This window comes from Gorilla gorilla, chromosome 19 (assembly GCF_029281585.2).
Source record: "Gorilla gorilla gorilla isolate KB3781 chromosome 19, NHGRI_mGorGor1-v2.1_pri, whole genome shotgun sequence".
Taxonomy (NCBI): Eukaryota; Metazoa; Chordata; class Mammalia; order Primates; family Hominidae; genus Gorilla; species Gorilla gorilla.
The window spans coordinates 23020043-23143500 of NC_073243.2; the positions used below are offsets into that span (position 1 = coordinate 23020043).

Below are 123458 nucleotides of genomic sequence, written 5' to 3' on the forward strand. Positions count from 1 at the left end.
AAGGGGTAAGAGGAAGCCAGTGTGGGTTAGCATTTCCCATGACAAATTTATAACCTAAAGGATAGTTAATCAGCTGGGAAAAGTGTGCAATTCTGCTGGAACAACTGGGGCTTGAAAACAGATGAAAAGCAAGATACTTCTAGCTGGCCAGCCAACAGAAAACTATTAAGAAATTGTTAAAAAGCAATGTCAAATGGGAAAAAGTTTGGTTTTTGCCATTTTGTATAGGATTATTCAGTTTCCATCACAGTGGTCAATCGAAGAAGATCTACAGCTGGGCATGGTGGCCCCTGTGCTTGTAACCCCAGCTACTCCAGAAGCTGAGGTGGGAGGATTGCTTGAGCCTGGGAGGCAGTTGCTGCAGTGAGCTGAGATCATGCCACTGCACTCCAGCCTGGGTGACAGAGCAAGACTCTGTCTTAAAAATAAAATAAAATAAAATAAATTTTTAAAAGCAGATCTAAAAAACTTGCAGAAGGCAAAGACAACAATTACAACAATTTTAGGCTTACATCTTCCTCCTTCTGATTAAGATGATATTCCTTACTCAGTGAGAGCAAGTAAAAGGATTTAGCTAAAAGGCAGCAATAGAAGGATGAGCAGACCAGATAAAATCTTTTAATCAATTAAAAAATAAAAAATATTTTAATTGAAAAGATATATTGCAGTATTTGGGTTCTTTATTAGGTACTGGAGGTACAGAGAACTATTCCATAGCTCAGAAGTTGAGTTACTTCTATTTTAAAATTTATTTATTTTGGCCAGGCATGGTGGCTCATGCCTGTAATCCTAGCACTCTGGGTGGCCAAGGTGGGCGGATCACCCGAGGTCAGGAGTTCAAGACCAGCCTGGCCAACATGGTGAAACCCAGTCTCTACTAAATAAAATACACAAAAATTAGCCCAGTGCAGTGGTGCATGCCTGTAATCCCAGCTACTCGGGAGGCTGAGGCAGGAGAATTGCTTGAACCTGGGAGGTGGAGGTTTCGGTGAGCCGAGATCGTGTCACTACACTCCAGCTTGGGGGCGACAGAGCAAGACTCCACCTCAAAAAAAAAAAGAAAAATTGTAGAAACAGGGTCTCACTATGTTGCCCAGGCTGATCTTGAACTCCTGGGCTCAAGTGATCCACCCACCCCAGCTTCCCAAAGTGTGGAGATTACAGGTGTGAACCACCACACCCAACCAGAAATTATTTTTCTAAAAAGATGCCACACCATCATATCGAGCTAAGCACATCTAGAAACAAATTCATTATGGCCTCTTAAAGCCAGCTTCTTTCTCAATTGCTATTAACAATGTCCAATTCTTGAGCCATCACATCATCTAATTTTCTTTTTTCAGGTCTACTGTGGTCCATGAGTTTAGGCATAAATGCCCACCTCTCAATAGCTCTGACCTTGAGCAAGATATTTAACCTCCCTTTGTCTGTTTTCTCATCTGTAAAATGAGTATTAGGATACTTTCTACTTTATAAGGTTATTGAAAGGAGTGAGTGAGTTAGTACATATTAAGTACTTAGTTCCTGGACGCAGAGTAAAACTCAATAAAAGTCAGCAATCATCATCCTATTGTTCATCTTTTGTACATATACTTTACTATTTTTGTATTTTTTTATTGGTCTTTTTCTTATTGTTGATTTCTATGACATCTTTATTTCATCAAGAATGCAAACACTAGCTCGCTATCTTCCTTTATACCCCCTTACTCCTGCTGTAATACAATACTGGAGTAATCCTGGAGCCAGTACCTGACCCCAGCAGCTTCTTGATCACTGAAGAAACAGGAAGTAGATCTCTGGTGGGCCAGGTCTAAAACGTTCTTCTTTCTTTTTTTTTTTCTCCTTTGAGGTGGAGTCACTCTGTCGCCCAGGCTGGAGTGCAGTGGTGCAATCTTGGCTCACTGCAACCTCCGCCTCCCGAGTTCAAGCAATTCTCCTGCCTCAGCTTTCCGAGTAGCTGGGAATACAAGTACGCGCCATGATGCCTGGCTATTTTTTGTATTTTTAGTAGAGATGGGGTTTCACCACGTTGGCCAGGCTGGTCTCGAACTCCTGACCTCAAGTGATCCACCCACCTCGGCTTCCCAAAGTGCTGGGATGGCAGGCGTGAGCCACCAAGCCTGTCATTACAATCTTCTTGTCACCCTGGAAACCCTGTCTGTAGTTCTTCTTTGGCCCTTCCAATAATTTTGTAAGCCCTGGTTTCCTGGATAAAGTATCTTTCTGAGCTAGTTTCTGTTATCTCTGAGCCCTATTAGAGTACACAGTATTTACTGAATAAACTGGTCTGTCATAAATGGCACAAGTATTTTCCTAGCTAGTCTTTTAACTTTATGTTTTCTTACATAGTAAAATTTAGTTTCATTGAGTTAAATCTATCCACGTTTTCCTTTAAAGCATCCACGTTGATGCTTGTTGTACGCTTAAGGCCTTTTTCACCCCCAAGATCAGGAAAATATTCACCCACACTTTTTATATCTCATTCTAGTTCTCTAAAAAATTTTTTGGTCTTGCTGAATTGAGCAGAATTACATTTTTTGTTTAGTTTTGTTTTTTGAGACGGAGTCTTGCTCTGTTGCCCAGGCTGGAGTGCAGTGGCACAATCTTGGCTCACTGCAACCTCCACGTTCAAGTGATTCTCCTGCCTTAGCCTCCTGAGTAGCTGGGATTGCAGGCATGCGCCACCACGCCCGGCTAATTTTTGTATTTTTAATAGAGACGGGGTTTCACCATGTCGGTCAGGCTGGTCTTGAACTCCTGACCTTGTGATCCGCCCACCTCGGCCTCCCAAAGTGCTGGGATTATAGGCCTGAGCCACTGTGCCCGGGCAATTTTTGTTTTTAATGTCACTATTTAATCCATCTGAAAACTACTTTAGTAAATGGTAAGGATCTACCTTTTATATTTTCACAAATAGTTTTCCATTTATCGATTATGCATCATTATTTATCGATAATCCTTTGCCCCACTGATTTAAAGTATCACCTTTGCCATATATTAAACACTTGAAGCAGTCAACAGGTATTTACAGGGTGCCTAATGTGTGCCTGGCCGTGTGCTAGACTGATACGACAGTGGAGAAGGGTGACAGGGCCCCTCCTCTCTGGAGCCTAATGAGAAAGATAAAGGATAATATGGTAGCACATAGGAGGAGCACCTATTGTAAGCTTGGAGAGTCAGGGGAGTTTAGTGCATGCCTGCTCACTGTGTGTCAAACACAGTACTAACGACCTTAAAAGGGTAATTCCATTGACTTGGTAATATTAGGGCTTCACAAAAAGACTTATATGTTGCCATTTTAGTTAAGAAACTGAAACTCTGAGAAGTGGAAGCCGCATATGAACCCAGACCTGTCTCCCAAGCCCAGGTTCTTAAGTACGATGGCTGACCACTAATCCAGACAGCACTGCCTCTTTGAACAGGGACTGACAAGGAGGAGCCAGAGAGGCAAGGGAAAAACCAGGAATGCGAAACTACAGACGTCAAGCAAATTCTTTTTTCAAAAAGGGGGTGGTCAAGTGAAGAACTAAGAACATCCTCTGATTTTCAGCAACCAGGAGGTTGTTGGTAATTTGGTGAAAGCAGCTGTAGTGGGGGCAGAGGGCTGGAAAATGAGTAGGGAAGTAGACACTGAGGGCAGTTAATGCTTTCAAGAGGCTTGGCTGTGAATGGACACAGTGCGGTAAGGTGGCAGCTAAAGGGGTCCAGAGTATTTCTTTCAAAGATAAGGAGATTTGAGCACATTTTAATGTGATTGGGAAAGAGCAAGTGGAATCGGAAATAAAGGACTGAGTTAGAGGATGGCTGCCAACCATTAGTCCCTGAGAAGGTGGCAGGGGTGAGACTAAGAGCCCAAGTCTAGGGATTAGCTTCAGACAGGACAGGAGGAAAGGATAAAAGGACAAATATGGATAGAGTTAAACATGTAGTTGAGTGTTGGAATTTCAAGGGAGTTCTCATATGATAATCTATCTCCTGGAAGTAGATAAGATTTTCTATCCATTATGATATTAAAATGAACATATGTATCCTTTTCTTTAAAATGAACTAGTGTAAGGAGAAGGTTTTGAGGAAGTCACTGTGGAGAACTAAAAGAAAGCTGACTAGGAAAAAGGATTCCTGAACAGAAACACTGGTCTGAATGGTCATGGTGTTTTCTTCAGCAGCCCTTTGCATCCTGGGTGTAAACAAGCAACCAAAGTGATACAAGGCCAGGGGTTTGCAGGAAGGAAAATAAGAAGAGGGCACCAAGACAGTGGCAGGAGCATGGTTAAAATGATAGACCATGGAACTTAAGCTGGATAGGAAAAGAGGTGAAGATGGTATAGCTGATTAGGAGAAAATGAGGAGCTAAGGGACTACGTTGTCTCATGGTGGGTCCAAGAACAGAGTAGAAGTAAATGAGGGGGCTAGAAGGATAGAAAGTTGTGGCCCAAGTTGGGGGTTTGAATTTAATACTTCAAAAGGAAGTCCAGAGATGGGGCCAGAAGTGGGATGGCTAGAAAGGTCTCTGGAAATAAGGGGATCAAGGGACCAAAAAGTCTGGGTGATGAATAGATCATTCATGTGGATCCTAAGGTCACCCAAGATGATGGTAGGACTAAGCCAGCTGTCAGTCTTCAATGAATGAAGGAAATGTCAGGAGGTAAGTAGAAAACACTGAGGAAGAGAAGGTAAGGAGCACACAGCAAGACTGCTGCAGCCTTAAAGAAATAGGGGCTTCTTACACAAGATGAGGGAATCTGGAGGCAACAGTAGAGATAAAGAATTAGCCAGGTGCAGTGGCTCACACCTGTAATCCCAGCACTTTGGGAGGCCAAGGTGGGTGGATCACTTGAGGTCAGGAGTTTGAGACCAGCCTGGCCAACATGGTAAAACCCCATCTCTACTAAAAATACAAAAATTAGCTGGGTGTGGTGGCGGGCGCCTGTAATCCTAGCTACCTAGGAGGCTGAGGCAGGAGAATCGCTTGAACCAGGAGGTGGAGGTTGCAGTGAACCAAGATTGTGCCACTGCACTCCAGCCTGGGTGACAAAGCAAGACCCTGTCTCTAAAACAAAACAAAACAAAAAACCCTCCATAAGTAATATTTTAATGGTTTCTCACAATCTTTAATTGATATTTAACTTCCTCACTAAAACTGGCTTTAAAGGTGACCAAATGACAAGTACAATACTTTTCTTGGTTTGTACTGTTTTTTTTTAGAGACAGAGTCTCACTGTGTTGCCCAGGCTGCAGTGCAGTGGTGTAATCATAGCTCACTGCAGGCTCCAGCTCCTGGGCTGAGCTCTCCTCCTGCTTCAGTTTCCTGAGTAGGTAGGACTACAGGCATGAGCCACCATGCCTGGCTAATTTTTAAACTTTTTTTGTAGAGATAGTCTTGCTATGTTGCTCAGGCTGGTCTTAAACTCCTGGCCTCAAGCGATCCTCCTCTCTTGGCCTCCCAAAGTGCACTGGGATTACAGGTGTGAGTCACTGTATTGGCTGGTTTGTATTAAAAAGAAATTCAGATAGAATAAACCTTATTCACCATTTTAAAGTGAATTCAGGGGTTTTTAGTATATTCACAAGGCTGTGCAACTATCACCATTATCCAGAATTCCAGACATTTCCATCACCCCCAAAAGAAACCCCATATCCATTAGCAGTCCCTCCCATTCTTCCCTTCCCTGAAACCTGCGCAACCACTGATCTACTAGTTGCCTATTCTGGACATTTCATATAAATGGAATCAAATAATATGTGGCCTTTTATGTCTAACTTCTCTTACTTAGCATAATGTTTTCAAAGTTCATCCATCTTATAGCATGTATCAGTATTCCATTCCTTTTTACGGCTGAATAATATTCCATTGTATGGATATACTATATTTATCCGTTCATCAGTTGATGGATATTTTTGTTTACACTTTTTGGCTATTATGAATAATGCTTCTATGAAGATTCATGCACAACTTTATGTGTGGACATATGATTCAATCATCTTGGGTGTACACTTAGTATTGAAATTGCTAGGTCATATGGTAGCTCTATATTTAACTTTTTGAGGAACTGTCAGTTTGTACTCTTCTTGATTCCCACGAAGCATCTAGTATCAATGATCATGCCTTCCTTCTGAAGCTGTCTGCTTACTCTACCATAACAACACTACCTGGTACACTTAACACTTGAACAACTTGTTTTTCTTTGGCTACTCCTCTCCCCACTCCATCCTTCAAAGTTCCCCCAAGGTTCTGACCTCTACTCTTCACTTGATATACTAAAATTCTTACCCTTTAAAGAGGTACCAACTCCTACTATAACCTATCATGAACTTACCACTCCAGCCATATGAGGTCTACATACTACCTACTAAATTCTTTCTTATCCCACCTAAACTGCCCTTTTTCTTCCTCTTTGCTATACAAATCTCAGTTATTTGGGAGCTAACCTCAAATGCAACTACATATGAAAGTTATTTACTTGCTTCCCCCCTCCCAACCAAGAAAGAGCTTTCTTCTCTGAATGCTGATTTTACAGCCCATAACCATCATCACAATCATATATTGCTACTTAGGTTTTTATATCTGTTTTAAGTCTTTATCTCAAAAAATGTCCCTCCTCCCTTCACCTAGTCAATCTCTTGATCACTAAAAAATTTTCAAATTGCTTTATAAGATGTACAATGAAAAAATAATTTCCCCTTCCCAGTGGCAACTACTGTGGTTTCCTGTATATTCTTCCAGGAATATTCTATGGATATTCACATATTTTTTTCTTTCATAAATGTTACCATGTTATATATGCTCTTCTGTACTTTCCCTTTTTCCCTCTCATATTTTAATTATTCTTTAAAGTGGAACGTCACTAATGTTTTTAAAACCCTAACTACATTACATCTACTGACTGTACTTTGCTTACACATTTTTCACTTCAAAGAACCAGAGATTCATGAGGAACTATTTCTTTAGAGAAGTCATACTACTTTTTATCCCATTTGGCTCCAGTTGCTAATGTAATCAATGAAGCTACTTAATTTTGTTTACATAAATAATAAATACTTTCTCATTGTAAAAATTCAGAATTATCAATGAAGCAAACAATCCCCCTTGACTATTTTTTCCTGAAAGTAACCAATGTTACCAGTTTGGTATGTACACTTCCAGCATTTTTAAAAGCATTTAAATCCAAATAAATGTATCAGTAAAAATATTATTGTTTTAATTTCTTTAAACATAAACTAAATGATGTCATAACATATATATATTTTTTTACGATTTGCTTGTTTCCATTCACAATATATTAACCATGTCTCTACATAAAGAAGCAACTCATTTTTCTTTTTCTTTTTCTTTTCTTTTTAATGGCCTGCGACACAGCCCCAGGAAATCCTGAGAACATGTGCCCCAGTAACTCCTTTCTCTTAACTGCTGTGTAGTTTTTTTAGCTATTCCTTACTGTTGGAGATTTAGGGTGTTTCCAGTTTTTTGCTGTTACAAACAATGTTGTAATGAATAGCTCTGTAATGTCACCCTATGCATAAGTATGGTGACTGTTTCTCTACAATAAATGGTGAGAAGTGGAACTCTATGTCAAAAAACACTAAGTTTATAAGTATAATAGATACTATTAAATTGGCCTTGCTAGTTTTGTGGTATAGTTGTTATAGTTAATAACAGTAATATATGTGACCATCAGTTTCACATATTAGTGTCCTTTAAAACTCTAGGACATCTCATTGACTTAAAACTCATGTAGTATATAGTAGAAGAACACTAGATTGGAAACCGAAAGATAAAAGTTCAAGTCCTGGTTCTGTCTCTAACTACTAACTTGATCTTAGGTAATCCTTTCAATATCTAGGCCCCAGTTTCTATACCTATAAAATCAGATTAAAGTGATATTTTCTAAAATATGTACCTATATTATTAGTAGCATGCAAGATGCTTTTACTTTTATTGATTTTTATTTTAACAATATTGCATTTTAAATTAGAAAGAAAAACATAATTACAGTATCAAATTAAAGATTTATGAATATTATTTCTAGCAATATAAAATTTACCTTTTAAAGAACATTCATTTAAGTTAAAGAAAGGTGAGTGATTTAAAGAAAAATAGTATGCATATAATGGTATAGCTGATATATAGATATGGCAAATCATGAATATGATATATGAAGGACTGAAGTTTCCTCCTTGATAAAATCAAGAACAGGTTAGATTAAAGCAGTAAATCCTAGACTTTTAGATTTTAATGATCAATAAAATGTAAAAAAAAAAAAAAAAGTTAGTGATCAACATGGGGTTGCTGACTTTTCATCGTGCTGAGTAAGGACATTAAGAACAACAAAATTCATAATCTCAGCACTGTGGGAGGCCGAGGCAAGTGGATCACCTGAGGTCAGGAGCTCGAGACCAGCCTGGCCAACATGGTAAAACCCCGCCTCTGCTAGAAATCCAAAAAATTAGCCGGGTGTGGTGGTGGCACGCGCCTGTAATCCCAGCTACTCGGGAGGCTGAGGCAGGAGAATGGCTGAAACCCGGGAGGCAGAGGTTGCAGTGAGCTGAGATCGCGCCATTGCACTCCAGTCTGGGCAACAAGGACGAAACTACGTCTCATAAAAAGATATTTAAAATTATTTAAAATGTTGTATAATTATAAAAGAAGTACATGTTGAAAATTTTCAGATTGTACAGTAAGTATAAAAAGTCATTTTCTTATTCTTTTTCTCCCCCTTCCCCACTAAAATCTACTCACATTCTGCCATACAGATCTATCTCAGCTTTAGAAAGGAAGTTTTTAACATTATAAATATGTATATGTGTATATGTTTAATAATATGTAACATAATTTATAACATAAAACATAAGCATATATACATATATTTATCCTATATAAATATACTGTATACTATATTTATTCTATTTAAAAATATATATCAGAAATATATCCTCTCAGAATAAAGGACAGACTTTTCCAGGAAAGGACATGTGGCAACCTTTCTTAGCCATTTGAGAACCACTGATTTACAAGACCTTCCATCTCTAAAATACTATGATTAGGTCTAGACTATCCTGAGTATTTACATGCCTTTCATTATTATCACTGACCTACATATTTCAAAAGACAATTAGGAATCTCTTTAACATATCCTTGGGTAGAAAATCATAGATTGCAAGTGTTTTTTCAGTCTTTTACTCTGCTTGTTGTATGAGTACATGTCTGTGCTCTATCACTGATTATCATTGCTTCCCTACATCAGAGTTTTAACCTGGGGTCCAAGACTTCAGGGTATTCGTAACACCATGAAAACATATGTGACATTTTGTGTGTATTTTTTTTTTCTGGAGAAAGTTTCTAACTTTCTACGATCCTAAAAGGTTAGAAATTATTGCTTTAGATATGTTTCTTGCTTTTGCGTTAAATAAATAATCTTATTCTTGGCTTGAGAGTCCCTTAAAAATTTTTCTTCATTTGCATTTCACAGCTGAATATTTGAGTTCTTTGTTCTCACCTTAATAGTCTTCTCATTAAAACCAAAAAATATTCTCCTCTACCCATTAATCATGAGGAATTTAAATTTTTTATTTAATTTTTATTTTTTGAAGTACTGAAAGACAGAAGAAGGCAGAGACTGATGCCCCACAATGAAAGTGACAGGCAGGGAGACAAGCAGCTAGACAGTGAGACACATAGGCATAGATAAAAGGCCTAACGACAGAGAGACTACACAGGCAAAAGAAATATAGAGAAACCTGGAAACACAGAAGGAGAGACACAAGAACTGAGCAGACAGAAAAGAGGGATGGCAGAAAAATAGGCTGGCAGGGAGGGAATGGAGATTGACTGACAGAGAAGGCAGGCAAAATCAAAAGGGATGCAGACAGGCAAACAGAGAGAGAGAGAAAGAGAGAAGGAGGGAAGACAGATAAAGGAAGAAAAAATAAGGTAAGAAGGAAGACAAAGTGATAATGGTGTTTTATACAACATAGTGCTTTATAATTTATAAAGTGCTATCACATACATTACTGCAGGCAGACAGGGAGAATCCAACAGACAGATGGGGTGATGGAAGGATACAGGCCAATCAGACAGAAGAGAGGGGAGAGGGCCAATCAGAAAAAGAGGCTAGAATAGAGATCAAGACAGACAGATAAGAAGAAAGAACCAAGAAAAGAGAAGTAAGAGAGGGAAAGAGGGAAAGAGTGGAGAGACACAAAGATAGAGGCTGAAACAGTTAAACTCAGGAAAACAGGCAGTAAAAAAGCAGAAATGAAAGAACAGTGCATTGTGTGTAGAAGTTTTATTATCATCTTTTTCAAAGAGACCTGGTTAGAGGTTGTGTCTTTGTCTCCTTCAAAGAGTTATAAAATGTCTCTAAGGTGGCACGTGAGTGGAGCCAGAAGGCCGGATGAAAAAGGAAAAAAGTTTTAATCAGGAGAAAGCTTTTTAGACTAGGAGGAAGACAAACTTCTTAGGCCTAGGTCGACAACCTAAAGGATCTAGATTCACATGACCTTACAGAATTCATATAGACTAAGTGAGAAAGCAGGGCAGTCCTCTACCTACTCTGTGTGCATGTAAGCTCAGCTTACTGTTACTTATTAACAGTGCCTATATTTATAGGGTACTTTTTAGTACTACCGGTGCTTTCATGCCTTCTCCAATACACATTTCAGTGATGAAGCGACCAACAAAGATGTCTTGCTGTCATCAGACCACTTACCATGCAGAGTAGACTACATTTGGAGAGAGTAAAGCCTTCCTGAGCACTCCTCAAGTACTGGTAGTGAACGCATGCAACCAGTAACTAGTCAATCCAAAAGACAAGTGCTTTGGGTAACACTTGGTAGAATCAAAAAGACCAGAGATGGCAAGCCCAGCCAAGTTAGTTAGGAGTACTGACAGACTGACAGAGGAAGGAGCATCCAGAAAAACTGGAAGAAAAGTAGGGAGGAGTACAGCAAAACAAGCAAAAGCAAGCAAGCAAAAAGACTTGTATATGTGTAGACTTTTCTCTGGAGCAGTATCCAGGAAATGTGAAACAGTGGCTGCTTCTGGGGAGAGGAACTCCGGGACTAGGGTAGAAGGATGGGAGAGAGGTTTACTTTTCACAGTACACTTTCTGTACTTTTAAAATGTTGTATCATAAGTATGTACTACCTATTTAGAAGTTAACTGGGAAAAAGAAACAAAAGAAGAGAGAAAAGCAAGAAGAGATGTGGACAGCAAGAGCCTGCCAAGCAGACAGCAAAAAGGCAGGAAGGCAGCGAGAGACTGGGAAAATGGCAAAAAGACTGAGACAGGCAGACTGTCTGAGGAACCAGAAAGACAGAAAAAGAGATAACTGAAATAAAGGCAAACGTGAGAGAAGGCAGGGTAGGGGATGTGGCAAGAAGTTAGATAAGACTTTGAGGCAAAGGGGTTACTGAGAGGTTTAGGGGAGAGAGACTATCCTCATTGATGGATGTTGGCAGAGAAGAAGCAAAGGAAGAAAAAGCTGGTAAGCATGAAGACTAAAGAGAGAAAAGCCTGAAACGGTGGGATAGCAGCAAACAGGGTAGACAGGCAAGAGAGATCTAAAGGGAGGCAAGGGAAAAGGAGGAACTTAACAGGCACAAATAAGAGAAGGAACAAGCAGAAGGGCAAGAGAAGAGGCAAACCAAGATGGGGAGCCGTGGCAGGGCCTGGAAGGTAGACAAACCGAGAGATGCAGGCTAAAAAAGTGATAGAGACAGGCAGGCGGGGAGACAGATGGCTAGAGAGAGAGTGGTGGGCAAACAGCCAGAGAAGCAGACAGACAACCAGAGAGGAAAAAGAGGCTGCCAGCCAGTCAGGGAGGAGCAGACAGGCAGGCAGGCAGACACCATAACAGGAGCAAGCAGGTAAAGAGGCAGAAATAAGGAGAGAAGAAGAAAAATCAAGAGGTCAGGAGAGAGAGAGAGAGAACAGAAAGAGATGCAGACAGGCAAAAGGGAGGATGGACGAGAGGGAGAATAAGGCAAATTAGCAAATCCACATGCAAAGCACACTCGAGAGAGAGAATGACGAGTGTTTGTATAGGGATGCACACGGCCACCTTTAGCCACCCGCACCTGCAGATCATGGCACATGTGGCAAGCAGAGGCTCTCAGTATAGGGAGAGGGCACAGAGGCAGAGAGGCTGCGGCGCACATGATGCGCAGTGTGGCCCACATACACGTGGAGACACTCTTCCCATACACAGTATGATCCACAGACACACACAGAAGGGGCCAGAAAGAGGGGGAGTCAGGCACACATGAGGAACAGCCACACACAGTCAGAGACTGGAAGACAGAAGTAAGCAGAAAGAAGACAGAGATGGAAAGTCACGTAGAGGTGACAGAGCCTGAGGGTCCAAGGGATGAGAAGGATAGTCTCAGTTAAAAACAAAGACATAAATAGAGAGAAGCCCACAATACAGAAAGAGGGGGATAACCAGATGAACTAGTAAAGAGGGACAGAGAAAGAAGACAGGAGAGCAAAATCGACTGGAAAACTGGAAAAGGAGGAGGAGTTAGACTTAGTACAGAAATGATGTGGGAACCGAAGCAAGAGAATTCCAAAGGCCAGGTTAAAAAAAAAAGAGATGGAAACCAACACCCAATAAAGTGCATTAGTGTGGGGAGTGGAACATTAATAAAGAACATTTTAGCTTCATGAACAAAAATGTGCGTCATCTTCCCAGTCACTAATACTTTCTGGTTGCTGCCCACCTACCCCTCCCTCTCAGGGTGCTCCTGAGCACCGCCGAAGATGGGTGGCCAGCAGTTACACTGGAGAGGTAGAGGAATAACCCAGAGAGAAATGATTCCACAGGCATGGAATGGGAAGCAAGGGAAGGGGCAAAGGGAGATCAAAGGAATGGGAGGAAGCTAGAGTAAGAAAGGGTCAACAAGAATGAAAGAGGGTAGAACTGAGCTATTTGCCCTCCTTCCTTTGCTCCATTTGGCAAGGATCATTTTCTGTCTAGACCTCTCTGAGCAAATCTCTGTATGAGAAAGCTACTTTGGGACTCCTTTCCAACTGTCCAATTCCTGGTACCACTTTACCATAAACACTGGGGTACAGTTGGAAATCACAGGTCAGAAAGTTAGATGAAAACGCCTGGGTATAACCCCTACCTCTGCTTTTTCTCAGTTCCAGCTCCTTTCTCTTTCACGGTACCTCAGTTGCTTCTACTTTATCGGATAGTGTTGGAGATCATGGAGTGAAGGCAAATATACTGAAACGGAAGAAAAGAGAACATAATTTCACGATCTTCAGATTTGACTCTTTCCTCTTTATCCTAAAAATTTGTTGTTTACCCCCCAAATTAATTTCTCAAGTCAGTTGAATTTTACATTCTAACAATTGGAGGAGGGGAAAGCAAGGGAAAGGGGAAAAGAGTAAAGATAAAATTTATAACAATTATAAATCACTGAAAAGGCTGGGTAAAGGGGAGAATCAAACATGGACTCCTTTGAAAAAAACTCAATCATCGTATCTATTCATATCTCTCCCCCAAAAGTCACTAGGATTTCTATCACTTTTTTTAAAGAAAGCAGAAAAAAATCCAGTCCCGCTTCTCATTTAAAAGATATGTACACAATTAAATGCGTTGTGACTTCAATGAGGTATGTAGAAACAGAGTTATATATAAACATATATTTCATCTTTTTCCTTTTCAATGCCTGAAGGGGAAAAAAACCTTCACATCAAACCACTCCCTTCTGAAGTATTCAAAAAAAAAAAAGCTTTTCTTTAGAGAAGGGAGGTGGGGAGGAAGAGACTAGTAAAGAAAATAAAAAAAATTAAATCTAGTTGGACTAGTATCTAACTAGTTAACCTTTAACAATTTATGCTGATGTCAGACTGAGCATGAGTACTGATTAATGCCCCCCCCTCAAATATTTTTTATAAGGGGGGAGTTAGTCACAGCAGCCATTTTTGTTTTATGCAGAAATCCTTCATGCCCCCCCAACACACACACACACACACACACACACTTCAGTACACAAGGAAAATATCTCTATTAATCTGTGCACTAATCAGTTATGAAAAAGGAGAAATTTGTGGGTTTCTGGGTAAAGGCTTGGAGATGGGGGTGTAACAGGGAGGAGAATGGGGGGGTGAAAAATGAAATATTAAGCCAGCCATTTTGTTTGAAAAGGGGATTTTCCCCCCTCTCCCTTTCTTTATGGAGGGGGTGGCGGTGCTGGAGGGGGGGTTGTTTTAAAAATAATTTCAAGGCGGCCATCTTAGTGCCTCAGCTCTGAGAAATATTTCTGAGCGCCCCCCTCAGAATTTAAATATATTTAAAGCAACGGAGAGGGGGGCAGAGAGAAGTCGAAAACTTTTATATATATACACATATATATATATATATATGTGTATATATATATTTTAAATCCCCCTTTCTTGTTCTCTTGGGAGGAAAGAGAGAAGGAAAAAAAGTCTTTCCTCAATTTTTTCCAAGACAATTTTTGGGGGTCGTTTGGCCCCCCTCCTCAGACGGCGGCCCCGAGGGTGGGGGTTTCGGAGGGGGGTGGCCCGGGGGTTTGGGGGGCTGGGGGAGGCGGTGAGGAGGAGGAGGAGGACGCCGCCGCCGAGGAGGAGGAGGAGGAGGAGGAGGAGGAGGAGGAGGTGGTGGTGGTAGCGGTGGGGGAGGCGGGCGGGCGGTGGGTGGGGGGGTGGTGGGGGGGCCAGAGCCACAGGATGGCTTCCCCTCTGAGGGACGAGGAGGAGGAGGAGGAGGAGATGGTGGTGTCGGAGGAGGAAGAAGAGGAGGAAGAAGAGGGCGACGAGGAGGAGGAGGAGGTGGAGGCGGCCGACGAGGACGATGAGGAGGACGACGACGAGGGAGTACTCGGGCGCGGGCCGGGCCACGACCGGGGCCGCGACCGCCACAGCCCCCCCGGCTGCCACCTCTTCCCGCCGCCGCCGCCGCCGCCGCCACCGCTGCCCCCGCCGCCGCCGCCCCCGCCGCCAGGTAAGCGGCCGCCCCGACTCCCCCCCAAGCCCGAGTGGGAGCCGCGGGCGCGCGAAGCCGGGCGGGGGCGAGGCACCCACCGCGCGGCCGAGCCGAGGCGAATCCGGAGCGCGAATCCGGGGCTCGGGCCCGTGGCCCCGCGGCGGTCCGGGAGGTCGGGGCGGGCGGTGGCGGCTGCGACCGCGGGGCCAGGCCTCCTCCCCCCCCCGCCGCACCCCTCCCCCGCCGCCGCCGCCGCCGCCGCCGCCGTCGCCGCCGCCGCCGCCGCCGCCGCCACCCCGGCTGGAGAGCGCTGGGCGGGAGCTGCGCGCGCGGACCGGGCCACTCGGTCGCGGCTTTCGGGGGAGGAGGAGGAGGAGGTTTTTTTTTTACCCTCGGCGGGGAGGGGGTAGGCAGGAAACGGCCAAGGCGAAGCCAGGGCCCCCTCCCTGGCCGAGCGAGGGACCGCCGAGACCCTGGCGGCCGGACGGCGGCGTGGGGGAGGGGCACGTGGGGGAGGGGCGGCCGCGCGAGCGCCCCTCGGGCTCTGGCCCCGGTGGGGTTGGACCGAGGGAGAGTGGGGTTTCCCCGCACGGAGCAGCCGACGGGCCTGCCCCCTCCGCTCAGGACTTGGACAGGCAGAGTGGGGACGGTGTCCATCGGACACCCCTCCACCCGCGGAGACTTAGGTGCCCGCCAACTGAGGGGCATGCGGTGGCACGCGAGGGAGGGGTCTTGTGAATGTTTGTGGGCTGCTGATGAGTAGGGGCAGGTGGTGGCCACAGTCCACGCAGACCACTTCCTGGAATAAGACTGGAGCTCTTCCCCTCGCTCCCCCAGCCTGTGCAGGGACAGCAGTCCCTTAGGATTGGGGAGCGGAGAGAAGAGTGTCTGGGGAACCAGATGCCCCCAGCTCCACCCCCTTCATCTCGCCGGGGCTCTGGGCTCTTTTGTGTCAAGTGCGGTGGGGGGGGGGTCCCCCTCTTGACCCCGTCAGTCTGGGGTGGCCAAGCTGCCCAGCTGTGACTCTCACGTGGCTGCCATTCACTGTCACTCACTCTCTCGCTGAAACCACCCACTCCCTGAGCACGTTGGGGGGCGTGAACTGCCCACCCAGCTGTTCTGCAGCTTGACCATCACTCAGCACCCGTCCCCCGAGGTGACAAGTCACCCGGCGGCACTCTCTGGGCGGCGCTCTCCAGACCGCTGCGCCGCGTCAGGCGCCCAGCGGTGTCCCCCTCAGACCACCCTCCTAGTGGAGTGATTTCTAGTCTTCTTTGGGATAGGTGAGCATCTGGGTGTCCACACCCCCTGCTTGGGGAACAGCAGGGGGACCTCCGCACCCCCGGGCCTCTGGCTGCCAGGCGGCACAAATGCACCAAACTTCAAAACGGCCAACTCCGGGCTCTTTGTAAAACTGTCATATTGATCCGTGTGGCTTCTGTGGCAAACGTTCCTGTCTAGCCGAGACGACCTTTGGGGGAGCGGGGGGTGCTTTCTTGTGGGTCGGGGAGGGATGTGTGTCTCCTGGAAACTGGATAAAGTCTCCCCGCCCCCCAAGCTTGTCTGAAAAAGGGTAAAGTTTTGAAAAAGTTCTCCCAGAGAGCCCCCTGCCTTGGCAGGAGGAGGAGGAATGAGGAGTTGTGGGGAGAGGGTGCCTTTGGGGTTGCCTCCGGCAGAGGCGCTGAAAAGAGGGAAAGAAAGGCCGCCAGGTCCTGCCAGGGGCTTGGCAGCGCTCACCTATTTGTATTGGGACTTGGAGTCTGGGGTGGGGTGGTGTGGGTCCCGGATCTGGGTACGTTGGGGAGAGAAGCGTGAAAGGATCCGAGGTAGAGATGGGTCTTTGTGTCAACCCGGCCTCCCCTTTCCCTCTTGGCTTTCTGAATAGATCAGAAGAGACGTCAGAGGCTGCTTACATTTTACATCTGAAATGAAAACCCACCTCCCCTCTCCCCCTGGGCAATTTTTATCTCCCTTTCAGCCCTCCAAGTCGAATGAGTGACCCAGATACACCCCCTCAGATGACTTTCGGAGGTAAAACTTCGGGAAAATATTTTTAGCCCACTCATTATTTCTGTCTACCTAAGTGTGGGGAAAAGAACCCTCCTCTAAGGAAATTTGTTCAGGCTGCCCTCGCTCTTGCTTGTCTAGAGTATGCATTTGTGCACAGGAGAGATTTCCATTGTTTTCCATTCCGACTGCTTTGATTCTCACCATTTTGTTTTACATTCTTACTTAAGACCAATTTTATCCCTTCCCCCTCTCCAGTCTCCTTACATTGTTAAACGTTTAAAATAATAGCAGTCGTGTTGGTGGGGGAAGGGAGCAGGAAGCCAAAAACTCATTTCTTCTCCCTCCCCCTTCTGGCAAGTCGAGAGAAATAATATAACATAATATATAGATGTGATTCCTTGGGGGTGGGGGTGGGGAATGATTGTGGGTGGTGCGGAAAATTCTGGTAGTTTCTTTGCAAAAGGTCTGAAAATACAAACCCACCCCCTGCCTGCAGTACGCATGTGCAGCAGACCTATTATGGTGGTGCGTTGTGGGGGAGGGAGGGGAATTTGAGAAAAAATAAATATATGTGTGAGAGATTGATGGTGAGATTAGAAGAAGAGAGGGGCGGGCGGGAGGCGAGGCTTCGGCCGAGACTCCTCCCGCTTGCTCGGGCGGCCAGGCTCCGCCCTGCGCCCTCCGGCCCCCGCCTCTCTCCTCCCTGCCTCCGTGAGATCCGAGCCGGGGATGTGGGAGAGTCTGGGCTCCAGGCCAGCATTGAGTGGCTGCTGAGACCGAGGTTGGGACTTAGATTTGCTTTATTACCCTTCCTTGCTTTTCCTTGCCGTTCTCGCTTTGCCTCTCCCGCCACCGACGTCTGCCCAAGTTCGGGAACCTCCCGCTGGGGTGGGGAGTAGAGTGAACCGGCTTGTGCACCACCCCTGGCTGGTGGTGGCCGAGGCCGTGTCCCTGAACCTTAGCCAGTTGGCCTGCCCTTGCCACTGCCTCGGCAGCCTGCGTTTCCATGTTCAAGTCAACCGAAGTCCCTGGGGCCAGGGGGAGCCGGCTGCTGGGGCATGGCGCCTTCCTTGCTGACTTCCTATTACAGTCCCCATTCCGTTTCACACCCGGGCTCTGGCAGCCACCCCCTTGCACACACGCACACAGTCCTAGAGTGTCTTCCTGCACAAGGGGACACAGGATGCAGGAGTTAGCAGGAAAGGTGGCACTGAAGGAAGGCGAGGCAGCGACTCTGAGGCAGTGGAAACGGAGGCCTCTGGTGTTAATTGTGGCTAATTTTCCGTTGGCTGTTGAGGGAAGGAGAAAGGATTGTGTGTCCTAGAGCTAGGGGCTGGGCCAAGCCCAGGCTTTCCCATCCTGCATCGGCTGCCTCTCTCTGTACTAGACAGGTCTGGCTGGTTAGTCTAGTGCTTGGTAGGGGAGGGAGGTGAACCAGAGCCCCAGGGCCCCAGGTCTGTGGGGCATCCTGTCTTCCTTTATGTGGGGTAACTCTCCGTTCCCCAAGCCTTCACAGAGTGACACCTTCACAGATAATGGGGTGGGGGGCCTGGGGCCCTCTGGCAGAGACATCTGGGGAGAAAGCCAGGGACCTATCCCTGCTGAAGCAGGTACAGGCCATCCTCTGGATTTGTGGGCCTGAGAGTGTGTGTGGGTGTGGGTGCGCGCGTGCGCACCCGTGCTTTTGAGAAGGCATATGCTGGGTGTGTCTGTCTGTGCCTATATCTTTGTTTGGGTCTCCCATACTGCGTATAGATGAATGGGTCAGGATATCTGGAACAAAATATGGAGGTGAAGGGTGAGATCGGGAAACAAAGGGTATGGCCCCCTAGTTCCCAAAGGGAGCAGGGAGATGGGAATAGAATTGAAGGTAGGTTTTAGGCTACTTGGGAGGAGGAATATTTAGGTAATTGTGGAGACTTTCTCCTGTGTGATGAAGGTGGCAGACACTGTGATCCTGTGGGCAAGAAGTAAAAATGACCAGCTGAGGATTTCTTTTCCTCCAGGACTGTGTTGGGGTGACAGGATGCCTGGTAATTATCCGAGGAAATGTAAATAGAGGCCTCCCTCTTGGCAAAAGGATGTCAGGGCCCCAGGGTGTTAGTGTGAGAACCCAGGTGTCCACCTTTGGCTCTCCCTCCTCAGCATCTGGCTTAGGGAGCTGCCAGCTTGTGTCTCCCCACTCCAAGTGCTGGGGTCAGGCCAGGCCAGCAGCTGGGCATGGCTTCCCCAGTTCCTGGGCAGGATGCCAGCTGGCGAAGTGAGGGGGAAGGCAGGAGGAGCCCTGGCGGTGACTGAAAGGACCTGCCACAGTCAGAGCCCATGGCCTGGAGCCTGGTCCCTTGTTAGTAGGAGGGGAGGGAGGGGAGTGGTTTGGCTGCTCTTCTCTTCTGACCCCTGACCTCCCATTCAGAACCAGAGCATCCCAGAGTACTCGAAACACTTTCTGTTTGCATCCAGTGAAGGGAGGCAGGGCTTGGAGGAGTTAATGATTCCTAGAGAGTGGGAACTGCCGAGGTGGGGAAGGGGCAAGTTGAGGGGCCTCAGAGGCTGGAAACCTAGAGGCTTAGGTTTTCTGATGCTTTTTGCTTCAAAGATAAGGATGACATTCGGCTGCTGCCTTCAGCATTGGGTGTGAAGAAGAGAAAACGAGGACCCAAGAAGCAGAAGGAGAACAAGCCAGGAAAACCCCGAAAACGCAAGAAGCGTGTAAGTGTCAAGAATTCCTAACTCTGTGGCAAGGCTCAAGAGACCCATTCTCAGAGACCTACGTTTTCTCTGGTCCTGATTACTGGTGTGGGGGTGGGGTTCTGAAGCCAGGGAGGCTTGATCCCCCGGGCCCCCCACTTCCCTGCCACTGTTGGCCTGTATCTCAGGGATCTGGGACCCTAACTTCATTCACTGCAACCTAGTGAAGAGCCTCGTTGTCAGTGTGTCCTCAGCAGCAAAGAGAAGCAGTTGAAAGCACAAGCTCCGGAAGAAGACTGTATGAATTCAAGAGTCCAGCATTCCTCTGTCTAGGATACCAGGCTGTTTATTTGGCTCTCTGTGCCTTAGTTTCCTCATCTGTAAAAAGTAGATAAAGGCCGGTTGCAGTGGCTCACGCCTGTAATCCCAGCACTTTGGGAGGCTGAGCCGGGTAGATCATTTGAGGTCAGGAGCTCGAGACAAGCCTGGCCAACGTGGTGAAACTCCGTCTCTACTAAAAATACAAAAATTAGCTGGGCGCGGTGGTACGTCTGTAATCCCAGCTACACAGGAGGCTGAGGCAGGAGAATCGCTTGAACCCGGGAGGTGGAGGTTGCAGTGAGCCGAGATCACGTCAGTGCACTCCAGCATGGGTGACAGAGCAAGACTCCGTCTCCAAAAAAAAAAAGGAGATAAAAAATTAGTTACTATCACAGGATTGTTGTGAAGACTAAAAGAGGTAAGATATGGTATGTGCTGAGAACAGTTTCTGGCAATGGTAGGGATGAATAAATGTTATTTTTATTTCTTTCTCTTAGGACAGTGAGGAGGAATTTGGTTCTGAGCGAGATGAGTACCGGGAGAAGTCAGAGAGTGGGGGCAGTGAATATGGAACCGGACCGGGTCGGAAACGAAGAAGGAAGCACCGAGAAAAAAAGGAGAAGAAGACAAAGCGGCGGAAAAAGGGGGAGGGAGATGGGGGGCAAAAGGTGAGTAGAATTAGGGAATGAGAGTGAGAAATATGCGTTAAAGACGGGCATGAGGAGGGGAGGAATGGAGACTGGACTGGAGAATGGGGCAAGAAGCAAGAAAGCCCAGGGAAGCTAGTGGGTAGGTAGACAGGCCTGTGTGGGGCCTGGAATAGGGGCTGGAGGAGGACCTACTTCACCAAAGCCCCTCTCCCGCAGCAAGTGGAACAGAAGTCATCAGCAACTCTGCTTCTGACCTGGGGCCTGGAGGATGTGGAGCATGTGTTCTCTGAGGAGGATTACCACACGCTCACCAACTACAAAGCCTTCAGCCAGTTCATGAGGTGCGGTAAGACTGGGGAATCCTCGCTAATTGACACTTTTAATTTGAGGGAGGTCCTGGACCCCTTGGAATCTGATGAAAGCTATGAAACTGCTCTCCAGAGAATTCACGGTGTATACACACCAAATTCTACACGTCATTTCAGGGAACTCCTAGACTCATAAGGATCCAAGAACCCCAGTTGAGAACTCTTCACTGAGGGGCGAGGGGTGGAGGGGCCATCATGATTCCAGTGCTGGGTTAGAGAACTCTTTAGCAACAGAATAAAGTGAGGACAGAATATAGTGAGCCCTCCCCTGCCCCAACAGCTCCATCTTCTGCTCTGTGACTTCTCTCTAGACTGGACCTGAGAGATACCATCAGTGTTCCTGAACTTCCTTTGCTCACTTAGCAGGTCCTGTGCCCCTTCCTTAGGCCCTGGTAATAATGGAGGGTCCACTGCTGGCAGTGGGACCTGAGCTTCAGTGGCTCCTGAAGAAGAGTAGAGAATAGTAGAGTAGAAAATAGCAGAGATGGGCCGGGTGCAGTGGCTCATGCCTGTAATCCAAGCACTTTGGGAGGCCAAGGCAGGTGGATCGCCTGAGGTCAGGAGTTCAAGACCAGCCCGTCCAACATGGTGAAACCCCGTCTCTACTAAATACAAAAAAATTAGCTGGGCGTGGTGGCACATGCCTGTAATCCCAGCTACTCGGGAGGCTATTCTCAAGGAGAATCGCTTGAACCCGGGAGGCAAAGGTTGTAGTGAGCCGAGATCACGCCACTGCTATGCTCTAGCCTGGGCAACAAGCGAAACTCCGTCTCAAAAAAAAAAAAGAAAAAATAGTGCAGATGTATTTTGTTTTGGGGAGAAGGCACTTTAACATATCAATTCAGTGCTCTGGAGGCAGCTGCTGAGGTTCACATCTGGTTACATTTTGGGCAAGTGACTGAACTTCTTCAATCCTCAATTTCCTCTTCTATAAACGGGGAATAATAATATATACCTCATAGGAATCTGTGTGGGTTTGGTGGGATAATGAATGGAAAGCACAGTACCGTCAGTGCCTGGCTCCTAGGTAGCATTCAGTAACTGGTGACTGTCATTAGTAATGTTGTCTCACCTACCTTACTGCTGAACTTGGGGCTTTTCTCAGCACCATGGATCACCCATGTCCGCACAAGAGTTTAGCACCCCACCCCAGAGCAGAACCAGCATGGTCTGACTCTTTCACACTCTGTCCTATGGAAGCCCATCTTCAGGGCCCATGGAACTTACTAGTAAAATGCAGAGAATCATAGCAACTCAAGAGTATTATTGTGAGGACAAGATAAGGTGGAATGTATGTGAAAGGGTTTTATGAACTGTAAAGTAGTATACAAAAGTAAAGCATTTTTGTTGATTTTATTTTAACCTTTTATGCTTTTAAGTTTTATTTCGCTGTTTTTTATTTCCCTTTTTTTTTTTTTTTTTTTTTTTTGAGATGGAATCTCACTCTGTCGCCAGGCTGGAGTGTAGTGGCGCAATCTTGGCTCACTGCAACCTCTGCCTCCCAGGTTCAAGCAATTTTTCTGCCTCAGCCTCCCGAGTAGCTGAGACTATAGGTGCCCGCCACCACTACGCCCAGCTAATTTTTGTATTTTTAGTAGAGACGGGGTTTCACCATGTTGGCCAGGATGGTCTCCATCTCTTGACCTCGTGATCCTCCCACCTTGGCCTCCCAAAGTACTGGGATTACAGGCGTGAGCCACCGCGCCCAGCCTATTTCCCTTTTTTTAAAGACAGGGTCTCATTCTGTCACCCAGGCTGCACTGCAGTGGTGTGATCATAGCTCACTATATCCTCCAACTCCTGGGCTCAAGCCACCCTCCTGCCTCAGCCTCAGGTGCTGCCACACCCAGCTAATTATTTTTTTTTATTTTAATTTTTTGTAGAGACAGGATCTCACTTTGTTGCCCAGGCTTATCTCATAGCCCTGGGCTCAAGCAATCCTCCTGCTTCAGCCTGGGATTACAGGCATGGGCCACCGTGCCTGGCCTGTATTTCTTTTTTGATGCTTTTTTAAACCTGTTCTTTCCCTGCTTTTTTAAAACTTCTTTTTATTTGTTTATTTTTTTAAATGGCTGTTTTTCCTAATAGGACATATTCTCACCACCCAGGAATCCTAGCATGTACATAGATTTAATTGATGAGGGGAGATGGCAGTGTTCCCAGACCATCTGTGAAGGGTCCGAGTTTTCTGCTTCTATATTTACAGGCCCCTAATTGCTAAGAAGAATCCTAAGATCCCAATGTCTAAGATGATGACCATCCTTGGGGCCAAATGGAGAGAGTTCAGCGCCAACAACCCCTTCAAGGGGTCAGCAGCTGCTGTGGCGGCGGCAGCGGCAGCAGCAGCAGCAGCTGTAGCTGAGCAGGTGTCAGCTGCTGTCTCGTCAGCCACCCCCATAGCACCCTCCGGACCCCCCGCCCTTCCACCACCCCCTGCTGCTGATATCCAGCCCCCACCCATCCGAAGAGCCAAAACCAAAGAGGGCAAAGGTAGGGAACTCTCTTCCAACAACTGTCATCTCACCTTCCAAAATGCATGTCTTCACATTAGAGTCTGGAACTCTCGCCTTCCCAGCCCTGATTGCTGGAGGAGAGATGCTTTCCAGGAAGTGGGGCTTAGTGAAACCACAGCCCACAGAGGAATCCAGAGGCCCCTGTGACCTCCATAATTCCAGGATGTCATGACCTCTCCTTTTTCCTCTTCTCACCCTGACTCCTCATTCAGGTCCAGGCCATAAGAGGCGGAGTAAGAGCCCCCGAGTGCCTGATGGACGCAAGAAGCTTCGGGGAAAGAAAATGGCACCACTCAAAATAAAACTAGGGCTTCTGGGTGGCAAGAGGAAGAAAGGAGGCTCGGTGAGTGACCCGTCCCTGTCTACTAAACACCTGGGGGCCAAGGATCCAGAGACAGGGACCCGTGAGGGATGGCGGAACAGGAAGCCGAAGGCCTGGGGAGGGCGTGGAATGAAGTCTGCCTCACTGACGGCCACGGGGCTATGGGCAGTATGTTTTTCAGAGCGACGAAGGTCCTGAACCAGAGGCTGAGGAATCAGACCTGGACAGTGGCAGTGTCCACAGTGTCTCAGGCCGGCCTGATGGCCCTGTCCGCACCAAGAAACTAAAGAGAGGCCGGCCAGGAAGGAAGAAGAAGAAGGGTAAGGAGTGTTGACTGTGTGTGATCCTGTCAGTGGGCCGTCCTCTCATTCTTATTTTCAATTTTGACTTCTCTCTTCAACCCTTCTCCCTCTCTCTCTCCATCTCCCCCTGCCCTGCTTCCTTATCCCTCCACCGGGGTATATGACAGTCCTGGGCTGTCCTGCAGTGGCCGGGGAGGAGGAGGTTGATGGCTACGAGACGGATCACCAGGATTACTGTGAGGTGTGCCAGCAGGGTGGGGAAATTATTCTGTGTGACACCTGCCCTCGTGCCTACCACCTCGTCTGCCTTGATCCTGAGCTTGACCGGGCTCCAGAGGGCAAATGGAGCTGCCCTCACTGTGTGAGTACCTAATGCCAGCATCTGATGGCCCTGAGGAACCCACCCATCTCTTTCCCCCTTGGTTTCACTTACCCTCTTCCTGCCCCCAGATGGCTGGACTTCTTAGTAACAGATGTCCGAGTGTCTAGGATCCTAATGTATTCCTTTCTCCCACAATCAACATTTCTGAAAATGGAGTGTCCTTTTCCTTAGTTCCCACCAGTCTTCTCTTCACTTCTAGGATTCAGGTGTCCTGTCTTTGCCTGTATCTTCCAGTTTCATTCCTTAATTTCTTTCATCTGTCTGTGTGTCTATCCTTGGCCCCCTAGGAGAAGGAGGGGGTCCAGTGGGAGGCCAAGGAGGAAGAAGAAGAATACGAAGAGGAGGGAGAGGAAGAAGGGGAGAAGGAGGAGGAGGACGATCACATGGAGTACTGCCGCGTATGCAAGGACGGCGGGGAGCTCCTGTGCTGTGACGCGTGCATCTCCTCCTACCACATTCATTGTCTAAACCCTCCCCTGCCTGACATTCCCAATGGTGAATGGCTGTGTCCCCGATGCACAGTGAGTGGAAACATCTCCCCTCTGTATTTACTGTCAGGCCTGATCCCTTCCCCCATCCCTGGGGCCCACATGTCCAGCTTTTCCTTTCTCTGCACTCCCCCACCCTTGTGGGACCCCTATCTTCTCATCTAACGATGGGTTCTTTCTGCCTCTTTCTTTCCTCCTCCTTGTACGTGTCCATCCCAAAGTGCCCCGTGCTGAAGGGTCGAGTGCAGAAGATCCTACATTGGCGGTGGGGGGAGCCACCTGTAGCAGTGCCAGCCCCTCAACAGGCAGATGGAAATCCAGATGTCCCACCCCCCCGTCCTCTTCAAGGCAGATCAGAGCGAGAGTTCTTTGTCAAGTGGGTAGGACTATCCTACTGGCACTGCTCCTGGGCCAAGGAGCTTCAGGTACTAGGACCTTTTCTTTCCCTCTCCCACATGACCTCATTTCCTGCCATCCTCTCCCTCTCTTACTCCTCTGTTTGTTGGGTTCCCATACTCTTGAATGTTTTCTCTCATTTCAGGCCTGTGGCCTTCATACCCTACTTGCTTAGTTTCCATATGTGGTTCTTTTGGTCTACAGTCCTCTTTCTCTCAGTCTCCGTTAGCTTTCTTCCCTCAGATATAGCATAGCCTTTCTTAACTTCATGTCCTTCCTTATCTGTCTTTTTCCATGTTTTATAATATTCCTGGCTGGGCATGGTGGCTCACACCTATAATCCTAGCACTTTGGGAGGCCAAGGCAGGAGGATTGCTTGAGACCAGCCTGGGCAACATAGTGAAACCCCATCTCTGTTTAAAAAAAACACAGGGATTACACACCTGTAATCCCAGTACTTTGGGAGGCCGAGGTGGGCGGATCACCTGAGGTCAGGAGATCAAGACTATCCTGGCTAACATGGTGAAACTCCATCTCTACTAAAAATACAAAAAAATTAGCTGGGCGTGGTGGCAGGCACCTGTAGTCCCAGCTACTCAGGAGGCTGAGACAGAATGGCGTGAACCCGGGAGGCGGAGCTTGCAGTGAGCGAAGATCGTGTCCCTGTACTTCAGCCTGGGCAACAGAGCGACACTCCATCTCAAAAAAAAAAAAAAAAAAAAAAAAATTCTCAATGTTTCTAATCCCATTCCCTATCTCTTGCTTGTAACAGCCCCACCCAGGCCTTGTCTTCTGAAACTGTTGCATCTGTTTCATTTTATTTATTCTCCTGTCTTGGCTTTGACTCATTTATCTCTAATCCATCCTTTTTCTTTTTTTTCTATTTTTTTTTTTTTTAGATGGAGTTTCGCTCTTGTTGCCTAGGCTGGAGTGCAGTGGCACGATCTTGGCTTACTGCAACCTCTGCCTCCTGGGTTCAAGCGATTCTCCTGCCTCAGCCACCCAAGTAGCTGGGATTACAGGCATGCGCCACCACGCTTGGCTAATTTTGTATTTTTAGTAGAGACGGGGTTTCTCCATGTTGATCAGGCTGGTCTCGAACTCCCAACCTCAGGTGATCCACCTGCCTCTGCCTCCCAAAGTGCTGGGATGTGCCTGTTATTCTCTTATTGCCCAGGCTGGAGTGCAGTGGTGCGATCTTGGCTTGCTGCAACCTCTGCCTCATGCATTCAAGCGATTCTCCTGCCTCAGCCTCCTGAGTATCTGGGATTACAGGCGTGCGCCACCACACCTGGCTAATTTCTGTATTTTTAGTAGAGACGGGGTTTCGCCATGTTGGCCAGGCTGGTCTTGAACTCCTGACCTCAGGTGATCCACCCGCCTGAGCCTCCTAAAGCGCTGGGATTTCAGGCATGAGCCACCGTGCCCGGCCAATCCATCCTTTTTCATAGCTCCCTTTCCCTGTCCCATTCCTCCTGCCGGCCTCTTCCTGGTTCCCTGTTGTCCTCTGTGAGTGTCAGGACTATCTCTTTCCCTTTTTTCTGTGCCCTGTTAGCTGGAAATCTTCCATTTGGTTATGTATCGAAACTACCAGCGGAAGAATGACATGGATGAGCCCCCACCCCTGGACTATGGCTCCGGCGAGGATGATGGGAAGAGTGACAAGCGTAAAGTGAAAGACCCACACTATGCTGAGATGGAGGAGAAGTACTATCGTTTTGGCATCAAGCCAGAGTGGATGACCGTCCACCGTATCATCAACCACAGGTGAATCCTTGGTCCCTGGGAAGTCAGACCTGGTATATGACATTATTCTTACCATGGTGATGGCCCCATGTGAGTATTTGCTGATTAACCAGGTAATTGATCTAACCTTGATAACCTCTGCTGTAGCTCTAGCCTTTCTGGCCTTGTTTCCTCCAGGGGAACGGGAGAAAACAGGAGGAAAGTCCGGCCAGGCAGTGCCTCTTTTGTCCTTTGCCTCCTGTCATCTCCAGTGGCATAAGACATAGCACATGAGTCTGGGGATGAGGGCATGAAAGCAAAACATGAGAGACATAATTCATCCAGACCAGTGTTTTGAATATTTCTTCTTCATAGTACTTATTACTGCCTAAACTTAATGGTATGTATTTAGTTATTTCAATGCTGCCTTCCCCACGAGACTCTGAGTTCCATGAGGAAAATACTTAGTGATTAGGTGAACAAATGATAAGGAGGGATCTCCAGGAATGTTTTGTGATAGCTGATTTTTAGGATACCATCCTGAGAAGGTTAGGCTGCTAGGTCAACTATTCCAATCTCCCTTCCAGCAGCTCACTGTTGACGGTTGGGTGACAAATTTTGTGTGTTTGCTGATAATTGCGTTTCTCAGGCCTTCTTTCTGTTTGTGATCTGTGCAATATTTTCCTCCTGCTCCTCCCCATGGCCTCCTGCCCCACAGTGTGGATAAAAAGGGGAATTACCACTATCTAGTAAAATGGAGGGACTTACCATATGACCAGTCCACGTGGGAGGAAGATGAAATGAATATCCCTGAATATGAAGAACATAAGCAAAGCTACTGGAGACACCGGTGAGGGAATGAGCTTGTGGATTCAAGGGATTCTGACGCTGAGGGCATGAAAGCCAAAACTCCAGCATAAAATGAGGGTACAGTAGGGACTGATTCAACCTGGAGTTCAGGGCAATGGCCACCTGAGCTGGGTTGTTTGAGATGGGCTTGCTAAAGAGGAAGTGTAAGGAACAGAAACAAGATCTGGCTGAGTAGTGGAGAAGAGGATGTTCAAGAGTGGGGAGGGCTGGCTCTTGAGGTGAAATCCAAAGGGCAAGGGTAAAGAGCCTGGGAAAAAGGAAATATGGGAAAATCTAGGTCATGGACAGTGGGAAGTAGGTCTGGAATGGGTTCAGAAAAGAAAGCATAGGACTCCCAAGGATGAGGCCTCATTCAGACCCACTCTTTTTCCAGAGAACTAATTATGGGGGAAGACCCTGCCCAGCCCCGCAAGTATAAGAAGAAGAAGAAGGAGCTACAGGGTGATGGGCCTCCCAGTTCTCCCACTAATGATGTGAGTCCTCTCAGTTGTCATTTCTTGTTTCTGGAGCGATGGTGATCAAAGATTTTCCAAGGGCTACTGATGGAACTTCCCAGAGATTCAGTAACCTCTGTGAACAGTAGCTCTTCCTTCAGCATCCAGTCTTGCCCCAAGAGTGGCTAAGAATTTTGGCCTGAAAGGGCAGGAGCCACTAGAGATAGCCCACTGGTGGCTCTGTCACCAGCTGGCCCTTCCCCATGGTGCTGCTGGATATTGTCTTAAGGAATGAGGGGGAGGGGCTGAAGACTAGATGTGAGAACTTTTGTAAACTCAGGCCATAGTAGAGGGAATTGTAATCCAACTTGGTATCCAAACCAGGGAGGAAGAGACTAAGACTGGAGGAGCCGCCGACTATTTCCTTGAGCTTTCTGACTTCTTGTCTCTATAGCCTACCGTGAAATATGAGACTCAGCCACGGTTTATCACAGCCACTGGAGGCACCCTGCACATGTATCAGTTGGAAGGGCTGAACTGGCTACGCTTCTCCTGGGCCCAGGGCACTGACACCATTCTAGCTGATGAGATGGGGCTGGGCAAGACCATACAAACCATCGTCTTCCTCTACTCACTCTACAAGGAGGTGCTGGATTCTAGGACCTTGAAGGGGACCGCCTGGACTGGGGAAGTGGGGAGGGGGAAGATAAAGGGGTGTAGCTGGCAGAGGACTAGGGTATACAGCCTCTAGCCTAGACTTATGCCGCCCCCATTCTTGACTCCCAGGGCCACACAAAAGGTCCCTTCCTGGTGAGTGCCCCACTCTCTACTATCATTAACTGGGAGCGGGAGTTCCAGATGTGGGCACCCAAATTCTATGTGGTGACATACACGGGTGACAAGGACAGCCGGGCCATCATTCGTGAGAATGAATTCTCCTTTGAGGACAATGCCATCAAAGGGGGCAAGAAAGCTTTTAAGATGAAGGTAAGACCCTCTACCTCATATCCTCTGAGACCCTCAAAGCTGTCACTTCTTTTTCTCAGCCAGGAATTCAGTTTCTCTATTCCCCTCCTCACCTTTCTCCTCTTCCTCCACCTGTCCTCCTGTCTCCGCACTACCATCCTAGAGATATGGCAGGTACTCCCAGGGGCATACATGGATCTGTCGGTACTGGAAATGTGGGCAGAGGTTTAGGAGCCATGGTCTGTAATCCCTGCTTGGAGAACAGAGTAATGGCTCCTGTTGGGAGCCACAGTCAGGACAAGGTGTCTGGTTCTGGAGGTGTAGGTGCATGGTTGTCAGGTGGCAGCTGAATGGGCAATAATTATGTTGGCAGAGGGAGGCACAGGTGAAGTTCCATGTTCTCCTGACATCGTATGAGCTGATCACCATTGATCAGGCAGCACTTGGTTCCATCCGCTGGGCCTGTCTTGTGGTAGATGAGGCCCATCGACTCAAGAACAACCAGTCCAAGGTGAGTGAGGTTTCCAGACCTAAAAAACTTGAAGTTGTGGACTTCCCACTTGCCTTGGTCCTAAAAAACAACAAAAATTCTGGGGATTTTCTGTAGTCTGGGAGGACATCCAGGTTGGAAGAGAGAGAGGGCCAGAGATTTGGGGCCTCTGATCCTGAGTGAAATGGGAGCTGGGGCAAGGAAAGGCTGATGCTGTGGGTCGGTCACTTGTCACTAATAAGCCCATTCTCCTGCCTTGCCTTGCCCCATCTTTTAGTTTTTCAGGGTTCTCAATGGTTACAAGATAGATCATAAGTTGCTGCTGACAGGAACCCCATTGCAGAATAATCTGGAGGAGCTCTTCCATCTCCTGAACTTCCTCACCCCAGAGAGATTTAAGTAAGTGGTTCCCTAAGGGTAGCTGGCAGAGATGAGAGGTGGAGCAGATAAAATGAGCTGGTAGAGGATTAATCTGAGGTGGTAAGTCTGAGATCAGGGGCAAGGAACTTGCCGACCTGTTAATTTTCTTCTCTTCTGGCTCTTAGCAACTTGGAGGGCTTCCTGGAGGAGTTTGCTGACATATCCAAAGAGGACCAGATCAAGAAACTGCATGATTTGCTGGGGCCACACATGCTGCGGAGACTCAAGGCAGATGTCTTTAAGAACATGCCAGCCAAGACAGAGCTCATCGTTCGGGTGGAGCTAAGCCCCATGCAGAAGTAAGATGCAAGACGAGCTGCCTGGAGTACGGCTTGGGGATTGATGGGAGCGTTCCAAGTGCAATATCATAATTGCTTCCTTTATTTATGTTTCTTTTACACCCCTTTCCTGGCCTTTAGGAAATACTACAAATACATCCTGACTCGAAATTTTGAGGCCTTGAATTCACGAGGTGGTGGGAACCAGGTGTCGCTGCTTAATATCATGATGGATCTTAAGAAGTGCTGCAACCATCCATACCTTTTTCCCGTGGCTGCTATGGTAGATACACAGAGCAGGGAGCTGATCGAACGCCCATTCTCAGAAAACATGGGTGGGGAGTAGTGGGGAGGTGGGTATTGAGCCACAGGGGTGGAGCTGGGCTGGAAGGCCACGGTCTGGGTCTCTGAGAACAGTAGGAATTGGGAACGTGGAAGCTGGATCCGGGCATCTGGCCTTCTAGGTGTGGTAAGAATATGGGGGCATGTTTCCAACTGACCCCCTCCTCCTCCTCTCTCCTCCCTTTTCAGGAGTCCCCCAAACTCCCCAGTGGGGCTTATGAGGGTGGGGCACTTATTAAGTCGTCTGGGAAGCTCATGCTGCTCCAGAAGATGCTGCGAAAGCTGAAGGAGCAAGGACACCGAGTGCTCATCTTCTCCCAGGTGACCTGTGCCCTTAGCTGTCTTTACATCTGCTTCCTCTTCCCTCTCCTCATCCTCCAGACTTTAATTTCTTACCGTCTTCCTGTGGCTGCTCTGGTGTGACAAATGAGGAGATTCCTCCTGTAAGAGTTTTTTTTTTTTTTTTTTTGAGACAGAGTTTCGCTCTTATTGCCCAGGCTGGAGTGCAGTGGCACGATCTCGGCTCACTGCAACCTCTGCTTCCTGGGTTCAAGTGATTCTCCTGCCTCAGCCTCCCAAGTAGCTGGGATTACAGGCGTGCGCCACCATGCCTAGCTAATTTTTGTATTTTTAGTAGAGACGGGATTTCACCATGTTGGTCAGGATGGTCTCCATCTCCTGACCTCAGGTGATCTGCCTGCCTCGGTCTCCCAAAGTGCTGGGATTACTGTATAGCAAGTTCATTCTTGGCCTCTGATGCCTGTTCTTAAGGTTGCTGGAAGTTGAGGTCCAGCTCTAGTTCCTTTTCAGCTGCATGAGGGAAAGGGGAGGGTGAGCCATCTGCCTCCTTAGGGACTGGTATTATTTCTTCATCTTATTGGCAGGTGAGGGTGAAGGGCACAGACCCTTTGGAAATGTGGTGAAAGCTCTGGGTCTACTCTCCAGAAAACTGCACATACAATGACACAATTTTGTACGGATTTTCAGGGGGTTCCTGGATTTCCCTGAAACCTTTTTATGGGTCTCAGAGAACCTCTGCCTTAGGAGAAACAATCTTAAATCAAGAGAGTGTGACAAGAGAGCCAGACGTGGTGGCTCACACCTGTAATCCCAGCACTTTGGGAGGCCGAGGCAGGAAGATCACTTGAGGTCAGGAGTTTCAAGACCAGCCTGGCCAACATGGTGAAACCCTGTCTCTACTTAAAATACAAAAATTAGCTGGGCGTGGTGGCGCACACCTGTAGTCCCAGCTACTAGGGAGGCTGAGGCGGTAGGATCACTTGAACCCAGGAGTGGAGGTTGCAGTGAGCAGAGATGGCACCACTGCACTCCAGCTAGGGCAACAGAATGAGACTCCATCTCAAAAAAAAATAAAAATAAATAAAAATAAGAAAAGAGAGTGTGACAAGAAGGTGGAATAATGAGGAGCTTAAGACAGGGCAGGGGTTCAGGTGTAAAGATTAGGGTTGAGTTTGTGTAAAGGAGTAGTTAGAATAAGCAAGCATCCCACCACCTCATTATTCCAGACTCCATCCTTTTCTCTTGCTCTAGATGACCAAAATGTTAGACTTGCTTGAGGACTTCTTAGACTATGAAGGCTACAAGTATGAGCGCATCGATGGTGGTATCACGGGTGCCCTGAGGCAGGAGGCCATCGATCGGTTTAATGGTGAGGGAGATACACTGGTCCCTGGTGGGTGTGGGAGGCCTGAGAAACCTGTGATAGGTCCCTGGGATGGGAGGGGGACTGGCTTGGGGGACATTGGAAACTTAGGCTTTGAGTTGGGGGCATGGTTGTTTGTCATCAGAGAACATCTAGGAGCAGGTGGACAGAACTACCGGGTACAAGAAAAACCTGATCCAACTCTCACCTCCTAGCTCCTGGGGCCCAACAATTCTGCTTCCTCCTGTCCACCCGAGCTGGGGGCCTGGGCATCAATCTGGCCACTGCTGACACTGTCATCATCTTTGATTCTGACTGGAACCCCCATAATGACATCCAGGTGGGAACTCGCATCCTAGAACCCCTGCACCATTTAGCAAGGAGATGTGGGTTCATGGAGGAGGGTGTCATGTTCAGGGGTCAGAAATAAATCTCTTCTGGGAGGAGAGAAGGCCCTTCTTCAGCAGCCTTCTTTCCTGAGGCAGCTCTGTGGGCAGCTTCTCCCCGGCCACTCCCCTGACCCACCCGCCACTTTCTCTTGCCCCTGCAGGCCTTTAGCCGGGCTCATCGGATTGGCCAGGCCAACAAAGTGATGATTTACCGGTTTGTGACTCGCGCGTCAGTGGAAGAGCGAATCACACAAGTGGCCAAGAGAAAGATGATGCTGACACACCTGGTTGTGCGGCCTGGGCTGGGCTCCAAGGCAGGCTCCATGTCCAAGCAGGAGCTTGACGACATTCTCAAATTTGGCACTGAAGAGCTATTCAAGGATGAAAACGAGGGTGAGAACCTTTTCTGCAGCTCTGTGAAAGCAGGCCCCTGCTCTCTCAGGAGTACTTATCAGCCCCCTGGGGAGAGAAAAACAACTCTTCTCTGCAGCCTTTGAAGGAAGGAGAGCCTTCTTTTAGTAGCCCTTGGAGGAAGGTTGGCCTCTTTCTTTGCCTGTAGGGTTAAAACAAACAAAACAAAAACCTTTCAACATTGGCTCCCAGGGAAAGAGCCTTCTCTAGGGCTCCTGTGAAAAGGACGCAGAGTAGAAGCTTTCCCATCAGCCTTTCTAAACTTTGGAACCCAAAGTTCCCTTTTGTTTTCCCTCTCACCAGGGGAGAACAAGGAGGAGGACAGCAGTGTGATTCATTATGACAATGAGGCCATCGCTCGGCTGTTGGACCGGAACCAGGATGCAACTGAGGACACTGACGTGCAGAACATGAATGAGTATCTCAGCTCCTTCAAGGTGGCACAGTACGTCGTGCGGGAAGAAGACAAGGTGAGAGGCTTTGGGGGCCAGACATTATCTATCCCAGGCCATCTCCAAAAGGCAGTATCCTTTACTCGGCCTTGAAGTAGGAGGGTCTATCCCCCTTAAAACAGTAGTGGACCTCAAACAACTTCTTCGTCTAATAGGTGAGACTGGACTTCAGAGAGAAACGTAGGCACAGACAGTACTGGTAAACACAGAAGGGTACCTTCTGAGACAGTGCAGGAGAAACACTGTCAGAGGGATTAGAGGAGAGATTTAGAAAACATGAGGAGAGCACATTGCAGGTAAGAGATGGCATGGAACATGCGCAATGTCCAGAAAATGTATGCAGAGCCACGAAGCTCCAGGAGTGGGGAGACCGGATTGGGCTGATGCAGCAGAGTAGGGATTTCCTTGCAGTGGAAGGATTAGCAAAGAAGGAGACCCCCAGTGTTCATTCATTCTGCTGCCCTTCAGATTGAGGAAATTGAGCGAGAGATCATCAAGCAGGAGGAGAATGTGGACCCTGACTACTGGGAGAAGCTGCTGAGGCATCACTATGAGCAACAGCAGGAAGACCTAGCCCGGAATCTAGGCAAGGGCAAGCGGGTTCGCAAGCAAGTTAACTACAATGATGCTGCTCAGGAAGACCAAGGTGAGGACTGCTCCAGATGCAGGCAGTAAAAGGGGGGGAAGTGATGATGAGTAGGGACTTGAAGGCTGGAGCTATTTAGAGGGAAAGAGAGAAGCCTAGAAGTCAGAGCCTTCCTCTGCTAAAAGGGAAAGACATAAGGTAGAGTCATTAGGAACTACCCAGAGGCCAGGTGGGTTTGCAGGAGATTTAAACTCTTCGGTGGTTGCACAAGCATCCTGTGGACACCCAGGGCCATTGCTTAGAGTAGGTTTTGCAGGAGAAGCAGAGGGGCCCAGAGACTGAAGGTGGGCGGTGAATGGAGATGGTGTAGGATATGCGGCTCCCAAGTCAGACTTTGGGCAGTGATCTGGTGTTCCCAGAAGGACCAAGGTCAGAATAAAGGTAGACAAGTCTCAGCAGGGAGGAATCCAGCCAGAAAGGGCCTCAGCATGGGCATATCCCGAGAGCCCTCCCTGACCACTGGGCCCTTTCCACCCCCACAGACAACCAGTCAGAGTACTCGGTGGGTTCAGAGGAGGAGGATGAAGACTTCGATGAACGTCCTGAAGGTGGCATCTGTGTTCCTGACTCTACCTCACCTCTTCCCATTTCATTTTCCAGTTTGCTTTAAGCCCACTGTTTTTATACAAGTAAAAAAGTCTTTGTGTGTGTGTGGAAAAACTCGATTGCAGATGAGCAGAAAGGAAGAAATATTCATAGTCTCTCCGCTAGTAAACTTTGGTGTGTGTGACCACATAGGCTAGATCCAGAAAGGCCATATCATTTTCCATTCCCACTGGTAATCTGGGCCTTTGTCAGATATCAGCTGTTAATTTTAAAATATGACTGGTTCTTTTAGACTTGGTGGGTTAGTAGTTCTGAAGTGCTTGGGAGAGAATTGGGAGCACCTCAAACATGACAGGAATGTTCCTATGTTGTGTATCTTGTGGGAATGGGGAGCTAAGGAGGACTGAGGCTTAGAGGAGGTGGTGGCTCAGCTAACTGATGTCATCCCCACGCTCAGGGCGTAGACAGTCAAAGAGGCAGCTCCGGAATGAGAAAGATAAGCCACTGCCTCCACTGCTGGCCCGAGTCGGGGGCAACATTGAGGTGAGAGCTGGGCCCAGTGTTCCTGAGTTCTCCAAGAGGGCATGAGGGCAGGGGGTTGGAAGTTGGTGCCTGGATCACTTAGGGTAGAAAGGACAAGACCTAAGAACCCTGGACATTTGTCACCATTGCCTCCTTGCTCCCACCCTCAGGTGCTGGGCTTCAACACCCGTCAGCGGAAGGCTTTCCTCAATGCTGTGATGCGCTGGGGGATGCCACCACAGGATGCCTTCACCACGCAGTGGCTGGTGCGGGACCTGAGGGGCAAGACTGAGAAGGAGTTTAAGTGAGTGTGGGTGATACAGGGCTGAGTTGGATGCAAGGGGAAGAGCTTTGGGTGTTCCTTTCTTCCTTGGGGCCGCCATATGATGTGACCTTACTCAACTGATTATCACCCTCCCTGTCATACAATACTTCCTGGCTCGATTTCCTGGGGGGTGGTCTCAGCCCACTCCACCTCCCCTCAACCGAGCCTAGAGTAGAGGGGCCAGGCATCCTCCCCAGGGGAGGGGCGTTGAAGCAAGGAGCCTCTCCTGGGCTGTCCTAGCCTCACATTTACTTGACCACAATAACCTGGCAGGAGGAGCTGGTGGAAAGGATGAAGAGCTGACTGATGGGGCCCAGGAATTAAGTACCAAGGCCAAAAGGAAAGACCCAGGGGTGGGGCACAGGGGGACAGTTAGGACTTGGAGGGCTGGTAATGGTGAGAGTGAGAGGCCCAGGGGAGGAGCCCTGGAGCACCTGTGGATTTGGGGGTTTGGTGGTCCTCAGTCATCCTCGCGCCTCCCTCACTGCCCTATACCCCTTCTGTGGCTCCCCTAACCCTCCTCCCACTCCCATGCTCCTTAGGGCCTATGTGTCTTTGTTCATGCGCCATCTGTGTGAGCCTGGGGCAGACGGCTCTGAAACCTTTGCCGATGGGGTCCCTCGGGAGGGACTGAGTCGCCAGCAGGTGTTGACCCGCATTGGAGTCATGTCTCTCGTCAAAAAGAAGGTATCAGTCTTCCTGTCACCCAAAGAATCAAGCTGGCTGCCTAGTCTCTGTCCTTCCTCTGCCTCTGTCCCTGAGTTGTAAGCTTGCGCTGGTGTGAGACGGAGGAGACTGGAGCTTCCTGTCTGTAAGCGCCTGGAGCTGACACCTAACCCTCCCGCCCTGCCACCCCAGGTGCAGGAGTTTGAGCACATCAATGGGCGTTGGTCAATGCCGGAACTGATGCCTGACCCCAGCGCCGATTCTAAGCGCTCCTCCAGAGCCTCCTCTCCTACCAAAACATCTCCCACCACTCCTGAGGCTTCTGCTACCAACAGTCCCTGCACCTCTAAACCTGGTAATCAGAAGTCAGGATGGTGGGAGAGACAGAAAGGGAGCCAGGAGTCAGGGCAGGAGAATCTCTGTCTTTATCACTGTGCCTTCCCCTGCAGCTACTCCAGCTCCAAGTGAGAAAGGAGAAGGCATAAGGACACCTCTTGAGAAGGAGGAAGCTGAAAACCAGGAGGAAAAGCCAGAGAAGAACAGCAGAATTGGGGAGAAGGTGGAGACAGAGGTGTGTGGCTCCCTGGATTCCCCTGTGGAGTGGGAGGGGAGGGGGCTTGGAGGCCAGGTACCTGGGAGCACTCTGGCTCATCCTGACCCCATTGTCCTCTTCCAGGCTGATGCCCCCAGCCCAGCCCCATCACTTGGGGAGCGGCTGGAGCCAAGGAAGATTCCTCTAGAGGATGAGGTGCCAGGGGTGCCTGGAGAGATGGAGCCTGAACCTGGGTACCGTGGGGACAGAGAGAAGTCAGGTGGGTGCATGGCCTTAGGAGTGATGGGGGATTAGAATTTGGGATTTCCCTCTTCTGGGGTCAGGGGATGAGGGTAACATCCTCCCTTCCTATCCCCTACCCCCTCCCACAGCCACAGAGTCGACGCCAGGAGAAAGGGGGGAGGAGAAGCCGTTGGATGGACAGGAACACAGGGAGAGGCCGGAGGGGGAAACAGGGGATTTGGGCAAGAGAGGTAATGGGTGGAAGGACCGGACACCTGGATCCCAGAGGGCATCAGGGGAGGTGGAGTCTGGGGAACCGAATGCTTGGGTCCTGGGCGGGTAGCTGTTTGAAAGGCCAGTACAGTACAGTACAGATAGTAGTCTTGGGACCTGGGAGGAGGGTGTCCTGAGGTGTGAGCTTTGCCCTGTCTGTCCTAGCAGAAGATGTAAAAGGTGACCGGGAGCTTCGACCAGGGCCTCGAGATGAGCCACGGTCCAATGGGCGACGAGAGGAAAAGACAGAGAAGCCCCGGTTCATGTTCAATATCGCCGATGGTGGCTTCACAGGTTGGGGAGACTCTCGCTGCTTTCTGCTCCTCAAGGGGATCTGCTCATCCTCATGGGGTTTCTCGTTTTGCCTGAGGCTTCCTGCTACCTTTAATTTCAAGTAACTTCCAATGAAGTATGTTGCATGCTGACTCCGATCCTTGCTCTAAATCTTTCTTAAGTATCCCTCTTAACTCCAAAGCTGGCTCTAATCCCACCTTTATTCTTAATTCTAACGAACCTGGTTAGAACTGAGTTTGTTCCAAACCTAACCTTTACCCATTCCTCTTCAGGAGCCCTTAGTTCCCCTTCATTATTCAGTTTCTCCATCTCTACCTGTCTGTTGGACTGAGTGCAGTCTGCAAAACCCTGTTGCCTGTTCTGTCTGCTACCTTCTTTGCAGAGCTTCACACACTGTGGCAGAATGAGGAACGGGCAGCTATTTCCTCGGGGAAACTCAATGAGATCTGGCACAGAAGACATGACTATTGGCTTCTGGCTGGGATTGTCCTGTATCCTTTGATACACATGCAAGAAGGAAAAGGTTCTCTCAAGCTGGCAAAAAAAAAAAAAGATGATTTCACACCCAGGGACAGGGCTAGTGCCACACTTTGGGGAGTCAAGCCAAAAGGAAGAAGTGTTCAAAGCCAAGCCCATTCCTGTTAAATTCCTTGATGGTTCCCTTTCCTTCATTGGTAGCCATGGCTATGCACGGTGGCAGGACATCCAGAATGATGCTCAATTTGCCATTATCAATGAGCCATTTAAAACTGAAGCCAATAAGGGGAACTTTCTGGAGATGAAAAATAAGTTCCTGGCCCGGAGGTTCAAGGTGGGAATGAGGGAGGAAAGGAGCGGGTTATAGACGGGCTTGGGTCAGGAGTGAGACCAGATCTAGTTGGAACCTAGGGAAGGTTAACACCTTCAGGGCTGAGGTGATACTTGGGGCCAAGACCAAAGTGTAACCTTGTGCTCGGGAGTGTGGTCTGGGGCAGGGTTGATGCCAGGTTCGCAGTCGGTTTGGAGCGAGGAGTGCCCTGGGCCAGCAGTGAGGGCAGGGTGGGTCTCTTGCTATGTCCGCCCCCCCACCCCCTCACCCACTGCTGGCAGAGCCCTACCTTCACCTCCCAACTCTGTGCCCTCAGCTCCTGGAGCAGGCGCTGGTGATTGAGGAGCAGCTGCGGCGGGCGGCCTACCTGAACCTGTCGCAGGAGCCGGCGCACCCCGCCATGGCCCTCCACGCCCGCTTCGCCGAGGCCGAGTGCCTGGCCGAGAGCCACCAGCACCTCTCCAAGGAGTCGCTGGCGGGGAACAAGCCGGCCAACGCCGTCCTGCACAAGGGTAAGGGCCGCGGCGGCCCCGCGCGGGGGAGGGCCCACAACGCTGCGTAAGTCTTCACCCCGCACCCCTCAAAATCTTCCCACCCCTCTGACCCCTCTACCTGCTGAACCATCCCCCTCTGACCTCTAACCCCACTCCTACCAACCTGGAACCCCCTTGGATTTTAGCCTCTAGGACTTGTGCAAGCCAACCCTCATCCATGTCTGATAGCATTCACATCCGTGCCCAATAGAGGGACCTGCCCCGGCCTCTGTGTCCCCTCCACACAGTGGGGCCTCTTCACTGGCAGTGGAACTGCATGCCTGCCATACTGCTAACCAAATCCAGTTAGGGGCCTTGGACTGTGAATGCACCATACAGATCCCTGGCTGTGATCAAACAAATCACATTCCCTCACATGTGTTTCACCCCATGAGGCAGAAACTACCACCCATCCAACCCTCTGACCCTACCCCATGAAACTTCCCTTTGACCTTCGACCTTTCCTCCTACCCCCTCTCACCTTGCCAATGATAGAGATTATATCCCAAAGCCCTCTAACCATCTAATCCTGCCTGGTGTAGTCACTGACTCCTGGCCCCTTTGATCCCTGTTCTAATTCCTTGCATCTGTAATACTGACCTTCTAACCTCCCTCTCCCCTTACATATTAAAACCGTGATTCCTTAAAGCTTTGACACTTACCACCTCCCATGCCTCCTGACTATTTCCTCCCCAGCATCCCCAACCCCAAACCTTGCTCTTCCAGTATGAGATGTTCTGACAACTCCCCGCCCCATGTCTTCCAATGTCCCCCCATCTTCCTTTCCTCCATGCTCCCTTTTTCTTTCTTCTTTCTCTCCATCTGTCTTCTGTGGTAATCTGGTCTCTCTGTCTCTTTTCCTGACACTTTTTCTTTTCCCCTGAGTTACTTCTGTTTTCCATCTACTTCTTTTACTTTCTTGATCTCTGGTTCCTTGACATCTGTGTTCTCCTCTCTCGCTCTTTTTCTGCCTGTATCTGTCCATCTGATGCCTCTCTTTTCCTGGCTCCATTTCTGTATTTCCCTGTCTTTCTCTTGCCCTTCTTTCTCTGTGGCCCGGGCCCCAGTTCTGAACCAGCTGGAGGAGTTGCTGAGCGACATGAAGGCGGACGTGACCCGCCTGCCAGCCACGCTGTCCCGAATACCCCCCATCGCAGCCCGCCTTCAGATGTCCGAGCGCAGCATCCTCAGCCGGCTGGCCAGCAAGGGCACGGAGCCTCACCCCACACCGGTAACCCTCTTTCCCCCTAGCTCCAGTTTTCCCTGTTTGTGTTCCTCCTGCACACATACAAACACTTCCATCAGAATCCTATACAATATGGAAAAACAACTTGCTAGAACACAGTCATCACCCGGCCTGTGTATCCTACCCTTAGCAGTTGTGGAGTGTGGCTCATAATGTCTCCCCTACAGCTTCTTTCCTCTGACAGACTATGAACTAACTCCAACTTCTGCTTCCTCTCTGTTCCAGGCCTTCCCCCCGGGTCCCTACGCTACACCTCCGGGGTACGGGGCGGCCTTCAGCGCCGCACCCGTAGGGGCCCTGGCCGCCGCAGGCGCCAATTACAGCCAGATGCCTGCAGGGTCCTTCATCACAGGTCAGCTGGTGTTTTCCTACCCCCTGCTACTCACACTCCTCCTTTGCCAAACTTTATTTCTGCTCAGCTGCCCTTTAACTGCTCTAGTCCATCTCATTTCCTTGGTGGTGTCTGGTGTTTTATGGGATAGAGTTGTTCTAGGCTGTCCCCCCACCCATCCCTTTCTTAACCCCTCTTCAATCCCCTTTACTAAAAACCAGAGTTTTAGTAGATCTGTGGCTTGGTGTCTTCTACCCGAGCCACCTCCCTCCGGGTTCCTTCAAGGGAAAGTGAATACGAAACCCGAGGGGGTAGAGAGTGGGAACATGTGTTCAGTCATGTAGCACAAAGTGGAATCTCAGGGAAAGGGGTTTGCCCTGGTCTTCCCTCCCTTACCTGGGGCAACGGGAAGTGGCAGGAGGTGACCTGGAAGTGAGAATTCACCACTGTCATGAAGTGACGTTTGGGAGTGATGTGGAGATTGATCTTTCCTTACCCCTTTCCCAAACAGCCGCCACCAACGGCCCTCCAGTGCTGGTGAAGAAGGAGAAGGAAATGGTGGGGGCATTGGTATCAGACGGGCTGGATCGGAAGGAGCCCCGAGCCGGGGAGGTGATCTGTATAGACGACTGACTGGATCCCAGGCCTGCCCTTCACCCAGGCCCCGTCCCCGAGGCCGACCCCCAGCTCAAGCGCTGGGGCCTGCTGCCAGCCCTCCACCTTCCCCACCCCTTGGGCCATCACTGGGCTAGGAACCCCTTTGCCCCTCTCTGCAGCTCCTCTCTTCAAGAAGGGCCCTTTGTCTTCACTCCCACACACCTTTCCCACCAAGCCTTGAAGATTGTGCTGGTGAGAAGAAGTCTGGGTGGGAGACGGCTGGCAGGGTCTTCCAAGTACCTTCCTCCCACACTGCCAAGTATACACAACTTCCCAGTAAATGGTTGTGGGGAGGAAAGAGGTGGAGCCTCCCCAGCCGTTTACCTGCAGAATCAGCTCCATCTCATGCGGAAGTGGAGAATCAGCCTGGCCTTTAGGAACTTTTATGGGGAAGAGAGCTTTGAAGAGAGGAGGGGGACTTTAGAGAGGGATGAAAATGAGCCCTGGGAGGGAGGAAGGGACGAGGAGGGGTGGCTGCATGTTACCGTCCCCTACCTCTCCCCATGTGAAGGGTGGAGCAGTTATGAGGGAGGAAGTCAATTGCTGTTCAGCCTCAGAATAAAGGTGCCGTTCACTGGCTCAGTTACCTCCTGTGTACCGGCATCTTGTGTTGGGAATGTTCCCCCCTCCCTAGGGACCAAGGACCACCCCTACAAAAAGAATAATGGTTGGGTGATACTCCCTCAAGCCAAAGAGGAGCTCCCCAACCTGTTCTAGGGACCCAGGTAACCTAGAAGGGTGGGAGAGAATACAATGGGCCAGATGTGGTGGAAGCCCAGCTCTGGGGCTCAGGTTCCTGGAAGACTTCTACTACCCTCCCTCCTCAAGGCCTGGATACAGACTAAATTTGTGTAAGTCAGGCAGGGGACCTAGTCAGGGTCTTGGGAGCTACCTTGTCGTTGGGACCAGAGCAAAATAGTGGAGGGCAGGCTAGGGAAATGTGGGCACATCCCCCCTCCCAGGAGGGGCCTGGGAGAGTGGCAGTTTGCATGGCGAACCCCCCACTTCCTCTTTGCTGCCCCTTCACTTTCTTGCTGCCCCTTTCCCAGTCTCTCTTCACACCCACTCCTGGTCTGTCCTGATCCCCTCTTCTGTATCAGGTTTATTGGTTGTACATATAAATTATACTTTCCTTTCTGTGTGCTGTTATTTTTTATGGGGGGGGGAGTTTTTGGGGGGAGGGATAAGGTTGTTGCTTTCTACCTTTTCTTTTTAAAAAAATCTTACAACTTTTTCCTTTTCCTCATTTTTATCTCTTGGATTATTCACTAAAACTGAGGTTCTTCCAGCCCCAGCTATGTCATGGCCTCTGTAGAGAAGGAGGGTGAGCAGCAGATACCTACGTAGCCTCAGGTTGACTTCAGAGAGAGTGGGACTTACTGGACAGAAATGTAGTGGGAGGAGCGCCTAGCAAGATTCAAAACTGCCTTCCAGCCATCCTTTTGATCATCCTTTCCACCTTCAAGTTGCTTAGTTCCCCTAAGAGTCAGTAGAGGTCACTACAGCTCCACAGGTTCAGCTCCAGTATGAAGCAAAGGCACACTTTTTTTTTTTTTTTTAAGGCGTTGAGGGTCAGATCTGTCTAGCTTACCAAAGATTTGAACTGCTAGGCACTTCCTTGATGTTTATTGTTCACTAAACAGAGCCTCTCAGAGATTGAGAGAGGCCAGACACTTAGGCTATTATATTAAAAAATAAGAGATAAAGCCAACAAATATTTATTGAGTACATACTATACAGTAACACTGCTGTTGGCCCTGGAGATAAAACAGTCACAGGTCAGCCCTTGCTCCCATGGGGCTTACACTCCAGTGGGGACACCCACAAAGCATGAAAATAAAAGCAGTAAAAATAAAACAGGGCATTATGTTACAGAGGGGTGGAGGAAAAGGCTCTACTACGTTGAAGGCAGAAAAAGGCCTCCCAAAAGAGGGAGCATTTAAGCTGAGATGTAAGGACGGGAAAATGCCAAAATAGGGTTACAAAAATTGAGGTTTATACCCCCATAAGTGTATAATTATGATTTGTCAATCAAAAATATTTGTATTTTAAAAAGATTGGAGGCCTCTAAAAGATTGAGGTTAATAATAAGTTCACATTTTTAACTAAGAGAAAAATGTTACATAATAGGTTAGGATTTCTTTAGCAATAGAATGTTACTTTAGAACTTCGGGGCCAGGCGTGGTGGCTCACGCCTGTAATCCCAGCACTTTGGGAGGCCAAGGCAGGCGGATCATGAGGTCAGGAGATCGAGACCATCCTGGCTAACACGGTGAAACCCCATCTCTACTAAAAATACAAAAAAATTAGCCAGGCGTGGTGGCGGGTGCCTGTGGTCCCAGCTACTTGGGAGGCTGAGGCAGGAGAATGGCGTGAACCCAGGAGGCAGAGCTTGCAGTGAGCCGAGATCACACCACTGCACTCCAGTCTGGGCAACAGAGCAAGACTCCATCTCAAAAAAAAAAAAAAAAAGAACTTTGGATAAAATAATCGATCAGTCATACCTATTATGCTTTAAATATTCTACCTACAGATGGTGATATCCTAAAGAGTGTAGGATCTAGACCAATGGTACTTAAATTTTCACATGCACACACATCACCTGGGATTGTTAAAATGCCAGAGTCTGGCCCGGCGCGGTGGCTCACTCCTATAATCCCAGCACTTTGCGAGGCCAAGGTGGGCGCATCACCTGAGGTCAGGAGTTTTGAGACCAGCCTGACAAACATGGCGAAACCCCATCTCTACTAAAAAAACAAAAATCAGCCAGATGTGGTGGCAGGCGCCTGTAATCCCAGCTACTCCAGAGGATGAGGCAGGAGAATCGCTTGAACCTGGGAGGCGGAGGCTGCAGTGAGCCGAGATCACGCCACTGCACTCCAGCCTGGGCGACACAGTGAGACTCTGGCTCAAAACAAAAACAAAAAAACAAAAAACCCTGCCAGAGTCTGATTCAGGAAGTCTGGAGTGGGATCCTGGAGTGAGACTGTGCACTTCCGTTAACAGTACACCAACACTGCTGGTCCTTGACTATGACTATATGGTCATAAGATACTTACAGGATTCTAAAATAGAATACATGGCATATATACAACAGGTGATGTCCCATTATGGGGCACAAATTTTAAAGACACTTAAAATTGTATAAGTATCTTTTCAGTAGCGCTAGTGTGTTCCCGTGACTGTAAAGATAACACAGATAATAGCAAAAGTTTGAAATATGATGCCTTTCAAATGGCTCTCCCTTCCTACTTTGATAGGCTCTAATTAGGTGCCTCACATAAATGCCCTTTGGAATTTCTGATACCTGCCCTAGCAGGTTGAAGGGAGATTCTGAAATGAAGCAAGGCTCCTAATCATAGTCACAGGCAGGGAGCCATCTCAATTTCTGGAACACAGAACTGGGAGTGGGGAGACAGCAGGCATACCAGCACCCTTACATGCCAGAGAAGTGAGATTAACATGACGCGAAAATTAGCCTCTTCTCTCCCGTTCCATCTTAAAAAAAAAAAAAAATTCAAACCATTGACAAAGAATTGCTAAAATGGGACCTGTTGCTCCCACACACCAGAGCCACCCTGGACAAAAGCCAAAGTCCCAGCTAAGAAAACAGTCTGTCTTCTTCCCACGGTAACGTAGGCTTTGTTTATATCATCCCTTGGCCACTCCATCCTGAAAATGTAAGACTGGCACAGTCAGTAGATGGGGGCGAGTTCGTCTAGGAGCCTCCCCAACTCAGCATCAACACCTCCCAGGGCGTTCCCTCCTGCCTTCGGCTCATCTCTCTCATCACATGCCAATCCTGGGATCTGAGAGAGTAGTCTTGACATCAGCCCCCGCGAGGCTGCAGCTCCCACCTTCCTTCGGCTGTAGCTTCCGAGTTCCTCGGTTACAACGTGCAACGGGTCAGGTGGCCAATGTCCTTGATCTCCGGACAGTAGAGCACTGGGGGAAAGAAGAAGGGTTAGTGGCAGCAGGAGCAAGCCAACGAACCTCGGTATTCCTCGGCGCTCTCTCCCCTGCATCCTCCCCGGGAAGCCCCTCACCGTTGCTAGGCAGCGGACGCCGCCAGCGCCGCACAGGCGCCAGGACGCTGTCACAGAGCCGCCGGAGCGCGCGCCACCCAGCACTCCTAGGCCCCGCCCCCTTCTCGCTCTCCCCTTCCTCCTCCGCCTCTCCGTCAGCGTCGCTGCTTTCCTTGGCAGGGTTCCCAGCCTCATCTCGTTCGCACTTGGCCCGCGCTTTTTCCTCCAATCGCGACCACAAGTCCGAGTCAAGAGCCATCTCCGTGAGGCCGCCGCGAGGGAGCTGCGAGGGCGCGCGGCAGAAGGGGCACGTGACCACGCGGCGCAGGCGCACCACGCGCGCGGCCGCCCCGCCGCCGTCCCCGCGCGCCGCCAGCTCGCGGAGGCAGGCGGTGCAGATCGTGTGGCCGCAGCGGGCGCGCGCCGTTCCGGGCAGGCGGCGGGGCGCGCGGCACCCGAGGTTGAAAGGACGGTAGCAGATGTTGCAGTCCAGCTCGCCACGCTCCGGAAGAGAGGGTACCCTCACCAAGAGCTGCATCGTGCCCGCCGCGGACTCGAGGACGTCGCTAACGCGGCCAGCTCCGTGAACAGAACGAGCAGACTCTCCTGGGGCCGGGTCGGGTCCTGGGGCCGGCGCCGCGGCCTCTTTCCCCTTTAAATAGGGGAATAAGTGAGGCCCCACCCTTCGAAGCGTCACGCCTTGATCGGGCCGCTCCCTGTGGCGGCACGTGTGGGGGCGGTGGAGGCTTGAGGCCGGGAATGACAGCGATGATGGAGTCGGGGAGGCGGCCCAGGCCATGCCAGGACCGGAGCCCTGGGGGCCAAAGCACCCATTCCTCCCTACTCCCGGGGGAGCGGGGTGGGGCTTTCCTTCTTCCCTCAACGCAATGCCAGCGCTCCTTAATTCTACCATGTGCAAAGCCCCGGGTCTCTCTCTGCGCCTGAGCCCTCAGTCACTGGCACAAGTCTCTAAAGCCCCCTCCGCCTATTCAGTTGCTCGCAGTTAGTTTCACAATCCCACCCAAACAGTTTCCAAACACTGCCCATTCTGCCCAGCCTTTAGTGGTCCCTGGGCCTTTGAATCGATTTTGCCCTCAATTCTCATTATAGATGACCTCTCTGTGTTGTTTGTAAGGCTGGCTTCCTAAACTTCATTCTCCCCAAACTGCTTAACTCTCAGCTGGTATCTCAGCCTAAGGAGGGACCTAGATTTCAGGACCATGGCTTTAGGAATGCTGGGAATCCTTTCCTTCCGGAGGCCTGGACACCCACACATCGTGATGGCCCCAGCAAAGCTCCCCAGCATAAGTTCTGACTCAGGGGTCTGACTTCTCCCACTGGTAAACAGGACATGGTACTCACAACCCACATTCCCCTCATGGTGCCACACCCACACACAGCTGCCTCCTCACCCTCCTCTCCTGGACCTGCAGCCCAGGTTCTGTTATGGAGGGTGATAACACAGTCTAGAGCCAGCTGGCTTGAGTTCAGATCCTAGCTTCCACCTCTTACTAGTTGTGACACTTTGAGCAAGTTACTTAATTTCTCTGGGCCTTGGTTTCCTAGTTTTAAAAATATGGATAATAATAATGAGGACTGAACGAACTTATATGTGTAAGGTGCTTCAAATGGTGTCCAGTACACAGTAAAACACCAGGTAAGTACTCTATTAGCTACTATTGTTATCCTGTGCCCCCAGCATATACTGAATTCACATTAACTTCTGAGTACCCAACATTTTCTTTTTTTTTCTTTTTTTTTTTTTTTTTTTTTGAGACGGAGTCTTGCTGTGTTGCCCAGGCTGGAGTGCAGTGGCACCATCTCGGCTCATTGCAAGCTCCGCCTCCCGGGTTCATGCCATTCTCCTGCCTCAGCCTCCCGAGTAGCTGAGACTACAGGCGCCCACCACCACGCCCAGCTAATTTTTTGTATTTTTAGTAGAGACGGGGTTTCAATGTGTTAGCCAGGATGGTCTCCATCTCCTGACCTGGTGATCCACCCGCCTCGGCCTCTCAAAGTGCTGGGATTACAGGCGTGAGCCACCGCGCCCGGCCAGTACCCAACATTTTCAACACCCATCCATCTTGACCAATATGTGCATGATGAGCTTCTCCACACCCATGGCATTTACCAGCTATCACAGGCAATGCAAAGCTGGTTTTTTAACCTAAATTGTTAAAACCTAGAGGGTAATCTCTTTTGAGGAGGTATACCATCATTTTTAAGCAAACATTTCAGAACTTTTGAATGGTATTGTCTGTGATCATGGGAGAAGCTGTCTACTTATTACAGTGATGCTGTCACAATTCAAAACTTTTTGGTCTTAAAAAAGGACTGGTAGGGCCAGGCATGGTGGCTCTTGCCTGTAATCCCAGCATTTTGGGAGGCCGAGGTGGGTGGATCACTTGAGGTCAGGAGTTCAAGACCAGCCTGGCCAAATGGTGAAACCCCATCTCTACTAAAAATACAAAAATTAGCCGGGGGTGGTGGCTCACACCTGTAGTCCCAGCTATTTGGGAGGCTGAGGCACGAGAATTGCTTGAACCTGGGAGGTGGAGGTTGCAGTGAGCCGAGATCACGCCACTGCACTCCAGACTGAGCAACAGAATGAGACTCGGTCTCAAAAAAAAAAAAAAGGGGGGGGGGGTACTGGTAGGTATCTGTTGTTAATAAATACATGATGGGCCGAGTGTGGTGGCTTATGCCTGTAATCCCAGCACTCTGGGAGGCCGAGACGGGCAGGTTGCCTAAGCTTAGGAGTTCACGACCAGCCTGGGCAACACAGGGAAACCCTGTCTCTACTAAAATACAAAAAATTAGCTGGGCGTGGCGGCGTGCACCTGTAGCCCCAGCTACTCAGGAGGCTGAGGTGGGAGAATTCCTTGAACCCAGGAGACAGAGATTGCAGTGAGCTGAGATCGTGCCAATGTACTCCAGCCTGGGCAACAGGGTGAGACTCTATCTCAAAAAAAAAAAAAAAAAAAAACTTTTAATGTGGTGGTAGATTAATGGTGGCCCCAAATTCCTTTGCAATGTGACTTTGCTGCATCTCACATCAAGAATTGGGGTCTCTTTCTCTATCCCTTGAATCTGGGCTGGTCTTGTAACTAGTTTTGACCAATAGATGTGGCAGAAGTGATGTGTGAGTTCTGGAACCTAGTCCTTCAGAGGCCTTGTAGCTTCTGCCTTTGTCCCCTTGGAACACTCCCTGAGACCACCATGTGAGGATGAGGCCACACGGAGGAGCGCCAGCCAACAACCAGACATGCTGGTGAGGCCATTTTGCATTTTCCTGCTCGGCTCACCTGCCATTTGAGTGCAGCCACGTGAGTGAGCCTAGGTGAAAACAGCAAAGGAACTCCCAGCAAACCCACAGAATCGTGAAAAAGAACAGTTTTTAAAAGTTATTTCTACTGAGTGTGGTGGCTCACACCTGTAATCCTAGCACTTTGGGAGGCCAAGATGGAAGGATAACTTGAGCTCGGGAATTTTGAGATCAGCCTGGGAATCGTGGTGAGACCCCATCATTACAAAAAAAAAGAAAAAAGCCAGGCTCAGTGGTGCACATCGTCCCAGCTACTCAGTAGGCTGAGGTGGGAGGATCACTTGAGCCTCAGGACTTCGAAGCTGCACTGAGCCGTGATCATGTCAGTGCACTCCAGCCTGGGTGACAGAGCGAGACCCCCGCCTCTTAAAAATAAATAAAAAGTGGCTGGGCGCGGTGGCTCACGCCTGTAATCCCAGCACTTTGGGAGGCCGAGGCAGGCAGATCACAAGATCAGGAGATCAAGACCCTCTTGGACAACAAGGTGAAATCCCGTCTCTACTAAAAAAACAAAAATTAGCTGGGCGTGGTGGCACGTATCTGTAATCCCAGCTACTGGGGAGGCTGAGGCAGGAGAATCGCTTGAACTAGGGAGTCGGAGGTTGCAGTGAGCCAAGATCGCCACTGCACTCCAGTCTGGCGACAGAGCGAGACTCCATCTCTAAATAAATAAATAAATAAATAAATAAATAAATAAATGGTAGCTGGGTGTGGTGGCTCACGCCTGTAATCCCAGCACTTTGGGAGGCCGAGGCAGGTGGATCAACAGATCAGGAGTTCAAGACCAGCCTGGCCAAGATGGTGAAACCCTGTCTCTACTAAAAATACAAAAAATTAGTTGAGCATGGTGGCACTCGCCTGTAGTCCCAGCTACTCAGGAGGGTGAGGCAGGAGAATCGCTTGAACCCGGGAGAGGGAGGTTGCAGTGAGCTGAGATCACGCAACTGTACTCCAGCCTGAGTGACAGAGCGAGACTCCATCTCAAATAAAATACAATACAATAAAATAAAAATAAATAAAAAGTTATCTCAGGCCATTAACTTTGGTGGTGATTTGTTGTGTATCAATAGATAACGGATATAGAGGGTTTCCTACTGTTTTTTTTCCCTGTATGATAAATATATTTTTTGAGACAGGAGCTTGCTCTGACCATCAGGCTGGAGTGTAGTGGCATAATCTTGGCTCACTACAGCCTTGATCTCCCAGACTCAAGCCACCTACCCACCTCAAGCTCTGAGTAGCTGGGACTACACAGGTATGAGCTACCATGCCCAGCTAATTCTTGTATCTTTGTAGAGATGGGGTCTCCCCATGTTGTCCAGGCTGGTCTTGAACCCCTGGGCTCAAGTGATCCCACCTGCCTTGGCCTCCCAAAGTGCTTGGATTACAGGTGTGAGCCACTGCGCCCGGCCTAGATAAATATAACATTGTAACGTGCCCTGTAAGTCCCTGTGTGTTCTGAACTTACCCCTTCCTTCCTTCCTTCCAGACAGAGTCTTGCTCCGTCGCCCAGGCTGGAGTGCAGTGGCGCAATCTCAGCTCATTGCAACCTCTGCCTCCTGGGCTCAAGTGATTCTCCTGCCTCAGCCTTCTGGGTAGCTGGGACTACAGGTGGGTGTCACCATGCCCGGCTAATTTTATTTTTATTTTTATTTTTTATTTTTAGTAGAGATAGGTTTTCGCCATGTTGGCCAGGCTGGTCTCAAACTCCTGATCTCAAGTAATCCACCAGCCTCAGCCTCCCAAAGTACTGGGATTACAGGCGTGAGCCACCGCACCCAGCCATTACCCATGTCTCACTTTCTGTTCTGTTCCTCTCTAGACACTCTGGCTTTGGGTACTTTTGGCTTGTATGTTCTTTTCTGCCACAGGCCTTAGCATATGCTCTTAACCCTCTTGCTTAACCCTTATTAACACCTATTCATGCTTCAGCTCTCAGCGTAACCTCACCATGTCAAATAACCACTACAGACTCAGTAATACCATGTGCTTTCCTCTGGACTTTGGACAAGAAGTTTGTATTTATTTGGTGGTTCTGTGATTGTCTCTCTCCTCAGCAAGATATATGAAGGTTCTGAGTCTGGTTTTGTTCACCCTTGTATCCCTGTGCTATACCATAATAGGACTCAGTAGACAAATACTTGCTAAATTAATGAATGAGGTGGGTGATAAATATGGCAAATGTCTATATGCAAAGGAGGCGTGACAATAAAGGAAGGTTTTTTTTTTTTTTAATCAAGGCGTTTCCAAACTCTCTCTGAAGGTAATTCTAGGAGGAGTGGTGTTTGTTTGTTTGTTTGTTTTTAATATTTTGAGCAATGGGACAGGGTTCATTAAAATAAGTGCATAACCCTCTAAGATAACTATTTAAGGAGAATCCTATTTGGGATTGATAAATTCTCGTATGTTACAGAATAACTAATCATAGTTTAGTCTTATATTTTACTTCTTTGTTTCCTCCACAGTCTTGCAAAATGAGTGGGAGATGATGGGGTGGATTTAAGTATTAATTAGTTGATGCAGTTGGCTGCTAATCCAGTAAATGGCATGCTGCTGACTTTTCTCTTTTGGAAATTGGTTTTACTTTGCTTGCCCAGCTTTTGGATCAAGGCGGGATGAGGATGGGTAGAAGGGAGATGGGCAGGTTGTATTTAAGGAAGGCAGAGCTCATCCTCCTCTACCTTGTGATCTTTAAGGTTGTAACTTTCCACCCAATTCTGTTCCAGTAAAATGATAACATCTTTCCTTCTCTCTGTATTCCCTCAACCTCAGACCATTCTTCACTTTACCTCTCCACCAAATCACAAAGCCTCAACCTCAGAACAGCATCTCCCCCTCAGCCACAAGTTCCTTGGCATATGTGTGGGTGTCCGGCGAGAGAGAAATGAGAAGTACAAGGAACAAGTATGGCTAATATTACTTTAAATACAAACAAATAAAGGCAGATAGCTAAGTCTTTCATAGAAAGAGGAGGAACAAAATTATGAAGCCAGATTTCTGGGTTCTAAGGAATGTGGTAGCTGAAGGAAGAAAACTGGGGCCTGGGGTATCTGGTGTCTTGGTCCTTGATGAGAACAGTGACTAGGAGCCCGATGCCTGGGTCACCAAGGTGAATGAGCAATGGAGAGAAAGCTAATGCTAGCAGATTTCTAATGTTAGGGGGCGAGAGGGCCAGACAAGTGAGACTGTGACCCTAACCTCCCAAGCCCCTGCAACTTTAGACACTGTGAGGATCAAGCTGAGGTTTATTTACAGTTACCTGGGAAGTCTTACAGAGAAGGGGCCATCATTATTGCTTTAGGGTTATTGCCAGGAGGAAGACTGCAGTTCCCCACTGCCAGGTAGGAGGCCCTGCTCAAGGCTCAAAAGTCTATACCCAGACGTTTTATTTATTTATTTTTTTTAAATCAAGGCGTCCCTGCCCGTGACGGAAAGGCTGTCACTAATTCCTGCCAAGAACAGCCCAACTGTTTTCCAAGGACCACCCCGGCCACTTTCACCAGACTGCAGCGTAGATGTGCTATTACGTTTCCCTCTACCTTTGTCAGTGCTGTGCCACTGTAGACCCCACCCTGACCGCCCTCCTCCACCTCTGGGCTGGGAGGCTGGTTTCCCAAAGATTATCATTTACTTCCTGCCAGGACCAGCCTGGCTTCCTTCGTACCGAATACGCTAAGAGCCCCATTTCCTATGTTCCAGATGACATCACAACTCACTCACTAGGTTATTACCCTTTGATGACATTTCAAGGGCCCCTTTTGAGGTACACTGCATGTTTCTTGTATGTGCTGGGTTTTTGTTTTTGTTTTCTTTTCTGGGCCTCGGGAATAAGGGGAGGAGAGTAGGGGGCGAGACGAAGTGGCAGAGAGCCGACGGGGAGTAGCTCATGCCCGGGATTTGCAAGAAGGGCCTAGAAAGACGCAGCAGGGGGCGGGCGTACTACTTTCTCTCTCGACCCCACTGCAAAAGGATATGGCTTTGTTCATGCGTATCACTACTCGAAGCCGGGACTCGTTGGTGGGCGGGGCTAGTCTGGCTCCGGCCGCTGCGTGGAGGGATCCGGAGCGGGAGAGGCGGCTGCGAGGAGCGGGGCTCGGGCGGGTGCAGCGACACCGGGCTGGGTCCCTGCGCCCGCGACGGACTACTTCTTGGAATGCGGCTTGTTTCCCAGGAGCCCGTCTATTTCCATCACTGTCTGCGGGGTCAGCTGGCTCAGCACCTGGAGGAGAGTGGGATGGTGGCGACGGCAGCCCATGCTGGGTCACTGAGAAAGGGCATGGGGTTCCAGTAGCCGGGGAAGCACCACAGTGGGGTCAAGTGGCAAGGCAAGAGCCGCAGCTGTGCCGGTGCCTCGCTTTCCGGCCCTGGGACCTCTCACCTGCAAAGTGAGGACTTTGTAGTGGGTGACCTGACAGAGCCATCCTGGGTTGGATAGCGTGGCTTTGACTCCTGGGGAGGGGGACAGATAGGCTCTGCCTCTGAGTCCCCGGCTCACCTGTAGCGCGCCCAGGTGTTCTATCAACTGCTCCGCACTCGACACCCCCAGCAAGACAGAGCTGACACCCTCACTGCGGAGACACCACGCTGGGGCCAGAGGAGGAAAAAAAGAGGACTGATGGGGAACAGTGACCACATAGATTTCATAAGTGTCTCTGAAGACAAGCGTCCTCCCTAGGGACAAACCAGTTTTAGGATGGGCTTGGGAGCATGTCAGGAGACAGGGCCCCTGCAGGGTGCAATGTCTCACCAATAGCAAGCTGGGCCACGGTGCAGCCCAGCTGGTGAGCGACAGGAAGAAGGTCCATGACTTTGGCTTGTTGCTTCTTGCCATCTTCACTCTGCACTTTGTCCTTGAGCCACTGGTAGCCCTGGAGGCCAAGAAGAATCAACAGAAGACCCCGCCATCACCACCACCACCACCACACTCACAAAGCAGCCCCCCGTAACTCCCCCCAAAGCAGCCCATATAGCCCAGTCCTGCCATCGAGAGCCCCCAGATCTCACCTTGATGGAGGCCCTGCAAGTATCTGGGACTCGCCCATCATACTTGTTAGTAATGAGACCACAGGCTAGAGGGTACCAAGTGACTGATCCAACTCCTAAGGGAAGAACACTGGGTGTCAGGAAAAGGACCTAGCCATGGATGAGGCTAAGGTAAAGGCAGGGATGAGGGCTGCAAACCAATCTTGTGGTAGAGCTCTGGCAGCTGCATCTCCACCTTCTCCCTCTGAAACAGATGGTGCTCCGCTTGTTCACACACTGGAGGAATCAGATTGAACTGTCTGGCCATGGAGTAGGCCTCCTGGGTTGGGGTTGGGGAAAAGAAAGTGGTCAGAGCACTACTTCCGTTTTCTTCTCTGCCTTCTCCCCCAGTGCAGTGGGCTTTGGAGTAACCACGTGAAAAGTGGGAACCGGTTGTGGGACGGGGCAAGGTGGGGTCACACACTCACCATGATTTCTGCAGCCCCCCATCGGGATGTCCCCCAGTATAGGGCCAGGCCCTGGTTGATGACATAGGTCATGGCTCGCACAATCTCTAGGTACACAGGAGAGGGAAAGCCTTACTGTCAGACCCCTGGAATCTAAGACTCCAGATTTGCAGACCTCCACCTGCCCCACCAAGGCCCCAGGCAACTCTATGGAGTCATGAAAGTTAATATCTACTCTTTGCCTCTCTTCCTGTCCACATCCTGGAGTCTCAGCCTCCACTGTGGAGTTTTGGAGGCCTTCTGAGCAGGGGCTGGCTTCCTGCTGAGGGTTTGAGGAAGTGCTCAATTTTTGTATTTTAGATTTTTTGAGACAGGGTCTCACTCTGTCACTCAGGATGTAGTTCAGTGGTGCAATCATAGCTCACTGTGGCCTCAAACTCCTGGGCTTGAATGATCCTCCTGCCTCAGCCTCCTGAATAGCTGGGAGTACAAGGCACACACCACCACAGCTAGCTAATTTTAAAACATTTTTTGTAGAGACAGGGTCTTGCTATGTTGCCCAGGCTGTTCTCGAACTCCAGGCCCCAAGTGATCCTCCTGCCTTGGCCTCCCAACGTCCTGGGATTACAGGAATGAGCCACCGCACCCAGTGAGGAAGTGCTCAGTTTTGAAGGACTGTAAGGTTTGGGGGTGCTGCTTTTACCCTCCATAGGACAGTTGGGGTCTGAGCGATTGGCAAAGACAATGTCCACGTATCCCAGCTGGAGGCGTTCCAGGGATCCTCGCAAGCCTGGAGGTGGGGTAGGGAGAAGAAGATAAGCACCTCAGCTTCAGTGTACTAAGAATTCAGGCCACCAGGCGTGGTGGCTCATGCCTATAATCCCAGCACTTTGGGAGGCTGAGGTGGGCGGATCACCTGAGGTCAGGAGTTTGAGACCAGCCTGGCTAACATGGTGAAACCCTGTTTCTACTAAAAATACAAAAAATTAGCCAGGCGTGATGGCGTGCGCCTGTAATCCCAGTTACTCGAGACGCTGAGGTAGGAGAATCCCTTGAACCCGGGAGGAGGAGGTTGCAGTGAGCCGAGATCGTGCCATTACACTCCAGCCTGGACAACAAGAGTGAAACTCCGTCTCAAAAAAAAAAAAAAAAAAAAAGAATTCAGACCTTGCCCCCTTGCCATGGCCACCTAAATCCCTATTCAAAGCCTCCAGAAGTTCAGAGAATGTTCCCTACTCCTCTGGCTTCCATATCCCCTCACTTTGGGTTTCCAGCCCCTAACTCTCACCCTCAATGATGTGCTTTCGGCTTAAACCTCGCTCGGTTTCTGCCCTGTAGGAAAAGGTAAGTCAAAGATGAGATGTGACAAAGATAGGAGACCAGGGCTGGCTTGGAGCCATAAGGAAATGGGATTGCACGAGTCTTCACAGGCACGGTGCGGACCTGGTGCAGGATAGCTGTCCCCACCCCCACCCCATACACCTTCACACATTCTTTGTAGGCCTTCTCCACAATTGCAGTGGGGCAGCCACTTACTGTCCTCCCCAAAAAATCTTGGTAGTGATGACATAGCTTGATCTCCTGGAAGAATAGAAATGGGAGAACCAGTAAGAAAAGGATTTTTGGGTGATCACATCCCCAGCAACCCCCCAAAACAGTCTCACCTCCAACCTTTGCTCTTGAGGATGTTGCCTAGGGTTCTTTCAGCCCTAAAAGAAACATAAGGCAGAGCCACTGATCCCTTCTAGGCCAATCAATTCCTTCCTCTCCTCCCCACCTTTTCCTCTCTTGCAAAGTAGGATATAAACCAGGAGTCCATTTCAGCTCACAGCCCCATCCTGGACAAAATAAGAGGTCTGTTGGAACTAGGGGTGTAGTTGTATAGTTTTCATCACATATTCAACAAATATCTGTTGTGCATTAGCTGTGTACCAAGCCCTGCTGTGGGTGCCAAAAAGATAGAATAGGATGAGGGGAGAGGGGCCAACTATGGTGGAGCCAGGAAGGACACTGCCTTGTCTGGCTTCAACTATCTGGGTTGCCCTCCCCCTTCTTTGAGCCTCTGCAAAATCCCACCCGTCCTCCAAAGCTCAGCTCAAATTCTGCCTCATCCATAATGTGTTCTCTGAGTGCCACAATCTATGGTCCAGCCTTCTGGTCAGCTTCCACAGAATTGGCTACATAATTTAGCATAAAATTATGAGCTCACTTGTGACAAGTCTTAAGTTGTCATGGTGGACTGTTACTGAAATGTTTTACCGTTGTTTAATCTTTCCTATTGCCCTTTTTTTTTCCTTTAACCACTTAGACTGTGTGCACTTTCGCAGACATGTTGATTCTTCCCAGAAGCAGCACCTGCTCTGTGCTAGGCTCTGTGTGGGTACTTGGGGAAGAGCAAGACAAGTTCCATGGAAGGAGGCCTCTGACTTGAGCAGCTAATATAGCTGCATAAACCACGAATTGCGTGTCAGAAGGCAGTCCACAGTGCTTTAGGAGCTCATGGTGGGGGAGGGGGTGACCAACTCTGGGGAGTTGGGCAAAGTTCTTGAAGGAGCGGACACTTGGGTCAAGTCTTGAAGATGAGCAGAAGTGTTTGCTTGATGGGGAAGAGGCAGGGTAGGTCATCCTAGGTTTTCCCTGCTCCTAGTGTGAAACGGCATGATGTGTTTGAAAATTCATCTTTGTAGTTGCACATAACTAATGCCTCAGATATATTTGTTGCCTTTATTTAATGTAGCTGCACAGTACGCCCATTGACTTCTAAGCCAGAGAGGGACTAATGTTGGGACTGTAGCTCCTACAGTGCTTTCGGGTCCCTCCGCCAAAAGGTTGGACCTTCACGTTCTCAGAAGTCCCAGGGTTCTTTAGAGGGTCCTCTCAGCCTTCCAAATGGAGCTTAGCTCTTTCACCCCAGTCCTTACTTTCCTGCTGCGTACACTTCGGCGGTGTCAAACAGGTTTACACCATGCTCATAGGCTACAGTCAGCACATCCTCTGCTGTCTAGGGAGGTGAAAGAGGTAAAGATCAACTACTGCTCCTCAGTTACCTCCCTCACTGTACTCTAACCCATCACATCTCAGCCCTGGGTTCTCTAGTCTCTCCCCTCTCCCCATCCTCCAGCCTCAGATCCCTCATTCCCTGTGCTTGTTGTCCAAACCCCTATCCAGGTTCACTTCCCTTTTTTCAAGTTCCCTCACCCCCACCACCCTGATTCTAGGTCCGATAACTTATACCTCATCTGAGATCTGAGAACCAAATGTGACCCAGGTACCTGCAAGAGAGAAGCCAGGCACATGAGAACTGCAGGGGGCAGACCATGAAAGAATGCCCTCCTTTCCTTAATCCCTATTCTGACTCACCTAGGCCAAGACAGGATACCCGAAGACCAGACTTCCCTAGGTTCCTGCAAGATACAGAAGCAGCGGGAAGGGCTGGAGCCTCCATTATGGACTTAGATTATCAGCCCCCAGCTCCTCTCCTTCCAGACTGAGAAGCCCTCAGGTGTCTCAGTCCAAAGAAACTAGACCCAGTGGGCCTATAAGATTGGGCAAGTGCTATCTCCAGAGCAGAGGTCCTAGGAATTTTCTCAAAAGGACAAGTGAACCATATGTGACTGTTCCTCTGGAGCCCTGTCCAGAGTCTCCATTCTCTCTTATCACATTGAAGACGTGCAGTCTGGTTTGTCCTTCTTCTGGGGTCTTGTCTGTGTTTGAGTCATCTGTGGGTTGTGTGCAGTGAGGGGCTGGGAGGAATTTTGTTTGATTGTGGTGAGTTTGTGAGACCAGGCCCTCAGGCAGAGTGCTGTGCCAAATGGTAGATGGCAGGTTGGAAGAGGTAAACCAAGTCAAGTTCAGGCATTCAGACAGACAGGGGTCCCTGGCTAGGCTAGGCAGATGGGCCTGGAGGAAAGGCAGATTGAGGACCTGGGGGGAGGGGGGAGAGTAAGACAGAAAAGCCTAGTTCTCCCTCTCCACTCCCTCTGTTCCTATTGACTTGTGAAGACTATCTCTGAACCAGTGAGCCCCCTCATTCTCCCAAAGCCCCCAACCCAGGTGTCAGCTCAGCTTTCCAATCAGGGCCACCATATAGAGGGGATCAGATTCCTCAGGTGACAAAGCAGGTCAGATCAGTGACCTCAGCTCACTCCCAAGCAGGAGCCCCTCCTCTACCCCCTACTTCAAGTTCTGAGCTTCTGGTCCGGCAGTCCTCTGAGATAAAGTCAGTTACATTTCAGTCTACCCAGACCCTGTCCCTCAGCATGGAGATGAAAAATGTGGTCCATCCTTCCCACAGGCCCCACTCCCCTTGCACCCAAGAAAGGTCACAGAAGACCTAGCCTTTGGGGCAGGCAGGGGCAGTATCTGGGTCAGGCACCCCGAGCAGGCCAGAGTGAGAAGCTGATTCCCTCCCTCCACTCCCCAGGACACGGACCCAAGGACACTCCACTGGAGGAGGCATAGCCTGGAGATCCGTGTAGCGTGGAGATCCGTGCATCCCTGACCTTCCCAGGGGTAAGGAGGGAAGCTCAGGGGCATCCCCTGGGTCTGACAGGACCCGGTCAACCTTGGTAAACTTGATTCTCGTAGTCAGGGGTATCGACAGAAACCAAGAGAGGGACAAAGTGAGGGAGTGCGAGAGACAGAAAGAAGAGATGGAAAGAAGGAAGACCTACTTAGTGAAGTTTGAAGGGGTCTTGGCGGCCATCTCAAGAAGTCTCAGGGGTCCCGAAAGGAAAGCGGAAGGGGTGGGCTGCCCGGCCACCCCCATACCTGTATTTCATGCCAGTGCCTCGGCCGGTGCTCTCTCGGAGGGCCCCAGCGGGCGCTGGGGGTCGGGGAACCAGTGCAGCTCGGGCCTTGGGGCCAGACCCTCCACCCCCCGGAGGATTCCCGTGCGCCCCGCCGGCCGGCCCGCCATTACCGCCCCCGGGGCCTGGCCGGGGTCCACACAGACGGTCCTCACTGCTCCGGCTGCGAAGGTTCTGCTCGGTACACGCGATAGACACCTGCATGCTGGCTGGCCGGGGCGGGGGAGGGGGCTCCGAGGGGACGGGAGGGGGGAGCAGGGAAGCCCGAGGGCTGACGACCGGGGGCGTAGTGGGGCGAACCCCGGCAGAGCGGGAAGGCTGAGGAGGCTGCGGCGGGAGCCGCCAGGCAGAATCGGGCCCGCGGGGGCGGGCTGCTGGAGGTCGCGAGGTTTGCGGCGGGAGGGAAGAAACGCGGGGGGCGCCAGGAGTGGAGATATTCAGTTACGGGGGACACAGGTGCAAGGATTAGGAGGGGGAAACGGATGAGGGTAAAGGTCGAGGATGAGGTAAAGGTCTCGGAGGATAAGGACCCAGGGGGAAGCGGGGCGGGAGAGAGATACCACTTCAGCGCGAACCGCTGCGGGACCCGCTGGGCTCCCAGCCGCGTCGGCAGCGGGCCCAGCTCATCAGCATGCAGGCACCGCCTCCTCATCTGCATAGAGCCGCCCTCCTCCCAGCCAACCCTGCCGCTCATCTGCATAAGCCCCGCCTGCCGAAGGCTCTGCAGCTTGAATATTTTCTGAGCGGAATTGGGGAGGATGGCTCCTGCACCCTCTGGGACCCAAGGGCTGTCAGGCTCCCCCCGGCCCAGTGATTCTCAATCGGGAGGGAATGTATCTCCCAGCGTACTTTTGGCAAGGTTTGGAGATATTTTTGATTTCACGCCTGTGCTATCAGCATCTAGTGGGTGGTGGCCAGGGATGCTGCTAAAATCCTACAAAGCACAGGACAGTCCCCACAATAAAGAATTATCCAGCTCAAAGCAACAATATTCCCACGGTTGAGAAACCCATCCGCAAAGCCACTTCGTGGCCCTCCAGGGGGTGTGGCTGCCCTACTTTCCGCCTTCATGCGTGGGGCAGGACTGAGAGGGCCCTCAAACCAACACGCTCAGGCCGCAGAGAGTGACAAAAAGTTTATTCTGTGCTTCTCGCAGCATTAGGCAGGGGATAAAACTGGAGAGAGGGCCTGGTGTGGAGGTGGAGGGACTCTGTGGGCTTCACTCTGGTAGGAGGAGAGCATCAGAGCAGGCCTTTAGGCTGTTGCTCTGGGCAGGGGGTGGGGGTGCGGGGGCTTACAGTGGGGGCCCTTAGTTGGCACAGGTTCGGAAGGGCCCCAGGCAGACATGAATTCTCCTGAGACTTGAGGTAGGTTGCTTCAGCCAGCCCGGGCGGAGAAGAAGGGCAGAGAGCGAACATAGGAGTCCAGTCGGGAGCGAAAGAGCTCACTTTGCACAGTTTGGCCCAGCGGGCACAGGGGATTCTTCACCACCAGCTCCACATACAGCTATGGAAAGGGAAGATGTTAGAGCCAGGCTCTGGATACTTCTGGTTTTTAGCCCCAAACCTTGTATAACCTCAGGGGTGTGTGAATGCACAAGGAATAAGGGCTGGAAGGCAAGCCCTCTCTGAGGAGAAAGTGGTGGTGGGAGTTAAGAACCTAAGGGCCCCTGAGAAAACTCTTGAGTTGAGCAAACATATAGTAGGATTGGGGCAGGGGAGATGAGGGAGTCTTGGGGTTCTGAAGAGCTCTGGGGGATGGGTCCCGTGGGGCTGGCACTGACCGCACTGTAGATGTGGTGCAGCACATCTCGGATGGGTCCCACGCCCAAGTCAGTATTCATGACAACTTTGATCCCAGTGGGCGTCTCGTAGTAATGGAGTTTGTAACGGCTAGTTTGGAAGGCCAGGAAGCCATCCTTCCTGCAGAGATTAGGAGGGTGTTAAAGAATGGGAGCAGAATCTCTCCCAAAGAGACACTTCTGATCCCCGCAAACATCGACTCCCTCTTTATCTAAACATATCCTTTGTAGAAGCCTGGTTGAGTAAAGACATCGCCCATCGTCACCCCTCAATTTAGCCCCCACCAACCTCTCTACTTTCAGACCCTCCCCACCCCCACTCCTGCCAGCTCCAGCACTCTCGCTCCGGACTCAGCCTCTCTTAAGTACCCTTTCCCCCCTCTGGAGGCCAATGCTCCTTCCACTTCAGAAAGTTTCCCCCATCCCCAAATTCCCAAGGCTAGCCCTCCTCCCAACATCTTTTCTGACTCCGCGTACATGTCTAGCGGGGACATCTTGCTGACAAACGAGCGGATAGAGAAGAGCATCCCGTACATCAGCTTATACTCCTGGAGGGAGAGGGGCAGAGTTAGCTCTCGGTTGATGCAGGAGACGGGGTGGGGGGTGGGAACGAGCTGGGGTTTGGAGAGGAGGGGCTGGGTTGGGACTATAGGTGTTTGGAGATGAGAGGTCGCCCGGGCTGCACCGGGGCCCTCTCGTCACCTCCTCCTTGGGAATCCCTGCTTGCTTCTTGCGGTGCCATTCGCTGTAGTGCAGACACACTCCATTCCGGTCAAACAGGTACAGGTTGTGGACAGTCATCTGCAGGGCAGGGAGTGTGAGCCTCGCTCCGGGGCCGCCCCCACTCCGTGGGCTCGGGTTCCCGGACCCACAGCCTTCCAACCAGGTGGGGACCCCACCCACGGACTCACCGGAACTGCTCCGAGTGCCCGTCAAGAGTTACTTCCGGTTTCCACGGACTCCGCCCCTTAGGGGGGTTCTCACCCGGCCGCGGCTGGGCATTAACTCCGCTCCAGTGCCGCTTGTCAGACTCCGCCTCCCTCCCTCAGCCAATCTGTGGCCACCGGAGCCGCGCACGCGCGGCCAGGCGCTCGGGATACAGAAGTGCTGTGAGTGTCTGCGAGCGTGGTCTCGCGGGCGGGTGACGTCATCGAGGCTAGAGAGGCGGAGCCGTGGACAGTGGGCGGGAGGCTGCCAACGGTTTTGAGCGTACGGGGAGGCGTGAGAGGGGGATCTCAGGGGAGGAGGTCAATCGCTTGCCCCCCACTTTGGCAAATTGGGGACTGAGGACTGGAAGGGTGGAGAGTAGGCGGAACCAGGTGGTCGTCGGGGCAGAGGATCTCGGGCTAGGCTTGAGGGCGGCGTGCTTTTTAGGGACGACTTAGGGCGTGACTGAGGGTTCACAAGGTTTCTTTTGGGGTGGTCGGGAGGGAGAGATTCTAGGGAACAAGGAAGCTCGCTATGGCTTTCTTGCCAGGAGGGGTCGAAGGGAAAGTACAAGGGAGCTGACCCTGGGTAGAACGGGTGAAGGGATGGGGGAGCGTGAGGTTCCGCCCTCTCTTGAGACTGGAGCCAATTGAGGGACTAGTAGGGCAGGGGGACAGAAATTGGGCTCCTAGTGGATTTGGGTCCGTTTCCGTTGGGACGCTTTGGGTGTGAGAACTTAAGAGCTCAGTTGACCGGGGATAGCCTGTGCCGGAGTTGATCTGCAGCTTCCAGCACTCGTAGTTGGGAAGAGGAGCTTCAGCAGCGCTGTTGGCCCACAGTAGGTCTTCTGTCCGCACGCGCTCTGCGCTGCACCCTCTTAACGCTGTTCCCGGGAGCTGGGGAAAGGGATGCTTTTGCCCACTCCCATGGCCCCTGGAACTGGTGGAAACCTTTCCTCTAACCAGAAAGCCTCGATACCCTTAATTCACCAAGGATCCTTGGCGTGGAGTCTGCCTCCCTTCTCCCAAATCTTTCTCCGTGAACTTTTCCTCCTGGACTTTGCTAAAGCAGAACCTCCCAGCTCTTTGCTGTCTCCGGTTGTCTCTTCCCTGTATTCATGGCAACATCAGCTGACAGCCCCAGTTCACCCCTCGGGGCGGAGGATCTCCTGAGTGATTCATCAGAACCCCCTGGGCTCAACCAAGTGTCGTCTGAAGTGACCTCCCAGCTCTATGCTTCTTTGCGCCTCAGCCGGCAGGCGGAGGCCACGGCCCGAGCCCAGCTGTATTTACCCTCCACCTCCCCACCTCATGAAGGGTTAGACGGCTTAGCCCAAGAATTGAGTCGAAGCTTGTCAGTCGGATTGGAAAACAACTTGAAGAAAAAGGTGAGCGAAGTGTGTCTTGGAGACCACTGTGGCACTAGACACCAGAGAGTCTTGGGATTGGGGTTGGTAAAAATAAAAAGCTTTGATGAGATTTGAACTCTTCCTGTTGGATTTCATATTCCTTTTAACTGCATAGGCAGTCATGCTTATGAGGGAGGGAGTGACCTGGGACACCATAATTTGAAAATTATGAAACTTCCTAGTGTTTTTTGTGAGAGACATCTCTGCTCCGAGTAGATAGAGCAAACCTATGGGGTAGGTTGGTGAGCTATTTCCCGTGCACTGGGAATGGGTAAGGTTTCTTGATCCCAAGAGGGAACTAGGGACTTAGGATAGCAGCTCAGATCCTTCCAGCTCAACACTATTTTGATAGTATGGTTCCAACTTTGGCATGTACATCATTAAGACATAGTTTAGTCAACTACAACATGTTACAGAGAAGATAGTTATTAGTATTGTATAGAAAAGATGTCAGAGTCAATTTGCAGACTGGTTAGGTCTTCCAGAGTTTGAAAATGATAGCCATAAGCCATACAGTCCTTACATTTGTTCTTGAATTGGCAAGAATCTCCACAACTCTTGTCTTATACCTCTTCAATTATTTTATTTACACTCTCTTTCTGGCTTCTGTAGTATTTGAATTTCTGATTCAAGTTTAGGACATCCCTTATTGGATCCGTTTGGTTTTTCTTGTTTTCCAAAGTGCTGGAGTGAAAATTCTACCCTGGCAATAGGTAGCAGATAGATAACACAGACTGCATCTGATTTCCATGTGGCTTTTTTCTAGGATGGTTCTAAGCATATCTTTGAGATGGAAAGTGTTCGGGGTCAGCTCCAGACCATGCTCCAAACCTCACGTGATACAGCCTATCGTGAGTAAGCCCCTTCCCTAGAACTATGAAGGAGAACCTAGATGTAAGGGGTGGGAGAAAGTGGACAGAGGAAGCAGGCAGTAAAACCTCTGAGCAAGAGATTTCAGGAGAAAAGTCTCCCGTTCTTTGGGAGAGGGGGTGAAGGAGTGAGGGAACTGGAAAGGAAGGCCTTTTCTCTTCTTCAAGTGGCCCCTGTTTTTGTCATTACCTGACTCTGGCTTTGGGGTCCCTCTGCCTGCCTGCAGGGGATCCTCTCATTCCTGGTGCTGGCTCAGAGAGACGGGAAGAGGACTCCTTTGACAGTGATAGCACAGCCACCTTGCTCAAGTGAGTTCTCCTTGTGGTTCTCCTAGCTTGTTTGCTTTCTTGGAAATCCAGGTGTTTTGTTCCTTATTTTTCCCTTTATTGCTTTTGTACCTCTTAAGAACCCAAGAGGCTTATCACTTGCCTTTCAGTTTTCATCTTTTTCTACTGTCTCCTGCCCCCTTTACTCCTTCAGGAACACAGGTATCTGTTGCCTAGTACCTGGTTTTCTCTTAACCTGCAGTCATTCTTCCCCTCTAAAGAGTTAGCTTGTTTCTGTTGAAACCTTTAAGTGAATCACAGACCTGTGTGTTATTTATAGCACTACGGTTATATAGCTTTACGACTTTGGACAAGTCTCCTGCCCTCTCTGGGTCTCAGTTTCCTCATTTGTAGAATATCACAGTTGGACAAGTGGATTCCAAAAGCTTTCCCAGCCCTAACATTCTCTACCTGATTTGCTCAGCACCCGGCCCCTGCAAGACTTGTCTCCATCTAGCTCAGCCCAAGCCCTGGAGGAGCTGTTTCCCCGCTACACCAGCCTTCGGCCAGGGCCTCCACTCAATCCCCCAGATTTTCAGGGGCTGAGAGATGCACTGGATTCAGAGCATACCCGCCGCAAGGTAAGATGCAAACGCTTCCTTTCGAAAGCAGCAAGGATTAGAAAGAGGGGACCCAAGTGTTGAAAAGGGCTGAGGGGGCCTGGCGTGGTGGCTCACGCCTGTAATCACAGCACTTTGGGAGGCTGAGGCAGGCGGATCATGAGGTCAGGAGATCGAGACCATCCTGGCTAACACGGTGAAACCCGTCTCTACTAAAAATAGAAAAAATTAGCCAGGCATAGTGGCGGGTGCCTGTAGTCCCAGCTACTCGGGAGGCTGAGGCAGGAGAATGGCGTGAACCTGGGAGGCGGAGCTTGCAGTGAGCCGAGATCGCGCCACTGCACTCCAGCCTGGGCGACAGAGCGAGACTCCGTCTCAAAAAAAAAAAAAGAAAAAAAGAAAAGGGCTGAGGGTTAAGAGCCTGAAAGCTGGGACTTAAATGTTTTTCTGAGGAGGGCTTTTTTGACCATTCCATCTAATATGGCACCACCTCCCTTCCAAGTAGTCAGATCGCCTTCTTATTTCTTTCATGTAGCTTATCGTTCTGATATATCTTGTTTTTTTCTCCTCTCTAAAATTTGAGGGTCCGTATCTTGTTTGTCTTAGTACTGGCTGCCTAAGGTCTAGAATATACATAACACAGAAACACTCTGTGTTTGTCGAATGGACACAAACTCTGCTAGCTTGTGCACAGGATTTACAGCTACTGGTGATATACTGAGCTTTATCTCTGTGAGCCTCTGCCTTAGTGTCTGAAGGGGACAGAGAAATAGACAAAGGAGAGGAAAAGTCAAAATCACTGGTTGCCATTTTTGGAAGCCTCTCTTTCTCCATGTTAAACCCCTTGGCATGAATGAAAGGCTTCCCCCTTTATCCTTGCTGTGTTTATTCACTGTGTCCAATGAGCTTCTGAAGGTAGGAGTAACTTTGCACATTTTGCTGTGTGGGCTGCTGCACCTCTGCCAAAAGGTTTATGGGATTTTTACTCAGGAGATCCAGGAAAAGGAGGAGCCTGGAATCTAAGCACTTATCTCCTGAAAAGGTACAGAAACATGTTGGAGATCTTGAGCCTCAAGGTGCTTGCTTCAGAATTTTCCTGATTCTCCCTCTCCAGACCTATTCTGTTCTTGGGACCCAAGCTTCTTGGCTCCAGCCCACTCCCCTACTAGAGGAGCTGGAAAGTTTGGTGCTGTGGTCGTACCAAAGACGGGCAACACCCAGACTCCTCACCCTTTTCCCCAGCATTGTGAGCGCCATATTCAGAGCCTGCAGACCCGAGTGTTAGAGCTACAGCAACAATTAGCCGTGGCTGTGGCTGCCGACCGCAAGAAAGATACCATGATTGAACAACTGGACAAGGTACCAGGGTAGCAAAATGTGGGTGGGTCTCTCCATGAAGAGCATTAAGGAATAATAAATAAGTGGGTGGCCAACCAATGTTTCTTGGTACATGCTGAGAGCTGGGCAAGGGGTTGGTTTGCTGACTGTTGGGAGAAGATGGCTGTTGACCCCGCCCCTGTGGGTAGAAAGAGGCAAAAAAGTTATTTTGAAATTTCATCTTACTTGCCCTACCTAAGACCCTGGCCCGTGTGGTGGAGGGCTGGAACCGGCATGAGGCTGAGCGGACAGAGGTTCTCAGGGGACTTCAAGAGGAACACCAGGCAGCAGAGCTCACCAGAAGCAAGCAGCAGGAGGTAAGTGCCCTGGAGCATATGGCATTAGAACCTGAGTCACAGATCTCAAGATGGAAAGGGGCAGAAATAGCTCTGGAATTAGGGTTTCCAACAGATTGACCTCAGTCTTGTAGTGGCTGTCCTGACATTTCTTCTCATCCCTCCTTTCTTCTCCTTTAACCGTTTCTGCTGTCCAACTTGAATCATCAATGTCTTCTTAATTTTTCCCACACCATGTAGTCTTCTATCTGGCCCCTTAGTCATTTAGTTAACTGTGAAGTTTCAAGTTTACATTGTCAATGCTTTATAAAATATAGCACACACAGATTTCCCACAGTTCCTCTGCCCTGTATTCCTCTCTTCCTGAAAGACAGTAACCCGCCTGGAACAAAGCCTTTCTGAGGCCATGGAGGCCCTGAATCGTGAGCAGGAAAGTGCCAGACTGCAGCAACAGGAAAGAGAGACACTGGTGAGAAGATTGGACTGGGTTAATTCCACTGGAAGCTGTTAATTACTTCTAGAGAGCTGTGGGCTATTGGTGGATTGTGGGAGATTATAATTTGAGTTGCACCAGAGCACTGTTTCCCAAAGTGTGTTCCTTAGAACACTAATTCAGCTAGATATTCTATTAAAAAAAAAGGCTCTGCTACCAAGTCGGTTTGAGAAACTCTGCAAATTGTATCCTCATTAGAATATTAGTGTCATCTGAAGAATTATTTTAAAATATAGGCTGGGCACGGTGGCTCACCCCTGTAATCCCAGCACTTTGGGAGGCCAAGGCAGGCGGATCATGAGGTCAGGAGTTTGAGACCAGCCTGGCCAGCATGGTGAAACCCCGTCTCTATTAAAAATACAAAAAACTAACTGGACATGGTGGTGCATGCCTGTAGTCCCAGCGACTTGGGAGGCTGAGGCAGGAGAATTGCTTGAACCCAGCAGGCAGAGGTTGCAGTGAGCTGAGATCAAGCCACTGCACTCCAGCCTGGGTGACAGAGTGAGACTCCATCTCAAAAAATAAAAATAAAAAATAAAATAAAGATTTCTGGGACTCACCTGCAGAGGTTTTGATTCAGTAGATATATGGTGGAAATCAAATCTTTTCAGAAATTTCCTGGGTGATTTTTTTCAATCTGGTTTGGGACCTCTGGTGTAGGGCATGGCCAAAAAAGGTATGAAATTGACTAACTCAAGTTTCTTTTCGTGTTTTTTTTTTTTTTTTTTTTTTTTTTTTTTTGAGACAGGGTCTTGCTCTATTGTCCAGGCTGGAGTGCAGTGGCGCAATCTCAGCTCACTGCAGCCTCTGCCCCCTGGATTCTAGCGATTCTCCCACTTTAGCCTCCCAAGTAGCTGGGACTACAGGCGTATACCACCACGCCTAGCTAATTTTTGTATTTTTTTGGTAGAGACGGGGTTTCACCACGTTGGCCAGGCTGGTCTCAAACTCCTGACCTCAAGTGATCTGCCCGCCTTGGCTTCCCAAAGTGCTGGGATTACAGGCATAAGCCACCATACCCAGCCACTTCACTCAAGTCTCTTAGAGCTGAAATGATAAGGTGATTAGCCATATGAATTAGTAGCTGGGATTGGAACTTGTTGCATGCATAATGCATGCTTGCTACATGCATGCTGGTACTTGCAGTCTTAACAGGCTATATCTGACAGTCCTGATGATGGGTCATGGTTCACGATTATAGGCTGGATATTCTAGTCTTAGTGGAATTTCTTTTGACGATGATGGTGGTAACTATTGTGTATTGAGTACTTACTATGTGCCTGATGCCGTGCTGAATGCCTTACATATGCTTTTTACTTTAATGCTCAGAAGGCAGACCCTGTTATGATCTCCAGTTTACAGATAAGAATGTATGCCTAAGAACACATAGTAAATTCCAGAACCAGGATTCGAACCTGAGATTTGAACCCAGGTCTACCTGGCTCTGGAACAGGAACTCTTATCTACTATATTATAATCCTATGAGCTTGTCAACTATTGTGTTTGTTTTGAGATGGAGTCTCGCTCTGTTGCCCAGGCTAGAGTTCAGTGGCACAACCTTGGCTCACTGCAACCTCCGCCTCCCAGGTTCAAGCAATTCTCCTGCCTCAGCCTCCTGAGTAGCTGGGAATACAGGTGTGCACCACCATGCCCAGCTAATTTTTATATTTTTAGTAGAGACATGGTTTCACCATGTTGGCCAGGCTGGTCCCAAACTCCTGACCTCAGATGATCTGCCTGCCTCAGCCTCCCAAAGTGCTGGGATTACAGGCATGAGCCACTGCACCTGTCAACTATTGTGGGGTTTTTTTTGGTTTTATTTGAGATGGAGTCTTGCTCTGTCGCCTAGGCTGGAGTGCAGTTGTGTGATCCCAGCTCACTGCAACCTCTACCTCCCAGGTTAGAGCGATTCTCCTGCCTTTGCCTCCCAAGTAGCTGGAATTACAGGCACCCACCACCACGCCTGGCTAATTTTTGTATTTTTAGTAGAGATGGGGTTTCGCCATGTTGAACCAGGCTGGTCTCAAACTCCTGACCTCAGGTAATCTGCCTGCCTTGGCCTCCCAAAATGCTGGGATTACAGGTGTGAGCCACCGCACCTGGCCTAATTATTGTGTTTTTAATGAGCATAATTCTCAGCAGGCACCTTGTATGAGGGTCAGAGGGCAGATCGCTGGTCTCTGAAGAGCCTACTAAGGAGCTTGGTTTTCTTCTGCGGCTGTAGGAGGAGGAAAGGCAAACTCTGACTCTGAGGTTGGAGGCAGAACAGCAGCGGTGCTGTGTCCTGCAGGAAGAGCGGGATGTAGCTTGGGCTGGGCAACTGAGTGAGCATCGAGAGTTGGAGACTCTTCGGGCTGCCCTAGAAGAAGAACGGCAGACCTGGGCCCAACAAGAGCACCAGCTTAAGGAACACTACCAGGCACTGCAGGAGGAGAGCCAGGCTCAGTTGGAAAGGGAGAAGGTAAAAGTGGCAGTTGGAAGAGCTGAGGAACTAGGGAGTAGATGAAGGGCAAAATAATTGAATGGGATGGAATGTTAGAATATGGGGGATACATATAGGCAGGAATGGAGAGTAGAGAGCCATGTGTGGGAGACAAGGTTGAGAGTATAGGGCCAGCAGGAAGGGCTGGGGGTAATGAATACGTGAAAGGCCAAAGACTGAAATTCAACAGGGATGGGGAAATAAAACAAATGGGAGGAGCTGGGGGAAGCTTGGATTTTAGGGTTTGGGAGGATGAACCGGGGAGTGTAGGTAACCAGGAGATAAGAAATGAGGTATGTATATACATTTGATTTGTCTTTCATAGGAGAAGAGCCAGAGGGAAGCCCAGGCCGCCTGGGAGGCCCAGCACCAGTTGGCATTGGTGCAGTCTGAGGTGCGGCGGCTGGAAGGAGAGCTGGATACAGCTCGGAGAGAGAGAGATGCCCTGCAGCTGGAAATGAGCTTGGTGCAGGTCAGAAGGCAGAGGGTTCTTGAGGTTTTGTTCTGAGAGAAGTAGATCTGAGGCAGAGGGACCTCTCAGGAGTTGTGGCAGACACTCCCAGTTCAGGTGTTTGGGGTTTAATTCCATTAACAGTTTCTACGTAGTATGGGTAGTTTTCTGTCCTAAACTCAGAGCCATTTCTCACTGAGTGACCATTTCCCACAATATGTCAGACTGACCTAGTGTTACTTTTATGATTAAATAGATTTAAATCTATTAAAGATACCTTATGTTATTTTAAGAGATGACACCACACTTAGTGGGTTGACAGAGTAGGTGAAAGCTTTTGTCAGAGACTTGATTCCAATTGTAACAGTGTGCTTTGTAATTCTCATTACTTGAATAACTTGTATTAATTTCTCTGAGTAGGTCAGGGGCCCAGGAGGGCAATGATTTTTTAATTTACTTATGAAACTTCCATAACAGCACATGGCCTGGCACAGAACTGTACTCAAAAATTGTTTGTCAGATACAATTACACTTTGAAAAACTCTTTCCATCTAGCTAACACACTGAATTTTAAATTCAAACTAGTCGGACTCTTGCCATGGAATAGAGCAGGAGTTGGCGAACTTTTTCTGTAAAGGACCAGACAGTAAATATTTTTAGCTTTGTGGGTTGTATGGTCTCAGTTGCAACTACCCAACTCTGCTGTTATACCACAGAAGTAGCTATAAACTGTACGTAAACAAATGGGCACAGCTGTGTTCTAGTACAACTCATCTAAACAGGCAATGGAGGGCTGAATTGGGCTGTAGTTCGCCGATCTCCAGAGTAGAGGAAAGGATTGGAGAGAGCTGTGTTCCAGCCCATGGTGGAGACACAGCGTTGAAGAGGAAAGAGTATTGCATTAGGACTTAGGGCACTTATGTCTACTTCTAGCTAGAATTTTGACCTTTATGGGCCTCTGTTTTTATGTATAAAATGTATTAAGGACAAATTGATGAATTTTCCAGGTGCAAGCCAGTCTGAGAGGCTATGTTCCTTATAAATGGTTAACTTAAGGAGGTACCAGTGAGGCCAGCATTTGAGAACCACAATCCTTTGGCCCGGTTTGGTGGCTCCTGCCTGTAATCCCAGCACTGTGGGAGGCCAAGGCGGGTGGATCACTTGAGCCCAGGAGTTTGAGACCAGCCCGGCCAACATGGTGAAACCCTGTCTCTACTAAAAATACAAAAATTAGCCAGGTGTGTGGTGCGCACCTGTAGTCCCGGCTACTAAGAAGGCTGAGGCAGGAGAATCGCTTGAACCCGGGAGGTGGAGGTTGCAGTGAGCCCAGACTGAACCAGTGTACTCCAGCCTGGGCAACAAAGTGAGACTCCATCTCAAAAAAAAAAAAAGAATTGACCTAAGGCTTCAGGTGTTACAATGAGATCACATGCGATAAAGACTAAGAAAGCATCCGGGTGTGGTGGCTCGCACCTGGAATCCCAGCACTTTGGGAGGCTGAAGCGGGCAGATTGCTTGAGCCCAGGAGTTCAAGACCAACCTGGGCGCAATATGGCAGTACCTAAACTCTGCTAAAAATACAAAAACTTAGCCGGGTATAGTGGCACGCACCTGTAGTCCCAGCTACTCGGGAGGCTGAGGTGGGAGGATCAACTGAACCCTGGAAGTAGAGGCTGCAGTGACCCGTGATCACACCACTGCACTCCAGCCTGGGTGACAGGAGCAAGACCGAGTCTCAAAAAAAAAAAAGACAGAAAGGGCCAGGTGTGGTGGGTCACGCCTGTAATCCCAGCACTTTGGGAGGCTGAAGTGGGAGGATTGCTTGAGTCCAAGAGTTTGAGACCAGTCTGGGCAACATAATGAGACCCCATCTCTACAAAAAATAAAAATATTAGCTGGGCGTTGTGGCACCAGCTTGTAGTCCCAGCTACTCTGGAGGCTGAGGTGGGAGGATCTCTTGAGTCTGGGAGGTCAAGACTGCAGTGAGCCATGATCACACCACTGCACTTTAGGCTAAGCAACAGAACAAGACTCTGTCTCAGAAGTAGGGGCTGAGAAATAACCACTATTTGGATTTAGAAATTGAGTTCTTTGGGCCATGCGCGGTGGCTCACACCTGTAATCTCTTTGGGAGACTGAGGCGGGTGGATCACGAGGTCAGGAGATTGAGACCATCCTGGCTAACATGGTGAAACCCCGTCTCTACTAAAAATACAAAAAATTAGCCGGGCGTGGTGGCACGCACCTGTAGTTGCAGCTACTTGGGAGGCTGACGCAGGAGAATTGCTTGAACCCGGGAGGCAGAGGTTGCAGTGAGCCAAGATCGCGCCACTGCACTCCAGCCTGGGTGACAGAGAGGGACTCCATCTCAAAAAAAAAAAAAAAAAAAGAAAAGAGATTGAGTTCTTTATAGTAAAATACTATATGTGGAAATCAGATTTTAGTGAGTTGAAGGACTGTGGCTGAGAAAATGGAGACACTTACAGGTTGACTGCTTAAGGAGGAAGAGGCACTGCCATTTATTGAATGTCTACTGGCTTTCAGGTACTCTACTCAGGGTATGTTATATCAGACACATAGAATGGATTTGATTGCTCTGTCGAACATTTATTTTAGCTAAGAAATTTATGTCTTTCACCCATAGTCATTTTCACTTTGATGTATGTTTAAAGTGCGAATATCTTAATAAGGAAAGGGAACCTCTTTCACTCCTTGAGGCAAAATTCTTGTTCTTCATCTCATATGAGGGGAAAGTTGGTACTGGATTTTGTCTACATTATATCCTCCATCCTCTTCTAAGCCCAAACAGATTTGGGCCGTTATCCCACCTTCCTTCACTCCCAGGCCCGGTATGAAAGCCAGCGGATCCAGCTGGAGTCGGAGCTGGCTGTGCAGCTGGAGCAGCGGGTGACAGAGCGGCTGGCGCAGGCTCAGGAGAGCAGCCTACGGCAAGCAGCCTCCCTCAGGGAACATCACAGGTACGTGGGACTCATTGGGTGTCACTTCTCTCAGCCACAGCACGTATCGTTAGTGCCAGGCCCGTGTTCCCTTCAATCCCTTTGCCATGGTCCAGCACTGTGACTCCCAGGGTGCGCTAACTCCCATCAGCTGGGACCTGAGTCTCTCTCGGGAGGGCTGCCTTCACGCGTTCATGGAGAGCCAGAAGTGCCTGGGAATTTTCATCCCATAGGGAGTAGCCCTTAACCAAGAACTGATGGGTGCAGAATGATAGATGGTCCAGCTCCCTCACTGGGACAGTGCTGAGGTATGACCTGTGCTGTCTCCAGAGCTGCTCTGTCGGACTGAGCCTCCTCCCAGCCTGGCCTCACTTCTCCTCACCCCCATTCTGCTGCCAAGATTTTCTGGAACTGCTTCCGAAATAAATTTATTTAAGTCTCTGCTTCTGAGGAACCCATCCTAAGACCCCAGCTTTGTCCTTGCCGCTTCCTGTGCCATGGCCAGGCTAGCTGACTGGCTATCTGGGTCACTGTCATGTGCACACATGATGTCTTTTTCTCAGTTGGTCACTTCTTCTGTCTCCAGTCTCAGGCCTCTTCTCCTACCTGTGCCCTGTAGGAAGCAGCTGCAGGACCTGAGTGGACAGCACCAGCAGGAACTGGCCAGTCAGCTAGCTCAGTTCAAGGTGGAAATGGCAGAACGAGAGGAACGGCAACAGCAGGTGGCTGAGGACTACGAGCTCAGGTCCTGGTCCCCAGAGTGCCCCTTTCAGGCCCCAGCCCCTTTCCCATGGGTAGAGCCCAAACTGGGAATGGTGAAGAGCTGCTCCCTTGATTGATCTGTCCTCCTCTACATGGGCCCCAGCTCCTTTCAGAATATCAGATGTCCAACATTCCCTTCTGGCTCTTTTTAGCTCCCAAGTATCTGCTTCCTTAAAGGCCCTGAGTCACTTCTTCTCTCTTTGCTTCAGACTGGCCCGGGAGCAAGCGCGAGTGTGCGAACTGCAGAGTGGGAACCAGCAGCTGGAGGAGCAGCGGGTGGAGCTGGTGGAAAGACTGCAGGCCATGCTGCAGGCCCACTGGGATGAGGCCAACCAGCTGCTCAGCACCACTCTCCCGCCGCCCAACCCTCCAGTACGCCTTACCCCTTGAGCTAAGCTTCTCCGTTGTGTTCTATTTTTATTTTTATTTTTGAGACAGGGTCTCACTCTTGCCCAGGCTGGAGGGTACTGGTGCGATCATAGCTCATTGCAGCCTCAAACTCCTGGGCTCAAGTGATCCTCCCACCTCTAACTCCCAAAGTGCTGGGATTCCAGGCATAAGCTACCATGCCCAGCAAGAACTGTGTTCTAGATTCCTTCTTTGGAAATCTAGCTCCCTCCCAAGGGAAGTACTAAGTTCAGCTCCTAAGGCCTACACCAGGGGAGAAAAATCGGTGGACTTTACAAATAATAACTGCCTCAGCAAAATAAATCCTTTTTTCCATGGCCATAGCTCACTCAGACTGGCCCCATTCCATTGGGCATAACTCTAGTCTCCCAGTCCCAAGAGGGGACAAATGATACGTGGTACTAGTTTTGTGGAGGGACAGCTGAATTAATTATGAGGGAAAGGGCCAAAAATTGTTGCCAAGTCCTGCCCCAGAGTAGAGTAGGGAGTCTCACTTCCTAGCCCTTCATACGTTGGTACTTCCCACTTCCTTCTTTTAATTATGAAATTCTAGCAGGTGTGGTGGTGCGCCTGTAATCTCAGCTATATGGGAGGCTAAAGCAGAAGGATCACTTGAGCTCAGGAGTTCAAGACTAGCCTAGGCAACATAGTGAGACCTCATCTCAAAAAAAGAAAAAGAAGAAAAAATTAGGATATTTTAATTTTAATTTATTTATTTATATATTTATCATTTATTTATTTGAGACAAGGTCTCACTCTGTTGCCCAGAGCGCTCAAGCAATCTTCCTTCCTCAGCTTCCCGAGTAGCTGGGACTACACACACGTGCCATTGCCCCCAGCTAATTTTTAAATTTTTTGTAGAGATGGCATCTCTCTATGTTGCCAAGCCTGGTTCAAACTCCAGCCTCAAACGGTCCTCCCAAAGTGTTGGGATTACAGGTGTGAGCCACTGCATCCAGAAATTTATAATCTTATTAAAGTGTTTGTACCATGTCTTATCTCTTTAAACCTACTGTGCTTTGACCCTTCTTTCTGCCTCTCTCCTGGTCAGGCTCCTCCTGCTGGACCCTCCAGCCCCGGGCCTCAGGAGCCAGAGAAGGAGGAGAGGAGGGTCTGGACTATGCCTCCCATGGCCGTGGCCCTGAAGCCTGTATCGCAGCAGAGCCGGGAAGCAAGGGACGAGCTACCTGGAGCGCCTCCTGTTCTTTGCAGTTCCTCCTCAGATCTTAGCCTCCTGTTGGGCCCCTCTTTTCAGAGCCAGCATTCTTTCCAGCCCCTGGAGCCCAAACCAGACCTCACTTCATCCACAGGTAACTGGGGGCAGAAGTCACTGGGGTTCCCCTTCTGTGCATGAATTGGCTCCCTCTTTTGTACCCTGCTTTCTGTCTGATACTTGAGCATTTAGTTTCCCAGATGCCTTTAGTGATCACAAGTTGCAAGGAGCAGAAATCTGCTCACATTGGTCCAAATAAAGGGATTGAGATCTCATGGAAATGTGACATCGCTGGACTTAAATTTTGAGAACTGGAGTTGGGAACGGGGCACTATCAGGAACTGAGGCAGCTAGCTGGCCCTTTTCTGTGGGCCTGCATAGTCTCCTGGGTCCACCTCTCCTGCACATCTGCTCTTTTTTCTTGCTAGACCAGCATTCAAGGTTCTCACCCTTCATAACTTCAGTTTACACATGGGTTTGACCAGCTGTGATACTGACTCTAGCTGAGCCTCTAGACAGTTATAGAGACATCGGTGTCTCAGTTTTTTAGGTCCAGTTTAAAGAGGCCTTCTGATTGGATTGGCTGACCTTGGGTGTGGTGTCCACCCCTAGTTTAATGTCAGCTGTGATTTGAGTGGATGGGGGCATTCTGTGTGGTACAAACATGACAACCTAGGTCAAATTAAAAATGAGGGATGGGGCCAGGTGCGGTGGCTCACACCTGTAATCCTAGCACTTTGGGAGGCTGAGGTGGGAGGATGGCTTGATGCCAGGAGTCCCAGACCAGTCTGACCGATATAGTGAGACCTCATCTCTACACAAAATAAAAAATTAGCAGGATGTGGTGGCACACACCCAAATTTCTAGCTACCCAGGGAGGCTGAGACAGAAGGATTGCTTGAGCCAAGGAGTTTGGGGCTACAGTGAGCTAAGAAGTTGCCATTGTACTCTAGCCTGGGCAACACAGCAAGACTCTGTCTCTTAAAAAAAAAAAGTGAAAAAGTGCTGGGATTACAGCTCACGCCTGTAATCCCAGTACTTCGGGAGGCCGAGGCGGGCAGATCACAAGGTCAGGATATCGAGACCATCCTGGCTAACACAGTGAAACCCCGTCTCTACTAAAAATACAAAAAAGTTAGCCGGGCGTGTTGGCAGGCATCTGTAGTCCCAGCTACTCGGGAGGCTGAGGCAGGAGAATGGTGTGAACCCGGGAGGCGGAGCTTGCAGTGAGCCGAGATCACGCCACTGCACTTCAGCCTGGGCGACAGAGCGAGACCCCATCTCAAAAAAAAATAAAAATAAAAATAAAAATAGATTAGTTGTAGCACAATTAAAAATTTTTCAATTATGTGAGAATAATAAAAGAATGAGGCATATTCGGGGGAAGAGGTCAGAACATGTGTGTTACTCATTTCCATTCTTCAGGGAGTTTGTGAGGGTATTTATTTGTTTAGAGTTTGAGTACCACAGCTTTCTTCTGTCTATATTTCTGTCTTAGAATTCAGCTGTGCCATCTCCCAGTCACCTCCAACCCTTCCCTCTCCAGCTACTTTAAACCTCCATCTTCATCTTCTCTTAGCTGTGATGTTCCTCTTCCATTTAATAGGCCCCTTTCTTCTGAGTATTAGGTGAGTTGATTTGTGGAGAAGCCCCTTCCCCCCTGAACACACTTGCACCCACCCATACCTGTTTCACTTTATAGCTGGGGCCTTCTCTGCACTTGGGGCCTTCCATCCCGATCATAGGGCAGAAAGGCCATTCCCTGAGGAAGATCCTGGACCTGACGGGGAGGGCCTCCTAAAGCAAGGGCTGCCGCCTGCTCAGCTGGAGGGCCTCAAGAATTTTTTGCACCAGGTAAGAGAGATTCCACCCAGACTAGCTCACTTTCTTCTTCCCTTTCTCCTTTCCTCTTTCTGCTCTGGGAATCCAGGACTCTGGCCTCATTCCCTGTTTATGATTAACTCTTTGTCCCAGCTTCTTCTCTCAGATCGCTGGGCGTTTTTCTCTATCAGTCCCTAGGGAACTTGACAATCTTATTCACCCACAGTTGCTGGAGACAGTGCCCCAGAACAATGAGAACGCTTCTGTCGACCTGTTGCCCCCTAAGTCTGGTGAGTTCCAACTCTGAAGAAGGTTGGGGCTGGGGCCTAGGAAAGATCGGAGTTGGTTATCTAGGATGAATTTTTAGGAGCTGGCAAAGGTAATAAAGCCTTATAAATGCTGGGTGGTGGGACTTCCTTGGTTCTTTGCCCCATTTCCTGATTCTTGGCATTCTTTCCTTTTGCTAGGTCCTCTGACTGTCCCATCTTGGGAGGAAGCCCCTCAAGTGCCACGTATTCCACCGCCTGTCCACAAAACCAAAGTTCCCTTAGCCATGGCATCCAGTCTTCTCCGGGTCCCTGAGCTTCCCTCCTCCCATTCACAAGGCAGTGGTCCCAGCAGTGGTTCCCCAGAGAGAGGTGAGCATGTTCTGGTTTACTAGGGAAAAAAGGAGGGACAGTCCTGAGTGTGGATCCAGTACAGGCACTTACAGTCCTTCTGAATTCCTGGGGAAATGGGCTGAGGGCTGGGGAGACAGGCCCTAGGATGACGCCTGTGATTATTGCGATGTCTGTCAGGTGGAGATGGGCTTACATTCCCAAGGCAGCTGATGGAGGTGTCTCAACTGTTGCGACTCTACCAGGCTCGGGGCTGGGGGGCTCTGCCTGCTGAGGATCTCCTGCTCTACCTGAAGAGGCTGGAACACAGCGGGTACAAGCCTGGGAGGAAGGAGGAAGGATTCTCCGGGTGGAAGCTGGATTATGGGGAGTGGAGTGGGTGTGTTTTACACTGAATTGAATCGTTGTCCTTTTCTGGGGAGGAAAGTGAAGGATGAGAGGTGGATCCACAGATCTTCTTCTCTTACTGCCCCACACCTTTCTTTTATCTCTTCCTTTCTATTGCTTTTTTCTTCTAAACAAAAAAAACTTTTCCCCGGGTCTCTCTACCTTCGTTTTTTTCCTCTTTACCCCTCAGCTCAAAACTCAGAATCCTAGACTTTTGACTAGCTAGTGTAACTCATTATTTACTTCCACTAATGTCTCCTCCCAGTTGATGCCCAGGTCTATCGAGTTTGATCTTATTCTTAAGAGATAGAATTGGGGAGTAGTTCTTCCATCCAGTATTGGGTAACCGGGGGGACGGAGATCCCCATCCTCATACCTTTGATTTGTGTAGCAGGACTGATGGCCGAGGGGATAATGTCCCCAGAAGGAACACAGACTCCCGCTTGGGTGAGATCCCCCGGAAAGAGGTGAGGGAAAGTCAGGCAGGGACCAGGGGAGAAAAGGGCTCTCACTGACCAGTTCCTTCACCTCTGCATACTCCTGGCTGGCCCCTCCATTCCACCCCCGCATTCTGTAGCATGGCCTTTCCTCCCTGCAGACTCACCTGGCCCTCTCCACGTGCATTTCCTCAGTGGGGTGGGGAATTGAGAGGATCTGACGCTGATTTCTTCCTCTCTCTTCCTTCAACTCTCAGATTCCCTCCCAGGCTGTCCCTCGCCGCCTTGCTACAGCCCCCAAGACTGAAAAACCTCCCACACGGAAGAAAAGTGGGCACCCTGCCCCGAGTAGCATGAGGAGCCGGGGGGGAGTCTGGAGATGAGCCCCCCTACCCTCTCTCCTCTTTGTTCTCTCGTTGTTGTTATTTTAATAAATGCTCAATAGTCTGTATCAGAGTCTCTGGCTCATAGGAATTTGGAAAATAGAGGTTTTGTAGGAAATCACTTTGTAAAGAAACCACATTTGGTTTGAGTACTTTTTTTATATGTTACATGTTTATATGTCATTTCATGTGGGAAAAGATGAATGCTTTGGAAGACGGTCTATGACAAGATTTGGAAAGTTGGAGCAGCTAAGATTCAGTGGACAAAGCTAAAACCTGCAGAGCAATGAACTCTGGGTGGTAGTGGAATTATGGGTGATTCTTAGTTTTTTAATACGTTTCTGTATTTTCCAAATTTTCTAAAACAAGTACATGTTACTTTAATAATCAGAAAAGACCCAAACTTTAATAAGAGTAAGTTATTGTATAAAGAGTTTGAGTTAAAATTTGGTTGTTGGGGAGAAAGTTTTCTCTTCTAAGGGAAAATAATTATTTCAGGTTGCATTTGTAGGATTCAGATTGGCAGATTCTACTCCAGCCAGCAGACATATTGTTGCTATAGTCTTCACGCTTACTGCTTTAAAACGTGTAAAAGACTAGAGTGCTGGGTCCTAATTAAACAAAAGAGTTTCTGCACAGCAAAAGAGACTGTCGACAGAGTAAACAGACAACCTACAGAATGGGAGAAAATATTCTCAAACTATGCATTTGACAAAGGTCTAACATCCAGAATCTATTAGGAACTTAAATCAACAAACAAAAAACAAATACCTCCATTAAAAAATGGGCAGAGGACCTGAACAGACACTTCTCAAAAGAAGACATGCAAGCAGCCAACAAACATTTGAAAAAATGCTCGTTAATAATCATCAGAGAAATGCAAATCAATTTAATGCACAACCCCACAATGAGATACCATCTCATACCTATCAGAATGACTATTATTAAAAAGTCAAAAAACAACATGCTGGCGAGGCTGCAGAGAAAAGGGAATGCTTATATAGGTGTCAGTGGGAATGTAAGTTCCGCCACTATGGAAAGCAGTTTAGAGATTTCTCATAAAACTTAGAGTTACCATTTCACCCAGCAATCACATCACTGGATATATACCCAAAGGAAAATAGGTCATTATTCCAACAAGATACATGCATTTATATGTTCATTACCACACTGTTCTTAATAGCAAAGACATAGAATCAACGTAGATGCCCATCAGGGGTGGATTGGATAAAGAAAATGTACATATATACCATGGAATACCACACAGCCATGAAAAAGAATGAAATAATGTCCTTTGTAGCAACATGGATGGAGCTGAAGGCTATAATCTTAAGCACGTTAGTGCAGGAACAGAAAACCTCATACTACATGCTCTCCTAAGTGGGAGTAAACATTGAGCACACGTGAACATAGACTTGGGAACAACAGATACTGCAGACTCCCAGAGCAGGGAGGGAGGGAGGGAGGGGGACGCGGGTTGAAAAACTACCTAATGGTACTATGCTCACTACCTAGGTGCAATATACCCACGTAACAAACTTGCACATGTATGCCCTGTATCTAAAATAAAAGTTGAAATTGAGGCTGGGTGTGGTGGCTCACACTGTAATCCCAGCACTTTGGAAGGCCGAGGCAGACAGATCACTTGAGGCCAAGAGTTCGAGACCAGCCCGGCCAACATGGTGAGACACTGTCTCTATTAAAAAACACAAAACATTAGCCGGGCATGGTAGTGGGCACCTGTAATCCCAGCTACTTGGGAGGCTGAGGAAGGAGAATCACTTGAACTTGAGAGGCAGAGGTTGCAGTAAGCCAAGATTGTGCCACTGCACTCCAGACTGGGTGACAGAGCAAGGCTCTGTCTGAAAAAAAAAAAAAAAGTTGAAATTGAAAAAAAATAGACTGCTGGCAAGAAAACTAAACCATGTTTATAAAACTTCCATTTAAATGCTCACTAAAATGGACAAAGAAAAACAATACTAGGGAAGAAAATAACATAGACATGAAATTTAAAAAGGCCCCAAATTCATGGTACAAACACTGAAAAGCACTCAGTCAAACTGAAACTGGAAGAGGATATCCTACCTTGAGACTCACACGCAGCTCTCAGCTCTGGCACATGGTGCAGGGTAGTGGTGATGGCAGGTACAATTCTGAAAGTGGTGTTGGCGGGTAAGAGGTGGGTGTTCGAGGGACAGAGTTTACCAGATTCTGAGAAGAAGGCAGGGCCCTTCTATCTGACCCTGAGTTATACACATGATAGGATGTGGATTCATAGAGTGTTTTGTACTAATGTTTGCATTTTACTTCCACCTAAGTAACTTTCTAGCCCCCAGGGGACAGGCAAAGGAAGAAAAGATGAAGATGAATGACCAGACATGTGGGTTGCCCTGCTCAGCTGCGTCAGAACGGCTTGATCCTCAGCCCCGCACAGGACCACTCTCTGGCATGCACCAGCGGAGAAACTGGAGGCACACTGGCGCAGGAGCAGCCCCAGGCTTGAGGGCTTTTCCAGCCCTGTCTGTTTACCCATGTATGGAAATGTTTACTTTTCTATTTTTTACCTTAAATATGTAACACTAGTTTGACCAAACTCTCAGATTCATGGCACACTATCATCATTGGTAGGTGATGGTTTGCTACTGTTTTTAATAGCTGGTAAAGTGAACACCCAGTTCATTCTCCTCATTATCTCCTGGATTCCTGCCTACCACCATCAGTCAGTATGCCCTACATTTTTCTTGACATGAAGCACAGCCTGGAGAATATTCCCTGAAACAGCTCTTTAAACGCAATCCGAAAAAGGCATCATGCTGACTTAACCATGTTATGAGGTGAGTAAAACAACGTTGATTTTTAAAACTGTATATATTGGCTGGGCTCGGTGGCTCATGCCTGTAATCCCAGCACTTTGGGAGGCTGAGGTGGATGGATCACCTGAGATCAGGAGTTTGAGACCAGCCTGGCCAACTTGGCAAAACCCCATCTCTACTAAAAATACAAAAAATTAGCCAGGTGTGGTGGCACATGCCTGTAATCTAAGCTACTCGGGAGGCTGAGGCAGGAAAATCCCTTGAACCTGGGAGGTGGAGGTTGCAGTGAGCCGAGATCACGCCACTGCACTCCAGCCTGGGCGACAGAGTGAGACTCCATCTCAAAAAATAAATAAATACAAAATAAAACTGTATATATTATATCCACATTAAAATCTGAAGACCACCAAGGAGACTGGAGAGGAAGAGAAAACCCACAGTCAAGCAGTCCCCACTTTTTCCTCCCAGGATCATCGTGGGAATATGCTGGGGGTGGGGGAATGAAAGATTTTAAGAGTTCGTAAAAACTCACTTGCAGAGAAAGTAGGTGCAGCCTTCTTGAAGCTCAGGTTTCACAGGGTGTAGATGGGGGGTTGACCTGGGACTTTGTCTCCTAAGAACTCTCAGAGCTGTTGTGGTTGGGAGTGGGGAAGGTCCTGGAAGTGGAGTTTGTTAGGGTGAAGGCTAATAACAAACCCAGTGATACACTGACTTTTAGACAAAGTTCATTTCCCTGGTTATGGTCCAGAGCAGTGGAGTCAGCCCTGCTCTATGTGGTCACTTAGAGTCTCAGATTCCTTCCATCTCATTGCTCTGCTGTCCCCTAGAGCAGCGGTCCCCAACCTTTTTGGCAGCAGGGACAGGCTTTGTGGAAGACAATTTTTCCACAGACAGGGGTGCGGATGGTTTGGGGATGATTCAAGCACATTACATTTATTGTGCACTTTGTTTCTATCATTATTATTATTACATTGTAATTAAACAATTATACAACTCATCATAATGTAGAATCAGTGGGAGCCCTGAGATTGTTTTCCTGCAACTAGAAGGTCCCATCAGGGGATAATGGGAGACAGTGACAGATCATCAGGCATTAGATTCTCATAAGGAGCATGCAACCCAGATCCCTCGCATGCACAGTTCACAATAGGGTTCACGCTCCTATGAGAATCTAATGCCGCCGCTGATCTGACAGGAGGCGGAGCTCAGGTGGTAATACATGTGAGCAATGGGGAGTGGCTGTAAATACAGATGAAGCTTTGCTCGCTTGACCGCCGCTCACCTCGTGCTTTGCAGTCCGATTCCAAACAGGCCACAGACCGCTACTGATTGGTGGCCAGGGGTTGGGGACCCCTGCCCTAGAGCACTATTGTTATTTGTGTGGCTGAAGCAAGATCATTGTCATTTAGGACTCCCAGCTGGCAAGCAGGGGAAAGAGCTATGTCCAATGTCTTAAGACCCATACCTGGAAATGCCACATATCAGTTTTGCTCATATTTCATTGGCAAGGCTTTGATCATATGGTCGCACCTGACTGCAAGAGACTTAGAAACGTAGCCTAGCTGGGCTGCCACGTATGCAGCTATGACTATTATTATGCAGGAACTCAAGAGGAAGGAGAGAATGGATTTCGATAGACAACTAGCAGTCTGCCCTACACAGGATAGGACCTCCCTTAGAGGAATTGAAAACTAATAATTGCCGAGACAACCCATGCCAATAATTAGTAGTGAATGTGCAGATAATGAAAAGACGCATTGGACATATGTAAGTTAGTCCAAGCTACACAATTGAACTAATTAGCTCCTACAAAACAGTTAATGCAGGAAAAAGGAAAGAACTTCAATTCCAGTCAGCATTATTATTGGAAAATGAAAGATAGTGTGAAAAAGATGCAGCCATAGAACAAGAATTTGGGGTTAAAAAACAACAAAAAGCAGAATTGACTCTACTAGAAATCATGCATATTAACTAGAAGAAAAATTTGAGGAAATCTCCAAGTTTACAAAAGGGAGAAAATATGTAAATTATGAAAGAAACAATAGAAAAAAAATGGATCCAGAACAAATATCTAGGAGAAAATACAGTAATCATTTAAAAAATAATAGAAAATTCTGATTCTGAAAGTATGGTTGAATAGATAACTCGACTCCTGCTGAATCATAATTAGATCCCGGTGGTATGACAGTAATTTTTAAAATAACTTTTAAAATGTTGTTTTATTTGCTGCCTGCCTTGTTTGGCAAACACTTTTTAATGCATTATTGGGTTGCTAAAAGTAAAGGAAGTTGAACTTGTATTTCTAGTATGAAGTGGACCTAGATAACCTGGCTGACCTTCCTACTGAAATACCTAAAAAATGTTAGATAAAATGTATTTTTAAAATATCTTAAATGCATTGATGAGCTGGCAAGAAAGAAATATGGCAAAAATAAAGGCGGGAACATAAAGTTTAAGTGGCACATTTAAATTGCTTTTTATCAGCCGGAGGCGTTATCTTCCAGTAATTCACCAAAATGACAAACACAAAAGGATAGATAGAGTAGGGCCACCCACTCTATGTTCTCCGGGCCTTTTAGAAAACATGGAGCTGTTCCTTTGGCCACCTACATGTGAATCTATAAGAAAGGCAGTATTGTAGGCCAGGCGCAGTGGCTCAGCCTATAATCCCAGCACTTTGGGAGGCTGAGGTGGGCGGATTGCTTGAGTCCAGGAGATCGAGACCAGCCTGGGCAACGTGGCGAAACCCTGTCTCTACCCACCCCATCTCTACCAAAAATAAAAAAATTAACCTGGTGTGCTGGTGCACACCTGTGGCCTCAGCTACTCGGGAGGCTGAGGTGGGAAGTTCCCTTGAGCTTGGGAGGTGGAAGTTGCAGTGAGCAGAGATCGCACCACAGCACTCCAGCCTAGGTAACACAGAGAGACCCTGTCTCAAGAAAAAAAAGAAGACAATATTGTAGACATCAAGGGAATGGGTACTGTTCAAAAAGGAATGCCCTACAAGTGTCACCATGGCTAAACTGGAAGAGTCTACAGTGTCCCCCAGCATGCTGTTGGCATTGTTGTAAACAAGTTAAGGGCAAGATTCTTGCCAAGAGAATTAATGTGCGTATTGGGCACGTTAAGCACCTCTAAGAGCCAAGACTACTTCCTGAAAAGCACGAAGGAAAATGGTCGGAAAAAGAAGGAAGCCAAAGAGAAAGGTACCTGAGTTCAATGGAAATACCAGACTGCTCCACCCAGAGGGGTAAACACTGGTAAAGACGCTCAGCCTCATTAGGAAGGAGGGCAATGCACACTGAAATCAAGGTGATCTATCGCTTCACACCATCAGCGAGGCAACATTTGTAAGGTCCGAGTGTATCAAGTGTCGCTGAGGATGTGGAGCAATAGAAACTAAACTTAGGCTCTGCTGGTGAGAGAACCGCAAAGGATAAGTAGGCCATTTCGGTGTGGGGAAAAGCAAGAGAGATCAGATTGTTACTGTGTCTGTGTAGAAAGAAGTAGACATAGGAGACTCCATTTTGTTCTGTACTAAGAAAAATTCTTCTGCCTTGAGATTCTGTTAATCTATAACCTTACCCCCAACCCCGTGCTCTCTGAAACATGTGCTGTGTCAACTCAGAGTTAAATGGATTAAGGGCGGTGCAAGATGTGCTTTGTTAAACAGATGCTTGAAGGCAGCACGCTCCTTAAGAGTCATCACCACTCCCTAATCTCAAGTACCCAGGGACACAAACACTGCGGAAGGCCGCAGGGACCTCTGCCTAGGAAAGCCAGGTATTGTCTAAGGTTTCTCCCCATGTGATAGTCTGAAATATGGCCTCGTGGGAAGGGAAAGACCTGACTGTCCCCCAGCTCGACACGCGTAAAGGGTCTGTGCTGAGGAGGATTAGTATAAGAGGAAGGCATGACTCTTGCAGTTGAGACAAGAGGAAGGCATCTGTCTCCTGCCTGTCCCTGGGCAATGGAATGTCTCGGTATAAAACCCGATTGTATGCTCCATCTACTGAGATAGGGAAAAACCGCCTTAGGGCTGGAGGTGGGACCTGCGGGCAGCAATACTGCTTTGTAAAGCATTGAGATGTTTATGTGTATGCGTATCTAAAAGCACAGCACTTAATCCTTTACATTGTCTATGATGCAAAGACCTTTGTTCATGTGTTTGTCTGCTGACCCTCTTCCCGCTATTGTCTTGTGACCCTGACACAACCCCCTCTTCGAGAAACACCCACGAATGAGGAATAAATACTAGGGGAACTCAGAGGCTGGCGGGATCCTCCATATGCTGAACGCTGGTCCCCCGGGTCCCCTTATTTCTTTCTCTATACTTTGTGTCTTTTTCTTTCCTAAGTCTCTCGTTCCACCTTAAGAGAAACACCCACAGGTGTGGAGGGGCAACCCACCCCTACATTTCGGGAAACATCTTATCGTTACTTAGTAAATGTGATGATGCACACATCCCTATGACACGCTAAATCCACCCCAGGGATGTGCCCTAGAAAAACTCTTGCCCACGTGTTCACCAGGAGACAAGAATGTCATAGCAAAAACCTGCAAGCAATCGAATGTCTGTTGCCAGTGGTGGTTTCATATAATAAAATATCACACACCAGTACAAATGGATGAACTACAGTTACATGCAACCCATGTGCATGAATTTCACAAGTCATGTTGAATGGGAAAAGCAGATTGCAGAAGAAAATGTACATATACTGTTTATGTAAAGCTGAAAAATCAGCACAGAGCTGGGCCCAGTGGCTCATGCCTGTAATCCCAACACTTTGGGAGGCTGAGGCAGGAGGATAGCTTGAGGCCATGAGTTCAACACAAGCCTGGGCAACACAGCAAAACCTCATCTCCCCCCCACCTCCCCCACCAAAAAAAGAAAAAAGAAAATCCCTCAGAAAAACAAAACATCCAAATGCATGTAATGCATATGTCAAATTGTATTAAGTTGCTGACAAGGGAAAATAGTAACAAAACGAAGGAGTATTCCAGCTCTGTGGAAAGCTGCTGCTGTGGACCTACAGGAAATTCTCTGAGAGCTGGGGCTCTGCAAGAGCCAAGAGAGCTGCTGACAGCAAAGTGAGAGAAGGCAGGCCTCAGAAAGGAGAAGAGAAAGATGCCTGGCAAGCGAGAAGCAACTGGAATGCTCTGTAACTCACATTCTCTATAAATCTCCACATTCTCTCACTAGCAGCATCTTAAAGTGTGTGTGTATTTTTTTTTAACTTTTATTTTAGGTTCGGGAGTACATGTGAAGGTTTGTTACACAGGTGAATTCATGTCTTGATGGTTTGTTGTACAGCTTATTTCAATACCCAGGTGCTAAGCCCAGTGCCCAAGAGTTATCTTTTCTGCCCCGCTCCCTCCTCCCACCCTCCAGCCTCAAGTAGGCAGCACTGTTTGTTGTTCCTCTCTTGGTATTCGTAAGTATTTAGCTCCCACTTATAAGTGAGAATATGCGGAATTTGGTTTTCTGTTCCTGCGTTAGTTTACTGAGGGTGATGGCCTCCCGCTCCATCCACGTTCCCACAGAAGACATGATCTCGTTCTTTTTTTTGCGGAGTCTCGCTCTGTCGCCCAGGCTGGAGTGCAGTGGTGTGATCACGGCTCACTGCAAGCTCCGCCTCCCGGGTTCACGCCATTCTCCTGCCTCAGCCTCCCGAGTAGCCGGGACTACAGGCGCCCGCCACCGCGCCCGGCTAATTTTTTTGTATTTTTAGTAGAGACGGGGTTTCACCATGCTAGCCAGGATGGTCTCGATCTCCTGACCTCATGATCTGCCTGCCTCGGCCTCCCAAAATGCTGGGATTACAGGCGTGAGCCACCGCGTCCGGCCTTAACTGGAATTTTAAACCTTTATTTTCTCCTATAAAGCTTGTTCATTACAGAAGATTAGAAAACAAGCAAAATTATAAATAAGAAAATAGAAATCAACTGAAATTCTGTCACCCAGAGAATCATTTTCTTTTTTAATACACTCACACACATACATAAACGGAATTACATTGTACATATAGTTCTCATCAACTTTTTTTCTCTTAATCTCATTACATATTATTTTAAAACAATTTTCAACTGCTGTTTAATTTTATGTCCTCAAGGTATACCATAATTTATATGACCATAATTTATATGACTGTTGTTATATAAATTTATATATATTTATATAATTTTATATAAAAATATATATATACAATATAAATTTATTTAGTCCCCATTTATTGGACTAAATAAATATTTACCATTCTTTGCTGTTATAAATAATGATGAATGAATATTTTCATATGTACACCTTGGTGTCTCTGTTTTCTAGAAGTGGAATTACTGGTTCGAACAGTCTGAACATTTTTAAGATCCTTAAAACATAATGCCAAATTGTTTTTCAAAAAGATCGCACCAGTTTACACTTCCACCAGATGCGTAGTAAAAGTACAAATAATACTCACTGAGGACACCCTGGTGTGTCATTTCCCATGCCAGAATGCCTTGCCCTTATTTGCTTGAAATGAACTTACAGAGTAACCTCTGTGTGCATGTGACCTGGACAGGTTGCCTTCAGGGCATAGATTTGTCAGTGTTCCACAAGGCATTTTTTGGATGATGTATCCATTAGGATGATTTTGGTGGCACGTAATTGAAATCCTGACTCACGTTGTCTTTAGCAAGAAGGACACAGAAACAGGGTGGTGGGCTCCAAGTGTGGTAAGGTTAATGGCACAATGAAGTCAGGAACTCAGGTTCCTTTTTTTGAGTTGGACTTTCCCTCGTCGCCCAGGTTGGAGTGTACTGGCACAATCTTGGCTCACCTCCCATGTTCAAGTGATTCTCCTGCCTCAGCCTCCCAAGTAGCTGGGATTACAGGCACTCGCCACCATGCCTGGTTAATTTTTGTATTTTTAGTAGAGACGGGGTTTCACCATCTTGGTCAGGCTGGTCTGGAACTCCTGACCTCGTGAGCCACCCTCCTCGGCCTCCCAAAGTGCTGGGATTACAAGCTGAACCGCCACACCCTGCCAGGAACTCAGGTTCTTTTCGTGTCTATCCTTCCCTCCTCAACACCAGCTTCCCCCTCAGACTGGCTGCAGGTGTTTCAGGGCTCTATCCAGATGTAACAAAGCCCATGGCCACACAGGCTGTGCACCACCACGCCCGGCTAATTTTTTGTATTTTTTGGAGAGACGGGGTTTCAGTGTGTTAGCCAGGATGGTTTCGATCTCCTGACCTCATGATCCGCCCGCCTGGTCCTCCCAAAGTGCTGGGATTACAGGCGTGAGCCACCATGGCTGGCTATGGTAATTATTTTTGAAATGTACATGGCCAGGCATGGTGGCTCAAGCCTATAATCCCAGCACTTTGGGAGGCCAAGTCAGGAGGATCGCCTAAGTCCAGTAGTTCAAGACCCACCTGGGCAGCAAAGTGAGACCCTCGCCTCTACAAAAAATTTAAAATTAGTCAGGAGTGGTGGCACATGCCTGTAGTCCCCATTACTCGGGAGGCTTGATCTCAGGAGGTTGAGGCTGCAGTGAGCTGTGTTCATGTCACTGCAGTCCAGCCTGGGTGACAGAGCAAGACTCTGTCTCAAAAAAAGTCCAAAAACCCAAAAAGAAAAACCCAAAATAAATAAAAATATACAGATTTTCAATAAATATACATCAAAATATGCAAATTAAGGAAGTGTAGAATCTTTTAATTTTAAATTGTCATGTTTTAGAAGTGATTTTTCTTCTAGTATTTTAAAAATCTTTATCTTCTGAAAATATTTTAAACTATTAAGATAAAAAATACAGCCAGGTGTCGTGGCTTATGCCTGTAATCCCAGCACTTTGGGAGGCCAAGGTGGGCGGATCACTTGAGGTCAGGAGTTCAAGCCCCGCCTGGCCAACATGGTGAAACCCCTTCTCTACTAAAAAAAAATACAAAAATTAGCCGGTGTGGTGGCACGTGCCTGTAGTCCCAGCCACTTGGGAGGCTGAGACAGTAGAATGGCTTGAACCTGGGAGGCAGAGGTTGCAGTGGGCCGAGATCACGGCACTGCACTCCAGCCTGGGCAACAGAGCAAGACTCCATCTTGAAAAAAAAAGAAAGATGAAAAATGCAAGTTATAACTAATAAATATTAAACATTTAAGCAAAATCATTCTAATAAAGCTGAAATACTTAAATTTTTGAAAATTTATTAAATCATCTTCACAAAAGTATTTGTGGTTCTAGCATTCAATATCAACAGTTGCCAGTATGAAAAACCAGCATCCTACTTCATCTCTGCTATATCTAGACATACATGCACACCAACTTAAGAGCAATATGGAGTGTTTGCTATTATGGAATGTTCCTGGGCAGCCTTGTGCAATGGTTGTGGGCACTGTTAGTTTATGAGAACTACCTACTTGATAGCTAACAGATTGTCCCATAGACAAAGATCAGTGTGTCCCAAACTGAACTCACTGGATTCCTTTCCTAAACCTGCTATTTTTCTGCTTTCTCTATCTCAGCAAAGACCCTTTCTCTGTCTCTGTCACCACTCACATCCAGTTTGTCACCATGACCTGCTGATTCTTCCTGTGTGAAATTTCTCCTCACTTCTCGCATCCTGCTCTTATTCTCTCCTGGGTTATTGGGACCACTTCACTCTTGGTCTCCCTCTGTCCTTTCCTGGCTCTCTCCAAGCGTTCCCACTTGGTGTGATCTTTCTAAAATAAAAATCATCCAGGTGCAGTGACTCACACCTGTAATCCCGGCACTTTAGGAGGTCGAGGTGGGCAGATCACCTGAGGTCAGGAGTTTGAGACCAGCCTGACCAACATGGTGAAACCCCATCTCTACTAAAAATACAAAAATTAGCTAGGCATGGTGGCGCACGCCTGTAATCCCAGCTACTTGGGAGGCTGAGGCAGGAGAATCACTTGAACCCTGGAGGCAGAGGTTGCAGTGAGCTGAGATCACACCATTGCACTCCAGCCTGGGCATCAAGAGCGAAACTCCACCGAAAAAATAAATAAATAAATAAATAGCAAATCTACTTGTCAAAATAGCATGTCTTTAATAAAAGATAAATAAAAATAAAAAACAAAATAAAACACACATCTATGCTCACCTTCATGGAACCCTCCCAAATCTGAGCACAGTCCGCAGGGCCCCTGCCTCTCCCCAACATCATGCTGTGGTTGCATGTGCTTCATCCCATCCGGAGCTCCAGGCTATTGCTGCTGTTTTTCCTGTGTTCCCATCCCAGGGGCCTCTCCGGGGCAGGTGATCCTCCTTGAAATCCCCATGTCCTTCTCTGGGGCCCAGAAATTCCATCTGCTGCTCCTGTGGTCCTCTGGGCTCAGGGAAACCCCGTGGGACTCCCAAGACCCTTGTTGCTCTGTCCAGGCTGGGCCAGGCAGACCCCGGGAGGCCTCTGCCCCGTTACCACTCTGCCGTTTCTGCTTTGGGGTATTTTTCCATCTTGGGGTCCACCCCAAGGATCCTCAAACTTAGCGGTGTCTGATTCTGTGCCCCGACCTTGAGGTTCAGCTGATGCTGGGGGTGGGGTTGAGAGCATTCCGCACAAATTCAACCCCTTTCTCTCAGTCTTCTGTCTTGGGAGCCAAGAGCCCAGCCATTACATCCTATTTGCCAGGTTCCTTCCTGTGTCCCACCAGACGTAGACCTTGGAAGTTTAAAAGCCAGCAGAAGACTTAATTTTTCCTGTGGCTCGCGCCTGTAATCTCAGCATTTGGGGAAGTCAAGACAGGCGTTCGAGACCAGCTTGGGCAACATAGTGAACCCCCCACCCCAATTTTAAAAACAAAATACAAAAATTAGCCAGGTGTGGTGGTGCACACCTCTGGGAGGTAGGGGTGGGAGGATCGTTTGAGCCTGGGAGGTAGAGACTGTAGTGAGCCGTGATTGCGCCACTGCACTCCAGCCTGAGTGACAGAATGAGACCCAGTCTCTAAAAAAAAAAAAAGAGAAAGAGAGAGGGAATTATTCTTATACACCCAGATGTACCACATTTTCCCTGAGGCAGTGAATTCAGAATACTTGGAAAGGTAAATGAGGAAGGGTTAAGCTTTAACAGGAAAAATGGGGAAAAAAGTGAGTAATATTTCAAAATATACAAGGGAAAGGATCCAAATTATACCACTGTGGTGTAAAAATTATTTTGACCTGAAGACATTTGAGAATCAACAGATGCAGAAAGGGGCTTTGTCTGAATACTCCCTTATCTGACTAAAAGCAGAAACTTCTGGGAGTGAGACTGCCACTAGCCCCCTCTCTGGAGGAGTTTCACGGCTGTGAAGAAGATGAAGAAGACCACAAACAAACATGATGACGGACCATCTTGTCTCCTGGTTTGTTCTTCTAAAAATACATTTGCCTTTCCTAAATAAACCCATTTGTTCTTCCAGTAGAAGCCTTTTTCTCCCTGCTCCTTTACCCTTATTAAAGTAGGCTTGTAAATCCCTGTCTTTAGTTATGGATAAAGCCATTTTCTTTGTGGGTTCCTAGTATGTGAATAAACTTTATCTTTTCTTTTGTTAATCTGTCTTTTGTCAGTTTAATTCACAGCCCCCCAGGAACAGCATCTAAGAGGGTGGAGAAGACATTTTTCCTCCCTGACGCAAGCAATCACTTTAGAGTCTTCTTGATATTTTAGGTAGAACTTAGGTACTCTAGTTCCCACAGGGGGATTCCAGTCTCAGACAACCCACCGCAGTAGGACCGTTTCAATCATACTTTATAATGATTTTCTCGGTATGAGCTTGTTTGCTTAGAGCTGCGGAAGAGAAGTCACAAAGAAAGCCTAAGGTTTCAGAGAGCACTAAGGTAAGCTCAACCCAGGTCTCAATTCGATTTCTAGAAGAGGAGGACACTAGTGGAAATCATTTCCATGTGTATCCTGTATTTCCAGGGCCAAAACCAATACAGTAGTATGTCTGCTTCTTACAGTTTTTTTTCCCTATGCTTATACACTTTTATTTTCTACATTTTTGGACTCACACTTATGTATACTATTTTGCACCTTTAGCTTATACTATTTATTAAATATATATTTATATTGTGAAGATGAACATTTTTCAGGACATTAAGCATTTTCTTTTCTTTTCTTTTCTTTTCTTTCTGAGACAGTCTCACTCTGTCGCCCAGGCTGGAGTGCAATGGCATGATCTTGGCTCACTGCAACCTCCGTCTCCCAGGCTCAAGCAATTCTCCTGCCTCAGCCTCCCGAGTAGCTGGGACTACAAGCATGTGCCACCATGCATGGCTAATTTTTGTGTATTTTTAGTAGAGACAGGGTTTCACCATGTTGGCCAGGCTGGTCTTGAACTCCTGACCTCAGGTAATCCACCTACCTCAGTCTCCCAAGTGCTGGGATTATGGGTGTGAGCCACTACGCAGGGACTGCCTGCCTGCCTTCCTTCCTTCCAGGGCAGGAGGATCACCTGAGGTCAGGAGTTTGAGATCAACCTGGCCAACATGGTGAAACTCTGTCTCTACTAAAAATGCAAAAATTAGCTGGGTGTGGCAGTGGGCACCTATAATCCCAACTACTCGGGAGGCTGAGGCAGGAGAGTCGCTTGAACCCAGGAGGTGAAGGTTGCAGTGAGTCAAGATCGCGCCATTGCACTCCAGCCTGGGCCACAAGAGTGAAACTCCATCTCAAAAAACCAAAATAGACATTTGAGTTCTAAAAAATAGGCATTCTAGTTTGAAGATACTACAACTAAAACTTCAATGAACATTCTTGTGCAGTTTTTTTTGTTTGTTTTCTTTTGTTCTTTTTCAATATAGGGTCTTGTTGTGTCACCCAGGCCGGAGTGCAGTGATGTGATCATGGCTCACTGTTGCTTCAACCTCCCCGGCTCAAGCGCTCCTCTTTCCTCAGCCCCATAAGTAGCTGGGACTACAGGTGCACACCACCATGCCCAGCTAGTTTTTGTATTTTTTGTATAAATGGGGTTTCGCCATGTTGCCTAGGCTAGCCTTACACTCCTGAGCTCAGGAGATCCTTCTGCCTCAGCCTCCCAAAGTGCTGGGATTACAGGCGTGAGCCACTGTGTCTGGCCTTCTTGTATAGGTATTTTGATGGACATGTGCTCTTGTTTCTGTTGAGTATATACCTAGGAGTGAAATTGCTGGTGGCTCTAGATTTAGCTTTGGTTTTCTAAAGTGGTTGAACCAATTTATACACCTCCCAGTAATGCATGAGGGTTCCAGTTACTCCCCATTCCCACCAACATTCAGTATGGTTGTTGCTTCCCATCTTAGCCATTCTGGTGGATGTGCAGTGATATCGCACTGTGGTTTCAATTTGAATATGCATATTTTATTATGAAAGTAATATATTTTTATATATGTAGAAAATTTAGGCCGGGAGTGGTAGCTCACGCCTGTAATCCCAGCACTTTGGGAGGCCAAGGTGGGTGGATCACCTGAGGTCAGGAGTTCGAGACCAGCCTGACCAACATGGAGAAACCCCGTCTCTACTAAAAATACAAAATTAGCCAGGCGTGGTGGCAGGTGCCTGTAATCCCAGCTACTCAGGAGGCTGAGGCAGGAGAATTGCTTGAACCTGGGAGGCGGAGGTTGCGGTGAGCTGAGATCGTGCCATTGCACTCTAGCCTGGACAACAAGAGTGAAACTCTGTCTCAAAAAAAAAAAAAGAAATGAAAAAGAAAAGAAAATTTTAAAAGTGCAGGAAAGAATAAACTAAATATCATTTGTACCCTATCATCCTCTCCCCTCCACCAAGCTCCATTGGATTGAAGTATTTATGTACAATGTTAGGGTTGTACTGATTTATACTTCCAGCATCCATGTATCCCTTTTTTATCCTGAACTGGGATTATTTTAAAAGTTGTCAATTTTGGTATCTCCGTATGGTTTTATTTATTCTTTCTTTTATTTCTATTGAAATTGGACTTTAAAAAATTTTCAGGTGGTAGTGTGCACCTGAAGTCCTAGCTACTGGGGAGGCTGAGGCAGGAGAATTGCTTGAGCCCAGGAGTTCAAGGCTGCAGTGAGCTATGATTGCACCACAGCACTCTAGCCTGGGTGACAGAGCAATGTATATCAAATGTATTACATATTTTTTATTTATTATATATATTATATACATATACATTTTTATTGTTGTTGTTGTTTTCTTGAGACAGAGTTTCACTCTTGTTACCCAAGCTGGAGTGCAATGGTGAGATCTGTGCTCACTGCAACCTCTGCCTCCTGGGTTCAAGTGATTCTCCTGTCTCGGCCTCCCGAGTAGCTGGGATTACAGCCACGTGCCACCATGCCTGGATAATTTTTTGTATTTTTTTAGTAGAGTTGGGGTGTCACCATGTTGGCCAGGCTGGTCTTGAACTCCTGACCTCGTGATTTGCCTTGCCCTCCCAAAGTGCTGGGATTACAGGCATGAGCCACCATGCCCAGCATTTATATATATATATTTTAAAAGGCTGGGTGTGGTAGCTCACACCTGTAATCACAGCATTTTGGGAGGCTGAGGCAGGCTTGCTTGAGGCCAGGAGTTTGAGACCAGCCTGGGCAATGTAGTGAGTTTAAAAAAAATTTTTTTTAATTTTATTGCTCTTTATATTGTAGTGTATTTTATTTTATTTATTTTGAGATGGAGTCTCGCTCTGTCACCCAGGCTGGAGTGCAATGGATTGATCTTGGCTCACTGCAACCACTGCCTCCCACGTTCAAGTAATTCTCCTGCCTCAGCCTTCTGAGTAGCTGGGATTACAGGCACGCACCACCATGCTGGGTTAATTTTTGTATTTTTAGTAGAGACAGGATTTCACTACGTTGGTCAGGCTGGTCTCGAACTCCTGACCTCATGATCTGCCTGCCTCGGCCTCCCAAAGTGCTGGGATTACAGGCGTGAGCCACCACACCTGGCCTATATTACCTTTTAAGTAAATTGTCTCATTTCCTTTGATGAAACAGATTTTTATCATCACACCTAATGAAACAGCATAAAAAATAGTTTACATGGTAATCTCATAAGTTAGTAGATATGCGAACATTCTAAATAAAATTTAGCAATCAGAATATAGTGTAAATTTTAATAAAATATAATTTTTAAAGGAATTTTAAAGGTGTGGTGGCTCACACCTGTAATCCCAGCACTGTGGGAGGCTGAGGCGCAAGAATCGATTGAGCTCGGGAGTTCCATACCTGGGCAACACAGCAGACCTCATCTGTACTAAAAATAGTCCCAGCTACTCTGGAAACTGAGGCGGGAGGATCGCTTGAGCTCGGGAGATTGAGATCAGTGCTATCATCATGCCACTGCAGTCCACCCTGGGTGACAGAGTAAGACCCTGTCTCAAAAAAGAAGAAAAAAAGAACATGTACTTTTTAACCAGTTCTGTTTTTGAACTTATTTGAAATGGTCTTTCATTTTTGTCTTTCTGTCGCTTATAAACATCCCCCACTAAAGCTCAATTTTCCACATAACCAATAATATTATTGGAAAAAATTCATATAATTATTTCCACAAATGCCAAAGGGAATTCTTCATGGAAACTCTCCCTAAAAGCAATAAAAGGTTGCCTCTTTAACATGACGAAAAGGCTCTATTGAAAACCAAAAGTCAAAATTACACTTAATGGAGAACATGAATTATTCCTCTTTAAAATAGGAACAACACAAGGATATCTTATTACTACTATTCAATGTAGCTCTAAAAATTCTGACAAAGCTATTTGAGAAGAGAAAGAAAGATATACATAAAGAAAAGGAAGAAATAAAGCGATCATGTTATGCAAATGAAATGAAAAGCACCTCAAAATTACTAGAGATAATAAATGAAGGCATCAAAGAAACAAGATATAATACAAATTAATTTAGGACAATTTTCCTCTTGACAATAGTGCATTTCTCATTTTTGTTCTTTCTTTCCATGCATCCCTTTCTGTTTTTATTCTTAAAGCTTTATGATTTTACAATTTATAAGTCCTGAACATTTCGTGTTAATCTTTTCTCAGATATTTTAAAGATTTTTTAATCGCTTTTATAAATGGAATTTTTTTTTGACATTACATGTACTTTATTTTTCTTAAATGTTTAAAATAAGGCATTTCGGCCAGGCACGGTCGCTCACGCCTGTAATCCTAGCACTTTGGGAGGCTGAGGCCTCCTCAGGTGGATCACCTGACGTCAGGAGTTCGAGATGAGCCTGGCCAACATGGTGAAGCCCTGTCTCCACTAAAAATACAAAAATTAGCTGGGCATGGTGGCACACACCTGTAATCCCAGCTACTTGGGAGGCTGAGGCAGGAAAATCGCTTGAACCCAGGAGGCGGACGTGGCAATGATCTGAGATCGTGCCACGGCACTCCAGCTTGAGCAACAGAGACAGACTCTTGTCTCAAAAAGAAAAAAAAAAAGGCATTTCTTTTGTAATCTAATTATAACATTTGCAGTTATTTGGAATTGTCTTTCATTTCTGTTTTTCTGTCACTTATAAACATCAGTCGTTCGCAATGACTAATGATAGAGGTACATCACGTAAGTATAGATGTAAAGTATTGTTTAAGAAAGCTTAGGTATTTATTTTTCGGGCTTTCATGTTGTTATGCTGTTCCTACTCTTCTTCTTCTTCTGTTTTTGTTTTGTTTTGTTTTGTTTTTTTGAGACAGAGTCTTGCTCTGTTGTCCAGACTGGAGTGCAGTGGTGCAATCTTGGCTCACTGCAACCTCCGCCTCCCGGGTTCAAGCGATTCTCCTGCCTCAGCCTCCTGAGTAGCTGGGATTACAGGCATGCGCCACCATGCCAGGCTAATTTTTGTATTCTTAGTAGAGACAGGGTTTTGCCATATTGGCCAGGGTGGTCTTGAACTCCTGACCTCAGGTGATCCACCTGCCTCGGCCTCCTAAAGTGCTGGGACTACAGGTGTGAGCCACTGGGCCCAGCCTGTTCCCATTTTTCCATTGTTCTTCCCCTCCCCTCATTTTCTTTTTCTTTTTTTTTTTTCTTTGAGACGGAGTCTCAGTCTGTCGCCCAGGCTGGAGTGCAGTGGCACGACTTGGCTTACTGCAACCTCCGCCTCCCGGGTTCACACCATTCTCCTGCCTCAGCCTCCCGAGTAGCTGCGACTATAAGCGCCTGCCACCACGCCCGGCTAAATTTTTTTGTATTTTTAATAGAGACGGGGTTTCACTATGTTGGTCAGGCTGGTCTTGAACCCCTGACCTCTTGATCCACCCGCCTCGGCCTCCCAAAGTGCTGGGATTACAGGCGTGAGCCACCGCACCCGGCCCCTCCTCTCATTTTCTCTTCTGGTGTCTTGAACCAGGTGACTGGGAGGCATATTAAGGGGTTTTAAATTTAGGTAATAAAACAAATCACTAGTTCCTGGTATACAGCACTAGATTTGGTTACAGAAGTTCTTGCTAACCATTACCTCTGGTTTCAGGCAGTTGTCAGGTGACTGGCCTCAGGATAACATATTGCTCTATGTATTGCTATGTAACAAACCACCCCAAAACTTCGTGGCTTCAACAAAAATATGTGATTGTTGCTCATGGTTCTGTGGGTTGCTGGACTTACCTGATAACTCTCACTCAGGATTTGCAGTGTCAGCCAATCTGAAGCCTCAACTCCGCTGGACAGTCTGGGATCTGATGCTATCTTCAAGTGGATAGTGTCAGAATTGAATTGAATTATTGACACCCAGCTAGTGTCTGCTGCAGAACTGCTTGATGTGTGGGGACCTCTCACTCCAACACACACACACACACACACACACACACACACACACACACACACACATTTTGGTGTCAGAAGCATCATAAGTGTTGATATTTCCTATCTCAAATAGTAGCCACCTTTGGAGACTATCTACTGCACTTACATGAGTTGCAAAACTACTTGAGACAGAACCAGGCCAACGAGGGATAGTTGTTTTTTTATTTGTTTGTTTGCTTTGTTTTTTGTTTTGTTCTGAGATGGAGTTTCCCTCTTGTTGCCCAGGCTGGAGTGCAATGATGTGATCTCACCTCACCACAACCTCCACCTCCTGTGTTCAAGCGATTCTCCTGCCTCAGCTTCCCGAGTAGCTGGGATTACAGGCATGCGCCACCACGCGAGGCTAATTTTTGTATTATTGATGGAGATGGGGTTTCTCCATGTTGGTCAGTGGTCTCGAACTCCCGACCTCAGGTGATCTGCTTGCCTCCGCCTCCCAAAGTGCTGGGATTACAGGCGTGAGCCACCGCACCTGGCCCAATAGTTTTTATTTATTTACTTGTTTATTATTTTTTCTTTTCTTTTCTTTTTTTCTTGAAACAGAGTCTCATTCTGTTGCCCAGGCTGGAGTGCAGTTCACGGATCACTCCAGCCTCAACCTCCCGGCTCAAACTATCCTTCTGTCTCAGCTCCCCCCAAATTCCCCCACAGCCGGGACAACAGGCGTGCATCACCATGCCCAGCTAATTTTTACAATTTTTTGTATAGTTAGGGGTCTCAGTATATTGCCCAGGCTGGTCTCGAAGTCCTGGACTCAAGCGATCTTCTCCCCTTGGCCTCCCAAAGTGCTGGGATTACAGGCTTTTTTTTATTTGGAGACAGAGTCTCGCTCTACCGCCCAGGCTGGAGTGCAGTGGCAAGTTCTCAGCTCACTGCAACCTCCGCCTCCTGGGTTCAAACGATTCTCCTGCTTCAGCCTCCCGAGTAGCTGGAATTACAGGTGTCCACCACCATGCCCTGCTAATTTTTGTATTTTTAGTAGGGATGGGGTTTCACCATGTTGGCCATGCTGGTCTTGAACTCCTGACCTCAGGTGATCCACCTGCCTTGACCTCCCGAAGTGCTGAGATTATAGGCGTGAGCCACTGCGCCCAGCCTGGATAGTTTTTTATTTGCAGTGTACAATGTTTTCTAGTCCAGTGCTTCACAGGCCTCTGTGAATACAAATTGCCTGTGGATCTTGTTCAAATGCAGATTCTGATTCAGTGGATCTGGGAAACCATCCTCAGTCGGTTCTTGACTATTTAAACAAAAACTGGGAAACCCCTGAGATTCTTCATTTCTGAGCTCCCAGATGATGTCCATACTGCTATTCACCCTTTTTCCCCCACTTTGTAAGGCTTTGCATAGAGAAGTTCCCCTCCTGGCACTAACCATTCTTCTAACAGTCTGATCGAGATATAAGTCACACACTATACAAATAAAAGTGTACAATTCAATGATTTTTAATATATTCATAGAGTTGCACCATCATCACCACAATCAACTGTAGAACATTTTCGTCATCCCAAGAAGAAATCCTGCACTGTTTCGCCATCAACCCGCCACCTCCCCATCCTTCCCTGCCTTGAGCAACCACAACAATCTACTTTCTTTTTCTACAGATTTGCCTATTCTGGACACTTCATCTAAATTGAATCATACAATACGCAGTCTTTTGTGACTGGCTTCTTTCACTTAACATAATGCTTTCAAGGTTCATCTGTGCCGGGCCGGGTGCAGTGGCTCACGCCTGTAATCCCAGCACTTTGAGAGGCCAAGGCAGGTGGATCACTTGAGGTCAGGAGTTCGAGACCAGCCTGACCAACATGGTGAAACCCTATCTCTACTAAAAATACAAAAACTAGCTAGGTGTGGTGGCACACGCCTGTAATCCCAGCTACTTGGGAGGCTGAGGCAGGAGAATTGCTTGAACCCGGGAGGCGGAGGTTGCAGTGAGTGGAGATCATGCTGTTACACTCCAGCCAGGGTGACAAGAGCAAAACTCCGTCTCAAAAAAAAAAAAAAAAGGTTCATCTGTGTTGTAGCATGGATTAGTACTTCATTACCTTTTATGGCTGAGTAATATTCCATTGTACGGATAGACCACATTTTGTTTATCTGTTCATCAGTTGATGGACATTTGGGTTGTTTCTACTTTTTGGCTATTATGAATAATGCTGCCATGAATATTTATATGTAAGTTTTTGTGTGGACATGTGTTTTCATTTCTCTTGTGTATAAATCTCGGGTAGAATTGCTGGGTCACATGGTAACTCTATGTTTAACCTTTTGAGGAACTGCCAGATTGTTTGTAAAGTGGCTGCACCATTTTGCATTCCCACGAGGAGCATGTGAGTGTTCCAGCTTCTCACAACCTCACTAACACCTGCTATTATCTATCTTTATTATTATGGCCATCTTAGTGGGTGTTATGTGATATCTCATTGTGGTTTTAATTTGCATTTCCCTGATGGCTAATAATGTTGAACATCTTTTCATATGCTTATTGGCTTTTTTTAAATTATTTTTTTTAATTTTTTTTCTGAGACAGAGTCTTACTCTGTCGCCCACGCTGGAGTGCAGTGGCGTGATCTCAGCTCACTGCAAGTTCTACCTCCCGGGTTCACGCCATTCTCCTGCCTCAGCCTTCCAAGTAGCTGGGACTACAGGCGGCGCCACCACGCCCGGCTAATTTTTTGTATTTTTAGTAGAGACAGGGTTTCACCGTGTTAGCCAGTATGGTCTTGATCTCCTGACCTCGAGATCCACCCGCCTCGGTCTCCCAAAGTGCTGGGATTACAGGCGTGAGCCACTGCGCCGGCTGTTTTTATACCTTCTTTAGGAAAATTTCTATTCAGATCCTTTGTTCATTTTAAAATTGGGTTGCCTTTTTATTATTGAGTCATATCAACAAACTTTTTTAAATGGCTGGTTGCAGTGGCTCATGCTTGTAATCCCAGCACCTTGGGAGACCGAGATGGGCAGATCACTTGAGGTCAGGAGTTTGAGATCAGCCTGGCCAACACGGTGAAACCCCGTCTCTACTAAAAATACAAAAAAAATTAGTCGGGTATGGTGGCACATGCCTGTAATCCCAGCTACTCAGGAAGCCGAGGCACGCTAATTGTTTGAACCCGGGAGGTTGAGGTTGCAGTGAGCTGAAATCATGCCACCGCACTCCAGTCTGGGCAACAGAGTGAGACCTTGTCTCAAAATAAATTAAAAAAAATTTTTTAAGAACCACCCAAAAGCTGACTTTTCATTCATTTCCAAACCTGCTTTTGAGGCTGGACTTTTTAATTTCTTCCTTTTTAAAATGGTTACCTTAGAGACAGTATCTCACTGTGGCACCCAGGCTGGGGTGTAATGGGACCATCACAGCTCACTGCAACCTCAAACTCCTGGGCTCAAAAAAGTAATCCTCCCGGATTAGGCTCCCAAAGTGCTGGGATTACAGGTGCATACCACTATACCTGGCCTTTTGTATTTCTTAGAATTGCATTTTAACATTCATATGAGGAGAACACACACAAGTTTAAAAACAGACGTTTCCTCTTACCTCAGCTGGCTTAGACAGAGGTGAAGAAAGGTTATGTTCTGCAGGATCTTTTAAATAAATGGTTTTTAAGAGGTGTCAGTTGCCAAAATGCAAATAGGTGGGAAAAAATAAAAAAGGCGTCAGCCGGCTTTTAACTCTTTAAACAAAAACTGTGAAAGTCTCATAGCCTCAGCCCAGGCAGCCCCAGGCAGAAACAAGGACTAGATAAAAGGCAGGGAGAGTTGATCATTGACTCAATTAGGCTGAATCAATCTTGTCATTGAGTTCCCAAGGAAATTCAATTACAGGTCAAGTGTAGGAAGCCCTGTAATTGTGGCTTAAGCAGTAGAAATGACAGGTAGTCGATGGCAGCCTGGGGATGGGTTTGACTTCAAAGCCCCTGAATCTGTAGTGGGAAGAAAAGGCAGGAGAGTTGTCGAGAGGAAGAGGCTCCTGGAGTTGAAGAACCAACCATCAAGAGGTTTGCCCCAGGCCAAGGGGGCACTGGACAGACAGGGCGCCAGAAATGGCACTGCCACCCCCACCAACCCAGGTACCTGACCTGACGGTGGTGACTCACCAGCCAGAAGGGCTCATGTGTAGAACCTTCAAGACTCAGTAGGAGACTCCAGCACCAGCATCTCCAGCTAAGTTGAATTGTCTGTGTGGCCAGAAACTGCACTACCAAGGCCAAGGCCAGAGGGTGGGGCAGTAGGCTCTGTAGGGAGAGCAAAAGTCATGGTAGGGGCCAAGAGGCAACTCTCCAGGAATTCCTTTTCCCTGAGGAACTAAGTCTAAGAGAGTCATGGAAGTAACTGATCCCTCTAGCAGTGACACAAATATTGCAAGAGAGTCTTAGAGTCAAAACCCAGAAGCCATAAAAAGACTGATATATTCCGCTATGTTAAAAACAGCAAGAAAAAGCTTTTGTATGGCAAAAAAAATTATAACTATATTGTACTACAGTTTTGTAACATGTTACCACTGGGGACACTGGCTAAGGGTATATGAGATGGCTCCATATTTTTTTTTAACCACTGTATTTGAATCTATATTTATCTCAAAATAAAATGTTTCATTAAACTTTTACATAAAGGCTGGGCGCGGTGGCTCATACCTGTAATCCCAGCACTTCGGGAGGCCGAGGCGGGCGGATCACTTGAGGTCAGGAGTTTGAGACCAGCCTGGCCAACATGGAGAAACCCTGTCTTTACTAAAAATACAAAAAAAAAAAAAAAAAAAAAAATTTAGCTGGATGTGGTAGTGTTCCCTGTAATCCCAGCTACTGGGGAGGCTGAGGCAGGAGAATCGCTGGAACTTGAGAGGCAGAGGTTGCAGTGAGCTGAGATCACGCCATTGCACTCCAGCATGAGCGACAGAGCGAGACATCATCTCAAAATAGATAGATAGATAGATAAATAAATAAATAAAGTTATAAATAAAAGGCAAAATACATAAAAAGAGCTGGAATAAGTACTTGCAACTCATATCAAAGACCAAGGGCTGGCTGGGTATGGTGGCTCTCACCTGTAATCCCAGCACTTTGGGAGGCCGAGCCAGGCAGATCACCTGAGGTCAGTTCGAGACCAGCCTGGCCAACATGGTGAAACCCCGTCTCTACTAAAAATGCAAAAATTAGCTGAGTGTGGTGGCAGATGTCTGTAATCTCAGCTGCTCAGGGGAGGCTGAGGCATGAGAATCACTTGAACCCAGGAGGCGAAGGTTGCAGTGAGCCGAGATTGCGCCACTGCACTCCAGCCTGGGGGATAGAGTGAGACTGTGTCTCAAAAACAAACAAACAAACAAGCAAAAGACCAAGGGCTAACGCTGTAATTTACAAAGAGCTTCTAGAAATTGAGAAGAAAAAGACCACCAATGCAGTTTAAAAAACACACACACACACTGCTGGGCGCGGTGGCTCACGTCTGTAATCCCAGCACTTTGGGAGGCCGAGGTGGGAGGATCACCTGAGGTCGGGAGTTCGAGAACAGCCTAGCCAACATGGAGAAACCCCATCTCTACTAAAAATACAAAATTAGCCAGGCGTGGTGGCACATGCCTGTAATCCCAGCTACTCAGGAGGCTGAGGCAGGAGAATTGCTTGAACCCAGCAAGCAGAGGTTGTGGTGAGCCAAGATTGCACCATTCCACTCCAGCCTGGGTAACCAGAGCAAAACTCCATCTAAAAAAAAAAAAAAAAAAACTACACACACCACCAATCCAAAACAGAAAGAGCAAAGGACATAAAGAGATAGTTTACACACCAAAAATATAAAAAGTCTCATGAAAAGAAGTTCAACCTTCCTCATAAAACAAATGCAAATTAAAACTATAGTGAGACACCATTTTTTTCTACCAAACAGATTGATAAAAATCCCCAAATCCTAAAGTTGGACAATGCACTCTGTTGGTGAAGCTTTTTTTGTTTTGTTTTTGAGACGGAGTCTCGCTCTGTTGCCCAGGCTGGGGTGCAGTGGCGTGACCTAGGCTCACTGCAAGCTCTGCCTCCCAGATTCAGGCCATTCTCCTGCCTCAGCCTCCCGAGTAGCTGGGACTATAGGCGCCCGCCACCATGCCCGGCTAATTTTTTGTGTTTTTAGTAGAGACAGGGTTTCACCATGTTAGCCAGGATGGTCTCGATCTCCTGACCTCATGATCCACCTGCCTTAGCCTCCCAAAGTGCTGGGATTACAGGCGTGAGCCACCACGCCTGGCCTGGTGAAGCTTTAAGGGAACAGAGACTCTTTGCATTTATGCTTTAACCCAGCATATGGGGCACATATATAAGATATGTGCATGAAATACCAATCCATGCATAAAAATGAAATGACATAGCACAAGGGTATTAATTGAGACACTGTGATAGCAAAAGAGTGGAAACAATTCAAGTGTCTAGTAATGGAGACTTATTGAATAATTTATGGTCCAGCCACATAATGGACTAAATATAATATTGGCTATAAGAAAGAAAGAGGAAGATGTCTATGAACTTATGTAGAAAAGGTTCCTGATTTATTATTGCTAAGTGAAGAAAGCACTTTTCAGAACAGTAAAGCATATGCTGCCACTTAGGGAAGAAAAAGTGGTCAGAATACATCTCTGTAAAAATGTTACCTCAGGTGGAAGGAGAGAGGGGAAAAGTGAAGGAGGCAAGGGTGGAAATGAGGTTTCTCTGTAATGCTGTTGCTGAAATGTCAGGGGATCAGTTTACTGCACAGAAAGCCAATCACTGAGACAACAAGTATTGCCAGAGAAGAAGGCTATAATCAGGCACTGCCACCAAGGAGATGGGAGATCAGTCTCAAATCTATCTCCCTGGCTGGCTAAAATTAGGGATTTATATAATAGGGAAGAAATGTAACCATGTGTGGGAAAACAGGAATTAGGGAGGGGTTAGGAAGGGAAGTTGGTCAACAAGAAGCAGGTGGTCTGTTAGGCAACCATGATGGGTGAGGAGTCTGGCATCTCATTGTCCAGACGCCATGATCTGGTAACTTTCAGCTCCTTGATACTATCTGGGAGGCCTGATGGTTGGCTTCCTAAGAAAGGAACTCAGTTAAGATAAATGTAACTTTCTCAAGTTTTATGACTGGGAGGATCATTTTTATCTTTATTCAATGAAACCATAAACATCAGTTCCAAGGGACAACTGGGCCAGTTTCAATGCATTTTTGTATAGTTGTGACTCTTAATCCTATAAGTTTATTTCCCACCTTGAAAGAATTCCCAAGACTTAGAGATGCTCCACAGAGAAGGGTAGAATGGAGCTTGTCACCTGTCCTTTGGGAAGGTAGACAGGTGCAGGAACTCAGGGATCCATGCTTGGGATAGTAGAACCTGGCCATATTAGGGAAGGAAGTGACCCTAAAAATTATCCAGTTTTGGCCAAGCGTGGTGGCTCACGCCAGTAATCCCAGCACTTTGGGAGGCTAAGGTGGATGGATCACTTAAGGTCAGGAGTTCCAGACCAGCTTGGTTAACATGGTGAAATCACATCTCTATTAAAAAAAAATACAAAAATTAGCCAAGCGTGGTGGCACATGCCTATAATCCTAGCTACTCTGGAGGCTAAGGCATGAGAATTGCTTGAACCTGGGAAGCAGAGGTTGCAGTGAGCCAAAATTGCACCAATGCACTCCAGCCTGGGTGACAGAGCAAGACTGTATCTCAAAAAAAAAAAAAAAAAAAAAAAAAAAAAAAAATCCAGTTCTGTATTTTCATTTGTTTACATAGTTGAGGGAAACTAAGATGGGAGTGGAGAATTAATTCCCTTGCCTAAGGACTTATAGTGAATAGTGTGAAAATAATCTCTGGAGCCCAGATTTCTTCGATTTCTAAGAAAAGTAGCTCTTCCGAAGTACGTCTTTATTGCTGAAGAGGCAGCACCATTTGGGTGAGGGAAGTGGTTGCTTTTTGTGATTATAGCCGTCCAGAAGCCTCGTACCCTCTGGACAACTGATCACCCTGTAGCCGTGTGGGTTACAGGTTCTGCATGAGATTTAGCTCCAGCACCTTGGTCATTTAGGACTCGCGGGGCCAGTGAGGGCCCATAACACCGAGGTGATCCTTCCAGTCCCAGAAAGGCTGGGGAGGCCTATGAAGCCAGAGAAGACAGTTCATCCCCTGAGGGAAAAGGGGGAAGAGAGCACTCCTTAGGGAAGTAGGGGAAGAAGCAAGACTGGCAAGGTAACCAAGGGCTACGCATTTTAAATAATTTAAACCTCTTTTTTTTGAGACAGAGTCTTGCTGTGTTGCCAGGCTGAAGTGCAGTGGCGCGATCTCAGTTCACTGCGATCTCTGCCTCCCGGGTTCAAACAATTCCCCTGCCTCAGCCTCCCGAGAAGCTGGAACTACAGGTGTGCACCACCACGCCCAGCTAACTTTTTGCATTTTGGTAGAGACGGGGTTTCACCACGTTGGCTTGGATGGTCTGGATCTCCTGATCTTGTGATCCGCCTGCGTTGGCCTCCCAAAGTGCTAGGATTACAGGCATGAGCCACTGTGCCCGGCCATTAAACCACTCTTAATGGAAATATTTCTAAAAGCCTTCCTTCCAAAGCAGAGCCCACTGAACGTAATTTAACTTTCCCAGTGACTCGGTGCCATCATTATAAAAGTAAGTTTCCAGGACTGTGGCACAGGAGACAGTCCCCAGGGACTCCTGCAGGAGGAAGGTAAGGCCTTTGCCCCTCACACTAATAGATTGCTCTTCTTTCTGAGGTCTTGCATTTGCTTTGAGAGTCTGTCTGTCCTCTCTTTCAGCTGCCATCCCTGTGGGCTGGCAACGCCTGAGTATCATTGAGGATTTCAAGAGTGAGAAAGCCCCTCCTCTGTGTAAAACCTACTGTTCTTTGAGGATCTTTCTGAGTCTCAAACTCCACGGTCGTCTCCATTTCCCTTGATTAGGATTCATTGCTGACCTCACGGAGGGCTCAGAGCAGATGCAAGCCCCATTCATTCAAGACTTCTCTCTCCTACTCTCCTCCTACTACTTGCCCCCAAGCTCCCCACCACTACACCTGTCTCTTCCCAACTTTTATGCTGTGGCCTCTGGAATCCTGCCCAAGGCAAACAAAGTTCTCCACATATAGTAAAACATTAATTCTATATTTAGCCAAGTGAAGCATTCACATAGTTAGAATCATCAAATGTACTTAAAGGTTCAAGGTGAAACCAGCCGCTCTACCACACCACACCCCTCCAGCGCCAGCCCACCTTGCACAGGGAAGTCTCTTTTAGTTGCTACTTCTGGTATTTTCTTTCTCTTTTCTTGTTTGTTTGTTTGTTCATGTTTTGTTTTTGAGACAGAGTCTTGCCCTGTCGCCAGGATGGAGTGCAGTGGCACAATCTTGGCTCACTGCAACCTCCGCCTCCTGGCTTCAAGCGACTCTCCTGCCTCAGCCTCCCAAGTAGTTGGGATTACAGGCACGCACCAGCACTCCCAGCTAATTTTTGTATTTTTATAGAGACAGGGTTTAGTCATGTTGGTCAGGCTGGTCTTGAACTCCTGACCTTAGGAGATACGCCTGCTTCAGCCTCCCAAAGTGATGGGATTACAAGTGTGAGCCATCAGGCCCCAACTGTTTTTTGAATTTTAAATAATATGCAAGAGCTGCTATTTTTTATTTGTCCATTTTAAAAATGATCTGTAGACTTCCTAACATGACACGGGCAATTTCTTGTACACATACATGCAAGCAAGCACACGTGTGTACACAACACAGATCTCCCTCTCCTTTTTCTTCCAGTTTAGTTTTAATTTCCAGGTAAGTCAATATTACATGTTTACACGATTTCTACTATCGTGTTTATATATTCAGTAGTTACGTGTTCTGTGGTTGTGTTTCTTTTGTTTTTCATCATTTTTAGTTTCTAGGAGTTAGTAATTGCTTAGTAATTACTAGGCAATTTGCTCAGTTTGCTTGGTTGTCTATGTACCTATCATTAGTTCTTTCCCACATCCTCCTACAACCTCTCATTATAATTTTCCACATGGTAAAACACATCAAATAATAAATTGTATTCTGGCTGGGCAAAGTGGCACATGCTTGTAGTCCCAGCTACCTGGGAAGATCTCTTGAGTCCAGAAGTTCCAGGCCAGCCTGGGCAGTATAGCAAGACCCTGTCTCTGCAAAAAATTTTTAAAATTAGCCAAGCATGGGGCCGGGCGCAGTGGCTCAGGCCTGTAATCCCAGCACTCTGGGAGGCCGAGGTGGGCAGATCACAAGGTCAGGAGATCAAGACCATCCTGGCTAATACGGTGAAACCCCGTGTCTACTAAAAATACAAAAAAAATTGGTTGGGCATGGTGGTGGGCACCTGTAGTTCCAGCTATTTGGGAGGTTGAGGCAGGAGAATGGCGTGAACCTGGGAGGCGGAGCTTGCAGTGAGCCAAGATTGTGCCACTGCACTCCAGCCGGGGCAACAGAGTGAGACTCTGTCTCAAAAAAAAAAAAAAAATTAGCCAAGCGTGGTGGTGCACACCTGTAGTCCCAGCTACTTGGGAGGCTGAGGTGGGAGGTTAGCTTAAGCCCAGCAGTTTGAGGCTGCAATGAGCTATGATTGTGCCACTGCACTCCAGGCTGGGCACCACTGTAGTCTAGCCTGAGCGACAAAGCAAGACCTCGTCTCTTTAAAAAAAAAAACAAACCTGCTTTCTGGAGTTCTCTGTCATCTCCAATCTGAAAGTTTCTGTTGTCTAGGTCTTTTGTACACATATTATTTTAGGATTTCTTTTCGTCATCGTTGCAGAAATTCCTTTAGCTTCTGGATTGGATCGCCTGTTTCTTAAATTCGTATCTTTTTCTTGCTTGGTTTAATCTCTGGTTTTGGTAGGGCACATTCTCCACTAGCTACCTGGGAAACAATATTTGTAGATAATTATTAAAAATCATTTTATTGGCCAGATGTGGTGACTCATGCCTGTAATCCCAGCACTTTGGGAAGCCAAGGCAGGCAGATTGCTTGAGTGCAGGGGTTCAAGACCAGCCTGGGCAACACGGCAAAACCCCATCACTATTAAAAAAAATCATTTTATTGAAGTGTAATTTACCCACTGTAAGATGCACCCGTTTTAAGTGTACATTTTGATGGGTTTTGATGATTTTTTTTTTTTTTTTGAGATGGAGTCTCACACTGTCACCTAGGCTGGAGTGCAGTGGCGCGATCTTGGCTCACTGCAAGCTCCGCCTCCCGGGTTCATGCCATTCTCCTGCCTGAGCCTCCCAAGTAGCTGGGACTACAGGCGCCTGGCACCACACCCTGCTAATTGTTTGTATTTTTAGTAGAGACAGGGTTTCACTGTGTTAGCCAGGATGGTCTCGATCTCCTGACCTTGTGATCCGCCTGCCCCGGCCTCCCAAAGTGCTGGGACTACAGGGGTGAGCCACCGCACCTGGCTGGGTTTTGATAAATTTTATGCCCCTGAGTAACAACCACCACAATGAAGATATGGGACTTTTCCATTGCTCCAAAAAAATCAGGGCTCTACCCCAATCAATCTTCACCTCTACTCCATCCCCAGCTCCAGACAACCTTTCTGTTTTTTGTTACTAGAGATTAGATAAGATTAGTCTTTTCTAGGGTTTTATCTAAATGAAATCACACAGCTGTCTTTTGAGTCTGGCTTCTTTCACTCAGCATGACGTTTCTGAGATTAATCCATATTGTTGTATGTATCAATAATTCATTCATTTTTAACAACATCTTTGTTGAGGTATAATTGACATACAATAAACTGCACATAATCAAAGTGTACCATGTGATAAATTTTGACATATATACATGCCCATGAACCTATCACCATTACTCAGTATAATTATTCTGAGATTCGTTAATGTTGTTACATGTATCAATAGTTCATTCTTTTTTGTTGCCAAGTAGCACTCCAGTCCAGTATATATAGATACACCACAGTTTATTTATCCATTCATGTATTTAAACATTGGATTGTTTCCAGTTTGATCTATTACAAGTAAAACTGCTATGAACATTCTTTGTGCAGAGAAAGCTACTATGTCCTTTGATGTCTTTGTATGGACATATATTTTCTTTTCTCTTGGATAAATACCTAAGAGTAAAACTGTTGAATTAATGGTAGCTGTATGTCTAATATGTTAAACTTTTTTTGTTGTTGTTTTTTTGAGACAGGGTCTCGCTCTGCGGCTCAGGCTGGGGTACAGTGGTGCAATCACAGCTAATTGCAGCCTCGACCACTCCGGCTCAAGTGATCCTCCCACCTCAGCCTCTCTAGTAGCTGGGACTACAGGCACAAGCCTCCACACCAGCTAATTTTTGTATTCTTTGCAGATATGGGGTTTCACCATGTTGCCCATGGCTGATCTCAACCTCCCAGGCTCAAGTGATCCACCCTCCTCGGCCTCCCAAAGGGCTGGATTACAGGTGTGAGCCACCGCATCCAACCTGTTCAACTTTTTTTTTTTTTGAGATGGAGTCTTGCCTTGTTGCCCAGGCTGGAGTGCAGTGGCACAATCTCGGCTCACTGCAACCCCCGCCTCCCGGGTTCAAGTGATTCTCCTACCTCAGCCTCCTAAGTAGCTGGGATTACAGGAGTGTGCCACCATGCCCAGCCAATTTTTGTATTTTTAGTAGAGGCGGGGTTTCACCATGTTGGCCAGGCTGGTCTCTAACTCCTGACCTCCGGTGATTCTCCCACCTCGGCCTCCCAAAGTGCTGAGATTATAGGTGTGAGCTACTGCGCCCAGCCATAGCCTGTTGAACTTTTAAAGAAGCTGTCAAACTGTTTGCCAAACTGGTTGGGCCATTTTATTTTCCTACAAGCAATGTATGAGAATTTCAGTTGCTCCATATCCTCTCTAACACTTGGTTTTGTCAGACTTTTAAATTTTAGCTATAGTGATAGGTATAGTGTTATAATCTGTGTGTGGTTTGATTTTGCATTTCCCCGTTGACTAATGATGTGGAACATTTTTTTGTGTGGTTACTGACCGTTCATATCTTCTTTTGTGAGGAAAGAGTCTGTTCAAATGTTTTGCCAATTGTTTATTTGGGCTGTTTGCATTCTTATTATTGAGTTGTAAGAGTTATTTATATATTCTGGATACAAGCCTTTGTTAAATATACATATAAAAATATTTTATGATGGGGCACAGTGGCTCACGCCTATAATCCCAGCACTTTGGGAGGCCTCAGGCAGGCAGATTGCTTGAGCTGAGGAGTTCGAGACCAGCCTAGGAAATAGGTGAAACCTCGTCTCCACTAAAAATCCCAGAAAAATTACCCAGACATGGCAGCGCGTGCCTGTAGTCCCAGCTACTCCAGAGGCTGAGTTGGGAGGATAACTTGAGACCAGGAGTTCAAGGCTGCAGTGAGCTGTGATCACACCACTGCACTCCAGCCTGGGTGACAAAGTGAGACCTCGTCTCAAAGAATAAAAAAATTAGTAATATTTTATATTTTCTCCCTGTTCCTGGCTTGTCGTTTCATTTTCTTTTTCTTTTCTTTCTTTTTTTTTTTTTTTGTGACAGGTTCTTACTCTGTCACCCAGGCTGGGGTGCAGTGGCACAATCATGGCTCACTACAGCCTCAGTCTTCTGAGGTTTAGGTGATTCTCTCACCTCAGACTACAGGTTCCTGCTACCACACCAGCTAATTTTTGTATTTTTGGTAGAAACAGGGGTTTTGCCATGTTGGCCAGGCTAGTCTCAAACTCCTGGGCTCAAGTGATCCTCCTCAGCCTCTCAAAATGCTAGGATTACAGCTGCTAGCCACCACGCCTGCATTTTCTTAATGGTGTCTTTTGAAGAGCAGAAGTTTTTCATTTTGATAAAGTACATTTTACCAGATTTTTTTCTAAATGGCTCATGCTTTTCTTTGTTGTTCTGTTTATGAATATGTTGCCTACCTCCATAATGAAGAAGCAGTCTCACAATGTAATTTAGGATGGGGGCTTGTGGTGGAGGTGGTGGTATTAGTTCTGCCACTGGAGGAACTGGAGACTCCAGGTATCAGCCTGATCTCCAGAAGAGCTGGACACTGAAGGTCAGCCGTGTTGTAACTGCCCAGTGGGTTCACCTTGCCCGCTGCCTAGACACAGCCAATTTATCAAGACCAGGAATTGTAATAGAGAAAGAGTAATTCACTCAGAGCCGGCTGTGCGGGAGACCCGAGTTTTATTATTTATTCATATCAGTCTCTCTGCCTTTGGGGATCAGAGTTTTTAAGGACAATTTGGTGGGTAGGGGGCAGCCAGTGAGTCACGAATGCTGACTAGTTGGGTCAGAGATGAAATCATAGGAAGTGGAAGCTGTCTTATGCTGAGTTAGTTCCAGGGTGAGGGCCATAGGATCAGATAAGTCAGTTTATCGATCTAGGTGGTGCCAGCTGATCCATCCAGTGCAGGGTCTGCAAAATATCTCAAGCACTGATCTTAGGGTTTACAACAGTGATGTTATTCCCAGGAGCAATTTAGGGAGGGTCAGAATCTTGTGGCCTCCAGTTGCATGACTCCTAAACCATGATTTCTAATCTTTTGGCTAATTTGCTAGTCCTACAAAGTGCCTAGTAAAACAGAAGGCATGTAAATCTGCCCTTCTGCCAATATTGATTGATCTTACTAAATGGCTTGACCAATAAAATGGCCTAAGCCTCAAAGGTTGTTAATTTGAAACAGTGTAGAATACTTGATGGACACAGACAGATTAACACTTTCATTAATGCCCTGTCAGGAGCTGGCGTGCTGGTGTAGACAGTCTCTGTACAATAGCCGTGTGTGGAATGCAGACTTGGGCTGTAGCAAAAGCGCCACCCAGCAGTGACCACTGGGATTTTGAACCAAAAAATTTCCACTTGAGAGACAATTAACTAGCTTGCTATTGAACATTAATTGAAATGGCCACTATGACTAAAGACATAAAATAATCTTGAAACCTGACAGAGCCATAATGTCGCGGGCAATTTTGGAGACACATGGCCGGGCGTGGTGGCTCACGCCTGTAATCCCAGCACTTTGGGAGGCCGAGGTGGGCAGAATCACTTGAGGTCAGGAGTTCGAGACCAGCCTGGCCAACATGGAGAAACCCTGTCTCTACTAAAAATACAAAAAAAAATAAAATAAAATAAAAATAAGCAGGCCATAGTGGCGGGCGCCTGTAATCCCAGCTACTTAGGAGGCTGAGGCAGGAGAATCACTTGAACCTGGGAGGCGGAGGTTGCAGTGAGCCAAGATGGCGCCATTGCACTCCAGCCTGGCAACAGAGCGAGACTCCCTCTAAAAAAATAAATAAATAAAATTGAAGAAACACTGTAATGGAGCGGAAAGTGCCCAGAAGAGCTCCATAACAAATGGAAATGGTGTATACAGAAGCATGCTACCAGGGAGATGTGAGGATTACTCATGAGCAGGTAGTCTCTTTACCCCTAGAATTGTAGCTGCCCAACGGTTTCACCTTGCCCTTGCCTAGACAGAGCTGATTTATCAAGACAAGAGAATTGCAATAGAGAAAGGAGTTTTTGCAGAGCTGGCTGTGTGGGAGACTGGAGTTTTATTATTACTCAAATCAGTCTCCCTGAGCATTCGGGAATCAGAGTTTTTAAGGATAATTTGGTGGGTGTGGGGCCCGTAGATCAAGAGTGCTGATTGGTTGGATGGGGGATGAAATCGTAGGGAGTCCAGGCTGTTCTCTTGTGCTAAGTCAGTTCTTTGGTGGGGACCGTAAGATTAGATGAGCTAGTTTACCGAAATATCTCAAGCATTGATCGTAGGTTTTACAATGGTGATATCCCCAGGAGCAATTTGGGGAGGGTCAGAATCTTATAGCCACCAGCTGAATTCCTCCTAAACCATAATTTCTGATCTTTTGGCTAATTTGTTAGTCGTACAAAGGCAGTCTAGTCCCCAGGCAAGAAGGGGGTTTGTTTTGGGAAAGGGATGTTATCATCTTTGTTTTAAACTATAAACTAAAAAATAAGTTCCTTCCAGAATTAGTCTGGCCTCTGCCCTGGAATGAACAAGCACAGGTTGGAGGTTAGAAGCAAGATGGAGCTGGTTAGGTCAGATCTCTTTCACCATCTCAGTTATAATTTTTTTTTTTTTCAATCTCACTCTATCACCCAGGCTGGAATGCAGTGGCATGATCTTGGCTCAGTGCAACCTCTGCCTCCCGGGTTCAAGCGACTGTCCTGCCTCAGCCTCCTGAGTAGCTGGCATGCGCCACCATGCCCAGCTAATGTTTTTGTATTTTTAGTGGAGACGGGGTTTAACCATGTTGGTCGGGCTGGTCTCAAACTCCTGACCTCAAATAATCTGTCTGCCTTGGTCCTCCTAAAGTGCTGGGATTATAGGCATGAGCCACCGCACCTGGCCTCAGTTACAATTTTGCAATGGCGGTTTCAGAATCCACTTTGGAACCTCCTGAGATGCTGCTGGGTGCTATAGCCACTTGGGTCACTTAAGCGGTGCCCTAGGAACAGCTATCTATTGACCAACAAAAAGCTGCTTGATTTGTGGATGGCAGTTCCCAGGTGAACAGATAGCATCCTGTTTGGAAGACCACCACGCTAATTAAAGAAGGTAAAAACAAATCAGCTGTGTGGGCTGAAGTGCATGCTGTTTGACTCCCTGTTTGGGGTGTGTTTTTTTGTTTTTTGTTTTTGTTTTTGTTTTTTTTTTGCGATGGAGTCTCGCTCTGTCACCCAGGCTGGAGTGCAGTGGCGTGATCTCAGCTCAACCTCCGCCTCCAGGTTCAAGTGATTCTCCTGCCTCAGCCTCCCGAGGAGCTGGGACTAGGGGCATGCACCACCACACCTGGCTAATTTTGTATTTTTAGTAGAGATGGGGTTTCTCCACGTTGGTCAGGCTGGTCTCAAACTCCCGACCTCAGGTGATCTGCCCGCCTCAGCCTCCCAAAGTGCTGGGTGAGCCACCACGCCTGGCCCCTGTTTGGGTTTTTACCAATTCATGGGAATAGCTAATGGCCAGGCCATGGCATCCGGTAGAACAATGGTGACTGGACTATTGAAGGGATCCTCATATGGGGCATGGGCCCATGGAAACCACCATGGGAATTTAAGGGATGTATTAAAATCGGACATAACAATGATCCTCAGAAGTAGCCCCTTCTAGGACTGGAAGGAGATTGGAATCTGCAATATCCTTGTTTGAGGTGGCCACCTGGCTCCATTAAATGAATGGACACGGGGGACCCGTAGCCATGCAGACATAAGCTGGATCTAGACATGTTCCTCTTGCACCCTCTCAGGCACAAAATGCCTACAAGAGTCATACTGTCTATCAACAAGAGAGACAGAGACTGCAGATGACTACGGAGAAGGTCTCCACAGAGAAGGTCCCACATATAGCTGGCAAACTGGACTGATGCTGCCAGCCCTGGGGGGCTACAAATGGTTCCTAAAAGGAACAGACACTCTGGGACTAGGCTTTGCATTCCCAGCAGTAGATGCAAATGCTCAAAATACTATAAAAGAATTGAAACAGAAAATACTGCACCAATTTGGACTGTTGAGTCACATTTCTTCAGACCAAGGAACACATTTTCATCCTCAGAGAAATGTGTTCCATCCAAGGAACACATTTTAAACCTCACATCATGGTTTGATAGGAACTGGAACAGACAATTGAAACATTTGCTGTTCAAAATCAGGGGAGATAAAGGAATAAAAGGCTGGCTTACATGCCTTCATGTTTACACTCAACATGAGGGAGTCAAGGAAGGCCCCCACTAGACAGATTACCCCACCTTGAGACCTTGTCTCTACCAAAAACATAAACAAAAAACTCTTTTAAAACTAACTGGAATATGGTGGCGTGCACCCGTAGTCCTATCTACTTGGGAGACTGAGAGGCAGGAGGATGACTTGAGCGTGGGAAGTTGAGGTTGCAGTGAGCTGTGATTGTATCGCTGCACTCCAGCCTGGGTGACAGAGTGAGACCATGTCTCAAAAAATAAATAAATAAATAAATAAATAAGTGGAAAGTTTAGATATAACTGAAGGGAAGGAGAAATAGTAGCTGAGTATAAAGAATGAATGGGTTACAATGAGGGGACATCACATATTACATCAATATTACATTGATGCCTTGAGAGAGGCTCAGAGCAAGAGATTATATTTTCCCTTAGCTTAATTATACAGGATGGGCCAGGTGCGGTGGCTCATGCCTGTAATCCCAGCATTTTGGGAGGCCAAGGCAGGTGGATCACCTGAGGTCAGGAGTTCGAGATCAGCCTGGCCAACATGGTGAAACCCCGTCTCTACTAAAAATACAAAAATTAGACGGGCATGGTGGCGGGTGCCTGTAATCCCAGCTACTCGGGAGGCTGAGGCAGGAGACTCAAAACTCCATCTCAAAAAAAAAGAAATTATACAGGATGTCTGAAAGGGTGAAGCCATCTGATGCCAAGATCACTCCTGCTTTTGAAACCTGACAAAGCCAAAAAGAAGTCTGCAAGCCCTAGTGGCATCGCTCTGGGAGACATTCTGGTCATATGCTATGATTACTCCAGATGGACGGGACTCCCTGTTAATGACTAAGACTCTGGTAATATGCCATTATCTTTTGCCTATTATTTTTCAGGTTATATCTACAGCCATATTGTGATATAGCGTTAACACTCACCTTGTTGCTAAGATTCAACTATCTTACATAAACAGGTCATGTGATAATACTGATATTGATGATCAAATGTATTGGGAAAATGGCCCTAATGAAGAACTGGATTTAACTAACCAAAGCTAATTTCTATGCTACCATGCTCTGAGAAGCCCAAGCCATGGAATCACTACAAAGAGAAGTACAGAGGTCCTCAACTCACAGCCCTCACCAACTTGCTGGAGGATAGCAACACCAGCTACCAGCCCCATACCCCGGCCAGCATCACGTGGAGCAGGGCCACCTGGTGAAGCCAGTGGGTCCACAGAATCATGAAGTTACAACTGGCATTGCTTCAAGCCATGCAACATTGGGGAGTATTTTATTTCCTACCAGTAAATAGACAAAACACCCGATATTTCCAATCCCTCGGGCTTCCCGGATTCTGCTGGTTTTTGACGTCCACCCCCACCCGCCAGCGCTTGGATTTGAGCTCCCTCTGCTCTGCCAAGTCAGTCATCACTCTCCACTCTCCCCCTGCTTTCCAGAATGCTGAGTTCTCCTGTCTGTGCTCATTTCCTCCCCCGCTCTTCTTGTCCTTGTGGGTTTATGCCTTTTTTATCCCTTTATTGTAATTTTAGTGGGGTTTTGGGAGGGTAAAGAGATAAATAGATCTGCTTAATCTGTCCTGTTTAATTCAGTTTCTCCTGCATTCTTAACATATTCACAGGATTTTCCCTCCACCTCCTTCTTTACTCAAGATCTGGCTCTGCTCACAGGCTCCTCCCAGACGCCACACACCCCAGAGTTGAGAGGTTTGGGGTCAGTGTCCTCATTCCCAGTGGTTCCTTGAGGGCCATGCCACTCACCTCTTCCACCCCACCCTCATCCCTGGTGAACGCCATCATTCACTGAGCAGTGGGCACACCCTCTTCTCCATCAGCTCCCAGTCTTCTCATTCTGGTGACTTCACCATCCCCAAGATCGATCCAGCCATCAGCTTGGCCTCTGAGCGCCCCGAACTCCTCGTGTCACATGCTTCTCCTCTACCTCCTTCAGCCATGACGTCACAGGACCAAACCCCCACTGTGTCATCTCCCAGAGCTGCCTCCCCTCTGAAGTCACTAATTCAGGCTGCCTACCCAGCGCAACGGCCAGCTAAGAGGTCCCTTCTCCTGTGTGGAGCTGATCCCGTAGTCTATGCTCTGCATCCCTTGTTGCGCCCCCACCTCCCGATGGTGCATTCCATCTGCCTTACGTTGTCACCTTCTCCTTCTCTGTATGGTTTATTTTACTTAATTTTATTTTATTTTGAGACAGAGTCTCACTCTGTCGCCCAGGCTGGAGTACAATAGCACGATCTCAGCTCACTGCAACCTCCGCCTCCCAGGTTCAAGCGATTCTCCTGCCTCAGCCTCCTGGGTAGCTGGGATTACAGGCACCTGCACCACACCTGGCTAATTTTTAGTAGAGATGGGGTTTCACCATGTTGTCCAGGCTGATCTCAAACTCCCGACCTCAGATGATCTGCCCACCTCGGCCTCCCAAAGTGCTGAGATTACAGGTGTGAGCCTCCACACCCGGCCTCCTTCTCTGTATGTTTTCTGAGGGCAGCACCAACACCCATTCACCCACTTCCAGCAGCAGAGCCTGATTTTGCCTGTAGACCTCTCCCTGTCCCCCTCAGTCCTTGTCATCTTGGTTAAACTGGCTACACCCTCAGCCTGGTGTGAGCCAGGCCCTGCCAATCCATCATCACCTTGCCTGGTGACTGAGATGGACTCGGGAGTGGACATCCGACCAAAGGCAGGCCAGTCAAGAGACTCTTGGATTTTTGTGGAAGCCATTAGGTAAGTGGGGTCTTTGCTGGTTGGATTTAAGTCTGGGAGGATGAAGGACAGCACTGTTGCAGCCGTTTTGCCACAATGAGGGGAGGGCCTTTGGGAGGATAAAGCCCAGCACAGAAGAGAGCAAAGCCTGAGGCCTGCGGCGTCTATGCCTGAATCCAGCTGTGCCTGAAGGCAGCGCTGTAGCTCAGGTTTCCAGTTACAAGAACCCATTCAACCTTTCTGCCTTAGCCTGGTTAGTATTGGGGTCCTACTGAAAGTACCATTCAGGAGAATCACGTTTAAAAGTGGCACAAGACAAAGACATGAATCTGAATACCTTCAGACATAGTCTACAGCTCCCCCTGGTGGAAAACATTGTTTTTTAGAGTCCAGCTACTAGGCCTTAATTTTTATCCACCACGTGTCCCAATAGTCTGTATATATCTAGGTCAATTTAGAACATCTTTTCTAGTTCAAAAAGCATGTAATTGCTGCTATTTATAATCCTGATCACAGCCCATTCCGGTAATACTTTGTAATTCAGAACTATAATCCCCAACGAAACATGTCCCAGAATCATGCAGTGAATGTAGAATGTGCTAGATCATTAGGACTCCCTTTTTTTTTTCTTTTTGAGATAGGGTCTCGCTCTATCGCTCAGGCTGGAGTGCAGTGGTGTGATCAGGTTCACTGCCGTCTCGACCTCCTGGGTTCAATGATCCTCCCGCCTTGGCCTCCCAAAATGCTGGGGCTTATAGGCAGGAACCACTGTGCCCAGCCAGGAATCAATGTTTATAATTATCAAAAAAGAGACAAGAAGAAAGGAGGAAACACAAAACCATAATGCGGAAGAATGTTAAAATCCGGTCAAGTATAACTTCATTGATTTCTGGTTTCAAGGATTGTACCCCACAATTGTCTCTTTTCTCCCCACATGTCATGGAAATGATCAGAAAGAAGTAACTGTATGACAGTTTAAAAAATGAACTGTTCCGACCTGGAGCGGTGGCTCACGCCTGTAATCCCAGCACTTTGGGAGGCCGAGGTGGGTGGGTCACCTGAGGTCAGGAGTTCGAGACCAGCCTGACCAACATGGTGAAACCTCGTCTCTACCGAAAAAAAAAAAATGCAAAATTAGCCGGGCATGCTAGCGCATGGCGGAGGTTGCAGTGAGCCGAAATCGCGCTATTGCACTCCAGCATGGGCAACAAGAGCGAAACTCGGTCTCGGAAAAAAAAAAAAATCTGTTCCAGCAAATGATAAAGCTGGAGAGAATGTTACTAACAGAACTGAAAATCTGAGGAATTTGAGGAAATGTGTTTTTCGTTGAGAGCAAAGTCACGCAGTGCTGAGCTGAGCACCCAGCGCAAAGGAGGGGCTCCCTAAAGGAAGGTGGAAAGGTCTCCCCAGTAGAGCTCCGCCCAGCCCCAGCTCTGAGCAGCGGGCCCCGGGCATCAGGGTTTCAGGGCTGAGGAATGTCCAGCGCCGCCCGATCGCGCCTCGCTTCCTCCATCACTAAACCACCGGGGGACTGACTGCCCGAGGCTGGTGCAGAAGCGGGTGCGGAAGCGGGAGAGGGAACGCGCGTGGCGCTCCAGCCGCCACCCCAACCCTGCCACTTCCGCAGCTGCCCGGGCGCCGCTGCACCCGGACCACTCTGCGGTCTACCCGCTGCGGCCAGAAGAAGAGAGACTCCGGGGAGAGTGGCCCTGCCGCACCCTGGCCTTCACAGAGCAGGGGGCGGAAGAGCCCGGGTGCCCTCGGTGCCTGCGCAACCTGAGCCCCGGCCGCCTCGCGCCTTATCCTTGGGGCTCCCCCTGGCGGCTAAGCCGGTCCCTGCAGGGAAACGTGCCCGTTGTCTCATCTGCATCCACTTAGCACCAAGACGGGGTAGCTGAGGGGGTCGGCGGGAGAGGAGAGGGGAGGCAGCAAAAGATGATCCATGCGGACGACCAGGGAGCCCACACCAGCCTCCAAGCGCGTCAGCCTCCAACTCCACTCCCCAGGGTGAACAGTCAACGGACAATCACCCCGAAGTAAGGCCCTACCGCCTCCCGAAAAAGGTGGTTAAAGAAGGGCAATCCGCTAAAGAATAGAGTACACGGGCCGGGCGCGGTGGCTCACGCCTGTAATCCCAGCACTTTGGGAGGCCGAGGCGGGCAGATCACGAGGTCAAGAGATCGAGAGCATCCTGGCGAACACGGTGAAACCCCGTCTCTACTAAAAATACAAAAAATGAGCCGGGCTTGGTGGCGGGCGCCTGTAGTCCCAGCTACTCGGGAGGCTGAGGCAGGAGAATGGCGTGAACCTGGGAGGCGGAGCTTGCAGTGAGCCGAGATAGCGCCACTGAACTCCAGCCTGGGCGGCAGAGCGAGACTCCGTCTCAAAAACAAAAAACAAACAAACAAACAAACAAAAGGAATGGAGTACACGAATTATAAGTACAAGAATGTACTTAAAATATTCAAATTAATACCCTCAATAACATTAATGCCAGAATCTTGCATTCACAATAAACAACCTGGTGTCCAAAATGTGGTACATCCATGCAATGGAGTATTACTCAGCCTCTAACAGGGATGAAATTCTTACACATGCTATTATGTGGGTGGACCCTGAAAACATTACCCTGAGTGAAATAAGCCAAATACGGAAGGACAAATCCTGTATGATTCCACCTCTACGAGGTACTTATAATAGATAAATTCATAGAGGGGAAAATAGACTAGAGGGGACGTCGTTGTTTAATGGGCACAGAGCTTTTGTTGGAGCTGGTGAAAAGTTCCCGGTGTAGTGGTGATGGTTTCACAAAAATTTTGGCTGTACTTAATGCCACTAAACTGTACATTTAAAAATGGCTAAAATGAGGCCGGGCGCGGTGGCCCACGGCTGTAATCCGAGCACTTTGGGAGGCCGAGGCAGGTGGATCACCTGAGGTCAGGAGTTCGAGACCAGCCTGGCCAATATGGCGAAACCCTATCTCTACTAAAAATACAAAAATTAGCACGTGCCTGTAATCCCAGTCTGAAGGTATTCAGATTCATGTCTTTGTCTTGTGCCACTTTTAAACGTGATTCTCCTGAATGGTACGTTCAGTAGGACCACAATGCTAACCAGGCTAAAGCAGAAAGGTTAAATGGGTTCTTGTAACTGGAAACCTGAGCTACAGCGCTGCCTTCAGGCACAGCTGGATTCAGGCATAGACGCTGCAGGCCTCAGGCTTTGCTCTCTTCTGTGCTGGGCTTTATCCTCCCAAAGGCCCTCCCCTCATTGTGGCAAAACGGCTGCAACAGTGCTGTCCTTCATCCTCCCAGACTTAAATCCAACCAGCAAAGACCCCACTTACCTAATGGCTTCCACAAAAATCCAAGAATTGAGTCTCTTTTTATTTATTTATTTATTTTTTGAAACGGAGTTTCACTCCTTTGTCCAGGCTGGAGTGCAATGGCAGGATCTTGGCTCACTGCAACCTCCGCCTCCCAGGTTCAAGGGATTCTCCTGCCTCAGCCTCCTGAGTAGCTGGGACTACAGGCACCCGCCACAATGCCCGGCTGATTTTTTGTATTTTTAGTAGAGATGGAGTTTCACCATGTTGACCAGGCTGGTCTTGAACTTCTGGCCTCAGGTGATCCACCCGCCTCGGCCTCCCGAAGTGCTGGGATTACAGGCATGAGCCACTGCGCCCGGCCAAGAATTGAGTCTCTTGACTAACTGGCCTGCTTTTGGTCGGATGTCCACTCCCGAGCCCATCTCAGTCACCAGGCAAGGTTATGGATTGGCAGGGCCTGGCTCACACCAGGCTGAGGGTGTAGCCAGTTTAACCTAGATGACAAGGACTGTAGGTGGGACTACAGGTGCAGGCCACCACGCCCGGCTAATTTTTTGTATTTTAGTAGAAATGGGATTTCACCATGTTGGCCAGGATGGTCTCGATCTCCTGACCTCGTGATCCACCCACTTCGGCCTCCCAAAGTGCTGGTATTACAGGCATGAGCCCTGCACCCAGCCTGTCGTGGCCATCTTTAGAAAATACAATACGCCACAGCCTGCCCTCTGACCACAACTCACATTCCAACCACATGAAAACACAAGGCTCTTCCCATTATGGCATCAACTCAAGGTCTAGCATTTCTGCATCCAAGTTGGGTCCAGAGGCAGCTGAGTCTCCACAGGTGATTCACCAACTTTCTGCAGCTCTCAGGGTACCTGTTCTGGATTAAAAGTGAGATCATCCCAGCTCTGTGGGGTGGTCAAGAGCTTCCCTGGAATGTGGCATCGTAACATTCCACTAGCACTCCCTGAGCACCTTACATGCCCGGCTCCACTGTGTGGAGCCATGGAAAACCTGGATGAACAGGAAAGACCCAGAATTTGCCAATGCAAGCTTTGGTGTAGGCTGTCCTCTGTGACTGTCACTGGTTCCACTGATGCAGGGCAGGTG

The 123458-nt window shown here is 47.9% G+C and overlaps 5 protein-coding genes, 1 long non-coding RNA gene and 1 other non-coding gene across 40 annotated transcripts; 3 read left to right on the forward strand and 4 right to left on the reverse strand.

The window, feature by feature from the left end:
• Nucleotides 1–1140: 1140 nt before the first annotated feature.
• LOC129528021 (uncharacterized) lies at nucleotides 1141–15209 on the reverse strand. Its single transcript, XR_008673150.2, has 3 exons — nucleotides 15053–15209; nucleotides 13126–13226; nucleotides 1141–1957 (listed from the first exon to the last, which is right to left on the reverse strand). It is a non-coding gene; the product is annotated as an uncharacterized lncRNA (long non-coding RNA).
• Nucleotides 14666–42042, forward strand: CHD3 (chromodomain helicase DNA binding protein 3). 21 transcript variants are annotated; one of them, XM_031003245.3, is made up of 40 exons: nucleotides 14667–14972; nucleotides 19561–19673; nucleotides 20471–20641; nucleotides 20840–20964; nucleotides 23198–23481; nucleotides 23717–23847; nucleotides 23996–24146; nucleotides 24296–24489; nucleotides 24798–25031; nucleotides 25220–25423; nucleotides 26950–27161; nucleotides 27838–27969; nucleotides 28363–28462; nucleotides 28878–29069; nucleotides 29210–29410; nucleotides 29763–29900; nucleotides 30157–30278; nucleotides 30425–30598; nucleotides 30719–30860; nucleotides 31109–31240; nucleotides 32471–32588; nucleotides 32798–32922; nucleotides 33133–33364; nucleotides 33686–33852; nucleotides 34303–34480; nucleotides 34963–35028; nucleotides 35484–35569; nucleotides 35719–35852; nucleotides 36416–36560; nucleotides 36732–36894; nucleotides 36989–37110; nucleotides 37216–37351; nucleotides 37464–37565; nucleotides 37753–37881; nucleotides 38264–38372; nucleotides 38560–38692; nucleotides 39006–39247; nucleotides 40290–40453; nucleotides 40694–40820; nucleotides 41311–42042. In XM_031003245.3, exons 1-40 carry the CDS (start codon nucleotides 14699–14701, stop codon nucleotides 41549–41551), a joined length of 6345 nt encoding a protein of 2114 aa, XP_030859105.2. In that variant the 5' UTR covers nucleotides 14667–14698; the 3' UTR covers nucleotides 41552–42042. The 21 variants fall into 21 exon arrangements, with proteins under 21 accessions (XP_063556663.1, XP_063556664.1, XP_030859112.2 ...); XM_031003249.3 differs by having other exon boundaries at nucleotides 39006–39201; XM_031003246.3 differs by having other exon boundaries at nucleotides 37756–37881.
• Nucleotides 35985–36123, forward strand: LOC115931343 (small Cajal body-specific RNA 21). The gene has a single exon (XR_004067849.1).
• Nucleotides 42043–43158: 1116 nt separating the features above from the next.
• On the reverse strand, nucleotides 43159–46439 carry RNF227 (ring finger protein 227). The gene is made up of 2 exons (XM_004058526.5): nucleotides 45503–46439; nucleotides 43159–45401 (listed from the first exon to the last, which is right to left on the reverse strand). The coding sequence occupies exons 1-2, from the start codon at nucleotides 46392–46394 to the stop codon at nucleotides 45346–45348; spliced, it is 948 nt and encodes a 315-aa protein (XP_004058574.4). The 5' UTR covers nucleotides 46395–46439; the 3' UTR covers nucleotides 43159–45345.
• Nucleotides 46440–51711: 5272 nt separating this feature from the next.
• KCNAB3 (potassium voltage-gated channel subfamily A regulatory beta subunit 3) lies at nucleotides 51712–59268 on the reverse strand. 6 transcript variants are annotated; one of them, XM_004058529.4, is made up of 14 exons: nucleotides 59006–59268; nucleotides 57596–57639; nucleotides 57470–57507; nucleotides 57157–57236; nucleotides 55900–55944; nucleotides 55772–55816; nucleotides 55524–55567; nucleotides 54939–55025; nucleotides 54257–54342; nucleotides 53988–54108; nucleotides 53811–53905; nucleotides 53554–53674; nucleotides 53302–53390; nucleotides 51712–53025 (listed from the first exon to the last, which is right to left on the reverse strand). In XM_004058529.4, exons 1-14 carry the CDS (start codon nucleotides 59245–59247, stop codon nucleotides 52948–52950), a joined length of 1215 nt encoding a protein of 404 aa, XP_004058577.3. In that variant the 5' UTR covers nucleotides 59248–59268; the 3' UTR covers nucleotides 51712–52947. The 6 variants fall into 6 exon arrangements, with proteins under 6 accessions (XP_004058577.3, XP_018868710.1, XP_018868704.3 ...); XM_019013165.3 differs by lacking the exon at nucleotides 54939–55025; XM_019013159.3 differs by lacking the exon at nucleotides 53302–53390.
• Nucleotides 59269–60163: 895 nt separating this feature from the next.
• TRAPPC1 (trafficking protein particle complex subunit 1) lies at nucleotides 60164–61880 on the reverse strand. The gene is made up of 5 exons (XM_004058530.4): nucleotides 61756–61880; nucleotides 61547–61645; nucleotides 61322–61392; nucleotides 60827–60965; nucleotides 60164–60549 (listed from the first exon to the last, which is right to left on the reverse strand). Exons 2-5 carry the CDS (start codon nucleotides 61643–61645, stop codon nucleotides 60421–60423), a joined length of 438 nt encoding a protein of 145 aa, XP_004058578.1. The 5' UTR covers nucleotides 61756–61880; the 3' UTR covers nucleotides 60164–60420.
• Nucleotides 61881–61888: 8 nt separating this feature from the next.
• On the forward strand, nucleotides 61889–79087 carry CNTROB (centrobin, centriole duplication and spindle assembly protein). Of its 9 annotated transcripts, none has more exons than XM_063700603.1 (20): nucleotides 61889–61953; nucleotides 62737–63158; nucleotides 63946–64030; nucleotides 64276–64357; nucleotides 64800–64956; nucleotides 66178–66294; nucleotides 66513–66629; nucleotides 66979–67077; nucleotides 69326–69562; nucleotides 69909–70055; nucleotides 72879–73012; nucleotides 73611–73736; nucleotides 73963–74125; nucleotides 75213–75471; nucleotides 77077–77228; nucleotides 77422–77485; nucleotides 77663–77833; nucleotides 77993–78125; nucleotides 78591–78666; nucleotides 78894–79087. In XM_063700603.1, the coding sequence occupies exons 2-20, from the start codon at nucleotides 62889–62891 to the stop codon at nucleotides 79017–79019; spliced, it is 2715 nt and encodes a 904-aa protein (XP_063556673.1). In that variant the 5' UTR covers nucleotides 61889–61953; nucleotides 62737–62888; the 3' UTR covers nucleotides 79020–79087. The 9 variants fall into 9 exon arrangements, with proteins under 9 accessions (XP_063556673.1, XP_063556674.1, XP_055223401.2 ...); XM_063700604.1 differs by having other exon boundaries at nucleotides 78594–78666; XM_031003254.3 differs by lacking the exon at nucleotides 61889–61953 and adding an exon at nucleotides 61965–62609.
• Nucleotides 79088–123458: the final 44371 nt, after the last annotated feature.

Bases quoted from the DNA above. Each gene is read 5' to 3' on its own strand.
- KCNAB3 (XM_019013159.3), bottom strand. From the start codon at position 59,247: ATGCAGGTGTCTATCGCGTGTACCGAGCAGAACCTTCGCAGCCGGAGC. The intron at 55,945-57,156 runs GTAAGGACTGGG...TGTTTCTTTTAG, and splicing joins GAAGTGTACGCAGCAGGAAA to GGCTGAAAGAACCCTAGGCA. The intron at 53,026-53,553 runs GTGAGACATTGC...ACTCTCCTCCAG, and splicing joins CGTGGCCCAGCTTGCTATTG to GTGCTGAGCCAGCTGACCCC.
- CNTROB (XM_063700603.1), top strand. From the start codon at position 62,889: ATGGCAACATCAGCTGACAGCCCCAGTTCACCCCTCGGGGCGGAGGAT. The intron at 70,056-72,878 runs GTCAGAAGGCAG...CTTCACTCCCAG, and splicing joins TGGAAATGAGCTTGGTGCAG to GCCCGGTATGAAAGCCAGCG. The intron at 75,472-77,076 runs GTAACTGGGGGC...TTCACTTTATAG, and splicing joins AGACCTCACTTCATCCACAG to CTGGGGCCTTCTCTGCACTT.
- RNF227 (XM_004058526.5), bottom strand. From the start codon at position 46,394: ATGGTAGAATTAAGGAGCGCTGGCATTGCGTTGAGGGAAGAAGGAAAG. The intron at 45,402-45,502 runs GTGAGGGGCTTC...TCTTTCCCCCAG, and splicing joins GCGTCCGCTGCCTAGCAACG to TGCTCTACTGTCCGGAGATC.
- CHD3 (XM_031003245.3), top strand. From the start codon at position 14,699: ATGGCTTCCCCTCTGAGGGACGAGGAGGAGGAGGAGGAGGAGATGGTG. The intron at 14,973-19,560 runs GTAAGCGGCCGC...TTTGCTTCAAAG, and splicing joins GCCGCCGCCCCCGCCGCCAG to ATAAGGATGACATTCGGCTG. The intron at 35,853-36,415 runs GTGAGTGTGGGT...CATGCTCCTTAG, and splicing joins AAGACTGAGAAGGAGTTTAA to GGCCTATGTGTCTTTGTTCA.
- TRAPPC1 (XM_004058530.4), bottom strand. From the start codon at position 61,645: ATGACTGTCCACAACCTGTACCTGTTTGACCGGAATGGAGTGTGTCTG. The intron at 61,393-61,546 runs GTGACGAGAGGG...CTCTCCCTCCAG, and splicing joins CAGGGATTCCCAAGGAGGAG to GAGTATAAGCTGATGTACGG. The intron at 60,966-61,321 runs GTACGCGGAGTC...TAATCTCTGCAG, and splicing joins AAGATGTCCCCGCTAGACAT to GAAGGATGGCTTCCTGGCCT.